Raw genomic sequence first — 143936 nt, 5'->3', positions numbered from 1 at the left:
GAACTTTCAGGCTATATAGGAAGTGGGGAAAGGCCTTAGGGGACAAACACTGGATTGGGGGTCCAAACCCTGAGGGGCTATTATACTCCCCCATCCCAGCAGGCCTGAGAAACTCCCAGTCTGTGGTCAGGGACAGAGATGAGACCCAAGAAGGATGTCAGAAATGCCAGGAGGACTCGGTGCAGCTGTTGGCTCTAACAGTGGAGGAAGGGACACTGGAGTCAGGAAATGTGAGTGGCTTCCGGAAGCTGAAGAGTGGAAATAGATTCTCCAGAGTTCCATAAAGGACTACGGTCCCGTCGGACCAGCTTTGATTTTAACTCAGTGGGGCCCAGTGGGACTTCTAGCCTCCATAATGGTCACATAATAATCATTTCTTCTCCTCTATCCCTCCCTTTCTCCCTCCCCCTTCCTCTCCCTCCCCCTTTTCTCTCTCTCTCTCTCTCTCTCTCTCTCTCTCTCTCCTCTCCCTCTTCCTTCCTCCACCTAACTTCTGTATGGGTGCACGTGGAGACACTTCGGTGTCTTCTTCAGCCATCCTCTATCTCACTCAACCTAAAGCTCACCATTTCGGCTAGAACAGCAAGCCCGGGGGAGCCTCCTGCCTCCCCTGCCCCAGGGCTGGGATTATAGACCCACAGCTAGGCACTGGGCTGTTTTACATGAGAGCTGGTATCTGAACCGTGGTCCTGGCGTTTGCACCTCAGGCTGCGGTGGCTTTCAGAGAAGCAGCTGCCTTGGAGTAACCGTTGGCTCACATTCCTGTAAGTGATCCTAGTCAACGCATTGGCTCACCAAAGTGTACTTTGGGGTGTTACTTTGGTCTGTTGTTGGTTCCCTATCTGGGCTGAGTAAATATTTGTTCATGTCTCCCCAAGAATAGCCTTACACAACAACATCCCACACCTTGGCTCCTACTTCAGGAAGTAATTGAAAGTGTAAGAGTTAGCTGACCGGCAGCTACTGGACACAGAAACCCCAGTTAACATTACAGCATGAATAAGACACTTATGGCTTAGACATTGGGTAGTGAGGTGTGCTGATATCGGTTTGGTATCTCTATATTACAACAAATGCAGGATGTTTCTTGCCCTACTCTTCCATCTTTAATGGGGGGATGGACAAGGGTAACATTATTTCCCTTTTAATTGGGATAAGAGGAGCCTCCAATGCAGGATTCTCTAATGGAAAGGAAATTCAAACCCCACGGCCAAGGAAGCTGCAAAGAAAATAAAAACATTAGCTGCACAAAAGCCCCCCCCCCATTCTTTTAGGTTTTATTTTATATATATGTGTATATGTATGTATTTGGTATTGACATATGAGTGCAGATGCCCACAGGGACTAAAGGCATCAGGTCCCCCTGGCTGATCCCTGTAGTAATAGTGTAGTGATAAGAGCTGCGTTCCCAGCACCCCGGCTGCCTGGCTAGCTTATGCCCCGAAATAATTACATGGACACTGTATTCTTTTAATCACTGCTTGGCCCATTTCTATCTAGCCTCTTCTAGGCTAACTCTCGCACCTGGACTAGCCCATTTCTAATATTCTATGTAGCACAGCTAGGTGCGCTTACTGGGAAGATTCTAGCCTACGTCCATCCTGGGTCGGAGCTTCATCGCATGTGTCTACCCAGGAGCTGGGAGCATGGCGTCTCTGCTCCAGAGAGCAGAGCTGTCAAGTCTGAGCTCACTTCCTCTTCCTCCCAGCATTCTGTTCTGTTTACTCCTCCCACCTATGTTTTAACCTATGAGGGCCAGCCAAGCAGTTTCTTTATTTTTTTTAACCAATGACCTTCCTCCATCAGATCCCCCTGGATCTGGAGTTATAGGTTGTTTTGAACTGGCTGATGTGGATGCAGGGAGCTGAGCTCCTGTCCTCAGCAGAAGCACTTTTAACTTTTGACCCATCTCTCCAGCCCCATTGCTTGACAGTTGGGTCCTGGAGCACAGCAATAAAGCTAAAAAAGCAGCAGTTGATGAACCATGGAGATCATCAGAGCAATCAGGTCACTTTTGACAGCTCTCTCCTGATTGGTCTTATTTCCAACCTTATTTGTATATCCACATCCGGCCCCTCATAGTCCAGCTAGTACTGCATAACCCACACGTTCTGTGGCTGCAGGAATAGAAGACGTGATGAGAATTCGATGAAGGAGGAAGAGAAAAGAAGATTGGGACCCAGACGCTTCAGAAGCTCCCTGCATCCAAGGCTTCTGCCCTGGGTTGGGAACTCATGGGAGCCAGCCGCTAAGCCTCAGCCAAAGGCGGGGAGAAGAGGGGCTCACTCCTGCCTCGGCCTCCAACACATGCTGCAGCTGCAGACAGAAACTTGTTACTGCATCTGCTTCTAGCCTTTGAGACCTGCCAGCCACAGGAGACCTACCACCCTGCTGATCCTGTGGGTGCCCTGCTTTCTCAGACCTGCTCTGCAGGGGACCTCTCTTAGTTGACACCTCCAAACTCTCTGAGAGTCTCCCAGAGCTGTGACACCTTCTCAGAGCAGGAATGGCTAGCATCACACTGCTACCAGGAGTTCAGGTTTGACATACCTAAATTGTCAACTCCCACTTGTCAGTCTGTTTAAAGTTAATTAGTCCCAAATCAGTAAGAAAACACTTTGTTCAAATGTTCTTCACATTCCATCCTTAGAAGGACAGTGGACAAGGAAATGGCCGGAGACAGGATACAGCTCCGTCCACTGCTTTGCTTGCACGATCAGCTGCTGTAGGTCAGGGTCTCTTGGGCTCCTGACAATGGCCAGTCAGAAAGGAAGAGGCCTTTTGTAAGAAATGCTACCCCCAAAAGTTAGGAACACCCACCTACTGATCTAAGTATCTAAAGTAGAGATGCAATGTGCACCCCAGGAGGTGCCCTTCCCAAGGGATGTGACTGCACCATGGGGTAGGCACCAAGGCTCCCAGAATAATGCTGGGGTACTGCGGGATGGAGGAGGGTGAAGAGCCTGGAGTAAACAGCCAGCAGGGCCTGCCCAGGGAGCCATATTTTTCATGTAAAAGTGTTTAATAGCGTGTTATTCATGCATATAAAATGGAAACTATGAAGGTCAGAAATGACGGTACATTTATTTGAAGGAGGGAGTCACTGAAATTAAGTGAGTAGAACTGGCTTCCTACCAGATCTGCCCAACTCCAGGCCCACATTCTCACTGGCTAACCTTCTCAGGGCTTAACAAAACCTCTCACAAGAACAGACCAGAGCAAAACAGAAAGCCCCCGCCCCCAAACTTTGGAAAACGCTCTGTCTAAGAGTTAGGATCATTGGAGAGTGTCCTCCCCAGACCACATCCCAGCTGTTGTCTCCTACCGGTGCCTGTGCTGGAGATGGAACCCTGGGCTTTGTGTGTCTAAGTACTGGCTCTGTCCTGAGCCACGCCCTAGCCCTCGGGAGTTACTTTTGAGAGAGCGGTAGACTATTCTGAGGTCCTTTGCTTGCCCCCTGCTGAAAGGAGAGAGCAGCCAAAAGTTTGGACGTCCTCCCTGGTTCTGTCAGCTTTACTGCATCCACTGTCATAAAACACCCAAGCCTTCAGCCAGGGCAGGGCATATGGAGAGGATGGAGGGGAGAGAAGCTGGTCACCTTCAGCCAGGGCAGGGAGTATGGAGAGGATGGAGGGGAGAGAAGCCGGTTTTGGGGAGTTGGGATGATAGTGCACTGACTTTTCAGCAGTAATAGACGATGGTTTTGAAGTTAAGGACTTTTTCTTTGGTCTTAAGCTGTCTTTCTTGACACCATTGTCCTATTGTATGTTGTAGTGAGCCGGACAGGATTGCCATTACAAGATGGCGCCGACATCCTGTCTTGTTGGAAATAAACAACTCCATAGTTGGCTATGCCTTTGAGAGCTGCATGTCCCCCGCTTCCCACATGCGCGGTGGATGAGGATCCTTGAGCCTATCCCGATGTGGTCTGATGTCAGCTGTTGGTGGCAGCCAATCACAGGGCGACCCATGTGCCAATTCCCTATTTAAGCAGCTGCCTAAGAGCCCTTCTTCCCTTAGCTTCATGCTGTCTCTCCCCTTAGCTCCCTGCCCCTTCGCTCCCTGCCCCTTCGCTTCATGCTCTCCCTGTCCTTCCCTTACTGCCCCTTGTTTTCCTGCTCCCCTCATTTCCTGCTCCCCATCAATCAAGGGTACTCCAGTAAAGCATGATCTGAGTGGAATCCTGGTGTGGTGGTTGTTCTTTCTCGCCGGAGAGGTCCGCCACAGTATGTAGACTAACAGTCGTGCAGGATGCAAACCGTGTCACCTGGTTACGTTTCGGGTCACCTAACCTCTAGAAAAGTGCCCCACCCTCCCTCCTGATCTGTCTCACAGGTAAAGCTTGATCCCGAGTTAGTCTTTCTGTTCCTTACTAAGGGTGGCTCAGGATTGGTGGGAGAGGTTACTGCTTTTTTGTAACCATAGTGTGGTTGGATATATAAAGAACCTTAAATTAGATAGGTCTAAAAATTGAACTCTTATTTTTCCCTCAAAGCCATGCTCCTGTTTACCGAATACCCACAGCACTGTATACTCCTTCCACACTTCGCAGGAAGGCTGCACCAGGACTCACCCTGCGGCGACAGGACACTCTTCCGCTCCTTCAGATGGGTGACTGTGCCGCTCATGGTTGCCGGGCCCTTTCCTGCTTCCCCACAGTCTCAGCAATCACAGCGCAGATCTCAGCTTACATGAACTGGCAAAGTGGCTTGAGAAAACAAACGTAATCATTTTGCCTTCAGCCTTCGGCAACAATAAAAATGTACACACCGGGGAAGTAGTTCACGGGTAGACCATTTGCTTCATATGCGCAAGGCTCTGGGTTCAGTCCCCATCATTTTGTTTACTTATTTCTTTGTTTGTTTGCTTTATTGGACAAACAAAAATAAATGAATGAAACAAAGGCATAAATACAAGTATGGTAAAGATTCCTCGGAGAGGACAGAGTCAAGTTCCTCAGAGTGCTTGCTTTACAGTGCCCCGCCCATCCTGTGATTCAGTCCTGATGATAAGGAATGGTTTACTCCTCACGGATGAGGGCGACTCTTGGCCCATTTCATTTCCATTCTGTGGCGTAATCCTTTCGTACACTGTGACGATGTGTTGTCCTCATTGGTTGAATAAAGAGCTAACTGGACGATAGCTAGGCAGGAAGAGGTCAAGTGGGAGAGCCAGACTGAGAGAACTCTGGGAAGGAGGAGGGGGAGTCTCCAGGAGAGGTGGAGAGAAGGAAGATGAACACGCTGTGTTAAAGAAATACACCGAGCTATGTGGTAGATTGTAGATAAGAAATACGGGCTAATTTAAGTAACAAGAGCTAGCTAGTAACAAGCCTAAGCTATCGGCTGAGCATTTATAGTTAATAATAAGTCTCTGTGTCATTTATTGGGGACTCAGTAGTCCCGAAGAAAAATTCTGCCTATACGTCCATATTTTTCCTAAATGGTACTGCACTACAGCCCCACCCCTTCACATGAATTTCAAATCAGTTGTTCAAAATCCACAGAAAGTTCTATTGGAAGTTTGATTGGAGGGCCAGGGAGATAGCTCATTGAGAACAGGTGCTAGATAGCCATACAAGCCCAACAGACTGAGTCCGGCTCCAGGTAAACAGCTAGATCGCTAATTCAGGACTCTTGCAGTAGGGTGGGAGGCAGAGTCTGAGCATCACCCAGAAGCTGGGGAAGCTCAGGCCTCTGGGAAGAAGGCCTGGAGTCCATCTGAAGCTCTTCCCCACTGTGGCTTCATTGATCAGCTGTAAACCTTCTGGCTGGTTGGGGGGGGGTGGGGGTGAGGTGGGGCAGATCTCAGATCCAGCAGCTGCTGTAGCTGAAGTTGGAGAGGAGAGAGGCTGGGGCTGTGGGGTTGGCATCCTTAAAGCATACAGGTCTGGGGAGTGGTGATGAGGGACAGGGGTCCCGACTTAGCAAGCCACAGAAGGCCTAGAATGGGGAGCGAGGCTGCTAGTAGGTCCGTAGCTGCCTTTCAAGCATCTGTCTGTGTTGACAGGCTCTCATCTGCCTTACAGTAGTACTGGTGATTTATTTTCTATAAATGGTCGGGTAGTAAATGCTTTACGGTAGCTGCTGAAACCACTGCAGTCTGGCACTTAGTGCAGAAGCAGGAGGTGTGGACAATTTGTGAATGAGTGAACTCCAGTGTGTTCCCAGAAGATGTTCTTTCTCTTCCTTTTTTCCCTTTTCTTCATTTTCTTTCCTTTATTCTGTTTTTCCCCCCAGGGTTTTCTCTGTGTAACCACCCTGGCTGTCCTGGAACTCACTCTGTAGATCAGGCTGACCTCCAACTCACAGAGATTCATCCACCTGTCTCTGCCGCCTCCCGAGTTTAAAGACAAGTACCCCCATCCCCAGCAGAAACACAGAATTTTACATGCCATGAAATATTATTTTTCTTTTGATTTTCAACAATTAAAAAATAGAGGCAGTTTCAGAGCATAATGGCTCATTCCTGTAACCCAGTACTTGGGAAACAGAAACAGGAGAATTGCTACAAGTTCAAAGCCAGCCTTGTCTGCATGGTGAGTTCTAGGCCAGACAAGGCTACATTGCAAAATACCGTCTCAAAAAGAAAAAAAAAAAATCATCAGAGGTGGGCATGATGGTACACATCTGTAACTCAGGAGGCTGAGCAGGATGTGTGTGTGCGCGCGCGCCTACTGGTGAGCAGGATGTGTGTGCGCGCGCGCCTACTGGTGAGCAGGATGTGTGTGCGCGCGCGCGCCTACTGGTGAGTAGGATGTGTGTGTGCGCGCGCGCCTACTGGTGAGTAGGATGTGTGTGTGCGCGCGCGCCTACTGGTGAGAAAAATAGGGGCATAGGTGTGAATGCCATGGCCTGTGTGCCACTCTAAGCGTAGTATAGGGTCTTAATTACTTTTCTATTGCTGTGAAGAGACACCATGACCAAGGCAAGTTATAAAAGAAGGCATTTAACTGGGGGCTTGCTCACCGTTTCAGAAGGTGAGTCCATGACCACCAAGGTGGGGATAGTGGCGGCAGGCAGGCACGGTGCTGGAGCAGCAGCTGAGACCTTATATCTTGTCTTCAAGGCTGGAGACTGAGAGAAAGGGCGGGAGCCGGGAGACTGGGGCGGTATAGGTGTTTGAGACCTCAAAGTTCCCCCCCCCCCCTTGTGACCACCTCTCCCAAGATGGCCACACCTCTTAATCTTTCCCCCAAACAGTCCCACCAACTAAGGACCAAGCATTCAAACATATGAGCTTATGGGGGCCATTTTTATTCAAATCACCATACAAGGCTTCCACGTGGAGGCCAGAGGACAATTTTGTGGAGTTGGTTTTCTTCTTCCACATTCCCTGTGGATTCTGGGCGTCAGACTCAGGTCATCAGGTCTGTGTGGCAGATTTACCCCCAACCATCTCAGGCAGCCTGAGTTTCAGTTTTGCCAGACGAGAACATTCCGGAAACAGTTGTTTGACTCTGTGAATAATAATGTGTGCTCAACACTACTGACTTGCACGTTCCAAAGTGGTCGAAGTGATAAATGTGGTGTTGTGTGTATTCTACCATAAAAACCGTAAAATGGGACTGGCACCACGTGTGGGCTCACAACCATCTATCCCAGGGGTTCTGGCGCCCTCTTCTGGCCTCCACAGGATACTGCGGACATGCGATCCACGCAGGCTAAACACCCGTGCACACAAAAGAAAAATAAAATTAAAAACCTAAGGTATCCATCAGAGTACTGAGCACACAAAACATGCGTGGCCTTTGTACTGGAGTTGACCAGCCCTCTCATGGAATACCGAATCTGCCTCAGGCCTCACTAGCACACAGATGGCCGGCCACACCTTCCACGTGGTCAGACAACGAACCCACAGGGCCCCGGACAATATTTGCTTCACAGCAAACAAAAAGGCAGAAGTAAACTTGAACACACAGCACGAGCATCCGTGGTTTTCAATGGGAGAAGCTGCTGTGCAGACGGGGCCCCTCCCCTTGCCTTTCTTCCAAGGATGAGGGGGTTAATTTCTTGCTCCATCCCCGCCTCCCCCCAACCCCGTCACGGTTTTTTTGGAGTGAAAATTGTCAGGATCTCGCTGCTCCATCTCGTGCTCTCTGCTACTTTTTTGGGAAGGATTCTCAGCTAGCTGGTGCTTTTCTGGCTCCTTGACAAGTTGCATTGTTTTCTATAAAAAGCTCCCTCACCAGCTGCAGAGCAAAGGACTACAAGATGTCAGCTGTGCATCACGTGGGCCTTTAGAGAACTATCTGGATGTGGGATTGTGGAAAATAGTCTTCAAACAGTTTGAAGAGGAAAAACTAAATAGGAGCTAGGTCGGTCCAGCGCAAACACGCGCCGCTGAGAACGGAAGGCGCCCTCAGAAATCGAGAGGCTGGGAGGCCTCTGGCTGCCCGCGGAGCTTTAGCAATGTCCATTCGAGAAATTCCTCTGCCTTTCTCAGCCCCTTTGTCATCTTTGAGTCCTGCTGGATCTCACATCTACCACTGTGAGAGCTGAAGTTTTGAAATATCGTCGCAGAGTGGCGATAATCATTTGAAGGCAAGGCTATTCCTGGAGTCATAGATGCATCGTTACAGAAAATTTCAGAACTAAACAAGCATAAACCAAATTCACTTGTAAACCCATTGGCTAGAAATGGTCCCGGTTTGACATCTCAGAGGACAGCTCTCACATCCTGTGATAAATTCTGGTCACCTGCCATGCTGTATTTTCCTGACATTATTTTACCCTCTGTAAAATGGGTCCAATAATTCTGCTCAGAAGTCATGTAGGAGTTAAATAAGATACCGGTTGTAAAATGCTCGGCCTGGCAGACAGGTTCAATAATTACTCAGTAACACTGAAGCCATCATTCTCCATCCCTCAGCCTCAGAGGCAAGGGCATGCTTCACCGAGAACACACACACTTCCTCCCTCCCTCCCTCCCTCCCTCCCTCCCTCCCTCCCTCCCCCTTCCCTTTCCCTGTTCTGTAATAGCGCACCACAAACCTTCTTACGGGTCCACGATTCATTCCCAATCATGCCACACACTCGAATGTGCGCACGCACAGACATTCCACACCTGTGTCACTGACGTATGGTAAACTAAGCAAACTTAAGTGTATAATCTGACAGATACTGATGTATGAACCATTAGCGAGGCCAAAAGGGAAGAAAAACATCTTCCTTCTCGGGGATAGTGGTGAACTTTTGTAATCTTAGGCCTGGGGAGGCTGAGGCAGGAGGATTACTGTGAGTTTGAGGCCAACCTGGGGCTATACAATGAGTTGGAGACTAACCTGCATTACACAGCAAAGCCTTGTCTCAAACCAAACCAAACCAAACCAAACCAAACCAAACCAAACCAAAACAACAACAAAACAATAACAAAGATCCCAAAAAGAATAGAAAAGAGATACTTTCATTTGTCCTGGATTTTATGGCCCAAGACCCTAAGACAAAAGGCTAACAGGACAGAAGCACACAAGTACTTAATACAAACTGTGAAAACAGCATGCAAGACTCTGTAAGGCAAAGAGGACGCAAAAAATGAGTTAAATGCACACGTGCACACGTGAAGAGTGCACACTGGCCAACTGATGTACAACAAGTGGGCATGTGCAGTTTGGCCTTGTGTGTGTGCGTGTGTGTGTGCGCGCGTGCACAAAGGTCAGAAGGGGTCATCAGATACACTGAGTTGAGGTCACAAGTGGCTGTAAGTGTACCCCACATGGGTGCTAGGTTCTGAACTCTAGGCCTCTGGCAGAGAAGCTTTTTTGCTTGTTTATTTTGTTTTGTTTTTCCAAGGCAGGGTTTCTCTGTAACAGCCCTGGCTGTCCTGAAACTCTCTTTGTAGACCAGGCCAGCTCGAGCTTACAGAGATCGCCTGCCTCTGTGATTTCCTGTCCTGAGGTCTAGGGCAGGGGCCTCCCACTTGAGGGCTCATCGCCTGCTTCAAGGGAGGAGGCAGTCTGCCAAGATGACCTTCTTGTTTCTGCCATTTGATCAAATCCCTTCAACCTGAAATACTTCATCGGCCAACATGCTGTATTTGGGGGTAGCATGTCTGGAAGGAACCTTATCCAAACAGTACAATAAACCCGTGAGCATGTCCACAACCCCAGAGGTTTCTTGTGCTCCTTTAAAAAGCCCTCCGCCCAGGTTCCCTACTGCCCCTCCCCGGCCACTGTTCTCCCCCTCCCACTCTCCTCCCCACCACATCTCCCCCCCCATGCTCCTCCCCCTCCCCTGCTCCTCCCTGGCCACTGCTCCTCACTTCCACTCCTCCTCCCCTCTACTGTCCTCTCCACCACTCCTCCCCCCCTCCACTCCTCCTCCCCTCCACTCCTCCTCCCCTCCACTCCTCCCCCCCTCCATTCCTCCTCCCCTCCACTCCTCCTCCCCTCTACTGTCCTCTCCACCACTGCTCCTCCCTTCCACTCCTCCTCCCCTCCACTCCTCCTCCCCTCCACTCCTCCTCCCCTCCACTCCTCCCCCCCTCCACTCCTCCCCCCCTCCACTCCTCCTCTCCTCCCCTGCTCCTCCCTGGCCACTGTTCCTCCCTTCCACTCCTCCTCCCCTCTACTGTCCTCTCCACCACTGCTCCTCCCTTCCACTCCTCCTCCCTCTACTGTCCTCTCCACCACTGCTCCTCCCTTCCACTCCTCCTCCCCTCCACTCCTCCTCCCCTCCACTCCTCCTCCCCTCCACTCCTCCCCCCCTCCACTCCTCCCCCCCTCCACTCCTCCTCTCCTCCCCTGCTCCTCCCTGGCCACTCCTCCCCCCCTCCACTCCTCCTCTCCTCCCCTGCTCCTCCCTGGCCACTGCTCCTCCCTTCCACTCCTCCTCCCCTCTACTGTCCTCTCCACCACTGCTCCTCCCTTCCACTCCTCCTCCCTTCCACTCCTCCCCCCCTCCACTCCTCCTCCCCTCCACTCCTCCCCCCCTCCACTCCTCCTCTCCTCCCCTGCTCCTCCCTGGCTGAGCTCTGCTCTCCGTTTGCACTTTAGAATACACAGCAGAACCCACTCATCAGGACTGTGTTCTGCCCAGCTACTTGCACACAACAGGCTTTTGTGGGGCACTTCTGCTGTTGCCTAGACCTCTGTCCATTTTTTTCTGTTTCTGAGTGGTACCCCAGTACTGGATTTGGGCTGTTTCACCCCCTCCCCAGGAGTACCACCAAAGCCTTGGTATTATCATTCCTTTTTTCTTTCTTTATCTATCCATTTATCTATCTATCTATCTATCTATCTACCTATTTTTTGAGACATGGTTTCTCTGTGCAACCTTTATCCTGGCTGTTCTGGAACTCTCTCTGTAGACCAGGCTGGCCTCAAACTCACAGAGATCCACCTGCCTCTGCCTCCTGAGTGCTGAGGTTGAGGGCTTGAGGGCTTGTGTCTGGCCAGATATTTCATTTGAAAAAGAATCTATAGCTGGGACTATGGCTCAGTGGTGGAGCACTAGCCTGGCCGGCTTTGGGGTCAATTTTCTTGCTGATTATGCCCCTGCCTTTCTTTTTCTGCAGAGATGGGGATTTGAACCCAGGGCTTTGCACATGCTGGGTAAGCACTGACCTGTATCTGCAGGCCTCACCATGCTCTTCCCTGAACTGTTCCACTTTCTGTGACGTCACCACAGCCCAAGGAGCCCTTCTCGCTCGCATTAAATGCATATCACGCAAGTCCACAGAAATTGTAGGTGAGAAGTTTCTGGCACCCATCGCCTGGCTCTGCAGGTGAGAATCCATCCAGAGGGACTGCTCGAGAAAAGACTGGAAGACTGAGTCCACAGCCAGCCTGCTTCTCTCAGTTCCTCCTTGTAGCAAAGAAAGAATGGGGAAAGTGAGGCACAGAAAATACTCTGCCATTTGAGGCTGTTGGGCCAAACACCCTCGGTCAAAACTGCCTTTCCCACTAGCTGACCTTGCATTTTATTGAGATGCAAGTTGGCTGTAGTCTTGACACCTACAAATGTAAGGATTTATGTGGTGAGGTCTTAATTAGAAGGGAATTTCTACATTACTTACCAGTTAATGCCTCACTCTTCCTCTGGGGCAGGGCTTCAGCCCCAGGGTTCTGTAATCTTGTACAGAATATTTCCACCATTACGAAGCTCCTTCAAAAATAAATAAATATCAGCAGTCCCACAGCTGTTTCCTTATTTGCTGAAGGTGAAAGAAGATAAACATGCTTACTGTGATTCACAATATTTGTGTAAAGGGCCCCACACTAGAGCTGCCCTGAGTACGCTCAACAATAATATTTGGGGAACTTTAATTTCTTATCTTGGATGGGTCCTCGCCACATGGACGCAGCTTCAGCCTTCTCTCCCTGTGTTGATACCTCCAGAGTCAGAAGAACCTGTGCTTCCAGGAATTGCCTTCCCCCAGTGGGACGACGTGGACAAGGCTGGGTTCCCTCCTCACTGGGTAATCAAGTGGAGGCCGCTTGCCCGTGATCTGCTACCCACGGCCACCTTTCCAGACCAGTTAAGCAGGCCACATGCAGGCGCTCTTCAACTTGAGCCTCCGAACCCCTGAGTAGAACATTACAGAGGTTCTTGCTTGGCCCTCTGTTGACCCAGGGGGCCTGGGTTGACTAGAATGGCTCCTCCTCTAGTTCAGTGCCCAGGTGCTGCTGGGGCCCCACTAGCCTAAGTTATCTTTCCAAAATTCTAAGTCACAGCTGGGAAACTGGCTCGCGAAGGTTGGGGAAGGGACTTGTTTGCAGTTTAATAAGGTTACTCTAGGCCAGGTGTGGAGGCAGGGGCAGAAACAGGATGCTATCTGTGAATTTGAGACTAGCCTAGTCCACATGATGAGTTCCAGGTTAGCCAAGTTCCAGGTTAGCCAAGCCTATTTCGTGAGACCCTGTCTCAATAGATAAATAATAAACAAACAAGCAGGCCCCATTGGCTAGTTCCTAGGTGTTGGTCACATGGCCACACTCAGGGTATCATCTGTCTGGTCTGACACTTCTTAGGAGAGGCCCAGATTCGGGAGCGGTTTATGTAGATTCTGTGGCTGGCTGTACTGGTTAAGCTTTGGGGGTGTTTAAGCATGGTGCATAAGACTGAGCTAGAGAAGGTGGTGGCCTGGGACGGTGTCCACAGGCTGCTGGGTCCTCAGAGCTTGGGGAAGGCTCTGTTAGTGAACGAAGCGTTGGTTACAAGTACATTCTGGCCGAGGGCCTGGGGACAAGCACACATGTCCAGCACGCACCATTAAGAAGGGAGCTGAGCAGAGTGTAGGGAAAGGCCTATGAGGACAGCTTCCCAGCTGGCAGCCCAAGGCCAGGGGGGATCAGCCCCATATGGCATAGTTCTGGAAGCACTGTGCCACTCTCAGGGCACACACAGGGCTCACCTCGGCAATGTAGGCCCAGAGCTGCCACCCAAAGCATCTGTCACCACCAATGTCAGGCTGTGGCTCATGTCCCAGGTTACTGATGCCTGGTGTGACTGTCCTCCATATTTCCTACTGTGCCCACTCACACCTCAGAACATCCCTGGGTTGTCTAGCGTTAGGGGGTGGCTTTGAGCTGGGCTTTAGGTTAGACCCCTTGCAAGAGCTAGCCCACAGCTGAATTCCACTCCTGTATTTGGTTTCCTCGTTCCTCCTCTGTGCCTCTTTAGGTCTCCCATTTGGGGGGTGGACAGTGGAGCTGATAGCATCTCCTACTGAGGACAACAGCACCAAGTGCCTTGTGGTTCTGTGAAGCCTTACACTCGGGCTTCTGCTGTGGGCTTTTGATGTGGGAGTGTCATATATCAATCTGTTGATTTCATTGGTTAAGCAATAATGAAACTGCTTGGCCCTCATAGGTTAAAACATAGGTGGGAGGAGTAAACAGAACAGAAGGCTGGGAGAAAGAAGCTGAGTCAGAGAGTCGCCATGATTCTCCCACTCCAGGCAGACGCAGGTTAAGATCATTCCTGGTAAGCCAGCTCGTGGGCTACACAGATTATAAGAAATGGGCTAGTCCAGGTGCGAGAGTTAGCCTAGAAGAGGCTAGATAGAAATGGGCCAAGCAGTGTTTAAATGAATACAGTTTGTGTGTAATTATTTCAGGTAAAGCTAGCCGTGTGGGCAGCCGGGTGCTGGGGACACAGCCCCGCCACTCCTAATACAACAGAGTGGCGCCCAGACGTGATGGGCTAAATCCACTTAAAAACCTGAGAGAGCTTAATTTTAAACAGAGAATAGTTGGTGGCGTGCTGTAGAGAGATTTCCTGATTCGGCATCAGCTGCAGAAAAAACGCTGCGTCATTTTAAAGCGTGGCTTCTTGGGGCTCTGCTGCCAGCATGAACTCTGGCTTTAAAGCATTTCGATGGATTTTATGGGACTGGATGTTTGTGTTCCCGCTTGGGATCGGAAGGAGAGTGCTCTGAGACGGTGCCGATGGCTCAGCGCTCCCCGCCTGCACCTAGGCAGACTGCAGAATCAGGCTTAGGCAGGCGAAAGAGCATGGCGGATTCCCGCTGACATACAGAGACCTGTTTTCAGACTGCACAGTGCTCTGCGTGTCAGATTTGGTTGTAACTTGGATAAAAAGAGTTTCTGTGCTGCATGCTCAGTCTCAGAATTAAACTGCTGAGTGTGGCTCCAATGCGGACTTGCTGTGTGCTGGAACTCTGTGCAGCTCAGGGGCACCAAATGGATCTGAGGCAGGAGCAACTGCTCCATGCTGAACTGTGCTGGTCGGAACTACCATAATTATTGTGATAACAGTGCAGTTAAGGTTTCGACTGGGCAGGACACAGGCAGTACCGTATTACCTGTACATGGTGCAACTTAAGTTTTTAAGAACTGCTTAACATTTTAAGAAATGCTCCTGGATAGTAAAAAAATGTTACAGATTCACAATAAAACAGATTCAGACATAAAAGACCACACTATTGGATGAATGTACGTAGGCTTGAGAGAGAGAAGAAAAAGAATATAGAGAATAAAGTTAATGGTTTAAAAAAAAAGGTAAAGTCTTTAAAGAGACAGAGTACAGATAGTTAAGAGATTAAAAGAAATAAAGAAAAGTAAGCCATGTAAAAATGGAAAATTCATAGAGAGTCTGGATTATGTACATTGTGTTTTCTTTAAACTTTTTGACTGTGAAGGAGCTAAATACAGAGAGACATTTCATTATATGGGCTACTAAGCTGAACCTGCACATATGTTCTAAAGGTATCTTGACTTCAGAATTTGGATCTAAGGTTATGATGCTTTGGAAAAGTCCTTCTTTTGTTTTCACAGAGGACCAGACCCTGTGGATTGCATCTATCCCGATATGGTATGATAGACCACAACCTCCCGAAAAGTTCCTGTGAACACCCTCAAAAAATTACTTCACTCAACTGCCAACTGAGATAAAGCTGGTACACAGGTTACACCCTAAATGATCTGATTAACAGCACCCCCATTCAGCAGGCAGCAGTTTGGAGAGAAAAAACTGCGCCCATGTTCCCAAAATATTGTTTATAAATGTTCTTTTACATTTAAAGGGGGAAATGATATAGGTATGAATAATTTGCATTGGTATGGATTTTAAGGTCAATTTTCTTATATGTATATGTATTTCTGATATTGATTAAAGTATTGTGATTGTGTAGTTCATTTAAAATGTATAATAGGAAATATAGGTTGCTAATGGATAATCATCGATAATAGTAAAGCTTGTAGTCGTGTTAGTTAGATTTTCTAGATACAAAGAGATATATTTCAGATAGGCATTCTTCATATCTCTCAAAGGCTGCAGAATATGGAATTTAAAATATTTTAATAACTTAGGACTTTTCATGACAATGAGACATATCTGCTCCTGGCGGCACCAATCTACTTCGACAGGAAGATGGGCATCGAAGAGGATCCTTATGGAGTTTGATAGCCATTTGGGCAAGAAACTGCTCTTGCCTGGACTGTTGCATAAAAGGGACACAGAGAACCCGCAGAGAGAGGACTGCTGAACTTGCCTAAAGGTGAGACGGTCTTTTGGGGTTCATGACTCATGAAAGAGTCTGCAAGACATTCTGCAGGACACAGCAGAAAGTGACTGAACTGTCTTTGAAATTTCCTGCTTCATGGAAATGTCTGCTGGATACTATGGGCCTGAAGGCTGAAGATGGATGCCCCAACGGTACAGAGGAACTTTGGGTGACTGTCCAGGCAGCGAGATGTCTCTGTCATTTCTAGAGTTTTGGACTTCTTGTTTACTTAGGTATTATTATATCCTTCTGGAGTCTTTGATGGAGTTGAAGAATAGATAGTTATAGTTTTCCTTAGTTATGATAAAAGATAAAATAGATATAAATATTGTAACTGTAATTCTTGCTTGATAACTGTTTTGCTATATGTAATTTTGCTATGTTAAATTAAAGCCTTCCTTTTTTTTGTTTGAACAGAAAAAGGGGAAGTGATGTGGGAGTGTCATATATCAATCTGTTAATTTCATTGGTTAAGCAATAAAGAAACTGCTTGGCCCTCATAGGTTAAAACATAGGTGGGAGGAGTAAACAGAACAGAATGCTGGGAGAAAGAAGCTGAGTCAGTGAGTTGCCATGATTCTCCCACTCCAGGCAGACGCAGGTTAAGATCATTCCTGGTAAGCCAGCTCGTGGGCTACACAGATTATAAGAAATGGGCTAGTCCAGGTGCTAGAGTTAGCCTAGAAGAGGCTAGATAGAAATGGGCCAAGCAGTGTTTAAATGAATACAGTTTGTGTGTAATTATTTCGGGTAAAGCTAGGGCCGGGTGCTAGGGATGCAGCCCTGCCGCTCCTAATACACCAGGCTTTTCAGTTTCCCCGGAACCAGACTTGTCTTTTAAGGTTTTTGGCATCTTTGTCAACAGTCATAGCGTTATAATTTCATGAGTTTATTTTTGAGCCTTTATCCCATTGGTCTACATTTGTTTTGTGCCAGGCTCCATGACGGTTTGGTTGCTATGGCACAATTGCGGAATGTGAAACGGAGCATCATCTCTGCAGCATTGCTTCTCTTTGCTTCACATTGTTCTGGCTATTTGGGAACTTTGTTTACATTTGGGACCCCGCCCCCCATTCCTAGGAAGAGTCTCACTGGAATTTGAATAGGGGTGGTACTATGCGATAAGACATCAGTAAGATGTCCATTTCTACAATAGCGACTCTGATCCATGAATATTAAAATTACCTTTTTCTTATATTCCCTTTCTTATTGCTCTGGTCAAGCATCGTTTTGAAGCAAGAGTAATGAGAATGGACATGCTTATCTCAGTTTTTCCCCATTTAGTATGCTGGTAGTTATGGGTCTGTCGTATACTGCCTGCTACATTCCTTCTTCACTCGGTGTGAAACCTTTATCACCAACATGTGTAATTCTGCTAAAGGTTCTTCTGCACCGACTATTCCATCTGTGTTATATTACACTGGCTAATTTGTATATGTTGAACCATCTTTAATTTCTCGAATGAGACCAATTCAGTCATGGTATCTGACCTTTTAAATATATGTGTATGTTTATATGTGCACACACATACACACGATTAAATGTAGCTCTAGTTGGCCTTGAACTAAGTAATTGAAGACGACCCTGAACCTAAGTGTTGGGATTACAGGCATGTGCCACAAAGCTTGGCTATTTGCAATTTTTTTTTGAGTGTTTTCACATCGGTTTCTTGGCTCTTTTCATCTCTATAAAATTACGATGCTGACTAAGCTACTTCCACTCACACCTCTTTCTTCTCTCAGTTCCATCTCCACTGGCAGGTTCTGCTCTGCCTTTTTTCAGCTATGGACCCCATAATGCATTTGAGAATCCATCAAAGAGTAGGGCTCTCTAACTTTGAAGGCAGTGTGGTTCAGGATAGAGCTGAGAAGTATAGAGAAGTGTACTGGAGTTGGAAGGCAATGTTGTTTCTGCTCCAAAGAGCTCTTCCTTGTTGAGTAAAACCTACATATCTAAGACTGAACTCCACCTCAAAAAAACAAATCAAAAAGAAGCAAAAAGGTTCAAATAATATGGAACGATGACATTCTTAAATAGAAGGCACAAAACACACTTAAAAAACATTTATTTCATTTATATGTGTGCTCTATCTTCATATATACCTTTATGCCAGAAGAGGGTATCAGATCCCACTAGAGATGGCTCTGAGCCACCATGTAGCTGCTGGGACTTGAACTCAGACCTTTGAAGAGTAGCCAATGCTCTTAACTGTTGAGCTCTCTCCAGGCCCCAACAAAACACACTTAATAGAGGTTTAAATAAGTTCCACCTTCTCAGATGTCAGTACATACAGGCCTCACAATCCAGTGCCACTGAACCCAATTAAGTCCCATGATGCAATGACATACTAATGCATGAGCTTTTTAAGTCACCGTTAGGCCCAAAGTTGTCCCCAACCGCATGACAGTGCAGGTGATGATATCCTAAACAGGACTTTGGCTGGGTAAACAAGGATTGTAATTGGGTAAACAGAGACCTAAAAGTGGGTTTCTGTTCATCAGGAATCTCTTTAATCTTGACCCCAAAGATCAACTACCTCCAAGGGCATCTGGCTTCCTGTTAATATGAACAGTCTGTACCAGTTCAGATACCCACCCTGTTAACTGTCGTATAAAAAAATCTTTCCTTTTTGCTCTTCTTTCTGCTCTCCCCACATCTCCCACATGGCCTTGGCAGTTGATTCTCAATAAACCTTTCTTTCTACCGACAGTGGTCAGGCTCAGTGGCTGGACTGCACCCTCACTAGCTTGGTGCCGAAACCCTGGACCTAAAAGCCACCAAAGACCAGACTTCAGGGGGCTGGAGAGATGGCTCAGTGGTTAAGAGCATTGCCTGCTCTTTGAAAGGTCCTGAGTTCAATTCCTGGCAACCACATGGTGGCTCACAATCATCTGTAATGAGGTCTGTGTGCAGGCATACACACAGAATATTGTATACATAATAAATAAATATTTAAAAAAAGACCAGACTTCAAGTGAAGATACATATGAAAAATTAAGATCAAAGGATACTAGTCAGCTTATTTAAGAATATCCAATCATCCAGAACAGTCACCGTGTGAAGAGCTCACAGAGAAGTGTGGCACTTGACACTTATGTGGAGTAGAAAGCGGCTCTACTCGGCTTTAGGCCTTTTACATTCTGGAGTCATGTATGTTGGAGAAATTCAAAGTATGGCTCCTCTCCTCTAGAGAACAGTGTGTCTAATCAGGAAGAAGGGTTAGTCATGGTGGTGCATAGTTTTTTGATATTTATTGAGCTCTACATTTTTCTCTGTTCCCCTCCCTACTCTCCCCTCCCCTTTTCAACCCTCCCCCAAGGTCCCCATGCTCCCAGTTTACTCAGATCTTGTCTTTTTTTACTTCCCATGTAGATTAGATTTATGTAAGCCTTAGTGTCCACATTGTTGTCTAAGATATCTGTGATTGTGGTTTGTAGGCTGGTTTTCTTTGCTTTATGTTTAAAAACCACCTATGAGTGAGTACATGTGATAACGGTCTTTCTGTGTCTGGGTTACCTCACTCAAAATTATGCTTTCTAGCTCCACCCATAGTCCTGCAAAATTCAAGCTGTCGTGTTTTTTTTCTGCTGTGTAGTACTCCATTGTGTAAATGTACCACATTTTCCTTATCCATTCTTTGGTTGAGAGGCATTTAGGTTGTTTCCAGGTTCTGGCTATGACAAACAAAGCTGCTATGAACATAGTTGAGCACATGTCCTTGTGACACAATTGAGCATCCTTTGGATATATACCCAAAAGTGGTTATTACTGGGTCTTGGGGAAAGTTGTTTCCTAATTTTCTGAGAAATCGCCACACTGACATCCAAAGGGGCTGTACCAGCTTGCATTCCCAGCAGCAATGAACAAGTGTTCTGGTAGAGTATGCTTTTAAAACCAGCAGTGGGAGAGCAGGAGAATCCGGAGTTCAAGGTCAACCATGGCTACATTAAGAATTAAGAAAACTAAAACCAACCAACCAATCCCGGCCCTGAGAATAAACTATTAGAAAGAATACTGGGGCCAGGCAGTGGTGGCACACACCTTTAATCCCAATACTAGGGAGGGAAAGGCAGGCAGATCTCTGAGTTTGAGGCCAGCCTAGTCTACAGAGCTAGTTCTAGGACAGCCAGAGCTGTTACACAGAGAAACCGTCTCGAGAAAAACCAAAATTTAACAACAAAAAACCTGGTATTTATTACAAACTTTTGTCCACACATGGCTAACATGGGTGACTCAGACCCCTCCCCCGATTCTTCGCTAACCTTAAACTCCTACAGAGTCACAGGGGTTGTATTTAGGGGTGCTAAGGGGTGCACAGGAAAAGATCTTAAGATGTGCTTCTCCTGGGCAAGTCATCTCTAGCCTAGTCTTAGGTGCTTCTGATATGTATTCTTGAGGTAACTTGTCAGTGCAGCACAACATGGCCAAATGCTAACATCAGATGGATGAGGTGCTGGGGATATACAGATGGGAAGCTATGGGTACTCACAGGGGTCAGTGTAGGATCTGAATCGCCAAAGACCTTACTGCTGTTTTCTCTTTTTAAGAGCAAACAGGCCTTCTTTTTTTATTTTATATTTTTATTTCTCCTACAGAAATTTTACAAACAGGCCTTCTTTAGAAACTCCAGCAGGCTCAGTTGTGAGCTGCTTGCCCAGACAAGAATTCTCTCCATGCCTCCCTTCAGGAGTGAGGGAGCTGCACTGATGAACACTGCAGGTCACAGAGAGAAGTCTGCTGAACAGATACTAACAATTAAGAATGAGGCCTGGTCAAGTGTAGGCAAAGCACAGGGGCTTCCCAGCTGCTGCTGCTGGAGTCTTTCTGTAGCACATCACCCACAGACAGGCAAGAGGAGCACAAAATTTAAGTGTAAGACCTCACAAAGAACAGACAGGCTTCTTGTACTTTATTTGAGTTATTTCCAAACAACAGTTACAAAAGGTTTTAATTTTTATAATACTCTTTATAAGAAAATAAAATTTAAATAAAAATACATTCTCAATAATACAACATGGTTACTCAAATTCACTATTTACGTTTTGATAACTTACATTTTCAAACTAGACACTGTAAAAACCAGTATTTACTACCAACTTATTAATCTCCAGGTTAGAAACGGAAGCGGATAGCATCAACCAGGATCAGTGAGTCAACTCTAGAATGAGTTTTGTATCTGTCATGTATGCAAGGACACTAGCGAGCACTGCCGAGTCTGTCTTTACAGCTAGTCAACAGCACTTGAAGCAAATTAGAAGGTGTGTTCACTTAAATCTGTTTTTTTTTTTAAAACATGGCTTAAATGAGCTTTTCCAGTAGAAGAATGAAACCAGGCCTTGGAAACACAAATAAAAGCCACAGTCATCAGTCATGTGATGTTTCCTGTTGGTAAAATAAGAGCCCAGTTTTGACTCTTCACTATTACCCGTGAAATTAAAAACATGTTTCTTTGGTAAACAAAATAGTTTGATTTGATTAAAACCTTTGCTACTGTCCACTGTCTTATCAGTTGGCGATTTAAAACAAAGCAAAACAAAACATACAATATATTACCACACTCTGAGTGGATGGACACAGCTCCATGAAGCTCACAGCTAGCGAGCATGTATGGTAAGAGGGTAAGAGTTCCCCTATCATCTTCTGTCCTTTCTGGGGTTTCCAGGTTTTAGGGAGAGGTGAGCTGCCATATATATATATATATATATATATATATATATATATATATATATATATATATATATATATATATATATTTTTTTTTCCCCCCAAATGCTCTTTGTAAAAGGCAGAGAAAGGAGATCATAGAGTTAAGACTCAAAAGTACTCAAGAGCACAGCAAAGGAGAAGGTTCTTAGAAGAGCCTTGATTGTCCAAAAGGTCCCGCGACATCACTTCTGACTGGAAAAGACTTAATCTAAGGAAAATTAGTTTTTTATTTCTTTCTTTAGATTGTGCCAAGCTATCTAATTAATTCTAGTCAATTTGGCTGTTTAAAGGGTCACATATGTCAATAATAGAACTAGGAGACTGAGCTCTCAAGAGTTATACATGAACACAGCTTTGGCCCTTTTAATCCTATGATCTTTAAACATATTTATGATTAGAGTTTGATATTAGAAATGTTGGGGGTGTTGGATGTGGTGAACATGCCTTTAATTCCAGGACTTAGGAAGTGGAGGCAGAGACAGGTAGATCTCTGAGTTCAAGGCCAGCCAGAGATATGTAGTGAGACCTTGTCTCAAAACAACAAGAAATTGTTAGGAAATAGTTCCTCTTGGGAGGAGAAAAAGCCCAAACAAAATAACCAACAGAAGAATGAAAACCACGAAAGAGCCTTGATCTCTCTTATCTGGACCTCATGTCCTTTTTAGGTAGACATTTCGGAGAAGTAGGAATTTTAATACGAAGTTCATGAGAAATGTATTAAAATGGCTTTTTAAAAGACATATACAACACAGTACAGTTAATGGGATCTCCTAGTCTGTCGGATTTAAAGGACTCAAGCACAGTTCAGGCCCTCCTGTGCTAACTCTTAAGAGTCTGTTATAGAATATTACTTTAAGATGTGTTACCTTTGTTTACTCTGTGAAACATTTAATAATGCAAAGATATGTCACATTCTTTTATGTTTCATTTGTTTAACTCTGTGAAGCTGTGTTACTTTGCCTCTCTAAAACACCTGATTGGCCTAACAAAGAGCTAAATGGCCAATAGCAAGGCAGGACAAAGGATAGGTGGGGCTCGTAGGCAGAGAGAATAAACAGAAGGAGAAAAGAGGAATTTGGGAAGCAAGAGAGATCAGGAGAGAGAAAAGAAGGGCTAGCCACTCAGTCAGCCAGGGAGTCAGAGTGAAAGTAAGATTTACAAAAATAAGAAGGAAAAAGCCTAGAGGCAAAAGGTTGAGGGGATAATTTAAGTTAAAGAAAGCTGAAGAGAAATAAGCCAAGCTAAGGCTGGGCATTTGTAAGTGATAATAAATCTCCATGTGATTAATTTGGGAGCTGGATGGCAGGCCCCTCAAAAGAGCAAAGAGTAAAAACAACCAACAACAAAAGTCATTTAGAAAAATACATTTTTCAATCATGATTTTTTTATGGGACAACTCTGTGTTAAAAATCTTTAAAAATAATTACCTAATAACAATGTAAAAACAATTACCTAGCAACAACATAATTGGCAAATATATTCTGAATTACAGCTTAAGCTCAACGAAATAGAAAATCACAGCTAGTTAGACTTACACCAACAAGTCACATTTCAACAGGTTCAAAGTACCACATTTAGAAAATGTTCTGAATTAAAAAAGACAAGTAAGTACCATGGTTTTAATACTGATGAAGCCAAGCGCATCACTCCTCTCCAGGGTGGCACTTGCTTCAACTGCTTATTTATTGTTACTATTTTCAGGACCCAAGTAGAGTAAGGAAAAACAAGATTTCAACAGCTGCTGAACCTAATTCCATTTGGTTAGCAGGCAATAAGGAAACAGCAATAAAATATAAACATTTTCAGAAAAGCATTGTTCTAGGCTTAAACACTGATCATTTAACTGATCATAAAAGATAGATACCATGGAGTATCTAAACTACAATCTGGAATGTGCCAGATTATTAAAGTGCGCCAAGTGACAGTTCTCGAGTTAGAGCAGGACCTAACACTATATGTAGGGCATCTTTACATGCCCTTATTACAACATGAACAGCAGGCAAGGTCAAGTGATTTCTCACCACCTTCACTATTCTCTTCTGGTTGGGAAGAGAAGCCTTCAGGAGTAATGTTAAACTGAATTCTCAAATTAAGAAAATGAGTACCTGATATTTAAAACAATGAAAAACATTTTAGTGGTCTCATTTTATTTCCTCTGCCATCACTCATTTCAAATGTAAACATGGTGCACACGGGAGCACATATTCCCTGACATCTACCTGAGCACTCTTACACCTGTGACAGACAGAACATCCACCAACACTCAAGGGTGTTCTGAGGTCTTCGTCTCTGTCTCCATAACCTGCAACGGCTAGTACAACAAAGGAAAAACGTTTTTGTTCTTTTCTTCTTTTTCCTTTTTAGAGACGGAGGGTCCAGATGAACTCAATGAAAGTTCAGAACTGACAATGAACTGGGATTTTCTAGTAAAAGACAATGTTGGCAGTACAGAGCAGGCACTAACGGTAGTGAAAATGAGTCCACACAATAGAGAGCTACAAGTAGAGATGGCTTCTTACTATGAAGTGCTCCCTTTATCACAAGCTTCTTAGGAACCTTCCTTAGAAAGATTCTTTCCATCAAAAGAAGCTGCAATGATATGGATTTGAAGGAAATCTTGGGTTTCAAATTCTCTAGTAATATAATCACGGATATCAGAATTCCCAAACAGTTCATTTCAACCATTAAATATTAAATACATTGTGAAAGCAGGTGTCATCAAAGCCAATGTCTGCTCTTACATAGTATGAACAAAATTGGGTGAATTAAAAACTTCATGAAAAGGAATATTTTCCAGTTCTCCATCAGTTGATCAAACTATGATATTTTCCCAACAATTGGATTTTCCCTACGAAACAGGAAAAGAAAAATGCTCTTTAAAAATATACAAATTAAAATGTGACATATACAGAACCCATCAAGCACTTCTAATTTTCCTTGATCTTTCATCTACTGAGTCTTGCTTTATTAATTCAACAAGTATTACAGATCTTTAAAAATAATTACCTAATAACAATGTAAAAACAATTACCTAGCAACAACATAATTGGCAAATTTAGGTACTACTCTAGAAGCTAAAGGTACAGTACTGAACAAGACAGACACATGACTCACAGAGCTCACATGATGGTAGAGGAAAGGAAAATAAACAAAATATTTGGTATAAGAGGGTTTGATTGTTCATTGCAGCCCCCTCACCACTCCCCAGTGCTGAATGCTAGTCAACCACACTAACACCAAGCTATTTTCTCAAGTCCCTTCTCTTGCCAATTAAAGAAAAAAAAAAAACTAACAGATGTGTGAAGTAACACTGCAAGGGTCAGAAGGTTGGACAGTAAGCAAGAGTACCACCAGCAGTTGAACTGGGCAAAGTATGGCATGCACACATGATGAGGCACCCCCCCTCCCCCAAGACAGGGCTTCTCTGTGCAACAGCCTGGACATTCTGGAACTTGTTTTGTAGACCAGGTTGGCCTTGAACTCTGCCCCCTGAGTGCTGGGACGGGATTAAAGGCGTGTGTCACCATGCCTGGTAGGGAGGTACTATTTAAGGATGGTCAAGCCTTAGCTAGGAACTTCAAATGGGTGCAGGAAAATTAGAAAACTCTTGTTGGAAGAGATTCAATGATACTAATGAATAAAATACAGAATTAGGATGTTCACAATACAACCTTTGTAATTAATGTACAAAGCTTTCTGTTCAGGAAGAATGTACTTATACAAATAAAACTGATTCTTCTTATTCAGAAATACAAAAACACTACCTGATATAATTTTCAAAGACTATTCAAAAGAGTGCAACAGGGGTTCAAAGTCTCCCACTAACGGTGTGGGGTCTTGGGCAAGACATTCATTTTTCTTGCACTTAAGTTTTCTATGTATAAAGTGGGAAGGGAACCATGATAGACTGGTATGAGGGCAAGGACGGAGGAGCACACACTCTGGAAAGTACTGCTGTGTGCTGGTCCTACCCACCGCGTCCCTAGCAGGACCCTATAGCACTGGAGTTCTTTGTATCAGGGAGGGCTGGGGGTTACTCTAGACAAGCTTCTTTTCTCTCAGTAGGGAAGAAATAGTTTTTTTTTTTTTTTCTGCTTGTGGACATTATCTCAGAAAAGAAAGTGGGGCTCTGAACTACTGTGGTTCATCTGATACTGGAAGAAAAAAATCTTCAAGATTTAGAGTACCTTAGTGCTATACAGTTCCCAATGACAGGACCCAGTTCTGGCATTAACTGTCTGTATAAGCTTAGTATTCACTGGTGAGACTACACACTTCCCTCAGGAGTTTGTTACTGGCTTCTGGGAGTAATCTAATTGACAGGGTGTCCAGTGCTGTGATGTCCTGAGAGGAACAAGTCCCCAGTACATGTCAGCTGTTGCTGTCCTGACCCATCTCATCTTCTAGGTCTGAGGTGAAGCACTTGGAATCAACTCTCAAATGCTTTCATGCACTGTTAGAGCTTGCTTGTTTGGTACTCATTATAAATGTAAGGGGTTGTGAGAAATAGAGACAACAAAAACAAAAAAGAAAAAACTACTAATCATTCAAACAGAGAATTACAACTGACGACGACATTGAAAGCAGCGATGAAGTACAGCACCAACATCATGCAACGACAGCTGAGCTGAACAAAGGGAGTGAGTGGCAGGGAAGCGCGCACAGGAGAAAGGCTGGGCTCAGACTCGGCGAGCAGAGGCCTGAGGATACTTACTTGCTTCCGTATTTTGCACTACTTGATCTTTTCTTTCTGTATTTCTCATGAGGCTCATCTAGCTTCTCGATGATGCTTTTTATTTGTTGAATTGTCTTAAAGGTTGTAACAGAATCCTCAATTGTGAAGTTGGAATAATCAGGCTCTTTCTGGGGCCCTTGATAGACTGCAATAGTCCCACAAGCCTCTGTAAGGAGCAGAGAAACAGGATCAGAAAACTAAATTCCACCAATGTAATCTGTAGTATAATTAAAAATATTTTTTGATTTTTAAGGGAGAGATTTTCTTTGACTATACTGTAACAATGTTACAAAATAGAACTATCATGCTTACGTAAGAATAGTAATTTTGCTGGGCGTGGTGGTGCACACCTTTAATCCTAGCACTTGGGGAGGCAGGAGGATCTCTGTGAGTTCAAGGCCAGCCTGGTCTACAAGAGCTAGATCCAGGACAGGATCCAAAGCTACAGAGAAACCTGGTACTGAAAAACAAAAAACAAAAAAACAAAAACAAAGACAAAAAAGAATAGTAATTTTACTTTATGAATACTAAGATAAATGCCCCCTTTGACAGTTTGTGAACTTCATTACCAGTAACTTAGGAAATCTATAAATATCTTTAACTTTAAAAAAAAATCAAAGAAATAACTCAGAGATTAGTAATGAAGGATCATGGTTTATCAAAGCAGAGCAAGAGCTTACCTTCCATCTTCTGCAGCTTCAGTGAACTGAGGGTGAAAAGGGAATAAATTCTTTCTGCTTCTCTGTCTTCATCAATATCTATCTGGATGTCTGCAGGGATACCTCTATGATAAAAAGGAAAAGACATTGGAAAATTTTTCTTTGTTAACATGAAAAAGATTTTTGATAAACTGAGACTAAAACTAGATTTAGAATTTTAGAAAAGGACCTCAGAAATTAGTTTCTGAGATAATTAAACAGGATCACAGGGTTTGGTTGTTACGGATTCAAGCCTTTATGACGATTCTGAAGCAAAATCATTTTTAAAGCATTTTCTAAAGTGTATGTGAGTGTCTGTGTACATGTGTGGGCAGAGTCTGGAAAGGGGTATCAGATTCCCTGGAGCAGGAGTTACATAGGTTTTGGAACTGAATTGGGGTCTCTATAAGAGCAGCAAGCATCCTTAACTACTCCCAGTCCCAATAAAATCATTTTTATAATGTTTGGCTCTTCATAAAACAATGCATTAATAATAAAATCTACAGGGCAACAATGGCTATTCTGTAATATCTAAAACAGAATGTTTAGTGGACTTCTGTGACACAATTTTAGATTTTTTAAATTATTTTTGATTAGCACATGTGTGGGCGTGTGCAGGTGCCTGAGGAAGCCATGGACATTGGAATCCTAGGAGTTAGAAAGGTAGGTAGCTGAGAGTTGCTTAATGTGGGTCCTCTGCAAGAGCAGTAAGTGCTCTTAACTGGTGAGCCATACCTCTAGCTCTTCTCTGTGCCTCAGTCAGGCTTGAGATGCTGGCTTTTCTTCTGTTAATGGTGTTGATTATGCAGCGGAACACTGTTCGTATTTGGCAAATGCTCTACCATTAACCTTTAATCTGACCCTTCAGATCTCCCACCTCTAGGCATGTGCAACCATTTCAGAGTATTTTCATCAGTCACAAAAGAAACTTTGCACTCATTATCAGTCTCCATTCTCCCATTAATTTACAGTATGTGACTATGAATTTACTTATTCTATATATTTTTTGTGGTACTAGGATCCAACCAAAGTTCTTGTGTGTGTCACGCAAAAACTCTACCACTAGGCAACAACCCAAGCCCTTACAGATACCTTTTATAAAGGTATACCTTTTCAACGAATATGTGGCTTTTATGTGTAGCTATTTTTACTTAGCTTGGTTTCCTATCCATATCCACTGTATCACGTATCACACCTTCTTTCATCAGAAAGGAACTTACGCAGTACATGGCTTGCAGCCTGGTGTATTTTCACCAGTCTCCTGGCAGCAGAGCCAGTTCCCATTGAGATAGGCAGACGGATGAAAAGAGCTGAGCCTGTTGTGGTTGCATCTGCTCACCCTGCACAGCACATCTATCCACTCATTAGCTTCCACACAGTTATTTGCTTGGACGTAGAGTGTCTTCTCTGTATGTATCACTTGGAACATCTTTATTAGTAATAAAGACAAACAGTTAAAAAAGCTTTAAAATCAACACATAGTACATGAACAGAGTAAGTACTCAGAAAGAGACCCGGTTGCTTGGCTAAGTAATGGCTGCTAATGTATCTTAAAGAGTTGTTACTCTCTAAGCAAGTCAGTGCCTGTGGTGGTCTGAAGGAAACGGAATTAAGTAGTATGGTCTTGTTGAAGTGTGTCACTGTAAGTGGGCTTTGGGGTGGACCTATATTCAAGCTACTCCCAGTGAGACAGACCACCTTCTGTTGCCCCTAAGGTGTAGGTCTCTCAGCTCCTTCTCCAGCACCATGTCTGCCTGCACACTGCCATGTCCCACCATGATGATAATGGACGGAACCTCTGAATTGTAAGGCACCCAATTAAATGTTTTTCTTTATAAGAGTTGCTGTGGTTATAGTGTCTCTTCATATCAATAGACACCCTAAGACAGTCTTAGCTGATGATACTAAGCAGTAAGACATGTCCAAAGGAAGGGTCACTATCTACATAAGAACAAAGCAAGGTAATTTTAGATGCAGGAGGACGTTTGGGCAAAGACAAAGGAATAAGGAGACAGTGAGGAACAAGGATGCCATTTGACGACCGGAAGGTTCTGCACCAGCTGAGTGGCAATAGTAGACAAAGCTGGGATATTACTTAGAGATTGGAATGGCAAATATTAAAATAACGTATATACAACTATTTAAAATGCTTTCAATATTTATACAACTTACATTTTTCTTGTTGAAAGAACTTTCTTCCAGTTTTTCCACAGCAAGAATGTTTTTTACTGGAATAGTGTAAATTGCATCTTTGCCTAAATAATAAAAGATGACAAAATTAAAAGAATTACTCTAATAATTACAAAAGTAAGATGTTAATTCTGTAAGGTTAGTTCCGCTTGCTGGTAGAAGCCTATGAATATATAGTAGACTTCTGAATGGTTTTTATCTAATAATATGGAACAGGAATTTTGATTGTGTTCTATAAAATGTCCTTTCCTTTTTCCATATAGATAAAAATATTTTCAAAGAAAATCATGTGAATAAATTTGTTCCCTATGTAGGAAATTATTTTCTATGCTGCTGCAAATTTGTAGCACTATATGGAAGCAGAGAGAACTAATGTGCCCAGTGGTGAAGACTGAGAGGGCCAGGCGGGGAGCTGACCTACGCAGTGAACACGACTATTATATTCTTCAGTTCTGTCCACTTAACATTTAATTAAAGGATTATCCCATAAAACAAAAACGTTTAGTGTATGCGCACATGCAGGGCCAAACCCAAGGTAGGTAGTGCCCTAGCACTGACCTGCACCTCTACCCCTAAATCATACTTAATATTATTATCTTATGTATATGAGTGTTTTCCCTGCATGTATATATGTATACCATTTAAGTGTCCAGTGTCCTCAAAGGTTAGAAGGAGGTTTTGGATACTCCGGGACTAGAGTTATATATGGTTGCAAGCTACCATGTGGGTGCTGGGATTGAACTCAGGTTCTCTATAAAAACAAGTGCTCTTAACCACCGTGGTAGTCCAAATGCAGCTGGCCCCTATAAACTCAGGGAGTGGCACTATTAGGAGATGTGGCTTTGCTGGAGTAGGTATGGCCTTGTTGGAGGAAGTGTGTCACTGTAGAGGTGGGCTTTGAGGTCTCATATATGTTCAAGCCATGCCCAGTGACTCAGTTTACTTCCTGTTGCTTGTGGATCAAGATGTGGCTCCTTTTTTACTCTCAGCTCCTTCTCCAGCACCATGTCTGCTTGCACACCACCATGCTCCCCTCCATGATGATAATGAACCAGACATCTGAAACTGTAAGACATCCAACTAAATGTTTTCTTTTATAAGAGTTGTCATGGTCACGGTGTCTCTCTACAGCAGTAAAAATATTAACACAACCACTGAGTCAACTCTCCAACCCTGAATTTTTAAATTTTGTTTTTATTTGGTTTTTGAGACAAGGTCTCTTTATGTAGCCCTGGTTGTCCTTGGACTAAGTATCTAGACCAGGCTGGCTCAGGTTTCTATCTCAGGTCTCAACTCAGAGATCTACCTGCCTCTGCCTCCCAAATGCGCGGATTAAAGGCACGTGTTACTATGTACAGCCTTGTATAAATTTTTAAATTACATTTTAGTGTCTGTGTGTAGGTGCACGTACACAAACTACAGTACATGTGTGGATGTCACAGGACAACTGGCAGAAGTCAGTTCTCGCCTCCTACCATATAGTTCCCAGACACTGAACTCAGCACCTCTACCTACTGACCCATCTTGCCAGCCCTAAAACATGTTTTAAATTATAAAATGGTTTATAACTTCATATATTGTTCAGTTGGCTAGCTAATACTACAATGTTTACTTTAAAAGTGAGATTTTGGAGATAAACATAAAAATTTTATCTGGCAGAGCAAATCCTAAACTCTCTAAGGGTTTTGGAATGTAGGCAAGGGGATTTGAGTTTGTTGAGGGCCGCCTGCTAACGTGGCATGAGGTGAAGCCTGTCATTATAGCTTGGTGCTACCCGTACCTCATCTAGTTGTAGAAGATATTGACAAAGACACTTTTGACTTCGAGTCATTTTGTGAAGGTGTTTTTACAGCATCAAAGCTTTTTTTATTTCTTCTTCAAGCTTTTATTTAAGGATGTGTGGGTTGAGATATAGGAAACTAAAAACATTCTAATTTATACTGTTCAAAGGATTAATGCTGTGACTTTTATTTTTTGACAAAGAGCAGTATTTGGTTAACCTGTGATTTTGTTGTTGCTGTGAATAAAGACATTAATACAAAATGTTCAGTGAGTCTCCTGGCACAAAACCTAAAATTTAAGGTAATTCAAATAAATGTGACACATATTTTTTAAAAGATATATACCAAATGTCTACTATATGCCAGGCACTGCCCTAATAATTTAAGCAGAGCAATAAACAGAAAACAGGTCCTTAATAGACTTTGTACCGAGTTCTGAAAAGAGTGGCAGAGAAATACTAACTAGAGATGAATGCTATGATGAAAATAAACTGAAGAGATGTCAGTTAAGAATTTCAGGGCAGTTTATGTGCAATCTCAAGGATCCTTTCTCTTTTTTTCCTCAATTTCCAATCTTTCTGGAAACCCTGAAACTTGATCCTTTGATACCTGAAGCCAAACAATTGTATGCTTTAGCATGAATTTAGCAATGTTGCACTACAGTGCTTTTGCAGGTGGTCATAAAAATAGAAATCTTAGCCAGAATGATTCTTTTCTTTCAAGGATCAAATTCTTCGGAGTTAGTTGTCTAACATTTGAGAGTTTAGTTTATGCCAAGGTCTCCATTATTACCAGAACTCTTTGTGTATGTGTATTTAAAAGGTAAGCTCTCATCCAGCTCAGACTGGTTTTGAACTTATTACATAGCCAGGTAATTACCTTGAACTTCTGATTTAATTCAATTAAACATTTTAATTCAAGTGCTGAAATTAAAGATTAAAGATGTGGATCGCCTCTCCAAGTTACTGTCCTGCTGGTGATAAAATCAGGGCTGTGTTAGCTGGAGCAATCTACCAACTGAACTATATTCCCAGTTCTCATTGTGTCTATTTATAAAAAGGCAATTTCATCCCTTTAGTTGCTTTTGCCCAAATCCTCAAAATGTTCCTTTGTCTTTTCCCCATTCCTCACATTTAATTCCTGAACAGATTCTCTTGAGTATTATCTTTGAAATAGATTCAGAATGTGATTGTTTTTATTACCCCTATTACTACCAACTGGTCCAAGCCAGAATCTTCTGTGTCTTGGATTATTGTAATTACAAAAACATTTGTCTTATACTCTGTCAATACTAACCTGTAAGTTGAGTAAAAATCTGGGTTTTAGTATGTCTTCTTCACTACTGTTCTGTCCTGTACCTCTGGCACAAAGTAGGTACCCAATAAAATAGGTTTAGCTGAAAATATTTGCATAATTGAATTAATTATTTATTTGGTTCTTTGGCTATTAAGAAAACAAACTCTGGAGAGCCTCATGTTGGAAAACATGAGCAGGCAAAAGTCTAGTCCTCATAAACATACTGAGTGTGTATGTTGATGGAAGCTGTATAAACTGTATGTATGTACCTATAGATAATAGGTTCCAAGAACATACATTATCTAAGTAAATCTCACAGAAGTATTTCAAAGTTGGGTTTATTAAAAATTTTACTAGTAAACTTGGTTAAAGCTTTAGAATCCAGAGTAGTGGTTACTGAAGTAATTCAGGTGGCAGTATATTTGTAAGACTTGGTGTTCTTTGAAGAGTATCTGCTAACTGTTTTTATGCTAGTGATATGATTGCTACCACTAAGGATCTTAAAGAGCAGGGGAAGAGAGAGGTGATACGGAGTGACCAAAGTGCTAGATGTTCCTATTAAATAGGCAGCTAAGAGGCTAGAGACCTAAAATGACTTCAATGAAGAGCTGACACGTGATCTGAGGCTTACAGGACATCAGATCACAGACCTGAAGAAGGAAGATCTTTATGTAGAGTATATACAGAATCATGAACATAAAAACTACGTTGGCATAAGAAGTTTAAGGTGACAGCCTGACTAAGACAGACGAGAGAACTACAGACAACACTCGGACACAGAACCGCAAGAGTCGTTTAGCTGGGGAAAAGGCTGCACCCACTCTTGCAGACTCTGAAAATGCAGTAAGTAGGGCACTATATAGAATTAACATTACCAATAAACACCCCAAGTCAACCAGAAAATGTTAACTTACATTCAATGAGTTACTTTTTAGAAGACAGGAAAACACGTAATACATTTTGGAAAAATCCATCAAAATAGTTAAAACAAGTATGTATGCTTAAATTGCAAGTTTTGGTAAGCAATCTCACAATCTCATTTGTGTATTTCCTCCAACACAAAAGCAACAAAGCTCTAATATACTCATTCTTGTGGTTCCGAGTGTCTAATTCTACGAAACCTACCCTTTTATCATCAGCGGATAGAACAAAGGTTAAACCTGACAACTGTAGGTGTACTTAGGGCCTATGAGATCCATGATATTCCTATGCAAACTCCACGTCTATGTGTTTATATGTAGGATTCTCAGAAGAAAGGCACCGTGACTATTATCTGACTTAAAGGACATTATAACCAGCAGACTTTGGAATACTAGCCTGGACTAGACAGTGCTTTGAGGAAGAAATAACTTGTTTATTCACAGAAAATGACTAATTTACCTTACATGTTATTTAATTACACTACTGTTATTACTATTGTTTTTTGTTTGTTTTGAGATAGTCTCTCTCTATGTTTAACCTTGGCTCTACTAGAACTCACTACACCTTGACCAGGTTGGATTTGAACTCTGCCTCTGCTAGGATAAAAGGTGTGCACCACCATGCCTGGCTTTATTCTATTATTAATATTAACATAATAAAAAACAACACTATCCATACGTGAGAATATTTATTTATTATTTGTTTTTTTGAGACAAGGTTTCTTTGTGTAACAGTCCTGGAGCTCACTTTGTAGACCAGGCTGGCCTTGAACTTACCAAGATCCACCTGCCTCTACTCCCAAGTGCTAGGATTAAAGACTTGGGCCACCATGCCCAGCAGGTGAGAATATAAAATTCAGTATAAGCCAAAATGTTGAAACATTTGAAGTCGGCTTTAAGAACACTGAAAAGGCAAGCCTACATATTTAGCTATATATTTATACACTGTAACACTATCTGGTGCCTAAAATGCAACTCATTCTAAAAAAATTTCTTACTAATATACTTGTATATACAATATGCATGTATATATGCATATTCATTCATTCTGAATAAGCTGCTCATGCGTGTGTGTTTCTCTTAGCTGATAAAAGCAGTCCATGCTATCTGGAGGCTGATGCAAGAAGACTTAAGCCCAGAGTTCTGGGTCAAGATCCCATCTCTTTAAAGTATCTCTCCCATCATTCTACTACTCAGCAGTCTCCAGGGATACACTCTACATTCTCTTCAAGTATCCTATGTCAGGTGTTTATGTCATCACTGTGGCATGTATAGAAGCTCTCTTAGTAGGGATTTACCAATCAGATTTGATAGGACTTCAAAAACCTTCTAAACACCTTCTGATATGCTGAATGTTTGTTGTTGTTAGCTACTGTTAAGTCTGTACCTTTCTGCTTTTATTGCTATACTGTCTTACTTACCAAGTCCAGATGTTTTGCTCTCAAATTGATTTTTTAAAGCTTTATTTATTTATTATGTACACAATGTTCTGTCTGCATGTATGCCTGCAGGCCAGAAGAGGGCGTCACCATGTGGATGCTGGGAATTTAACTCAGGTCCTCTGGAAGAATAGCCAGTGCTTTTAACCTCTGAGCCATCTCATCTCTCTAGCCATCTCAAATTGATTTATGTCAGGCTTTTATGTTATAGTTTTATTACATATCACACAATGTGATAAAATAAACACTCCAGTTTAGTTTTTTGTGTGTGTCACTGTGAGAAACGGTGCTGCGGGAAGGTGTATAGCTTGCGACTACCTGCCTACTGGGGCGTGGCCTCATAGACTATTTACCTGGATACAGCGGCACTATGGGGGGGGGGGGCTTTCTCTCTGCTTCCCCCTGGGCCCCGTTTATTGTTCAGTTTGCTTTGGGTCTGATCTTCATCCATCGTTCAAGCAGAGAATCCTGACTTTGTAAGTTTTACCTTTTAATAAACACTGGTCTATTTCTTAGTTCTGAGCTAGTGTGGGATTTCTTTTTTTAAGTGTCCAATCTCTCAACCATCAAAACTCTCAACCATTCCCTGTGCAATGATTGACTGCAGCACGGAGAACCAGCAGAGTAAAGCCACAATAAAGCATAAACGCAACCCTACCTGGCTGTTTGTGGTAGGTGAGCTCTCTGCTTGTCAAGCAGAACCATCGTTTCTTGAAATTCTTTTTTCCAATACGGGTTCTTCCTTGAGCTCTTTTATACATTTCACTGCCAATATAACGGACATAAAATAAACCATTAGTCTCAGAGATTAAAATGTTCATCTAAACTAAGAACTGACCTAACTCTAGCAGACACCGGTAGTCAAGCGTGATTATTAGAGTACAGAGTGACTTCCACTGATGACGTGTGTATTTTACTCAGGCCACACCGAGGGACTAGTCTTTAACTAATGTAGGGATTTTACTTTTAGGTACGCTGTTTAGCATGCATGATGTCTACGCACATGTGTGCAGTACCTGTGGAAATCAGAAGAGGGCATCAGATCCCCCTGAAACTGGAGTTACAGATGGTTGTGAGCTACTGTGTGGTTGCTGCGGCTTGAACTCAGGTCCTCTACAAGAGCAGCCAGTTCTTTTAATGACTGAGCCTTCTCTCTAGCCCTAATCAATGTAGTTTTAAAACTCTACTATACAGACTAAAAATGGGTCAGGTAAGTCATTTCCATCCCACTAACTCCAAGAAATAGGAGTTAGGCTGACCAGAGCTATCTCTTAGCTGCAGAACCCTGGGTCCATGCAGTCAATAAGTGCTGCCCTATGCCATGGAGCTGACAGGCAGAGAGGGCAATTTACCTGACTGAAGACACTCAGGATGTTCCGGAACGGAATGAAAACTCAAGTTTCCTAACTCTCAGACCCATGGTCTTTGTACTTACTGTCTACTGTGAAACACAACTTTCCTTCTTATTTCATTAATTACCCTTCTTTCAGGTGCACAGGCTCGCTCGTACCGCTGGACTCCTTAGTTTCTGTAGATGAAATTTCATCCAAGAACTAAATGGGGAGATGGGAAAGTATTACAGTATGTGAGTAAGTAAGGGATATCATATAAAACTGTCTTATCTTACACTTCATTGATTATATTAGGAAATTCCTTTTTTAAAAAAGATTTGTTTATTTATTTATTATATATACAGTGTTCTGCCTGCATGTATGCCTGCTAGGGCAGAAGAGGGCATCAGATCTCATTATAGATAGTTGTGATGCATCATGTGGTTGCTGGGAATTGAACTCAGGACCTCTGGAAGAGCAGCCAGTGCTCTTAACTTCTGAGCCATCTCTCCAGCCCCTATATTAGGAAATTCTTCATCATTAAAGAGTATATATAATGCAGGTTGAGAATCTCTTTTATACAAAATGCTCAGTACCAAAGTGCTTTAGATTTAGGGTTCTGAAATAATTACATATACAGTAAGATATTTTGGAGAGTGGACTCATATACATAGCCCAAAGGTAATTTTATATAGCGTTTTTACTAAACCTGCACTTGTGACCTATCACATGAGGTTGTGGAATTTTCCATTGTGACATCATGTCCATTCAAGAAGTTTTAGATATTCCAATATTTCAGATTTTAGAGCATCTTGGATTGAAGAGGCTCATTCCACAGTTATCTATAAAATAAAATACATTTGCTATAGAAAATTTCTAATTTACAAATGAAAGGTATTCTAAACTTAGTCTTACCTTACTCACAATTCTGAATTGATCTTCCTCAATGTATAATCCTTAACTATAATTCTTTTTGAGACAATATTTCACTATTTCTGAGGCTGGACTTAAACTCACTGCAATCCTTCTGCCTTGGCCTCCTTAGTGCTAAGATTATAGGCGTATACCACCACAGATAGCTCTTTTTCATATTTTTGGTATCCATAAGGCCTTAAATATAAAGAATTTATCTTTAACATTTAAAAATTTTGTCTTTGATTTGCAGGAAACTCATTTTATCACGTAAGTAACCCTCAAATGGCACATGGCTATCATGGTCTGCACTCATCTTAGAGCACTTTGCGCTGTGAGATGGCTCACATAACTGGATATAGCAAAGGAGATGATGGCTCACATAACTGGATATACCAAAGGAGATGGTTCACATAACTTGCTCCCATTAGTGTCTGAAATTCTGAAAAACTCAATTCTGAAGATTCTGGTTCCAAAGATTTTTACATACAGGGCCATGAACCTGCCTGACAGGTCAGGTAACACTAATCTATGAATTGAGCCAGATTTGACCAAGAAAGAGAGTTACAAAATACCCCCCCCCCCCAAAAAAAATACACAATAGAGGTCTTATGGAACCAGCAAAGCCCACTATTTTCTGGCTATTTATAGGAAACTTGCTGATTTCTATTATATATAACTGACGACCTTGACAAATGAGATAACTTGAAATCAAATGAATATTCACAAACTTCCTATGCAGAATATGAGAATGTGGCTCAAGAAAATTTGCAGTGTCCACTGCTTGTTCTCTCTTTGGCAGTACATATACTAAAATTGGAACGATACAGAGATTAGCAATGTCCACTGCTAACACAGGAAGTCACCCAGTGAAAGTATTTAGCTTCATGAATGCGTAACTTGCATCAGTTAAAGGGCTTCTTCATTTGACTAGTGTTTGTCTCTACATGGAAAGAGGAAACCTGACAGTTCAAAAAGTAATTTTTGCTGAGTAGTGGTAGCTTATGCCTTTAATCCCTGTATTCAGGAGGCAGAGGCAGGTAGTTCCCTGTGAGTTTGAGGCCACCAGGTCTACATAGTGAGTTCTAAGACAGCCAGAGTGACATAAAAAAACCCTGTCTCAAAAAAAAAAAAAATTCTTGTTCTTAGAGAGGAATCCAATTTTTCCTCCTAAATCAACTACCCATTTGCTTATCAGTCAGATATTACAAACTCAGATATCTGGATTTCACTGCTGTCTTCCCTTCTATGCTTCTAACTTAATACTTGAGGATATTAGGATGTAAACAAAACAAGCATATATTTCTGTAAGAATAACACACTGAGGATCTAGCGCCTCCACTGTAGAACTGAAGGCACAGCGACCTGGCCCAGGAACACTGTGACTCACCTACCAGAGCACACACTCGGGAGGTTTCCCAAGAGAGTGTTTTTCCTAGTTTGCTGGAAGGGAATCTTGGTAAGTGAACAAGCAAAAACAAAATTCCTTTTGTTCTGTGGGTGATGCAAGTTCAAGTATCCAAGGACATTAATGAAGTACCCTGTCTCATCTCTATTTCTAGTGGATGGGCCCAATAGAGTTTAACATATATATGAGTATCGCATTCCTTAGTATTATCATGAAGGAGTACAGGGTAAAATAATGTGTGAAGTGAAGTGTAAGAAAACAGTGAAGATTACAGGAAGGAAACTGTAATTGGCTCAGGATCAAAAGCATCTATAATTCTTCAGTGCTGTGGTTCTGTCACCAAATTATACAACTACCCTGTATACAGAGCTCTTCTGGTTACTTTCCCTAGACTGTGTACATGATTTAGTTACTGCAGTGGTCAAAGTCACTAGAATAAATGCCAATGTGGACTAGAAACTGAGTTACATGGACATTTCTAATCTTTAGTACTGTATGTATCCAATCTTAATTACAGGGACTGGAGATAGAGTTTAATCTTTTTTTTTTAAATATTTATTTATTATGTATACAATAACCTGTCTACATGTATGCCTGCAGGCCAGAAGAGGGCACCAGACCTCATCACAGATGGTTGTGAGCCACCATGTGGTTGCTGGGAATTGAACTCAGGACCCTTGGAAGAGCAGGCAATGCTCCCAACCACTGAGCCATCTCTCCAGCCCGATAGAGTTTAATCTTAAGCAGAATTCTTATGTAGGATATGTAAGGCCCTGGGTCCAATCTACAGACAGAAAGGCACATGGACATGGGGACAGACACATGCACACACACACACACACACACACACACACACACACACACAGATAATTATGATCTTAGGGTAAACTCAAGACTAGAGATATAAACGAGACAGTAAATATTCTAGGGTAAGAGCCTATCTGAAAGTGAGTAGATGACTCAGAGGCAGTTTAGAAACATACTAAAGTCTGCCTCTTAAATCTGCTCCCCACTGGTATTATCAACTGATAACTGGTCATATCAATTAGTACATTCTGATTATATAAGGAGGCAGAGAACAGATGTTACCAAAGCCTAGATTATTAGACATGCAAAAATAACTCCAAAACAAAAGCTAGTATAACATAGTCTTGTTAATTGAAGTCTAACTCTACTGTCAACCAAAAGTTTCAATAATGTCCCCCAAATAAAGTGTTATGTTTAAAATTTCTCAAGAGCCTTCAACAATTGCTTTAAAAAGTTTCAGGTGAATTTTGCACTATTCTAGATTAAAAAGAAAAAGAAGAAGAACCTAGACTTGGCAAAGTGATGCACAGCTTTAATCCAAGCACTTAGGAGTTAGAGGCCAGCCCTGGTCTACATAGTAAGTTACAGGACAGCAAGAGCTACATAGTGGGACTCCGTCTTGAAAAAAAATTAAAAACAAAAATCTATCTGGTGCTAGAAAATTACCTATGGAGTTCCCTGTGAAAGTATTTTAAAAGTCCAAACATGTACTTCAGTACAATATATTCTTGGCTATTGACTGCTAACTCATGCTACAGAATCTGAACAGGCTTAAAGACTGTCCTTGCTAGTTTGGTCACTGAGTTAGGATTATGATAATGAAAGCACAGTACTTTCTTCAAGTTTACTTTAGATATATTTAAAAATAATTTTTCTTTCTAAGTTTTCCGGATTTACAATACTGTATTTTATATGGATGACTAAGGAGTTAAGAACCAAGAAATTAAAGGCTTAAAAAATATCCTCAGTTTCTAATCATATACCTTTTTACACATTGTAGGTCTTACGTTAGCATGCTATAGACTACAGGCAGTTGTAAATTTTTATTTTTAGTTACTTTCCTCCAATTACCAACATACTCAATAATTCATTGAAAACACTATTTTATATTTTCATTATTTTGTATGGATGTATGTGTGTGTGTCACAACATGAAAAGGGATATTAGATGACAACTTGTGGGAACTTGGCTCCCGTCTTCCAACCATGTGGATCCAGAGAGCACTCAGGTTCTCAGGCTCCACGAGCGGTGCCTTTACCTGCAGAGCTATCCTTGCTGGCCTATGTTGTCTTATGAGACATGAGTGCTATTAGACCAAAGGTTCTTAGCAAAAGGCAATTCTGTCCTCTGGGGACATCTAGCAATTTCTGGTCATCAAAATAGGGAGTATGCTACTGACATTTAATTCAGGGATGTTGTTAAATATCCTACAATGTAAAGCCTAGCTCTTAAAATCAAGAACTACCCAGCCCCTAATGTTAATAGTGTTGTAGTTGAGAAACCTAGCCTAGAAATATGTATTTGTAGCGTTAAGACAACAAGGGCAAGTTATTGTTAAGAGTTGCTTATCTCACAGCCTTAGACTCCTGGATTGACAGTTTAAACATTTATTTTTTTAAACTGGAGACTAACTCCTAGTAAGAATGAGATGTTAATTCCTTATGCTAGATGACAGAGAAGTTTCCTATTTCCAAAATAAAACATACCTTTTTCACGTCTGTAAAATATCTTTCCTCTTGAAACATTTTGAGAAATTCACACATAACTGACTTTTTGGAACGAGACTGAAAAAACAAACACAGGATTTGTATATGTTAAGTACGCACAGCTTCTTAAACTGTTAGTTCTGACTCCACATGGGGTCTTGAAACATGATTCCACAGAAGGTGTCTGAAAGCACAGCAGTAAGAACTAATTCAAAATCAATCGTCATGACTCTGAGGTGTTTTGGGCAGTGTCAGCTATGCTGCGTGGCACCCCAACATCAGAGCTTTACCTACGCTCACACCACACTCATGTCTGATGCTAGGCATGCTAGCACATCACACGTCACCTCAGCACACAGCTGAGCTACTGTATATTAGGGACTGAGCTATTTCTACTAGACACGAAGATTCACAACAGATGGTTGTGAGCCACCATGTGGTTGTTGATAATTGAATTCAGGACCACTGGAAGAGCAGTCAGTGCTCTTAACTGCTGAGTCATCTCTCCAGCCTCCTGCAATATACCTCTGTTCCATGTGTTTATGCAAACTGATTATAAAATAAAAATATAATCAACTTTGAAAAACTATATCCTATAGTACAAATATTCAACTAATATTTATGAAAACATGAACAAGAATATCCATCTTATTAGCATGCAAATTTGTTTTCTGTAATTAATAAATGGTAATATTATAAATACAAGGAATTGACTTAAAATATTTTTGACTAATATATAATGTAAATATGTATCAAAACACTACATATATAAATTTGTATAATTATTATATGACAAAAAAGAAAATTTGATACAGATTTTGAAAATGTACTTACAAATGAGTGAACAAGGTTTAATTAGCATACAACAAGGTAAAGAGACATCATTACTCACAAGCCTAAAGAGACAAGTAAGAAATGGGAATCCTTAGTGACAGAACAGCCCATATAGAGCGAGCTGACAAGGGAGACTAAGAAACAAACTCTCTGGCCTCTTTCTTCTTCTAGTATGCTGTGCCTCCACTGAGCAACTCACCTGAGCCAGAGGTCAGAGGCTCTACTAAGGCACAGAGCTGAACAAAGTAGGGACGGAGATCTGGTTGGGCAGATGGAAACTATGAAGCCTAATTTCTAGTTTCTTTTTCTGTTAACTACTAGTTAAAAACTAGTAGTTGTTAAGAACGGCCCACATTCCAGAATCACGTTCCTCCAGCCTTCAATGACTCAGCACCAACACCACAACAACATTAAAGGCCAATGTGACACATCACTAAGGTCAACACAGCCGGTTTCTGTATCACCACTATGCACACACTCCATACATCCCCTCCGCAGAAAGCTCGTGACATCATGGCCTGTGCTCCCCCCTCCCCCGTTTTTTTTTGTTTTTTTTTTTTGTTTTTTTTTTTTTTTTTTGGTTTTTCAAGACAGGGTTTCTCTGTGGTTTTGGAGCTTGTCCTGGAACTAGCTCTTGTAGACCAGGCTGGTCTCGAACTCACAGAGATCCACCTGCCTCTGCCTCCCAAGTGCTGGGATTAAAGGCATGCGCCACCACCGCCCGGCTCTCTCCCCCTTTCTTATCCCTGCTTTGATACCATGATAGAAACCACCTCCCGCCCCCACAACAAAACAAGTAAATCTCTTGCATGAGGTCTGTGTGTGGTGTGATCTTTGAGGTATTCCATGGCCCTCTGATACCACAAAATACTTACACTGGTACCAATAAGATATCCTGGTGCCTGCATTCCCCTTTGGGATCTGAGCTGCACTAGGACCCCTATCCCTTATCTTCTGTCCACCTGCAACAGACTCCCCTTCTAGCCCACTGATTGCTTGGCCTTCCGTCTATCACCCACAATTGGTAAGTGATCTCTCTTGGTCGGTGGTTGGTGTAACTGCTTCCTTGAGTCTCTGGTACTCTTTGGAGGTGGAGGTACCCACCCTGCTCTAGACCCTTTCATTTGGGTGAGGCTTTGTTTCTGAGCTTGGTTTTCACCTTTTAGCTTCACATGAAAGCCCCAGTACCAGGAACTGAGTCTCTTAGCCCTGACCCGTTGAGTGTGGTGATGACCCACTGAGCCAACGCCTTGTGTCTTTCTCATTCCTCATTCAGTTCTCCGAGATATGGGGAGACCCTAGACTTCAGGTTTAGGACCTTCCTCTCTTCCTCACCCATGGAAATGTCATCGTCCATACCTTTTGGCTCCCCCTTGGGAAGCCCCTTAGAAAATCCCCAGCCTTTCCACCTGGCATCCACCCGAAGGGCCCCAAATTTATTTGCTTTTGTAATCAAATCTGGCCTCAATATCTCTTACATAATCAATCCAAATGTGACTAATTAGCAGCACCCTAGATTCCAATATTAATCTGGACCTTTACAAATACTGCAAGTGTTTGGGGCAGTGCGAAGGAAGAGGTTCCCTATTCCCTATTTCTTAGCTCTAAGCCTGTGTTTTTTTTTTTTTGGTCTGGTTTTCCCCCAATCCCCACACTGTGTAAATGTCCTATCTTTAAGTTACCACTGACGGATCCATAAGTTTGTTGCAAAGTATAGTCTGAGCCCGATCTAGCAGGAGGGGGAGAAAACAAAGGAGTAGGCCAGCCTCAGCACGCACATGCCCCTTGCTCGCTGGTGGTATCTCTGCTTCCCCCTGCAGAGTCCTCTACTAAGGTATGTAAGGATCATTTGTTTCTGCTGGCTTCTGCCACCCACAGAATTTGATTCCAAATCCTAGAGTCTGATTCCTTAGCTGCTGCTTTCCTTTACTGCTTTCTAACCATTTGTTTCTTGTCTCTCTGGTCTCTGGACTGCTATGCCCTCCACGTGGGCACCCACATATCTACCTCCCTGGCTCCTGTAGCCTGCCTGCTACGCCTCTGGCCTGCTACACCCACGTGTAAAAAAAAATCTTCTCCTGCTACCTGTTCTGTCGCTTTGTGCTTTTCTGGGACTGTACATTGCCAGTTTCCTTGTCTCCCACTAGGAGCTTCCTGCTAAGTCCTGCAGCCTCCTTAAGTCCTTCTGACCATCTGCAACATTGTCCCTCCTGGAAGTCCTGCAGCTTCTCTATGCCTGGGTGGAGTTTCTGCTTATCCCTCTGTGTCCCTTAACTATTCCTCTCCTTGTCTATGTCGTAAGTGTCTCTGGCTCCTAGAGCCTGCTATGACTTTCTATTTGTCTCTCTTGGCTCTGGGATACTACATACATCCTCTGGGTCTCTCTACCAAAGACACAGGTTCCCCTTCCTCTGCTCTCTCAGCCTCCACCTGTAGTCCTGCAGCTTCTGCTCCCTCAACTCCCTCCCAGAGCGTATAGAAACTCCCTCCCAGAGCGTATAGAAATTCCCTCCAGAGGAATTTTTGCAATCCTTTCTCCTTGACACAGTTTGGCCTCAGAATAGTTTAGTGACCAAAAATTGTCTAGCTTCTTTGTCTTTGTTCACATTGTAAAACTGTAGCTATTTTGGTAAACTGAGTCATACAAGAAACAGTAATACTCTATAATGGTGTACTATAAAAGGGAAGTTTACTGCACTTATTATTTATTTTGATGCTAAAGGATCTTCAATTAAAATTTCAACTCAAATTTTAAGGCTCAAACTTAACAGGGAAAGGCTGTAAAAATCCTAATCTTATAAAAGCTAATGACTTATTGTAAACTGTTAAAGATAACCAAGACATGCAAATTAATAGTCAGTTGCCTTATAAATGATCAAATTCTTTAATGTGTTCAAACCTACACTTACAGTCACGCTATTTACTAATGCAATTAATTACAGGAATGAACTTTAGTCTCCTGTATATGTTTTCAAAGGTAAGCCTAAAACAAGTAACTAAAAACAAGCAAAGCTTATTTTAGTTTAGATATACTTAATAGATAATGGTCCTCAGAACTTTTCAGAGATCTACTGAATATGACATTGAAGGTGTTTAATGGAAGGGAGGAGCAGGAAAAGAGCAAAAGCTTCCTTCCAGTGATAGAGAAGTGCCGTTCAGGCAGCAGCCCTAAGATCTCCAGAGAAGATGATGGGGCACAGCAGACCACCTGGAGCTTGCTTTAAATGTGGCAAAACTGACCACTGAGTGAAAAACTATCCTTCACCTTGCCTGCTGCCAGACCTCCCCCATCCAAACTATGAACAAGCAGGACACTGGAGAGTTGGCTGCCCTGCTTTGCCTAAACAAACTAGACCAGTCAGTCCCCCAAATTCCTCCTCCACAGGAAAATCTGTTGGATCTTCTGGGCCTGGAAGCCTCGGACTGACACTGCCCTGGGATCTCTGCCCCCAGTGGAATCAAGACTACCAAGGAGGAACCTAGGGTGACTGTCCAGGCAGTAAGACTTTGGCATTTTTAATAAATTTGGGAACTGCTTATACTTCCTGTTTACTCTGGTGAAAGTTATCCTTCTCAAATCTCTGATGTTAACAGCAGCAACAACCAAGGCTTCAGATGCCTTCTCAGTTCTCTTCATATGCAAAAATCAAGCTTATGACCCCACTTTCCTAGAGCTACTAGGAGGTCTAAGAGGTCTAGGCACAGTAAACAACCAGACTCAGGAAAGAGATAAACTCACAAAACAGATTTCAATGTAACTTTTTACTAATCCTTTATTTAAAGCACTCACTTTACAATGACTGTTCATGGTAAATGACTGGATAGAAAAAGTGCAAAGTTTATGTAAGGTCTGAGGATATGAAAGCTTATGCTGTAAAGGTCTAAAAAATGTTTTAAAGATATGTAAATGCAAGTTATAAAGGTATAAGAAAGTGTTTTAAGGTGTGTAAATGCAATTTGTATAAGAAAGTGATTTAAGGTATATGTAAAAATGTTTCAGATTTCTTTCCCTCTCTATGCTATTGTTAAAATTCAGAGTTTTACCATTAACCAATGGAGTTCTGATTAGCTACTGATCTAGCTCTGGTAAGCACTGACTACTCTTATCATAGTTACAAGCTCAAGTTTTTAAACTTGTTTTGGTTGTTTTCTAAGTATAAACTAAAAAGTGCTTCTCACTGTGCTAAAAACATCTCTGTCCAATCTATATATCCAGCCCTCTGGAAACTGTTAATTCTTTCAACCTAGAATCATCCTTGGGTTCCCAAGAATCTACCACGACGCAAAACATGAGTCTACTACCATTCCTACAATGTGGATTTCAGTACATTTAAGTGGTAATGCAACATATCTAACTTATCTCTTTTGTAAGGTAAAAAAAGTTCTTGTATGCTGGGCAGTGGTGGCGCATGCCTTTAATCCCAGCACTGGCGAGGCAGAGGCAGGAGGGTCTCTGAGAGTTTGAGGCCAGCCTGGTCTACAGAGCTAGTTCCAGTATAGTAAGGGCTGTTACACAGAGGAAACCCTGTCTTGAAAAACAAAAAACAAAACAAAACAAAAAATCTTGTAAACTTCAGGGAATTGACTTGAATCCACCTCTCAAGGTCAAATGGACTCTAGATAAGTACTGCCAATCAAAACTGCCTGTTTCCCCTCCTGCCTATTCTGCTTATTCTTGAGGGTGGGATCTCCCCCACTTTCCATGGGCCTAAAAGCTTCAAATGTAAACCTAAGAAAAAAATTTTCCCCTTAACTCCTTAATTTTAACTTCTGTCCCTAATATACCTGTTTCAGCAGGCTTCCGATCGCTTAAAGACTTTAAACTGCTCCAGTGCAGCGAGCAGGTCCCAGCCCCAGAAGGCCCTGCAGAGACTGGACAGCCAGTGAAACAACATGTTTTCCGCATTCCAGCCTTCTTAAGTTCCCAAGGCTGTCTACGCACCCAGACAACAGGAAGCAGTCTGAAGAGCCTGGCGCCCTCACTCTCGCCTCTCGTAGGATGAATAAAAGGAAGGAATGGCAGGAACTACCCACATTCCAGACCCAAACTCCTCCTGCCTTTTTTTATATATTAAAGAAGCTGTTTGTAATTCTTTTAGAGATTACAACACATACAAGTGAATTTTATCAAAATATAGCAATTTCTTCTACTATATTCATAAAAATCAATTCCTATGTAAATAGTACTGAAAAATCAACTAAAATGAGTTAAAATTTACAAAGGGTTGTTAAAGGATTTCAATCAAACTTATGAAAACTATATAATACCCAATTGATAACAGCCTGAAAGAAGTGCAATCTCTGAGTTCAAATGTTTTAAAAGTGCTGACTACTCTGACTGGAATGGAAAGGCTTCCCCTCTGTAAAATAATCCAGGTGCTGTTTTAGCTAGTCCTAGATTCTCAGCTAAGTCAAGGTTGAAGAAAAAAGCTTATCACATTAAAAATACCTAAATTACGCATATCAGAAATTTAAAAATGAATCTGAGAAATGAATATATTGTTCTAATAAAAGTTTTCAGACTAGCCTCAACTAAAAACAGTTGCTGGTCTCCTATGGCACTTTCCTCTGGTCCAAATAACCATGCATTACTTCTTACCCCTGCATGTCATTTGAATTTTGATTACATAAAACAAACACAAATAAAATTAATCGTTTGGATAAACAAAATTAATAACTTCTATCATCAAATACTTGTTATAGTAACTAGGAACAAAGGCAGTTGGTGGTAAAACACTATTACACTGTACACTTAGAAACCCTTTAAAGACTCTCAAGTGTGGAGTTCACATTTAACGTTACCTGTCCTCTCTGCCTTTAATGACTCAGTGCCAACACTACATCATCACTAAAGGCCAAGGTGGTATATCAATTTCCACAGCACTACTATATGTTTAGATCTCTTGCCCCCCAGTCCTAGCCTGCACTATCATGGTCTGCTCTCTTTCTTGACTGTGAGGTCTGCTGTTCGGTGTGATCTTTGTGGCAATTCTTGGCCCTCTGATTACTGCAAAACATTTACAGTAGTAGTGGGGACTGAACCTAAGGTCTGACATATAAGAGGTAAGTAAGGGTTCTACCACTGAGCTATAGCTTAGTCCTTCAATGTCCAGTTTCATGGGAAAGGAAGAAAGCAGGCAGGGAAAGACAAAACCCTCAGAGATGAGGGACAGTGAATAGGGAAGGCACTAATGTCAGAGTGAGGCCTAGGCCACAGCGGCTGCGCCCATGTCACCAGCCAAACAGGAATGGGCCCAGATATGTTTATCACAAATGACTTCAGCCGGTTTCCCTACACAACCTGGAACGTAAACATACTGAATGTGGAGCGATGAAGCTGTGTGAATATGTATTACTGACAAGAGCATGGCCATGTCAAGAACTCACAGCCTCAGACTTCTGAAAATGGCAAAACCTTCTGATCCGAAGTACTAGTGTTTAGGAGTGACTGACCTTTATCTAAAACTAGAAACTACCAAATACAACTTCCCACCTACTAACTAACCAGTAAACTAAGTCTAGCCTTCATTATGTATGGCACAAAAGGAAGGGGTTAGCTTGTCTCCATGGTCTCTGTAAACTTTACCAGCAGTAAACTTCCTGGAGAAGGAAGCTGTACTTCCAGAGTACTTTCCACCAAGGGACAGACCTCTGCCCCCCCATACTAGTAAGTCAATGAACCCAGAATGTTCCAGGTCATGGCACCAGGCACTAGAGGCTGGTCTTTAGCCTTCCCCACACTGCACATGGTGCAGTAAGCCCCTCCTTGAATGTGACCAGGCTTGGTTCAATTTTATTGTTTCCAGCTGCTGAAAACCAAAGGTACCTCATGCTGGGCCAGTTTCTGGGTGTCTGCAAAGACTATTCTTTGGTAGAGCCAGTGACCATAGTTACTCTATCAATCAGACCACAGCTTTTATCTCCTCTTTACTGAATACTCTTGATGAGAAAGGGACAGGAGCAATGAAGGTCCCTCAAAGCTCCTGACACAGCCATGAACATGGTACTCACTGTTTGGCCTTTTTTCCTCATGGATCTCAAACTAAGTAAAAACTCAGGATAGCAGTTGCAGAAGCAAATGACAGAAATGTTCTCCTCAGCACTGGGTGCTGGGCATTTCAAAATGCTATAATAAGTTTTTATCAGTAAATGTTTGATTTGTTGTACCAACTTTATATATCTGTATACTAAGGTTGCATAAACATTCCTTGGGTAAAAAGCTTCATGAGTGGAGAAGTTCATAAAGCCCTGGAGTAGACCACTAGGAAATGACAGGACTGTATTTTGAAGCTAAGGACCAAGCTAATCACATATTTCCATTAGTTATCCAGCTTGGAGCTGAAGACTTCTTCCAAAGCTGTCAGGTGTCTTTTCTCCCTAACTGCTCTCTCCCTACCTTGGATACATCAAGGTAAGGACCACCATTTCCTCTAATACATGACAACACAGGACATTCAATAACAATTCCTGGATCTGAACACGTATTCTCTTCAGTTTTATCTTTAATATGGAAGGAGGTAAGTGAAGGAATCTTATAGTATTATAAAATTTATTAAGTATGAAAGAAGGAAAAATATTATAGACTCACCTTTCTTCTGGATAGACTTTCCCAGTTTCCCAAAGTCTGTATGGTTTTTGAGATGAGAGTTAATGTTCTAATTGTCTGTGTATCCTAGAAAATGACCAAAATTCTCATTAATTTTTCAAGAGGTAAAATTTATATAAAAAGCAGAATGAAGTGAATGGACTATATGGCTTTAAAATAGTAGTTAAAAAATTCAAACCTGGATAGTTCAAATGAGGCCAGACCTAGGATAACTTACTGAACTTAGGGGTTAAGAGACTAAAGAAGTTGGTGGTGTAGGCCTGTGATCCCAACCACTTGGGAGGCTCAGACAAGAAGATCACGAACTCCAGGCCTGTTTAAGCTACAAAGCGAAGAGAAGTTCAAACTAAACAACTTAATGATTGTCTTGTCTCAAAAAGTAGAACGAGGGCTGCGGGTATGGCTCAGTGGGAGAGGCCTTAGATTCCATCTTCAGTACCATTAAAAAAATAAAGACAGATTAAAGATTTAATGACTTGATTTGTTCCCTTTGGAAGACACAATTTAATCAACCGCATCTAAAGGTTTTTATATGGTCTACAAGACTGGATCACACTATAATTTTTATTCATTTTTGGCAGATCGACGTTATTTACTTTTTTCTACCGTATAACTTAAATAGGTGTTCCCAACTTTCTGTGCCCAGTCTACTTCTAAGCCTATCTGAAGAACATAAATGGCTTTGCCATCAACTGTTTCCACTACTGGGGGTGGAGGGAGAATCCAGATTCATACTAGGCTGACACAGGATCTTAACATAGGGTAACTGTTTGGGTTTCATGCTACCTTTCAGGTCTATCTACCTGACAGAAGTAAATAAAATGGACAGGAACAGAGTTCTCGATCTCTTTTTTCCTTTCTTTTTCTTTTTTGGTTTTTAAAGACAGCTACACAAAGCTCTGTGTAGCTCTGGCTGTCCTGGAACTAGTTCTGTAGACCAGGCTAGCCTCAGAGGTCTGCTTGCCTCCTGAGTGCTGGGATTAAAGGTGTGTGCCACCACTGCCCTGTGATTGTTTCCTTTTAAACTGAGGTATAGTTTACATTTAATTTAGTGACTTGACCTGCTCTTATGTGTACAGCCTGATAGACTCTTACTGATCTCCATTTTTATATAACCAACTATCCTACCACAGTAAACTGTATTATCAAAAAATATAACTAGGAAAATTAAGTTAAGGAGATATATTGTTTCAGTTACTAGGATCCCACCCAACATTGAAAATAGGCAATCAATATTGTGGGGAAGAAACAACCAAGACATGAAGAAATCTGAAAGAGTAATAAATATTTGGTATATGACCAATACAATATGTATGGAAAAAGTTGCATCCAAGATTCCATTCTATCTCTAAGAGGCCCCTACTACATAACATTCTTAAAGTTTTTTTCCCCCCTTTGGTTTTTTTGAGACAGGGTTTCTCTGTGTAACAGTCCTAGCTGTCCTGTAACTAGCTCTTGTAGACCAGGCTGGCCTCGAACTTACAGAGATTCACCTGCCTCTGCCTCCCAAGTGCTGGGATTAAAGGCGTGCACCACCACTGCCTGGACATTCTTTAAAAGTTACGGTAAAATTAAATTTGAAATTAATTTTACAAGAATTTACTGTTTAATTTTTTGGGGGGGTGTTTTGAAACAGGGTTTTTCTGAGTACACCAGGCTGGCCTCTAATCAGAGATCCAACTATATCTGCCTCCTAAGTGCTGGGATTAAAGGCATGCACCACCACCACCCAGCTTAAATTTGGCTTTTAAATTCAGTGTTATAGGTCATTTTTTTCTTGAACTATCAAAAGGGAACAATATACACTTTACTGAATTCCAGGCTACCACAAGCTTTAGACCCACACAGCCACGGCTACTATTCTACAATCATGTCATTCAGATGCTCTGACTCCCTGGTACTAGTTACACAGAGACTGCAACAACATTCTTCCATCACTGTATATTATACCTAGGGCCCTCATCACCTAGCATCCAGTACTCAACACTGTAACATTTCCTAAATTCAACTAAGTGTTGAATTTTTCAATTCAAAATAACTTAGCATGCATCTCTTTTTTTTTCCTCTTATGTCAACTTACGGAACTGGTACCATCTGACTGTATCTGGTCTATAACAAATGTTTGTTCTAATATTTTAAAAGTACTCATTACCTTTTCTAAAGATGTTCTTTTAAATCCTATGGAAATCTGATCTGGAGGCAGCAAAGCATACCCCCCCACCCCGCCCCTGTATTTAAATCATGAATCCTGTTTAAAAAAAAAAAAAGACTCAACTTGATGAGCTCCTTCTCTGACGTACCATCTTCACTAATTAAACACTCACTAGCTTGTGACTGTCCTAGAGACTGCCGGAAGCTTTGGGTACATATACATGGAAAAGGTCCCACATTGCCCACATTGCAGTCTATGTGCAAAGGTTATACACAGATATTATTAGAACAGAATATAAAATGCCATGACAGAGTGCAGAGTATTACAGATATATATGAGGGACATAAAACAAAACTATCAGGTTAAAAAAGGTCTTGGGAGGGTCTTAAAAGGGGTTATCAAGGAGAGAGTAAGAGATAAGTATAATGGAAATAGTTCATTTTTTCCTTCATGAAACTTCAATGGCAGTTTACCAGGTCAGTGTTCATATAATCTGTATTTTTAAAAGAAAAAAAAAACAATTGCCAAGGCAATTCAAGTAAAGATTTCCTTTCTTTCATTCTTCTGTTGGTACTAGACATTGGACGCAGGGTCTCACAAATGTTTGGTGAGCCTTACTACTGAGCTATGTAGTCTCAGTTCTTAGTCTGTCTCAGTATTTATATTTTAAAATTTTATAAATTTTTTTAAAGATTGTGATGGTTTGAAAGAAAATGGTCCCTAAAGGGAGTGGCACTATTAGGAGGTGTACCCTTTTTGGAGAAAGTTTGTCACTGTGGGGGCAGGCTTTGAGGTCCTTCTTGCTCAAGCTTCCCTCAGTGTGACAGTCAGTTAACTTCCTGTTGCCCCTGAGTCAAGATGAAGGATTCTCAGCTCCAGCACATCTGCCTGTATGCTGCCAGGCTCCCCATCATAAGCTATTCCAATTAAATGGTTCACTTTTTAAGAGCTGCCATGGAAATGTTGTCTCTTCACAGCAATAACAATCCTAAGACAGAAAATCTATTTTTTTTTTACGTGCATGTGTATCTGTGTGTGGGCATGTGCAGAGAATTCAGAAGGTTTAGATCCCTTAGAGCTGGAGTTATGGGTGGCTGTGAGCTACCTGACAAGGGTGCTGGGAACTAAACTTGTGTTCTCTGCAAGAGCAGTATGCCTTCTTAACTTCTAAGTCATCTCTCCAGCTCCTCCATATTTTGAAACTAGTGTTTTCAAAAACAGTTACTTGCTAACACATGCATGTGCACAATGCACACCTCCTTGAATCTGTCTTATAGCAAGAACAGCACATATCCAGTGTCCTTGTTATAATTATTTAGCTTCCTGTTCTTTTTTTTTTTTGCTTCCTGTTCTTTAATCTACTCTTTCTTGTCTACTCTAAAACTAGCTTCTATAGTTAGTTTCTCAAAATTCAAGGAATTTCTAAATGTAAAACTTAGTAACAACTGAACATCTATTTTCTGCCATTGCTGTGTGGCTCTACTCAGCTATCCAAGGGACGCATGGGCATGCGGATCCAGTTCAGCTGGAAAGCCTACAGGCCCTTCCGACACTGCATTGCCTGATAGAGCGAGAGTACATAAAGGTTGAGAATGTCAAGATCTGCAGCATCTCCAGCACTAAGCACCGTGACAGTGGCTGTTCTAAGTGTCTCAATACCAGTCTGCTTACAGGCTGTAGAGACTGAACCTAGTTCCATTTAAATTCAATTCAAATTGGGTAGGATTCAATCATAATGCCTTAGTAATGTGAGCCTAGAGAAGTTATTGCATGGTGATTTCCTTACCTGTACACGGAGCTAATAAAATAATTTACTCCTATAGTAACTAGGATGACCTTAATGAGTTAAGAACATGACGTGATTAAAACAAAGCTTAGTACAGAGTAATCACTAAATGTTTCTTATTATCTGTTATACAAATCAGCTCCTACAGCATCAAGAGTATAAAGTATTTAGAATAAAAAAAGCTAAAGAATGACTAAAATATGCTGTATGCAGAAGAATAAGTTATGTAGGAATAAGTTAAAAAAGAACCTTAAATATTAAGAAGTAAATATGCAAAGATTTAAATTTAGCTGAGTAGAAACACTATTGCAGGTTAAGGTCAATCTGGGCTATGTAGTAAGATTCTGCCTCAAAATATAAAAATAAAAAATAAATTGTTTTAATAAGCCAGAAAAAGGTCTGCCAACAGCCAGCAAAAACCACTACTACAAACCACTACCACCACCCTGTAACTACGGGCAATGGCCCTTGTGTCATGGGAACTACAGGAGAGAACAGCAGAGGAAACCCTGGGGCAGCTCCCTCCTGCTTGTCAGTGACACCAACTTATCAGCAGTTAATCACGTGTGAAATGTCTTAGCACAGCAGTAAAGGTAGTTTATTTTTTTTTTCGTTTTAGTAAAAATAAAAAAATCTGGAATAAAGCTTTGAGAGGAACAAACACTTACTGGATAATGAGGTCGCAAATGAAAAGTATGAGGTGATAGTATCGCTACAGCAAAGAAACGAAGGAACACAAAGCTGGTCACTGCAGAGTACTGAACATGAGGGTTATCTGCAGGGATAAAATGGTGAAATGTCATGCAAAAACACTAATTAAAAACCAAAGATGATAAAGTAAAAAAAAAGAAAAAACATATGTAAACCATGTAGGACAGGAAAACAATCTGTAAAGTAAAAACTGATTTGTGAAATGATACTAATAACTGTGGCTAAACTAAAGGAGAAACTGCTGAAACTTAAATAAAATAAAAGGCAAAGTGCTTATGTTTGTAAAGAAACATTTTTAACTTGAAAAATAGCCTTTTCTTCATATAGTCTTGAAATTACAACAAAAACAAAAGCAGTATCTAGCACTACTCAGTGGCAACACTGAATACCAAGGAGTAGTTTTTAGTTTCACAATTTTGTTACAAATCCACCCTAAAAACCTTGATTACATGCTTAATTTCAATTGTCTAGTTCACTGGATGGAAAATGCCTAGGATATCATAAACCACCTTTGTGTTTGTTTTTGAAAGGCGTATTTGGCCCTGGCTCATTCCTCCCTTCCCCTCCCTCCTCACCGCCAGGAGGCCAGGTGAGCAGAGTACCTGGCTGCAGGACACACCACAGGGTTTGCTCTGCCTCAGGCCTGACTAAAGCAATGGATCCTGCGGATGTTGGACTGAAGCTCTGAAACTATGAAGCCATAGAAATCTTTTATATTGTTTCTCTCAGGTATTTAATCACAAAAAGAAACATCAACAATTTAAAGACTAGAAATGACTAGGTGGAAGTATTACTTTTAAAAGCTACCAATATCTCACATACTGCTGCAGATGAGCTGCAGGCTGCTTGCAGCACTGACCGCTCATCTCTAGTACTTGTTTCCGACTGGAGCCAGCAACTAACCTGACACCCAGATGCTAGAGAGGCGGGTGGTGAGGGAAAAAGCTTCCGGATCTGACAAATATGTCGAGTTTTAGCTCTTACAAATCACTCAACAGGGAACATCACCAAGCTGTCCACTGTAGTGGTACCTACTTCCTACCGACTGCTTGCCCTGCTATCTATATTCCAGGTACTAAGAACAAATGAAACCTCAGTTTCATTACCTAATCAATGGGTAATGGCCTCAAACAGTGTTAGGAGTGAAAAACAAGACAGGCTAGCAAGCAGGCAATGTCGTTATTTCCTAGCTCACTACTTTAAGATAGAATCTAATCAGCACTTCATCTGTATATATGTAGGATCAAGTCTCTGCCTTCTCTACTGATTACAAAGGTTACAGACATTTATTTAAATCTAAATGCTTTATATCTTTATTATAATTAGCCAAGAAACCTAAACCTGAATTCATGTATAAGCTAGACAACTCAGTCATACTGTTTTAGTATTGGGTAAATTAAATAGAGGGACATATACATGCAAACATAATAAAATCTCTTTGGATGGTTAAAAAAGTTAATTTATAGTTTTATACAGATAGATAAACTTGGTTATTAATAAGTAGCTGCTTTGTCTATGTCTCCCCCCTCTGTTATGGGCAAATCTGCAATGGGCTTTGGCAAATTTATTTATGTAACAGAAATGAACTAAGTACTAAAAATAAGAGGTAGTAATTCATAATTTTATAAATTCTTTCCAATAAAAATCTTAATATAGCTAATTTTGCAAAATTAAGCATAATGATTTCTTGCTGTATGTACCTCAAAATCTTATATGCATTGGAACAAGTGTTTGTAAAGTCCAGAACTATTTTTGGGGAAAAAAAATCTCATCACAGACATCTTAGCACTCCCAAGCTGTCAAATCTGTTCAACTGTATAAAACTGATGGCTATTACTGCTTGAATATATGCACCTGGGGAAAACAGCTGGAACAACAAAGGTGCTCCTGTGTGTCCCACAGGTTCCTAATATATAGCACATTACTTACATATTGCAGAAAATCTTACAGATCCAAATTTTCCTTCTTAAAAACTAATGATTTTGATTTGTTCTTTATATAAAGTTGTCTTTATACTGAAATAAAATGGATTGTATGTTTTGAGATTATAGAAAAAATAAGTCATTAAGTCTCTCAAAAAGCTAGCATCATTTTGGAAAACTTCTAGAAGACTAGGCCTATGCACAAACATTTCATACAGACCACATGGACATCATGTAGAAAAAACACAGAAAAAGAGATGATGTAATTGAGTATATCAAGGCACTTACTAGGAAATCTCTTAGTAGCCATCTGCCTCAGAGAATAAAAGATATCGCACATCACAGTGGGGCAGCTCACACTTGATCCTACAATTGTATTGAATACTTTGTCCACATAGTAGTGCAGATTCTCCTGCAGGGTTTAACAAAGTAACACTAAGATTTTGACTTTTGCACATCTTCAATAATCTTTATGAAAAAAAGTAATGGATATGAGATTTATTAGACGATGACAACCTAGTATTCTAAAGCCCTGTTTCCATTCTGCAAGTTCATTGAGTTAAAAGGGCAATCAACATCCTAACTTAATTTAATAAATTCAGACTTTCTAGACAGTCTATACGAGTAATTTTCACAAGAAGCACGGTAAATAAAATAATAAAAAAGAAAACCAGGGAAAGAACTCATGATAGGCAGCGTTAGTACACTGTAACACAGACAGTCACACTACTGTGAAAACCTGTGACTCCCACACAATTATAGAGTTCTCAGAGGTAACTAAAATCATTATGTCACTTAGTCCGATGAGTCTGACCTGAAAGGAATAGTCAGAATGAAGGCTGCAACTAGCTGCAGTTTAAATCCATTATTATTATAGGCTATTGCCCCTACTGTTGGTTGCTCAGTAGAATTGGAGGTAAGACCCTACTGCTAAAGATATCATGTGCTAGATTTCACGGTGTTAAAAAATATAATGCAGGCTGCTAATGGAGAATTGTCATTAAAAACTTTGAGCTGCAACCCCCTATCCTGCACTACTAACCTTCCAGGCAACAGGGGTACCACTGTTTGGGGGATAAACAAGCACTTTCTGATTTGGATCTGCAGCCCGCTTCACAGGAGGGAATTCTCATTTGACACTGTAAATCTGTTCAAAATCTCATAGCTGGGATAAGGGTAGCTATATGTGTGTGTGTGGGGGGGAAGCTATTGCTGCTGATTTGCTAGATGGATATGCCTATCAAATCGTCTTCTAAATATTTATGTGTAAGTGCACAGATTAGTGATGTTCTTGGTTTTGGTGGCCACCACTGCAGAGGCTCAAAGTGCTGAGAGTAAGTGACTGTTGAGTGCGTGACCTTAAATGGCCATCTATAACACCTCCCCTCTCTCACGGTTCAGGGTCCATGACTGAAGAGAGGACAGAAAGAATCTAGGAGAAAGAGTGACCTTCCCATAACAGTAGTTTAAGCACTACATGGCCACTGCACTCTTGAGTTCTCAGTAGTTATGATCAACAGAACAAGACTTATATAAACTCAGGCCCATCTACTATCCGTCATAGTGGGGAGGGGGCTTAAGTCCCTGCCTATCCCTGAGGATGTACAAGCAATAAGTGGTTGCTGGGGGAGGTAGATTTTTTTTTTGTGTGGTGTAACTATTGATAAATTGTCTATGCTACTGTAGTTAACTCCTCACTCTTGTCCCTAAGTAAACTTACTAGAATATACATGAACTTACATGCACACACACACACCAACATGAAAGTAGAAAAGCAGAAGGGCCAATAATTAAAACAAAAATTAAAAAAAAAAGAAAAGAGGGTAGTTAGAGAGGCTCAGCAGCTAAGAACATATACTGCTCTTGCACAGAAAGAAGCGCTTGGGTTCTCAGCATCCACGCCAGGCAGCTCACCTCTGCCTACAACAACAGCTCAAGGAAACTCAAGGACTCTGGCTTCCACAGCACCTGTACTTCACATGAATATACCCAAATTGAAAAGAAAGAAAGAAAGAAAGAAAGAAAGAAAGAAAAGTTGAAGGGGAAGACTAGTTGAAAGAAGAAATCGATCAGCAGGAGAGGGAACAAAAGAGGATAAAAGGGAGTTAACATGATCAAAATATCTTATATGCATGTATGCAAATGTAACATAACCTATTATTATCTATAATATATGCTAACAAAAGATTAGCTTCCAGAGAACCAGAGTTCAGTTCCTAGCACCCATATTACAGCTCACAACTGCCTGTAACTCCAGTTCCAGAAGATCTAAAGTACTCTCGGGCTTCTGTTGGCATCGGCAATTATGTGCACACATCCATACACAGTACCTCTAAACACACAGATATAATTAAAAATGCAAAGTTAAAAAGCTTGAGAATAAAATAAGGTAAAATCAATACTAGAAAGTGTTCTGAAAAACGAAGACTAATGTAATAAATAATGTTGTTTCCAGACACATGGCATTATTAAATTTTAAGATTATGTGTGGGGGGAGACAGGGTAGATAAATGGCTAAGTGGTTAAGAACACTTATGTTTTTGCAGAGGATCTGGGTTTGATTTTCAGCCCCAATCTGGTGGGTCACAACCGTCTACACCTCTATTTTCAGATGATCCAATACCATCTTCTGATCTCCATAGGTACCAATCATACATGTGGTGCACAGCTCACACACAGGCAAAACAGTTATACACATAAAACAAACCATTTATGGGAGTTAGGTATAACATTAAAAAAAAAAACAATGGCGTTATAAACTACATCATATAAACTTACCTTATTATTTTCTACATTGTCTCCCTCCTTCAACTTAACAGGATCTATCTCACAGGATTTTGAGGATTCACAGATCTGGAAAATACATGTATTTTTCAGTTACTGTACTTTCCTAGGTAATCTGAAAACATGAAAGTAATTATTTTTCTGATAATATAAAAATTAAATCCAACAAAGTTTAAAGCCCCCACCTGAAGGTAACATGTACAATGTAGACAATATTCTGAAGAACTGTATCAAAATTGTTTAACGCCACACTAAAAATATAAGGAATAATAATGTAGATTGATGTGCCTTGTGGGTAAAAATCCACAGATGAGAAAGGAATTTACTTATAAAATCTCTATCCTTATTCCTTCAGTAGCTCATGAATGGTCAGATCCTTCTAACCAACACACTACTTCTTGAAAGAGAAGCAGTGGTTCTCAACCTTCCTTATGCTGAGATCCTTTAATACAGTTGTTCCTCATGTTGTGGGACCCCCCAGCCATAAAATCATTCTTGCTGCTACTTCATAACTATAATTTTGCTACTTTACGAATCGCAATGTAACTATGTGATGTGCAGATGGTCTTAGGAGACCTCTGTGAAAGGGTAGTTTGACCCACAGGTTGAGAACCACTGCTCAGATGGGCAGACTCTGGCAGTGAGGCATTCTCTGTACCTCGTCTAGAACAGGCTTTAATGTGACTTTCAAGTAGTGCCCTCCCACTATTTTCATCATTTCATCCAGACACCGAGTTGCCAGGGAATTTCCTCTAAAAATTGTGCTTGCATCTCTGAAATAGAAATAGGAAGATATAAAAATCAAGCACAGCAAAAAGGGAAGAAAAAGTTTTAAAACAGTAACATTTTGACTTTGATTATATATACAATTTTAGTAATTTTTATTACTAACAGGAAAATTTGCTGACATTAAGTGTTTCTAAAATTACCAAAACTATTTTCTGAAAATGATACTATCAGATTAAAAAAAAGAAAACTATGAAATAAAAATATATAACATAGGTATGGGTATATAAAATGATGGTGTTATTTTACTATGATGGGAATGGAAAGCCATTTGATTGCTCTTTATATTGTCCTATGTGTGCCTTATAAAGTGTCCTTACTATCTGGCTTGTGGCATGTGAACCACTGCATCTAGAAGCCAAGATCAGTAACAAAGGAAACTGTATGGCGGAATTAAACACATTCCCTTATTAACTGGTCCTTACTGTTGTTGGATTCTGTTTGGTTAACTTTAAGAATTGTCTTTTGTTACTGACTAGGGAGTTCTTTTTCACCTGCTCTATAGTAAACTTGGCCAATACAAAACAAAACAAAAAAACACAGACTATAAAAACAATCTGGCAAATTCAAGTTCAACTTTTAACAACACATAATTAACATTTGATGATTACAATTCTTACTGGGTATCCTTCAAGTCCAGTTCAGCCACCGCAGTGATAAATGGAACCAGTTTATTGTGATGCAGCAATAGTCGAACAAGAGGCAAAACAGCATCCTTTTGATCTTGACATATTTCACCCAAAATATAAGCAGCTGAGGCAGATACTGGCTAGGATACAGAATGGTAGAAAACAAACACAGAATCAAAAGAGCAGGGCTACAGGTTCAATCTGTGGATGTAATTTAAATACACTCCTTAATTACAATATGTATAAAATAGTATTTAGTTTTCTAAATTCTAATCAGATATAAAATGTGAAGCACAAATCAGCACTCTGGCTCAGAGACATTAAATACACAGAGCTTTTTAAGCGCTGACATTATGAAATCTTTTCTTCATCATTTACGGATTTGTTTAGCCTTTCACATTGAGTCATACATGTAAGATTTCTAAAATACCTGAACATCTGGTGATTTTAGCAGCAGAGTTTTCAAGGGATCATAGTATTCTGATGGAAGCACATAGTCTTCTGTATAACACAGAGTTAATCGAAGAGATCCCAGGTCATCAGTTTTAGATGACTTGTTTCCATTGTCTCTTGGTTGTAGCAAGTACCTAAAGTAAAAATAGTGTCAACTCCAAGTGATGGTAATGAGAAACAAGCAAGTGGGATAAACAAACAGGTGAGCTAATGAAAAATAAACAGGGGCTGGGAGTGAAGCTGAGTGGTGACATGTGTTCTCATCATATTCAATCTCCAGCACGTCAACAAAGTATGTACATACATAGAGGAATTATTGGCAAAGATGGGATTTAAACTAAGCAGTTTGATTCTAGAATACATGATCATAACCACTATCTAGAGTCATCACATATATGTTCTAGAATGTTGTTAAGTAGAAATAGAAGCATGTACAGGTGGGTGTGGTAGTGTGTGCACTTGGGAGGATTCTGAGTTTCAGGTCAGCCTAGGCTACCTAGTTTCAACAAAACAAAACAAATCAATAAAAACTATACACATGTATTTGCCTATATATATACAGAAAATATTCTCAGAAACTAGGGAACAGTGGCTAGCTCACAAAAAAGACCTAGTTGAGAAGCTGAGGGGGGCAGAAGGCAGGATTCTCTTCTGAATCTTTTTATCTAGAAATGGTTTTGGGTACATTGCCTATTAAAAAAAAATATTGGCCAGGTGGCAGTGGCACACACCTTTAAGAGGCAGAGGCAAGGGAATCTCTGTGAGTTTGAGGCCAGCCTGGTCTACAGAAAGAGTTCCAGGAAAGCCAGAACGGTTAGACAGAGAAACCATGTCTCAAGAAACCATTGCCACCATCACCCCCCAGATCAGATAAAATCAAGTCAAATCCTATTATCTACACAGGGAAAAGTGAAAATTAGCTAGTATCAACATGAACAAGACAAAGTTAACATCTGACTTAACTATCACCATTTAAAAAACAAAACAAAACAAAAACAAAAAGGAGGTTAAGGAGGTAACTCACTAAGAAAAAAAGCACGGGGGGGGGGGGAGGCTATCAAGACGGCTCAGTGGTATAAGCACTTGCTGACTGTCAGAACATGGTCTAAGAATGGAATCATGGGAGGGGAATTCAGAGTGCTTGTGAGAAAACTACAAGAGTCTTCTGACCTCAGCTTCTTAAACAAACCAAACCAGGGAATTGTTCTTAGAATGTGTTTTCATGCTCCCCCCAGGTGTAGCGGGAAGAGTGGGTTTTCTTTGGTCGCTCAGTACAACTGGCTGTTGTTTATGTGCGTCTACGGAGAACATGGTTGTTTGCCACGTGCAGCCTGTCCCTGGGACTGTAAACTTTACTCCGGGGAGTCTTCTTTATCATGCTCTGAATGGTGTTGGTTACTGTGTGAGACTTTAGTCTGTTTCATTTTTAGGCTCTATTCTCCCCATATCCTCAACCAAGAAAAGCCAACTAGAGAGATACACAGCTGACAACCTTAGTTTTATACCCAGAAGCTAGATGATGGCAACAGAGCAACAATTTCCATAGGAGTTCACATGCTACACACACACACACACACACACGGATATACCCGGACACAGACACACACAGAGATAAGTAAATAGATAAATGCAACAAAAAAATTTAAAAAGAAAGGGAAAAGTGATTGAGTCATGTTATAATCTAGAGAAATGGCACAGCAGTTAAAAACACTTGCTGCTTTTGCAGAGGGCCTTGGGATTGACTCCTAGCACCCACATGGTGGCTCACAATAATCTGTAACTCCAGCGCCAGGGCATCTGACACCCTCTTCTGACCTCCACAAGCACCAGGCACATATGTAGTACACGCACATACATGTAGGCAAACACTTATACACATAAAAGTCTTAAAAAATAAATTGGAACCATTAAAAACCAGCTTTTAGAAGTCCAATATAACAGGCAAACACTAATAGAAATTATTGGAAATAAAGAAAATAGAAAAGCTTCAAACAATATTACTGCCTATATGACTGTTTGCATGATCAAAATTAGAAATAATTATGGTGTTTTCATGCAGTTACCACTGGCCCCACTAGAGGATGCTACAGCTCTACAAGTGATGAAGGCAACAAACAACCCTGAGCTAAAATAAAAAGGCATTGTATTTTCCCACAATGTACATTATAAACATAGACTATCAGATTCTATTCTTTTATGCTACATAAGTTTTGGCATTTATGCTTCTGACAGACTAAAATATTCATATCATTGGGAGCTGGAGAAATGGCTCAGTGGTTAAGATCATTGCAAGGGACTTGAGTTCAATTCTTAGCACCCATATGTGGCAGCTACAACTACCTGTAATTCCAGTTCCAGAGGATCCAACGATTCTGACCTCAAAGACACCAGTATTTAAGTGCACATAAAATATTTATACTATTGACAAAAGAAATTAAAATTACTTACTGTCTGTTAATATTCCATAGTCTGTCAAGGTGGAGAGTTTTGTCAAATTTGCAAAGTGTAACAATCAAGAGACAGTGTCATTGGGTACATGATATGGGGAAGAGTTCTAGTAAGTTTTGGTGGGCCCAGGGAGATACAATGGCTCATTTTTCTCTTCTGTATTAAAAGGCATGGAATATTATTTGAAAGGCTTAAAAACTAATATCAGAAATTTTCATGGAGATTTAAGAAAGTATGGCATATGGAGGGGGCAAACACTGATATATTTTTCTTAATGATAAAGTCACCCCCCCCCCGGATGTATTTAGAAATTATACAAAATGTCATTAGAGAGACCGATACATCTTAGATCTGCTCCAGAGGAGTTAAAAATAATAAAATTTAAAAAGTCTAAATGCAGTCTTTAAGGGAGACTATGAGATAGCATAATCCAAATGAGGAGTGCCAACGGCTAGGCAAAGAGGCAGGCTCTTTTAAAGGCAAGTGAGACCAAAAAGAAATATCGAATACTCAGTATCAGCCATGGTGGTGCACACCTTCAATCTCAGAACTCAGAAGGCAGAGACAGGCAAATCTTGAGTTCAAGGCCAGCATGATCTACATAGCAAGGTCCAGGCTAGTCAAGGATACATATTGAAACTCTCTTGGGAAACAAAACAACAAAAATCAAACAAAGCTACAACAAAACCAATCCCTAGATTCTCAAATGTCAACCTCTCTTTCAGGCAGCAGAAAGTGAGTTCTAAAAAGTGGTTCTCATGGCTAACATTCCACAGTGTGTACACACCACATCATCTAAATCCATTCACTCATCAACATTTTTCTATCAAGGGTGAAATCCTAGAATTTGTGGTAATCCGTCTGGAACTGGAAGTCATTTTATCATATGAAATAGGCAAAGAAAGATAAAGGCCACACGTTATTATTCATTTGTGAAAGCTAAAGTTGATCCACATAAGAAAGTAGAATTATTAGAAGGCAGGAGGGCAGAAGGGGTGCAGAAAAGGTAGGGAGTAGGCTCTAAATGCAGCTGTGGGAGTAGCAGCTCTCAAGTTTATAACCCAATAGGTGAGTAACTGTGGTCTACAACACCTGATATTACATTTTAGCATATTTTTCCCTTAAAGATTTATTTATTATACATACAGTGTTCTGTCTCCATGTATGCTTGCATGCCAGAAGAGGGAACCAGATCTCATTACAGATGGTTGTGAGTCACTACATGGGTGCTGGGAATTGAACTCAGGACCTCTGGAAGAGCAACCAGTGCTCTTAACCTCTGAGCCATCTCTCCAGCCTCAGTTTAGCATAATTAGTTTCCCAACACACAGAAATGATATTTGAGATGGAATGCTGACTATACTGGCTTGATCATTACACACTGTATACATGTAAGCAAGCACAAATACTATATTCCATGGTAAAAAGTGATCTTTAAAGGGAAGTGACAGAAGTTGGACAGATGGCTTGATAAAGTGCTTGCTATGTAAGCATGAGGACCTGAGTTTGAATTCCCAGCACCCACGTAAAAGCTGGGCTTAGTAGTATGCACACCTGTAATCCTTGCTCAGGGGAGGTAAAGACAGGTGGATCCCTGGAGCTCACTGACCGGCTACCCTAGCTAATCAGTGCTCTCCAGATTCAAGTCCTTTTGATGAAGGTACCCAGTGTCAAGTTCCATTCTTTACATGCACACCTACATGCGAACATAACCACATGAAGTACCCCCCAACACACACACGATAACTGAGAAAGGCAAGTTTCTACACACTCAATTGGACACCAATCTAGGAAGAGACACTGGCAAAGAGACGCAAAGGGACAGGATACACTAGTTTTAAAGGGCTACAGACAGACAAAAAGTTTCACACTGAAGTAAGTATGAATTTAATGTCTGAACATTAAGTTTAATAACATGAATGTAGTATCACCACTAGAGTCATGAAAAGGTCAAATAAAACTATAGTCAATATTGAGCTCCCAGAGCTCCTAAACAGTGAATCAGTCCAATGACAACACTCCACACTCATCATGGTTATCCGCATGCTTAATAGTGTGTGCCCCACGCCCCACAAACAACTGCATGTTCTGAGTCCTCTGCTTCTCAGCCACAGTTTCCGTGACCGAAAAGTCAAAGATCTAAACTACATATGATGACTGTGAACAAGCATCTTCTCATAAGGGGTTCACGAAATGGCCAATGGTTTTCAGCAGTGTGTGTGTGTCTGTGTCTATGAGTGTATGCACAGGCACCCATCAAGACCAAAGTGAGCACTGGATTCTTGGGAGCTAAATTTAAAGCCACTTCTTTGTGAGTGCTAGGATCTGAAACGCAAATGCAGTCCAGATAGAGCAGCGAGCTCACCCATTTCTACAGCCCCGAGATTTCATTTTTAAACAGAAAAATATTCCTAGATAACTAAGTTCTTTTACCTCAGTATCACAGATCAAATATCATAACTATTAAAGTGCTTATTTTTCCTCTAATAACAAATTCATAACCAAATTAATGTCAGTAACTTTTGACTTACTCCCAGCAAGCATACATCTTTATTAAAGGGCCTTATTAGGGTGTCTTTAATTCATGAGAGCATGTGTCTTCTTACCAGGCTTGATGAGAGGAATCGTTTCTTAACACACTCACAGGAACCTTAATTTCACCCAGGAAAACATCTTGGACTAGGTTTTCATTATTCCACAAATCAATCCTGAAAATTGAAAACCTGGCTTCAGTTTTTGTGAGCCATGCTGAAGAGTTTCAAGTGGTTTTGATGTGTACTGTAGCATTAATTTTACATGCTTAAAAGAGATGTTAGCATCGTCATATACGGACTCTGAAAGCAAAGTACTACAGTAACTTTTATTAGAAAATCACAATTTAAATTCTAAATTACATTTATATTTATTAATTTGGGGGAGAGGCACACGCCACTGAGTACATGTGAAGCTCAGGGGACAATTACAGGACTTGGAATTTTCCTCTCGTCGTGTGTGGGTGCCAGGGATAGAGCTCAGGTAGAACGGCTTGGCGACCAGTGCTTGTGCCGGCTTAGCCATCTCCCTCGGCACACTTTAACAGTCTAGAAAGAGAAACTTACGTTTTCTAAGTTTGAAAGTTTGTTTTTTCTTTAAGCTGTAGCAGTAAGGACAAAACAGTTACTTAATTGAATTTGAAAAAACAAACCAATATAAGAGTGCAGTTTCTCTTCTGAAGATAATTAATATGTAAAGACTGGTGACTTAGAAAAACATTGCCTACCACTGTGAACACATGATTAATGTGCCTTTTAGGTAACACACTGTTAACATCACACCTACACATGCATTTGACAAACTTTCCTTTCCAAAACAGCATAGATATTTATTTAAGACCTAGGAAATATCACAAACTTCAAACACATGCACCTGTGGCGTTATCTCCTTACCTCACTGAAATTTCTGATAGTCAGCAGATATGTTAAGAAGAATAAAAAAATTATTTCTAAATTGGCTTAAATATAATTACTTTTCCATTCATTATACTATAACCAGATAGTTAAGGAACAGCTAAATTAAGAGAAAATGGAAAACAGAATAGGTGAAATTAGGTTGTCTTTGCTCACACAAGAAATATACTTTGGTATTTCTGAAAAGAAATCAGATTTTGAAAAGATAATTTGGATTAAATTAGATGTCTGTTCCTCTAAGTTTCTTCTATCAATGTGCTAGAGAGTATTCCATCAAAGTTCACACAGGAAAAACCAGTTCTCTAGGAAAAACACAAGGCACACACCTGATTTCCAATTTTTCAATGTCCTCTTCTTCTACTTGGAACTGGGACTTCCTGGTATAACTACTGGATCTGGTTACCTACAAACAAAAATATTTTAGTAAAAACATTTTAAAGCATCTTTTTCTATCATGAGTTCAAAAATGCAAATTCCCAAATATTTAACTGCAAATATAGAAAGAGTCAAAAGTGGAAGTAATTTTCCAAAGCATGGAAGGTGCTAAGGAAGGGTGGCACACAAATCGCAGGCACCGCATCTGGTTCCCAGTGTCTGCCAGCAACACAAAGAGGAAAACACTGTTCAACAGGCTACCCTTCTAAAACCACCTCAGGTCTTTCCTACCTTTCTCACAGCACACCTCCCTACTCTTAATTCCTTCTCACATTTTTGCTGAAAATATCAAGGCTGCCGGGCAGAAACTTCCAGCTGAACATCCACTTCCCACCTCAGGCCTCTCTACTGGAGTTTCCCTAAGACTACCTCCTCCACCTCCTCCAAGCCAGCTCCCTCCCCCAGTGTATTTAAGTATGTGCTATAAGTACGTATCTATCTTAATTACAGCTTCTAGTCTAAGAAAACTTTTCCTCTTAAATCACAGTCCTCCTGTCTCCTCTTTCAGACAACTACCTTACAAGTAATTCATTCCAGAGCCTGTACTTCCTCACCACCTACTCAGGGCAGTAACCACTTTATCACCAGCTTCCTTATAGGGCACCCTTGTGATATCTCTCTCCATCACCAAACCTGCAGTCTACTGACATTCCTTAGTGTCCCTCCGATCTGTTCCAGAAGAGCTCTTTGCTTTGAGTTTACCCGAGGATTATCCTGCCACCTCTTGCTACTCTTTTCTTCCCCGGAATCTACACAGGTGCCATTCTGTTTCTATCGTTCTAAAAACAACTTAAAGATACACGGTGGTGCCTGATTTACAAAGTGTTATCGTGTCCATCATCTCTTCAAGGCAAGCAGGGCTAGATTTACTCTCCTGTCTTAAAAATGAGGAAGCTACAGTACCAAAATTAAGCAGCACTTAGAAGTTGAATAGTTAGTGCAGAGCTTCTTTGGTTTTCTTCTGTTGCATCTCTTCACTCCCTTGGCTTTCCTGGCTCTGGAGCAAATCTTGTATTGTGTTTTTTTCTTTTTTTTCTTTCTTTTGGTTTGTATAGCCCTGGCTGTCCTGAAGCTCTCTTTATAGACCAGGATGGCCTTGAACTCACAGAGATCTGCCTGCTTCTGCCCCCCAAGTTCTAGGATTAAAGGCGTGCGCCACCACCGCCTGACCGCAAATCTTGTATTGTGGTCTACAGTTCTCACCTATCATACTTCAATCACGAACTGTCCCTTAGAAGATATTATTTGTTTCTAAGGCTCACTATGCAGTTGAGACTAACTTTGAAATTCTGACTTTCCTGTCTGTCAAGGACTGGGATCACAGGCATGCACCACATCTGATGCCTGGTGAAAGATTTTTACATGGATCCTCAGGTACTTCTAATTTCTTTTCCACTTTCCTCCTATAACCAGTTATCTTGACCTGGAGTATCTTTCTTCTCTGCCCTCTCTGAGCTGTTTGAACACTGAAACCGTAAGTTTTTAGGCACCTGCTGACAGATCACAGTTATTTCTTTCCAGGCTCAAGGCTAGTCCATGACTACAAGTAAAGCACCTCCAGCCCGGTGCTGGGAAGACCTCATTCACCAGTTTATCCTGTCTTTCTATTCTTTTTTTTTTTTTGAGGGGAGGGGGTAAAATAATTTATTTTTATTTAATGTTTATTGGTGTTTTACAGGCTTGTATGTCTGTGTAAGAATGTCAGAAGCCTGGACGTGAAGTTACAGACGGCTGTGAGCTTCTATGTGGGTGCAGGGAACTGAACCCAGGTCCTCTGGAAGAGCAGTCAGTGCTCTTAACCGCTGAGCCATCTCTCCAGCCTCCATCTTTTTATTCTTAATTTTGGTTATTTTCTTATTAAATTTGGTTAAATCATTATTCAGGTGTTCTTTCTCTGTAATATTCTCTCTGTACTCAGTTATGGAAAACTAGTCTTTCTCTGGACTGTTTTGATGCTGAGCTCAAGCAGCATGTGCCGCCCGCTATAGCTGGATATATGTACATCTGTGTGTGTTTTCTGATGTCTCATTTATCTTTATAACCTGTCTGACAAAGGGCTCAATGAATACATCTGACAGGTAAAATATTATGGTGAGCAGATCTGACCCTGACTTTCAAAAAGTTACTTGCTTGTTATGAGGCCCTATGTATAGTGAACTCCAACCCATTAGAGGTGTGAACAACGTGCAAAAGACAGTAACTTTGGAAGCAGTTTTTTAAAAATTGTAATCTTCTTCATGTTCTCATGGCTGGACATAACAGCCATTACTAATGTAGAAAACAGCAAGTCCTCCAGAAAGGAAGTCTCTTGCATTAGCATGTTTTCCTTTTCCTTTGCTTCTACCCCCACCCCACCCATTTCCTACTTTACCTTTGGCATTTTCTTACAGTAATAAGGCATGAGTAGGGGCACTCTGGCATCCTCTCCAAAACAGAAGAAGAATACAGAAGAAAAACTTTAAGATGTAACTATCTACAAATTGTTCTCACATATTAATATCAACTGCAACTCATTCTGTTATTACACAATCTTTTAGAGATTTTGATTTTTAAATTTTTCTATAGTCTTCAATTAATATAAAAAAGGATTTATTAAATACTCGAAAGAATGTCAAAGCACTGTATTTGGGACAATTTCAAGGCAGCTAATGATGCACCTTGGTGGTCCAGTGGTTAGGATTTGCTCAAGGCAACTGAATGTCTTCCTGAACAAGAAATATCTACGGAATAAATTAGATTAAGGAGAACTTAATGATATAAAGGTCTATCAGGAAGTGCTTCATAGTCTCAAATGAGTCTTGTATTTGGCACATTTGTTAATATTTTCCTTTAGAAAACTGCCCTTTCACAAGGTATGAAACGCAGGCTTCATGATTAGTTCAGCATTAAAGTCAACTGGGAAAAGATTTCAGATCTTCTGAGTGGTAATGCTTGTTTTTCTAGATATTTTAAAACAGTTTGCTATGTATCTGGGGATTGGAGAGTGTGGGAAGGAAGGGTCCAGAGGAGGTTGACAAGGAGGAAGACTACTGGATAGGTGTGGCTCTAGCCCTTCCCACTTCCAAACACCCAGAGCTACATTGTTACACCATGGATCTACTGCTTTCTGGACAGAAAGTATTAGTTACATTAACTGATAAAGTAATTACTATGGCTGTGGTTTACAAAATTAAATCAACTAGAATTAAATCAACTAAATATGAATATTTATATAAAACAAGAAATTACCTCAAAATAAAAGATTTCATTAAACTGCGGATTGCTTGTTTTCTTCTTTACTTTCGTCTTCTTTTGGTCATTCCTGTTCCAATGTGGTAGAGTTTTACCTTGTAGAACTTAACAGTACACAATTATAAAACAAGCTATTTCCAACCAGGAAGCCTGACCTTTGCCTAAATGTTAGGATGACTGAGGGAAGACGATAGTTTGCATACTGTGGAAGGGGACAAAAGCCCGTGTATCCTCACAAATTCAAATCGAATATCCATACACAGGATATAAGTTTTATGTATCTATACAGGCCAAGATTAGATTACCGTCTCCATGGCTGTGAGAGGTTGATTGCCACACTCTCTTTGAAAGTTTTAAACATACCCTACTACATAAACAGAAAAGTGGTAAGCAGAAAGGCAGTGAGACTCAAAGTGCCTTTACTGGTGTTGGAAACACCTGGGGAACATGAAATGTCTCTTAACTCAGTTTACTTCTGGGGTGCATCCATGACAGTGACTTAAACAAACAAATACTAATTCTCAAGTGAATATACAAATTCTAAGGCATTTATGAGTAAATGTTCAGGAAGTCTAGTGTCTTTAGCCAGATTCAACCTAATGTGAATGTCTTGTGCAATTATAGCATAAAAGCAAAATCAACTGTGATTTTAAAAAAAAGTTTCTACTAAATGTGACTTTAAAAGTTCCAATAAAGAATGTGTTCATGAGAAGCCGGATGGTAGTGGCTGTGGCACACACCTTTAATCCCAGCACTATGGAGGCAGAGGCAGGAGGATCTTTCTGAGTTCAAAGCCAGCCTACAGAATAAATTCCAGTTCAGCCAGGGCTACATAAAGAAAGCCTGTCTGAGGGAAGAAGAAGAAAGAAGGAGGAGGATGGAGGAGGAGGAGGAGGAGGAGGTGGAAGAGGGGGAGGAGGGGGAAAATGAGGAGGAGGAGGAGAAAATAATTTGTTTATGAGATAGAAATCATTAAACAGAAAACAAGAACAGTCTCCGAAGTTTCAGTATATTTCAGTGCTTATCATCAATAGGCTGGGCTTGAATACAGGCAGCCAGGTATATATGACTTGAGGTTTTTGTTTTACACCCTGATGGCCTATAACTTGTCGTGAAGACAAGGGTGACCTCAGATTCACAGAGATCCACCTGCCTCTGCCTCTCAAGTTCTACAATTAAAGGCATATACTCCCCATTGCCTGGCCCAGGCATATATTTTAAAGTACATTTTACAAGTATATGAAATTGAGGTTTTCCCCATAGTCTAGTAAATACATAACTTATCTGAAATGACACCCAGAATCTTTCTGCAAAAACAGAACTTAGTTGTTTACCAAGTATACACTAGAATTTACTGAAATGTCTTCTTTTAAAGCATTATTTTATGTCATAGTTACTTAGCATTTGATCTAAGAACTTTACAACTTTTAAATCCAACTTTAAACTTGAAAACCCAATAACAATTCAATAAACATTACCTAGAAGGGCCAATTAGGGAAACTGTTGCATAAGGATCACAACTTTGTCCATTTATGAGGGGCAATCCATGGCATGCCTTGATGCTAAGGTAGAATAAAAGAGATTTTAAATTATTAGAGTCAAGTTAACATCGTAACATATTATTTCCCTCCACCCTTTGTCTTCTAATGGACTGGGGACAGCACCCTAAATTCACAAGTACAGGGCAAGTGCTCTGCAACTGAGCTGCACTCTCAACCCTAAAACATTATTGTTAAGTGGAAGTCAACATATTCAAAGGTCTTAAACTCATTTACCGCTTTTGCAGTTCCAATACACCAACTACTCCAAATGATATATTTGCTTATTTACATGATTATTTCCCAAAGAGAAGTAAACAGTAATGACACGATCAGTACTCAGACTACCATATCACATTTCTTCCTGGTAAATACCAAGGTACATTTGTGGTTTGATAATACATCAAAACTGCTGTGGCTTCTAAAAAGGAAAAGAAAGTCATGTAGCCTTGCATGAGAAACTACAAACCTGGCCAGTGCCATGGTACCATATCCTCTGCTAAAGCATGAATGACACACAAGGAAATGGTTGTGGTTTTTCTTAAAATCTGATTCATAAATATAGGGCACACTTCACACAATTCTGTAGTCTTTCCCACAACATTCTGTAGAAAATGTTCTAGACTATAAACACTAAAGCCATCCAATCCACTTTATGGATTGTAGTTGTATTTACAGAAAGCACAGAATAATTTAATGGTGTGATCCTCAAAGTTTCTTAGTAATTATTGGTTGGTTGGTTTTAATGTCTAAGTCTTCATTTCCTGCTGCCTAACAGAAGCTCATGAATGCTAAGTGGCTTTTTTTTTTCATTTTCTTTTTTTCTTTCCAAAGAGCAACACCCCCAGTTTCTCTCCACACTCACTCACCGCTAACGGGTGAACTGCAAACGGAGCACCGTCATAAAGAGAAAGCTGAAAATAAGACTTACATCTCCTTCCTGGGCATCAAAAGTCAAATTCAAAAATTCTGAAACTAGGGCTGGAGAGACACATGGCTCAGTGGTTAAGAGCACTGGCAGCTCTTTCAGAGGACCAGGGTTCATTTCCCAGCACCTACATAGCAGGTCACAACTGTCTGTAACTCCATTTCCAAGGGATCTGACACCTTCACACAAATGCACATAAATTTAAATAACTTATTTTTTAAAAAATTCTAAAACTAACCAAAAAAGCATAGACGAGGGAAATATTTTAGCGTTTATATTTTCCCACCAAGGAACTACCAGTATTCTTATGTGGCTGGTAGGCCTCTTACTGGCTCTGTGATATATGCTGGTCTCATCTATCTTTGACAAAGCTTAAAGCAAATTATAATCAGAATGAACTGTACCCAAGGAACTTAACTGACACCTACAGAACAACTCAAGCACATTCCAGGAATACAGAGTATTTAGTGACTTCACTGTGCAATGTAAATAATAAATATGACTTATTGTGAAAAGGAAAAAGTTAACTAAAACAGAGGCGGAAATGTCAGAAAATATAAGAGTAGAGAAGGACACTTAAAAATTTTACTTTGTAGCATACAAAGACAGAGAAAACCTTTAAAAATGGAGGTCTAGAGATAGAAAAATTTAAGGTCTGACATAAACTGTGGAGAGGAGCTGAACCAACACGAGAATAGAAGAACCAGCTTTAGATGTGCATGGCTGCAATGTTACAGGACAATACAGTGGATACGAGACTAAGATTCAAAACAAACAGGCTGAATGTACAAGGGACAGACAATCTTAGACTTTGGAATAGTTGTAAAGATAACATACAGAGTTTCTGTAAACCCAGTACTCTGTTAACCAATATAAAACTATTGTAATCAAGAAACTAACATTTACTTAATGTTACCAGTGCCAATTAATCTATAGATGTCACTCAAATTTTGCTAAGATCCGGGATGCAGTATGACATCCTACACTACATTCAGGTGCCATGTCCTCTTAGTCTCTGTCACCCTGGGATACCTGCTTTCATACTGTTTAATCTGAGTTTGTCTGGTATTTGCTCATGACCAGACTGGGATTAGATATCTTGGTGTCTTTTTCAATACATAATATCAAGAGGTACTGGATGTCTCATTACTGTGAAGTGGTATCTATAAGATAACCTTATGGGGAGATTCTTTGAAATTATACAAATATAAACCATACTTAGGCTGACATACTTAGCATTCCTAGATACTTCCTCATTCTACTATATTTTACCTAGCTATTTATTTCTATCTTATATGTGTGAGTGTTTACCTGCATGTATGTACACCACCCGCATGTCTGGTACCTGTGGAAGTCCAGAAGAGGGTGTCAGGTCCCTCTAGAAATGAAGTTGTGAGTCACCATTGGTGAGTAATCTAGACTTAAAAATGTCCTTTGAAAGGATTCCATCCAATTGTCCTTAGCCCAATAATCAAGAAAAGAGCACCAGGAAGACAAAGTTTTATAAGCTATCCATACACATTTCTTTAGTCATGTAAGATGTAACTACTGTGGAAAATTGTGCGAAGAGCACAAAGACCTCTTTGCACTACCTTTACAACTTCCTGCAAATCTATTGTATCAAGTTAAAAAAATTTTTTAAGGGGCTGGAGAGATGGCTCAGTGGTTAAGAGCACTGGCTGCTCTTCCAGAGGTCGTGAGTTCAATTCCCAGCAACCACATGGTGGCTCACAGCCATCTGTAATGAGATCTGGAGCCCTCTTCTGGCATGTAGGCATACATGGAGGCAGAATGTCGTATACATAATAAATAAATAAATCTTTAAAAAAATTTTAAGTAAATGTTCAAAATTGAAATCTAGTCCCCAAACTTAAGAGTGTGAAGTTGGGTTTATTTAACCAGCATGTGCATTGATTGAGTTATCTGGAAAAAAGCGGGGGGGGGGGAAGGATTGGAGTTTTAAGTTTGGCTCAGTGGTAGAATTTAACTGTGTGTGCCTGGCACCAGGAAACAACATTAGAAAGAAGATTCACTACTATTATAGTCAACAATGTGAATGAATATCAAAAGGAGTATACTAAGTAAAAATAAGCCAGACACAAAAGACCACATGTATTATGAGTCTATCCGAATAACATTCAGGAAAAAGCAAAAAGCCACAGACACAGAGATGAGACTGTGGTTGTCTAGAGCTGGGTGTGAGGAAGAGGGAATTGAATTACATCTATGAATGCCTTTTTTTATAATTTCTTCTTTTGAAACTATGCTAATTGTCTACATTCTCAAAAACAAAACCAGGAAGCAAGAAAGATGGCTTAGCAAATAAAAACCCCTTGATTCTCTTCCAGAGGACCCCAGTTAGGTTCCAGGTACACATATCAGGTGGCTCACAACAACCTCCAACTTCAGGGGTCCAACACCGCTGACCTTTGCAAACACTTAGACATGCGTGACATATACCCACACAAACACACATGCAATACACATAAATAAATAAAAATAAACAAATATACCTTAAAAAAAACTAAACCTAAAATGGTATGTAAATAAAACAAACTAATCTGACTAACAGTACTTCAAATGACTACAACAACCAAACTCAAGCAGGAAAGGAAGTAGGCTGTTAATTTAGGGGTAAAATCAGCAAACAAATCTTGGAATGTCTTTTTCTTTTTCTGTTGAGAAAGGGTCAATATAATCCTGGCTGTCCTAGAATCTCTATGTAGACCTTGCTGCCTGAAACTCACAGAGATCCACCTCCTCTGATTCCCGAGTACTAGGATTAAAGGCATGCACCACAACACTTGGTTTAGATCTATAGTTAACAGGCTAACTATAGTTGAAAAATCAATAAAACAGAAACCATAAGAAAATAACAACAAATTTTTACTGTTCTTATTAAATCTATTTAAAAGCTTTCTATTATGAAATTCTTAGAAAAATGCTCTAATAGGTATATTGTTTTGGCAATTCATACATACATGGCAATCTCTTAGTCTCTTTTTATTATTTATGCATCAAGACAGCTAATAAAATTAAACATCTAAGATCATATGTAATATTAGTCAGTACAGACTAATACAGAAAGGCAATGCCTTGAAAATTGGGGGTTTTCATCATTAGGAGAGTAAATTACAGTTTGGAGCATCAATAGGTAAGTAACAACTTCTCTATTTCCTTGCTCTGAGGTATATGGGTATGTACCTGATAATTTCAGGGTTATTCAGTTATCAACCGAGGCAAAGAAACAGGGCTCCAGAATGAAGGAGTCTTGGTAGTTTGCTGATAAACTAGGGTACAGATCTGAAGGGGAGGGAAGCAGCAGAAGACTAGGCTAGAACAGAGATTTTACAGAACAGTCAGAATGATAAAGAATACCAAATCTGCAGGAAAAGTGCTGGCAACCCTAGGGGGTCCACTTAGAGTGTCTTGTGTCGTGTGTGTGTGTGTGTGTGTGTGTGTGTGTGTATGTGTGTGTAGTGATTTGAGTTCTTCAAAAAGATATCCTCTAGAAATAATTTCCAAGTCTCCAATGCTAGGAAGTCACGGGCTCTTGCCTATGACATTGACACACCTTAATGCTTATAGAGATGTGTCATTTAACCCACAATCAATAAAAATTAGTTAAGTACATAATGACTTGCCATAACTTGAGTGAACCAGATGAAAAATAAACTGGATTATCAGCTTGGTAAAGAAATGTTAGATGAGAGTTTCATTTTGAAGTTTCTGAAATACTTAAAATAATAAGTTGGTCTAAGAATGTAAAATAGAGAATTATTTCTAGGTAATTTAGGCAAAAAAATAAAAATAAAAAAAGATATGCTTACTGTACAACAAGCTGCTGGCACACAGTTCCATTCTCTGTTATCAGTTCATTCAGTTTTAATTCAAGGTGAACTTTCCCCTATGACAAAAAAAAATCATAAACTGAACAGTCTATTTTGCTAACAAAATATTACAATGTACTTTTGTCACACATATTTAATTATTCACTAACTACTCTCACATGGCTCTGAATATACTTAGCTGTTAAATGCCTAATAGCCAACAATGTATATATATCAAAGTTTTGAAAGAAAACAGTCTATTACCTGTATTAAATACAACACACAAAATTTGTGAACTTCATGCCCTGTTTAATAATGTTTATATACCTCAATGACCACAGTTTTTACTTAAAAATGGCACTTATGTTTTTAGAAAAATTAAAAAGAAATTAATTCCTAAAGCAGTAAAAGTAAATTAACGACAGTAAGAATCAATTTTTTAAAACTTACTTCTATCAATTACTAAAGATCAATTTAGTATCTGTTAGGGGGTACTATGGAAACAAAGGCAAACAAACAGACGTCTAAGACACTACCTCCAACAGCTGACAAGACAAATTCTCACAGTGCCAAGTGGAGTTCTTGGGATGTAATGTAGCGGCTGGTGAACTGAGTGATCTTATCAGAGGAAGGGTATTTACTCTCTAGGTATGGCTTCTCTTCAGAGCCCTTTTAGACAACTGTTCAAAGAATCTAACCTGAATCAGCTTTACTGCTTTATGGGGACTTGTCTTGCAAGAATGAATCTCAGGACCATTAGCTATGAAGTTCAGGGGTAGATGAATAATATGTGACAAACACTAAACAGTTATGAGTCATAATACAACAAAGGTCTGAATGAGAGAGCATGAAAATTAAGTTCTAAAGAAACAAAAGGCATCAGTGAGTAAAATCAGCAGTTATGCAGAGCTGGAATTAAACTGAGAAACAATCCAGGAAAAATCTCGGCACATACTGATATAAAATCACATATCTTACAAACTATGTCTTTCACCATTCCTGCATTTAGCATTAACAACCTCTGTGTTTCAAGACTGGCCTTGAAGGTCCACATTACGTAGTAATTTCTAGTATTACTCAACTGGAACTTTAAGTCACATGTCCTGTCAAGCCAGCACGTGTGTGTTACTTATCCAGAAAGGCAGTCTGTACAACTGAGCAAACATCTGCATATTAAAGCAGTTTCACTAGTTTAAAACACACGCATTTTGTAGTCCTACAAATGTCTCTCAGAAAATGTCTAGAATCTACTGTACTTCTGAGCCAATAAAAACCATTAAAATAGAGGGGGAAAAGTATTCACAACTAAAGTCACAGTATGTAATCCTAGAAATAAAAGATACTTAATGAAATTCTACCAGGAATTATTATCATTGACTCATGCCAAGCTAGTATATCAATTATTCCTACTAATGGTCAAGAGAACATTCCTTTGGTATTAGTTAATAACATGACTGTATGTTAACCTGGTTAAGAAAATACTGAAGATAGGACAGACAGACACATATTATTAGGAAAGAACACTAAAACTGAAGGACAGTTTATAAATTAAGAAAATTATAATTTTTTTGTGTTTTTTTTTTCGAGACAAGGTTTCTCTGCAGCATTGATGCCTGTCCTGGAACTAGTGTTTGTACATCAGGCTGGCCTTGAACTCAAAGAGATCCACCTGCCTCTGCCTCCCGAGTGCTGGGATTAAAGGCGTGCGCCACCACTGTCCAGCGGAAATTATAATTTATAAACAATTAACAGTACCTAATTGCTTACTAAAAATTAATTAATTAATTAATTATTGTGTATAGTCGCTGGCACACCATGGTGCTGTGTGGAGGTCAGAAGTTGATTCTGGAGATAAAACTCAAGCTGTCAGGTTTGTGTTGCAAATGTTTAACCCACTGAAGCATTTTGCCAGCCTTCACTGTCTACGTTCATAAAAAGATAATAATTGGTTTATAAAAAAACAAAAACAAAGACAATTACAGCTGGGTAGTGGTGATGTATACCTTTAATATCATCACTTGAGAGAGAAACAGGTGGATCTCTGAAATGAAGGCAAGTCTGGTCTACAGAGTAAGTTCTAGGACAGCCAGGGCTACACAGGGAGCCCTGTACCAAACAACTAAAAAACCAATAACTAATATGGTACATAATGTTAACCTGAAAACATATATGTGCAAATTACTACACCAGTATCCACCAAAACACTGAGTATTATTGCACTGCCTTTAGTAAAAAGTGAATGTAAATTTAAATTACACAAAGCTGCTTTTCAGTGTTAAAAAGGCAAAACTGCACTGAGCATAGTGTTGTCATCTGTAATCCTGGCACCCAGGAGGCTGAGGCAGAAAGCAGGCAAGTACAAGGTCAACATACACTATATAGCCAATCGTTGTCTCAGGTGGGGGGGGCAATATGTGAACAATTTAGAAAAATTAGTGTTCCCTGATTATTTTTACACAAAATTTCTTACATATCTCATCACTGTATAGATTTGGATTATAGAAAAAACAAATCACTGTCTTATAGAAAATGTACTCATGAGTGCAACAAAACCTGATATTGCCAGCCTTATAGTCAGGGATAGTAGCTGTAAAAGGCCATATAACCCAGATTTGGTTAATGAGACAGAAATAAAGTGGCCAGTGCCATTCTATAATTGTTTTCTTAACCTCCCCCCTCAAAAACCCACAGCCCCAAATTATTTCCTATGTGTTTTACAATTCAATGCTCAGTAGTCTATCAAAAATTATTAAACAGATGACAGAATAAAATACGCATGTGTGTATGTGTGTGAATAGCAGATTTTAAGAGTGGGAGTTTAAAATCGCTAGCTTAATTTTTTTTTAAATCACTGTTTAGACCAGGTCAGCATCAAATTTATAATATGTACTCCTGGGTTTTTTGTTAATATTTTTATGATAACTATTCTTTTACACGCCGACTACAGTCTGTTTTTTTTTTTGTTGTTGTTGTTGTTTGTTTTCTAAACAGAAAATAAAGTGAAAAATCCAGTAAATAACTGGGAACCATGAAAAGAATTTAGTGAAAAATTTAGAGCTCAGTAATAAAGTAACTGAAATGAGATGTATTTAACATCAGATTGGCTGCAGCTGAAGAGGAATGAAACGGAGAGGCTATCAGTAGAAAATACTCATAATAAACCTCAGAGAAGGAAAAAAGCATAATAGACATGTATATATCCTGATATCAAATGAAAATTTATAAATAGTTTAGAAAAACAGAGGTACTCAGGAAAAAAGCAATGCATAAAGACAAAAATCCTCTCATGTTTAAACAGTCTTTAATCGCGAACATTAACAATTTTCTTATAAAAACAATTCAGTATGTTTCAGGGTTGGTGAGCTGCTTCATGACTAAGAACACTGGCTGCTCCTGCAGAGGACCCCGGTTCAATTCCCACCACCTACATGGCAGCTCACAAGCATCTGTAACTCCAGCTCTAGGAGACCTGATGCCTCTTCTGGATTTCAAGAGCACCAAATGCGCACATGTCCACATACACACACTCACGGAGACACTCACAGACACATAAAATAAATAAATCTAAAAACAAATTCAAAAGAACTTGGTATGTTTCAACTGTTTTTAAAATCTTATGAGGGGAGAAAAAAATAAAAACTTATATGGCTTTTGACAGATTTTTGCTGCCTGCTTTTGAGATCAAGTCTTGCTATACTGCTAAGCTGTCCTGAAGTCAGAGTAGCTGGAACCATAGGCGTGTATCATCACAGCAGCTCACACAGCTCGGTCTATAGAAACTGCCTCTGTACACAATTCTGGACACAACTGCCTGTCACATAAAACACAAAGTTTTACTTTATAACATCTTTTGCATTTGTGGTGAGTCTTGTTTTTCTCTTTGAACAATAATGATGAGATAAAGGTACGTGGTGCATGCCTTGAGTTTCAGCACTCAGGAAGCAAAAGCAAGAAGATCTCTGAGTTTCAGGCCAGCCTGGACTACACAGTGATTTCCAGGCCAGTCAGGGCTACACAGTGAGACCTTGTTCCAAAAACAAATAAATAAATAAAAATTAAAAAAGAGACAGAATAGCTAATTTCTATTTCTTCCTATGTACAAATAAAATGAAGTTTTCAAAATTAACCTATAATAATAAATTATGCTTTTATATTCACGATGCTTTAATTGAGCATGTGTTTAATAAACTAGTATAGATTTCTTAAACAGTTGTTTAAAATAGTTTTAGAACAAAGGCCATGAACAAAAAGTGTGTAAAATTCAATAACTTATGGTATAATGCAGATGGTCAAGATCATCCTGTTGGGCAAGACTTAATAACTGCACCAAAAAGATACAACTAATATTACATCTGGGTTCGCTACCTGTATAAGTTGTGTGGGACACCAGTCAGAATTAACAATTTATGTAAAGTATGTTCTATATCATGGTACTTAAGAAATAAAAATGGAACCAAGCTTAAAAGCTATGAGTTCCAGCAACTTGACACCTAAGAGGATGGCTGCAGGCACTGAATCCAAACAAAATTTACAGAGGGCACCGGCACAAGCTGAACTAACTTCACTTGTATGGAAGAAAATACAGAAAAGGGACACCAAGTGGCACACAATGACTATCCAAATCATAACCAGGACTAGAACCTAAGGAGGAAAATGCTTTAAAATGAAAGAAGCAGTCAGCCAGAATCAGGACCTGATTAAAAGTCAGGAAAAGGAAGGACTAGAAAAGCCCACTGAACTTAGTGGCATAAAGCCCTAAGTAGTGAGAGCTGTCTGTGCTTTCCCTTGCACTCACTGTAGAGTTGAAGGCATATTTTAATGGTTTAAGAGAACAGTTCAACAAAGAGGGGGAAATGGCAAAAAAACAGAACCAAGAAAAGAATTCTGTGTTTTATTAAAAAGGTAGAAAAGGGCTAAAGAAACGTCTCTGTGGTTGACAGCACTCACAGCTCTTGTAGAAGACCCAGGTTTGACTCCCAGAATCCACATGGTAGCTCACAACCACTTGCAACTCTGTTCCAGGGGATCTGATGCTCTCTTCTGACTTCTGTGGGCTTTGCACACATGTGGTACATATACATATACTCAGACATAGACGCACATATAAAATATTCTTTTTAAAAAATTTAAAGGAGCTGAAGACATGGCTCAGCAGTTAAAGAGTAATGGCTGCTTTTGCAGAGGACCTGGGTTAATTCCCAGCACCCACATGGCGATACAAAACCATTTGTAATTCCAGTTCCCAGAGGTCCAACACTCTTCTGACTTCCACAGGCAGCAGGCACACTTGTGGTACAGATATACATATGGGTAAACCATCAGCAGATATAAGGTTTTTAAATTAAAATTCTGTGCAAAAGGGTAGAAAATGCACTTATTAAATACTGCTATCCTGAACTTCTGAAAAGAAAATAACTGCAATCAAAAAGTAGCAATATTAAAGGCTAAAATATTGTTTTGAGAACTAAACTACATTTATGCACGTCACTTCCTGTGTTTTTACAAGCAAAGACAACCCTTTTACACTGAGATCCTCATTTCATAATGGTCCTTGGGGAACAACCATCAGCAATGATTTGAGTTTCAAACACTCATTGGTGGAAATGATAGGAAATTAAACATCTTCCTCTCTGAGATAAAGATACTAATCATTTCATCCATTCAAGCCCTTAGACAAACAGGACTAACCCAAACTCCAGAATGTACTGCCCTATAATGTTTCCTCGAACTATATCAAATTTGACTTCAGTGGATAGTGACACAAATTTAGCCAACTTCTCTCTGAAAATTCTAAGATCTTTGAAGATGAGGAAGCTGTTTAGCACAGAGACTCAAAGATGAATATTGCATTTTTTAGAGTCAATAAAAGAGTAAATTCACAGAAAGAAACAAAGGAAGAAATATGTACTCTCATTAGACATACAAAAAGAATGGGTGAAATCTTATCTTTAAGAATCTTTAAATGTGGCAGAGGAGGTGGCTTGGTTGGTAAAGCATCTACCACACATGCATGAGGATGGGTGTGTAAAAAGATGAGTGTCTAACCACATTCTAAATATTTGCCCTTACACTCACAGATAAGTACAGTACTCATCAGAAATCTCAAGGAAACTTCTCTTTGCAACAGACCAGGACGATTACAGAAAACTACAACCAAAAAAATGCAGAGCTGCAGAGCCCAGTTCCAACAGAGACATCTACAATACAATTCCTTTATCTAAGGCTTGGGATCATTGTGAAAGAAGGGGGTGGAAAAATTGTGAGAGCCAGAGAATCAGGAGTTTGCCGTGAAACTGTGTCTACTAGTAATGCTAGAAAATACGTCCATAAAGTTTCACCAACAGACAGCTAATGGAGCTTGGCGTGAGGGTAGCCCAGGAGGCCCCGACCCTACACAAAGAATTACAGCCACAGAAGGAATGCTGACAGCAGGAGATATAGTCCTCCCAGGAAAGAGCACACCAACTGGTTATCTAACACCAAATGGTGGGCTCTGAAAACACACATACAGGCAGCATTATACATATTGAGCAGGTTTAGTTATGAACTTAAGAATGCACACATATACATAGAAACATACATGTATATGTACACACATGTGTATACGTAAGAACAATTAATGAAAAAAGAAGACATGAATTTGAAAAAGAACAAGGAGGGATAAATGGGAGGGCTTGGAGGAAGGAAAGAAAAAAATGTAATTATATAATAATCTCAAAAATTTAAAGAAATAAATTTTTAAAAAGATAGAGATGATACTGTTTCCCTATGCTAGAGAGGCAGAGACAGGCAGATCCCTGAGACTCACTGACCAGCAAGTCTAGCAAATCAGTGAACTTCAGGTCTCAATGAGAGACCCTATCTCAAAAAGCAAGAGAGGGTTTGAGGAATGACACCCGAGGTTATTCTTTGGCCTCTACATGCACAGGCTCACCTGCACATGCTTACCTCCATCACACACAATTCCCCCATAAGACCTCTCAATCTTTTCTCCCCACAAGAATAAAGTTGTTAGAGTGAAAGAAGAAAACACCAACTATTCACTCTGTAAAATGCAAAGGGAAAGAAACATAACACGAAAAGCAAACCATCAGTCAGTGGATCTCAGTGCCACCGCCATGGTCTGCACTGCTGCAGGGTGGGCCTCCTGCTACGGGGGACACAACACATAGTGTTCCTTCGCCACAGCCCCAAATAGAAACTGTCTCTGTGGCAGCCAACCCTCTTAGGAGAATTTAAAGTCACTTCAAAGATCACTTTTAACTTAACTGAATTTTTATTTTGTCTGTACTATGCAAATGCCTGGTGCCTAGCTTACAGGTACAGGGAACTTCTTGCAATTCACCTTTTCAAAGCGCCCCTGTTACAGAAAGGCAGTACGACACTGTGATTAGGAGTCAGACAGATCTCTAATGAAATCAGTTTCTGTGACTGGAGAAGTCAGAGCATCTTTTAATTCTATTAAAATAATCTGTAAAGTGAGGTTAATACTATCTACATCTTAAGGAACTTAAATGACATGATGCATATTAATTACTCACTGTTGTTCCTAGTACATACTTTCATAATTACTAAAAGTAATCATTAGATTGAAACCTGGCTAAATTCACTATCATCACTTTCTATATTGTCATCTATTTTTATTTTTTCACTTTTTTAAAAAAGTTATAAAACATAAGGGTAAACAAATATTAACAGACTAGGCTCGTATTAATTATGGGCTGTTTTCATATCTTCAAACTTACAAGGTTAATGTGGTCTGTGACTAAATAATCATATTCCCAAAGATACCATACTGTCTTAAAAGTATCATCCATGCCTCCCACCACCTACAGCATTCTTCTTTTAAAATCTATTTTAAATAATGGGTAAATCTTGCTAATTAGCATTTAAGATAAAAGTTCTGAAAAGGTTAATGACTAATGGTTATGAAACCAAATAATACTACAATTTAAAATGCCAATACTATATATAAAACATAAATGCTACTTCAAGTATTTTCATGTTTCAGAGGTGACAGTTTTATATATATACTGTCAAAAGTCTGTGCTACAGCATTAGTTTCCAGTGTCATCTTCAAGTATTACATAAAGAATACTCTATAGAGTACTATATTTTTAGAGCAAATCCCTTAAATCCTTCAGAAAATTTATGCTGGTTAAGAATGCATTTAATAAACAAATTGTAAGGAATCTCTGGAGTAGGAGGGCCTTCTGTCTATATGTTACTTTCACTGGTCAAATAAAGAAACTGCCTTGGCCTTTTGATAGGACAGCAGCTTAGATAGGCGGAATAGACCGAACAGAATGCTGAGAGTCAGGCAGACGACATGAAACTCCGGCCCAGTTTCGACGTAGGTTAGAATCTTCCCAGTAAGCCACCACCTCGTGGTGCTACACAGATTATTAGAAATGGGTTAATCAAGATGTGAGAATTAGCCAATAAGAGGCTGGAACTAATGGTTTTAAATTTAAATGGTTTAAATGAATACAGTTTCCGTGTAATTATTTCGGGTGTAAAAGTTAGCCGGGACAAAAAGCAGCCTGCGCTCCCCTATTACAACAAATCTCCTAATTTATTTCAGATCAAAATCTCAAAACCCTTTATCTTTCCTTTTGTTCAAATTATTAGAAAGATTAGATGGGACAGTGATGCCTGCCTAGGGAGGTTACTAAGGTGTGTAGAAGCCAACCTCAGGTACAAAGTAAGTGCCATCTTCAAAAAGGTTAACACCATACCCAACTTCTTATGTGGATTGTATATGGAAAATGTATTAAATCATGTATAAAAAAGAAAAAGTAAATTGGCAATTTTGTAAGGCTACATTAGAAAGCACCTGTGCTAGCTAGTTTTCTGTCAACTTGATACAAGCTAGAGTTATTTGAAAGGAGGGAACTTCAACTGAGAAAATGTGCCCCCATAAGATCCAGTTGTAGAACATTTTCTTAAGTAGTGATCGATGGGGAAGGGTCCAGCCCAATGTGGGTGGTACTACCCCTGGCAGGTGGTCCTGGGTTCTATAAGAAAGCAGGCTGAGCAAGTAATGAGGAGCAAGCCAGTAAGCTGCATCCCTTCATGGCCTCTGCATCAGTTTCTGCCTCTAGGCTTCAGTCCTGTTTGAGTTCCTGCCCTGACTTCTTTTAGTGATGAATAGTGTCTTAGTTTGGGTTTTACTGCTGTGAAGAAACACCATGACTATGGCAACTCTAATAAAGGAAAACATTTAACTGGGGCTGGTTTATAATTCAGAGGTTTAGTCCATTATCATAATGGCAAGAAGCATGACAGCATGTAGGCTGACATGACGCTGGAGAAGGAGCCGAGTGTTCTACATCTTGATCTGCAGGCAGCAGCAAGGAAATGCCATACTGGGCCTAGCTTGAGCATCAGAGAGCTCAAAGTCCACCCTAAGTAACCCACTTCCTCCATCACATACTCCAGCAAAGCCACAGGTCCCTAATAGTGCCGCTCCCTATTAGTCTATGGGGGCCATTTTCATTCAAATTACCACAAAAGCAATACGGAAATCCAAGCCAAATGAACTCTTTCCTCCCCAATTTGCTTTTCTGCTCAAGGTGTTTCATCAGGGCAACAGAAACCCTAAGTAGGACATCACCAGATTTACATTTGTATAGAGATTAACAGGTTTTTGTTTGTTTGTTTTAAAAACAAGAATTTACGCAGCCTGGCTGGCCTTAAAATCCTGCCTTCACTTCCTCAGTTCTGGGACTATAGGCTTACATCACGAAGCTCAGTTTCTGTGATACTGAGGCTCACACCCAGGGCTTTGCTCATGACAGTTAAACACTCTACCAACTGAACTACAACACAGTTCAAAACTAATAGTTTTAAAGTATTCTTCTCATGCCATATGAGCCAAAGTGGTGAGTTTTATTCTCATTTTACAGAAATGAAGCTAAAGGTCATTAAAATAACCATATAAAAACACCCAGTAAAAGTCTTCTGATTTCTAATTTCAGTCCATTCTACTTCTTCACATTGCTTCTCACCTGGGTCACTGACAAAGCTATACTATTGGGATCTGAACAATACTTATAGTCAGATGCAAAGAATGAATATTAAAATGGGGTACAGTAGATAAAACAAAAAGAACTTGGCTATATTTTGTACTTAAGGAATTTCAACAAACAATACTTATTCTTTTTGAAAATTGAATCACAGAGATTGCATGAAAGGTTATGAGGAAATGGAGACACACTTTATTTGGAAAGTATCTGTGGGTATGTTTTTTCCCCCTTATCTTAAACATCTGTTTGAGTCCTAGTGGCAAATTATAGCCTCCATAGGAGAAGAACTCCTGATTGCAGTTATGATCTTAGAAACAGTTTTACAATCATTACTGTATTTAATAAATAGGGTTACAAAAAAAAGATTCCCTTAGAAGTATTTTCTAAATCGTAGAAACTCAAGCTTTCTAGAAACCTCAATATACATTTCTGTTCACATACGGATTTTGATTTTGGGAAGAGGAAAGAAGAAACTATTAATAATAATTCTACCTTTCAAATAAAAAAAAGTGAACAGGAAGGGGGAGGTAGGAATAAAAAAGTGAACAGGAAGGGGAGGTAGGAATAAAGAAGTGAACAGGAAGGGGGGGTAGGAATAAAGAAGTGAACAGGAAGGGGGGGTAGGAATAAAGAAGTGAACAGGAAGGGGGGGTAGGAATAAAGAAGTGAACAGGAAGGGGGGGTAGGAATAAAGGCTGTGCATTGCAGATCCCCCCCTTCCATGTATTCCCCTAAAGGTTAGAATTAATAAAACAACTTTTCCTTTAAAATGTTTCATCTTTTAAAAATGCACTAATTTGCTACTGGGTCTCAAAAATGAACGAAATGTCCTCTTGCTGAGTGTGGTGGCACACACCTTTAATCTCAGCACTGGAAGGCAGAGGCAGGTGGACCTCTATGAGTTCTAGGCCAGCCTAGGCTACATACTGTGTTACAGACAGCCAGGGCTACATAGAGAGACCCTGCCTCAAAGACAAACAAAGGAAACTACTAAACTATATATATACACATTATTTTTTCTCATAATTATCAATGCACATCAACTGCACTTTTTAATGTGGCATTTCTAACTACGTATATATTGTACTTTGCTCATGACGACTTTTAAATGTCTGTTAGATTTTTATTATTTTGTGGTTAGTCCTCTATGAATACATGTATGTACATGTGTATTTATGTGTACAGGTGCCATGAACATATATGGAGGTCAGAGGTGAGAGCTGGTTCTCTCTGTTCACCTCTACAGGGATTCTAGGGATTGAACTCAGGTCATTGGGCTTGGCGGCAAGCACCTTTACCTAGTGAGCTATCTCACCATTCATACCCTATTTTTATATCTGCATGGAAAAGCCACTTCCTTCAAGCTCTCTATTACTTGAAGGGCTATAATGTGTGGTATTAGAACTTAAAATAAGGTATAACAAATTCTAACAGTATAAACTAGTATAATTAGTTGGTTTTCATTCATTTTCTTTATGTCACAGTCTCTTAAAGGTTTTAACTTACCTGAACTTCTGAGTTCGAGTCAACAGGCTGCAGTGAAAACCAAGTTTCTTTACCACTGTGATTACACAAGTCTTCTTTTTTGATGGCTACTTTTCCTACAGAAAATTAATAAGATGATAAGAAAACATATTTTATACAACCTTATGACCCATTAGCAGTATTATATACTTTGTGGAAAATACTTTAGACTTGAATATGTTGATATAAAAATCCACCACCACCCTTTCTCTGAAATAGGATGTTGCTATGTAGCCCTAGCTGTCCTGGTACTTGTTATATAGCCCAATATAGACTTGAATTCATGGTGATCCTCCTGCTTTAGCCTTCTGGGTGCTGGAATTAAAGATTTTATTTATTTAATTTATTTATTGGAGATAGGGTTTCTCTGAGTAACAGTCCTTGATGTCCTCAAACTCTCTTTGTAGACCAGGCTGGTCTCAAACTCACAGAGATCCACCTGCCTCTGCCTCCCAAGTGTTGGGATTAAAGGCATGGACAACCACTGCCTGGCTGTGAGTACAGAATTTAAAAACCTATTTCTACAATGTACTTTCCTCCTATATCCTAAAAGAGAAATGTCTTATTTTTGTTTGTTCATTGGTAGACCCTTTTATGGGTCTGAATCAGGATTAGAAAAACAGCCATAATCCCAGCACTCAGGAGGCAGAGGGATCTCTGTAAATTTGAGATCAGTCTAGACTACAAAGGGAAACCCTGTCTCAAAATACCAGAAAAACAAAAGAGAGGAAGGAAGAAAAAAGAAGGAAGGAAGAAAGGAAGGAAGGAAGGAAAGAAGGAAGATCTGAGTTGAACTTTAATATAGTTTACCACTTACTCAAATTAATATTTTACTAGTACATTCAGGATAAAAAAACAAAATATAAATGGCAGTGCAATATAATTTTCCAGGTTCTGTAACACCATGAATGAAGTAAATGTGCTGGCTAATTTTGAGCAGTTATATTTGCATTTAGAAAGAGGTTATATGTTGCAATTACAACAAAGGACAAATAATATCACCTATTAATAAAAAGGACCTCAAAAACTATCTTATTAAAATTTCACTTTATCAAAACATTATTAAACTGATTATACTGCTTCAATTATATATTCATATATTTTAACAATTAAGGCAGCTATCTACCAAGGAAAGATAATCTATCATGAACAACATAGCAGAAAAGAAATAATTTTCAAATGAAGTATTTGCCATGTTGGTGCAAAGCATTTCCTTCCTCAATTCATAGTTTTGAATATGACTGACAATTCAAAGATTGTACAAAAGCTCCAACAAAGGAGATATGTTATAGTTTAAAACAAATTCACTTTTTCCTTTTCTAAAAAGTAACTACTTGGGGCTGGAGAGATAACTCAACAATTAAAACACCGGTTACCAGTCCAGAGGTAATACCCTCAATTTCCAACACCCACATGGCAGCTCACAGCTGACTGCAAACCCAGTTCTAGTAGATTCAATACTCTCACCTCACACAGACATACATGCAGACAAAATATCAAAGTACCTAAAAAAATTTCTTTAAAAAAAACCTACTTTCCTTTTAAGTACCTCAACTACATATTATGTTATTTTGCTTGTAACATACCTTATTTTTAGCTCAACAGTTGAAAACACTAAGAAAATGGTGAACTTTTATGAGAAGAAGTATAAATTTTGGAATAGCAAATGAAAAGGAAGATAGAAAAATAAATAAACACAGGAAAACTTATGTTTAAAGTTTTTTCTGGAAATAGATGGTGATCATACAACTGCAGGATATATTAAAAAAAATAGTGCAAGCTTTTCTCACTTTTCTCATTTTACAAATATTTTATCTTGATAATTCCAGCAGTCAGGAAGCAGAGGCAGGGGGATCACTGTGAGTTAAAGGCCAGCCTGGTCTACATAATGAGTTCCAGGACAGTCAGGGCTATATAGAGAGACTTTGCCCCCATCCCCCCAAAAAAAAGATTTTCAAATTTGGAAAAAAGTTGTCAAGAACAGTACAAAAACTTCTATTTTTTTCTCACCCAGAACTTCCAAAATCTTATCATTTTTTTTTACCATGTTTTGTTCTTTCTCATTTTTATTTATATATATATATATATATATATATGATATATAAAATGATTTTCTGAGTCATTAAAAATAAGATTTAAATATAATGCACACTTTTTAAATAACAATTTATTTTTAATTTATGTGCATTTGTGTTTTAATTACACATATATCTATGTGAGGGTGTCAGATCCCCTACAACTGGAGTTAAAGTTGTAAGTTGCCATGTGGGTGCTGGGAATTGAACCTGGGCGCTCTAGACGAGCAACCAGTGCTTTTAACTGCTGAGCCATCTCTCCAGCCCCTATAAATACACACTTTAAGAGAAGAAATTTTACAGTATGTGACTTACACCTTAATAAAGTTGTTACCTAACTTTTTAACATATTAGTTTTATAAACTTATCTCCATATTTATAACTTAAACTCAAACTAAAGATGTATATAATTTAAAGAAAAAATTAAGATATACAATTAGATTTTTAATAGAATGGCAACTGTTATAAAACTACTACTCAAAGGAGACCTACTGAAAATTCATCAATTTAACACAGAAAACTTAAAGTATATAAAACTTTAAATCTATGATGTTTTAAAAATATTTAGAGTGAAATCTAATATAAAGATAAAAATCTTTGTGTTATAAGCTAGAATTGTACAAAATGACACTAGAAAAATGTACTTCAGGGTTTTTTTGTGAATTTTAAGATGAGATATGAAGGTAAAACTGAAATCACTTTAGTACTGAATGTGCACACTGATATCTAAGTATAGAAATAGGCATTAAAAGAAGCAAACATTCCTCATACTGCTATGGAATTTAGATTGAGGGTCAAATGATATAAATTTCTTGAAATGTTTACTCTACGGATTGTACAAAATTCTTAACAAATCAATATATCTGAAATGGCTCAGGATAGAAAATAATAAAGCATTCAGTTTAGTATGGGATGAATGTGAGATAATCATAACTACTGTAATTCCTATTATCACTGATTCTGCATCAGAAATAAATTTTAAGGAAATGAATAATAGCTTGGTACTTTAAAAATACATATATACATAGAAAAAATATATATACACATATATGTACATGCATGCATACACCCTACAGCTGAAGTTCTTATCTTTTACAGATTTTTGTTAGGGAATGTCTTTGCTATCATCTACCCAGGAAAAGGTATAGAGAATATCTAGCATGCAACTTTTAACATCTTAAATTTATATAGTTACTTTTTTAGTTTTTCTTGTTATTAGGATCTCAGGCATACTATAAAAGCACTTTGCTACTAAGCTATAGTCCCAGCCCTAGCATATAGTTTTAAGAGAGTTTACTAGGCCAGATGTGGTAGCACATGCTTAAAACCTTGGCAATTAGGAGGCAGATGCAGAATTGTGATCTCAAGCCAGCAAAGGAGGGGGAGTGATGTGGGATTCCCATCTGTATGCTGTGAAAACCATAGGTTAATAAAGAAGCTGTTTTGGGCCTGATAGGGTAGAGCAGGGCTAGGTGGGAAAAGCTAAGCTGGGAGAAAGAAGGCAGAGGCAGAGAAGTCATATAGCCCTGCTGGAGACAGACGCTGAACTTTGTCAGTAAGCCGAACCTTGCTGGTAAGCCATAGCCACATGGCGATACACAGACTAATAGAAATGGGTTAAGATATAAGAATTAGCCAATAAGAAGCTAGAGCTAATAGGCCAAGCAGTGGTTTAATTAATACAGTTTCTGTGTTGTTATTTTAGGGCTGAGCAGCCAGGAACAAAAAGTGGCCCTCCTACTACAGAGGGAGACAAACTATACATGAATGAATAAGCATGCATGAGAGAACCCTTCTGCCAAGAAAAACAACCTCTGTAGAGCCGCTATTCTATCACTTCCATAATTTTAAAGCTTTACGCGTACTTTGCAATTATGCAGATGTACACATACACAGCAAGTACTGTAAAAGGGAGAGTTTTAAGTTTTTATTTGGAACTTTACTGCTTTGAGCAATTCATGTCCTCATAATAAAAATCACACTGGTACTGTTACAGTGATTCATGTACCATGTTGCCTCAACTTAAACCTATTTGACAAAACATGTGCCTAAAAGCTACACAGAAATTTATCTCTTCTACTACATCTTTCAGATCACAGGAAATACACCTGATACACGTGACTTCCCAAAAGGCAATCAGCCCCATAAGTACAACATTTCAGAAGCAAATTATCTTCTTCTCATCCTTCCGAAACCCCCCCCCCATTTTTGTTTTTGTTTCTGTGTAGCCTTGGCTGTACTGTAATTTGCTCTGTAGACCAGGCTGGCCTGAACTCAGATATGCCTTTGTCTCCCGAGTGATGGGGATTAAAGGCATGAACCACCACTGCCTGGCTACTAATTGCTTTTTTAAAGAAATATTTGTCGCCGGGTGGTGGTGGCGCACGCCTTTAATCCCAGCACTCGGGAGGCAGAGGCAGGCGGATCTCTGTGAGTTCGAGGCCAGCCTGGTCTACAAGAGCTAGTTCCAGGACAGGAATCAAAAAAGCTACAGAGAAACCCTGTCTCGAAAAATCAAAAAAAAAAATTTTTTTGTCTGGTTTTCTTTTTTCTAGATGGAAGTCTTACTCTGTAACCCAAGATATCCTCAAACTCAAAGCAATCCTCCTGCCTCAATCTCTTGGTACAAATGTGAACTTCGATGCCTGGTGATTTTTACTTTAAAATAAATTTAAAAAAATAAAGCAAAGAGCAAAGGCAACTTTGGTAAACCACTATTATTTATATGAAATAAATAATAAAGGCCTTGTCAAGAAATACTACATGAGGACTACACAGTATGTAAAGGGCAATGAAAACATAGCACCCTGGCAGCATGCAGTTAGTTATCTGTTACTCTCGAATGCTGCTAATAACCAACAGCTTCTTTCCAATCCTTACTTTACCTCTCGGACACTGAAAGATCTCATATTATGTGATAGATATTAAGCTCTCCTATTCCTTTAACTACCTTCTGATAACGCCTTATCAGTGTTCACTGGGGACTCTTTATACCTGAATCCCGCCTCATTTGCTCCCAGGTACTTTTGTTCAATCCAGAGCAGGTCGTAATTCTAAATTTTCTCTTGGTCCCCATAAGATTATAAGTGCCCCCAATCAGCATGAAGTATCCTGGAAAACTACGCCCACGTTTCTAAAAAAAATTGTCTTTGTTTAGAATGTTGGTTAGAAGTTGTTATGGATAATGGTTAGTAGAAAATCTAAACAAAGATTTGATTCAGAGTTCTTATTTTAAAAAAGGGGGGATGCTGTGGGACAATGGTCTGTACCCTGTCTCTTGTATTTTAAATAAACGCTGATTGGCCGGTAGCTAGGCAGGAAGTATAGGTGGGGTGACCAGGCAGGAAGTAGAAGCGGGGCAATGAGAATAGGAGAATTCTGGGAGAGGAAAGTCAGTCTCCAGTTGTCACCCACACACAGAGCAAGCAAGATACAACTGCCTTGCCAAAAAAGGTACCATGCCACATGGTTAACATAGACAGGAATAATGGGCTAATTTAAGATGTAAGAAAGAATTAATAAGAAGCATGAGCTACTAGGTCAATCAGTTTATAATTAATGTAGACCTCTGTATTTCTTTGGGACTTAATGACTGTGGGACCGAGTGGGACAGAAACCTCAGTCAACATCTGCTGACTTTCAATAAGCTCTGAGGCAGATAAGAATTTAAAACTATGGGAAAGAACAAGTACTCAGTAGTGAAAGTGACAAAAGCTAACAAATTGTTACCGTTCAAATCTGGAATCTTTTCCCACAGCTCATGTATTTTAACGTTGGTCCTCAGGTAATGTTGTCTGGGGAGGTTTAGTGCCTTACTGACAAATAGGTAACTGGTGCAGGCATCTGAACCCTAGTTTTTGTCCCATTCCCCTGCCCCCTAGTCAAATACCAGGATGAAACGGGCCACTTTATGCTCCCAGTGACAAAGATTGGGTCACCCCCACTGCTGTGTCTTTCTCTGCATGATGAAATCTTTCACAACTTTAAATCAAAGCACATCCTTCCTCCCTCAAGTTGTTTCTGACAGCTATTTTGTTCTAGTGATGAGAAAAAGTGCAGGTATATATACATCTACAAATACAAATGTGATAGATCAGATCTAATGGTGCATGTTGTAATACCAGCTACTAAAGAAAATGGGGTAGAATGACCCTTTGATCCCACCAGTTCAAAACTAGTCTGGGAAATACAGTGATATGATCTTAAAGGAGGATGAACAGGGGTAAGAGGTTGAAGAAGTGGTTAGCAGTTAAGAGCAATGACTAATAATACTCCAGAGGACTTGAGTTTCATTCTAAGCACCCACATTTTACAAATATTTTATCTTGATAATCCCAATACTCAAGAGACAGAGTCAGGAGAATCTCTGTAAGTTCGATGCTAGCCTGGTCTACAGAGTGAGTTCCAGGACAACCAGAGCTACACCAAGAAACCCTGTCTTGAAGAAAAAAGAAACATATATGTGAATTGTACCTACCTATACGAAGATCTCGTTGTAAAACATTCTTATCATAAACATAAAACGACAAATACTGGAAAGTTCTTGGAATCTCAAAGTAAAATTCTTCACTGAAATATGGTCTAGAGAGAAAAGAGAAACCTTACTATGCCAAATAACATACATCTATTACTATTAAATAATCCATTACTACTACTATTAAAATGGTACTGTTAAATAAAATCACACTCAAATGTCACTTTCAATAAACATCAATGAAATTATAAACTAAAATTCTTTAGAAAAGAACTTCAAAAACCCCAAAATTACTCTCATTACTGTTTCAGACAAATTGCATACAAATCAAGCTGAAGTGAAAAGACCCCAGGTGCCAAAAGAATTCTAAACATATAGCTTTCCAGAGGGTCCTGTGGACAGAAGAACCAGTTAGACCTAAAAGAGAGCCAAGAACAAAGTCATTCACATTATTATCTTAGAAAAATGTAACTACATAAAGTTGTTTTGGTCATAATAATACATAACATCTAAAATGGATAATGCTATATAAAATATTTTTAAATGTATTACAAATACAGAACATTAAATATTTTCAGCATCTTTCCCAAATTATTTGTATATTATATATTCAAATCTGATCTATGGAGGTTGGTGGCTTTGGATAAATTTACAATCCTGCGCAGCTTCCATTTCAATCAAAATATAGAACACTGTTACCACCCTAGTACCTTACACAAACAACTAGTTTTATGGGGGTGGGGGAGTCCAGGGCCTTGAACCTGGGGCTTTGCATATGCTAAGCAAGTACTCTACCACTGAGCTATAATCTTAGCCCAGTGATAGTATTTCTTTCTGTGTGTGTGTATATGTGTGCACATGTTTGCAGGTGTGAGTGTCTTCCTCAATCTGTCTCCACCTTATGTTTTAAGACAGAGTCTTTCACTGAGGCTGGATCTTCCTGTTCCTTCAGGCCCAGCTCATTTTCATGCCATGGCAAACAACTTTTTATACGGATGTTCAGGATCCAAACTCAGGTCCTCAAGCTTGCACAACACACACTTTACTGAGTGAGCTACCTTCCCACATACTTTGTGTGTACGTGTACATGAGTATATAGATCAGCAGTTAAAGTCGAGCATCTTCCTCCATCTGTCTCTACCTTATTTTTTGATATAGGGTTTCTAGCTGAACTGTAGCTTACTGATTTGGCTATAGTGACTGGCCAGCAAGTCCCAGGGATCCTCTTGTCTCCACACCCTCAGTCTTGGGATTACATCACTGTGTTTGGCTTTTTACATAGGTGGCGAAGTATATAAAATGAAGTTATCAATGTTTTTAAGACAGCACTTTGTAGACTGACTCATCATTGCTGGGGAAGAGGCCTGGGAGGTTCCACGGGCAGTTAATGGCTACTGGAAAAGGGAAAATCATTTCTTCAGTGGTGTAGTCATTGATTAGTTGCCCATGCTCCAGTAAATAATGTTCTACCCATGCTAATTAAACAAATTAAATTAAATTAAACTCAATGGGTCATACACATACACAAAAAAATATGAAAATAGGAGAACTTGTCAGAAGGAGTTCAGAGGATGTACAAGGGGTATGATTTAAGAGATAACACACCCACATAGAGAATTGTTGTGGGATATTTGAGCAAACTGTGCAAAGATGTGTCACAGTTTTTCCTTGCCTGCCTAAGGCACCTGACTGGTTTAATAAAGAGTTGAATGGCCAATAGCTAAGCAGGAGAGGTTAGCAGGACTTCCAGGCAGAGAAGAATGAATCTAGGCATGTGAGAGAGACGCCAGGGAGACATGAAGGGTGTTGGACATACAGAATGGAGAAGAGGTAAAAAGTCAAATGGCAGAATGTAGATTAACAGAAGTGGGTTAATTTAATTTATAAGAGCTAGTTGGGAATAAGCCTAAACTAAAGGCCAAGCTTATAATTAATAAGAAGTCATTCTGTCATTATTTGGGGCTGGTGATCCCAAAAGAAAGTCCAACTACACAGAATTTTCAAAGATTGAATTAAAAATAAAACCTATCTCCCAGAAACTTCCCTTGTACCCTCTGCAATTACTCCGCCACACTGTGAGTCAACTGGTGAAAGTTCTATCATTACATTACTGGCTAAATCCTAAGAGTGATGAAAATAGTGTGTTTTCTTGGTAACTAGTGGTGCTCAATCTTCTTGATGATTAATGGTGCGCAATCTCTTTTCATGTGTCTCCAAGGCATTTCTATATCATCTTTCATGAAATATCTGAGTCTACTAATATTTTAAATTTCTTCATTATTAAGGGTTTTGATTTGATTTAGAGATTTTTAAAAGCAAATATCTTACATAATTCTTTTGGGAATTCTACAGTACTTTCTGATTTATAATTAAAAGTATTAAAAACTAAAAATAAAGAGCAAAAAGTCAGGGAGTCGCCATGATTCTCCCACTCCAGACAGACGCAGGTTAAGATCATTCCTGGTAAGCCAGCTCGTGGGCTACACAGATTAATAGAAATGGGTTAGATCAATATGTAAAAGCTAGCCAATAAGAAACTGAAACTAATGGGTCAGGCAGTGTTTAAAAGAAAAAAAAAAGAGCAAAAAGAAACAATTCAGAGGGAGAAAAAGTTAGAAAGACCTACTATGTAGTTACTTTCAGCTGGATCACAACTTATATAAGTATTGAGATTATAATAAAATCAAGAAGAGGAAAGGTTTTTAATATTGTTTTGCCCCATTCTAGAAGTAAAAATTAGAAAGCACCCAGAATCCAAGAATAATCTAACTAGCTATACTCAGAAGTGCCTACAGTACTTACATTGCTAACTTTAAATTATCTTTCAAACTGATTTCTTGTTTTTTAAAGGTGGACAAAGAAATAAAGGAAACTGATCTCATCATTTTCCATTATACAAAAATTCAGAAAGGTTAAGGATTAAAAAATACAAGCTAATTCTGGTAATTTTGATATATAGGGTCACATATTACAAACTACAAGTACTCAACTTATGGACAACTACTATTTAATTTTATCACTGATTACTTTATGATATAAAATTGTAACAGACTAAAACTGAAATGATTTCAAGTCTCAAATCCCAGCTGTTCTTTTAACTTTCTTCATTACGTGACAAATTATTCAGCCTTTTAGTGACACTATTCCATCATTCATAAGTGTAAATAAAAAACATGTATAAATTTATATGCACAAATGTGAAAAACTCAAAATTCTAAATCAATATGGGCATATGACTAATGACAAAATCTTTGAAGTATATTACTCCCAATCTTTTGGGGCTACTCTTTACTCTCTTCTGAGGGTGGAACAATTTTGAAGTCAGAGAACAACCAACCAGTGGGAGTTGGTTCTCTCTTTTCAGCATGTGGGCTCTGGGTACTTGCTATGGAACAATCTTTGTACACTGTAAATATGTATTGCTCTCATTGCTAATAAAAAGCTGATTGGCTGATAGTTAGGCAGGATTTGGGGGGCAGAGAGAATGCTGGGAAGAAAGACAGAATGAGAGAAGTCATCAGCCAGATGGAAAGAAAGCAGGTATGTAGAACATGTAAAAGCCACGGTCTCGGAACAGCATATATTAATAGAAATAATGCAGCACTCAGGAGGCAGAGGCAGGCGGATCTCTGTGAGTTCGAGACCAGCCTGGTCTACAAGAGCTAGTTCCAGGACAGGCTCCAAAACCACAGAGAAACCCTGTCTCGAAAAACCACAAAAAAAAAAAAAAAGAAAGAAAAAAAAAGAAATAATGGGTTAGTTTAAGTTGTAAGAACTAGTTAGTAATAAGCCTAAGCTATCAGCCAAGCATTTATAATTAACAGTAAATCTCTGCATGGATATTTGGGAGCAACATCTGAGACACAGAAAAACTCCGACTACAGGTACTGAACTCAAAATGTCACACTTGACAGCTGACAGACACCTTTACTGACTGACTAAGCCTCTATATTGGCCTACTTTAATTTTATCTAATACCTTCCTTATGAAGAGTTCAAAATCACAAGAACCAAAACACATAAAAAGGCATGCAGAGGGATATGCCTATAACACAGACATTTCAGGGGCTGAAGTAGGAGGAGTAAGAGTTCAAGGCCAACCTGGGCAGAGGAAAAAAGAGAGAAGAAAGGCAAGATGGAGAAAAGAAAAGAGAAAGAAAAAAACAGAAAAGGAGACACAGGCAAACTTCAGAGGAAAAGACAGGTAAGTTAAGGAGGGGGGGTAAAGCAGTACTAAAACATATTCCAGAAATCCAATGGAATGAAATACATTATGACAACAGTTTCATTCACCAACCGCGCTTGTTTCAACCCCAGAATCCACAACTGCTTTGTCTCTGAAGACTATCCTTTTAGCAGTTTGGTGGTGGTGGGATTTTTGATTTTTGTTGTTTGTTTTGAGACAAGAGACAGGCTCTCACTATGTAGCCCTGATTGGCCTGGAACTTTCTATGTAGACCTGGCAGGTCTCATAGTCAATGGAGTTCTGCCTGCCTCTGCCTTCCAAGTGCTGGGATTGAAAGCATGTGCCATGACAAGTGACTTTAGCACAATTCTAAATCAGAATAACAAACACTGCACCAAGGCAGAGGAGGCAAATTAAGAATTTGTTGAGATACTTTCAAAGATCTACCAAAGGCTAATTCCCTGATAATATACTAGTAAGTTAACATGTATGAAGTGTGTGTGTGTGTGTGTGTGTGTGTGTGTGTTTGTTCTTGTGTATATGCAGGAGTAGGGGTGTGTGTAGGTCAGAGATTGACATCAGGTAGCTTTCTCAATCATTTTCCAATTTAGTTTTTGAAATAAAGTCTCTTGATGAACAATTTGGCTATACTGGCTGGCCAGTGAGTTCCTGGGATCCCACCTCCATGTCCTCAGCACGGTCTACAAGTGGTAGCTACTGCACCTGCTACTCACATGGGTGCTGGGGTGGCACACCAGTCCTCACACCTGCGCATCAAGCATTTCACCAACTAAGCCTCCTCTCTAGCTCCAACTCGTGTGAATTTTAAGAACTAATTTATTCTTTGGAGAAATAAAATGATGCATTTTGAAGAAAACTCAAATAAATAGGCAAAATTTAATCTAGAGAACTGACTAAAGTATTAACAATAGTTATTTTCAAACATTTAATAGTGTCATGTAAAAGATACACTAAATTTGCTCCAAAGAAAATCTAAGAGACAGAGCTAGGACAATTCAGAAGAAAAAAAAACTTTGTAAGGCAGTGAAAAGCCACATGAAACCAAGCACTACACTGATGTCATTCTCACAGACAGATGAGTAAACAGAACCCAGAACTGAGCAAGTGCTTGGTACATGGCTGAATATCATTTTAATAATCATTAACCAATTAAACATAAGCACTTTCTGTGTCAGAACAGTTCAAAGACCAAGTAGACTGCTTAGGAAGCACGAAATTCTGTGACTGTAACGTTATTAAGCAGATGCCTCATGACCACTTGCCAGACCTACTGCTAAGGAGCCCAAAGTTTTTAAGCCCAGTTTACTGAACATTCAAGACCCCTTCAAATGCTTACATCCTGTAACTCTAAAAATAAATTCATAATAGAAAAGAAAATCTTTAAATAAAAATATTAGTTTTAATTCAAGAAAGTCAACTTGATAAAAATCTGGAAAATACATAAACCCATGAATATATATCAAATGAATGGTAATTTCTTATTTTTTACCAACCTTAAAGACTTTTCAACAACCTGGGTACGATAAACTTCTTCTTGGTCCAAATTTATAGTGCAGAAACAATCTCTCATTTTGTTAGGTCCAAGATATGGCAATAAATTTTTTGCTTCATCTGTTGGCACAAAAAGTTTAAATTGATGTTAAATATCTTTATATATATCACCCAAGGCTTATATATGAATCCAGTCTGGAAGAAGTCATAACACGGAGTAGAGAAAAAAGCAACTAGTGGTCAGAGAGTCAAGGTGGTCTAAAGAAAGCCTTTTCCGAGAACTCTGCATCAAAGTGTATTTTTTTAATTGTAAGAAAAAACCTAAGTGCTTAAAAACAAAAAAGACTGAAGGGAGGAGCCATATATAGACACATGGGGTCATGACACATCACTGCATCCTTCCTCTAGGAGAGAAAAGATACTCTCTCCATTCTGTCCCACCAGTACCATCTCAAGAATTTCCCTGCAGTCAATGCCTTTTTCCTGAATCAGCAATTAATTTTCTTTTCTATCAGATTTCTCTCATCAGCACATAAATAACATTTCCCAATTAAAACAAACAGAAGCAAATAATCATCCTGTAAAAGAGACTACATGTTGGTTTCCTAGCCACCCAGACCAAGGGAGACTGCACACTCATCTCCTGCCACCCAGATCCGAAAAATCACACAGAAACTATAGTAATTACAACACATCTTGACCAATAGCTTAGGCATATTCCTGGCTAACTCTTACATCTTAAATTAACTCATTTCTGTTAATCTGTGTGTTGCCATGAGGCTGTAGCCTACCAATAAGGTTCCAGCATCTTTCTCCTTCAGCAGCTACATGGCGTCTCCATGACTCGGCCTTCTTTTTCCTTGCATTTATTTTCGTTTTCCTGCCCAGTTCTATTCTGCCTTGCCATAGGCCGAAGCAGCTTCTTTATTAACCAATGGTAATAAAACATATTCACAGCATTCAGAGGGAAATCCCACACCATCTTTAATCCCCACCTCTTCTCTCTTGCCAAACCTTCACTTCTAGACTGCCTTTTCACTTTCCATCCATTCTTTGGCTCTAATAATCAGTTTCTGATGCCAATGTGAAACTGAAACTTTAATCAAAGTCACCAGTGTCAATGAATGTTGGCTTACTAAATCCTCTTCTTACTATATCCACCCTTGCAACATCATTTAAGAGTGAACATTTAACATGCTCCCTCTTCTTGGATTCCACAACATATTATTTCTGGCTTTCCTCCTATGTCTTCCACTCTGCTCACCCCCTTCTCACTACAATGCTGTAATTGCCTTGGGGCTCAGTTCTAGAATACCTCTTCTTTTCTATAAACATCTGTAGCATTTAGTATTAATGCTAGTGGCTCCCAGGCCTGATCTTCCCTCCTCCATGCTAAACTTAAACATCCTCTGAATATCCAGTAGGTATCTCAAATTTAACAAGTTCCAGAAAAACAATCTTATTTCCTCTTCCACAAGCTCTTCCCTTGATCTACAATTATTTCCCTCTCTCTCATCATCTTCCTGCCACTCCCTTATACATCCAATTCATTAGCAAATCCAGAAAATCTTTTAAAAGACAAAATCTAAAATCCAATTACTTCTTTCCTTCGCCAGTATCACACAAACCCAAGCACTATGACTTTATGTCCAGACAAGCATGGCAATATCTTAACTGGTATCTTTGCTTCTATTACTCTCCTACAATCTATTCTTCACCAAAAGATGTGATCTTTTCTTTTCAATGTTGGGGATCAGACCCAACAGATGCATGGTAGATTAAGTGTTCTGCCACATAGCCATAATTCAGACCAAAAGTAATCTTTTCATCAGATTCAAGCCAGTCACTCCTCTGCTCCAAATCATACAAACTGTCTGAGAATAAAATCTCACATCCACCTGGTCTACAAGAACTAGTTCCAGGACAGGCTCCAAAGTTACAGAGACACCCTGTCTCAAAAAAACAAAAATTAAATACATAAATAAAAGTAAAAAATAAAATTTCATCTCTAAATCATGAAGCCCTAAGTATTCCTTCTGACCCCTTCCTCTTTTGTTCTCCTGTGTTCACTTTCCCCCATCCATCAGCCCTGTCAAATTTAGTATGAGTTCTTCCTGGGTCTCTCTTCTCTTTACATGGCTGGTACATTTTTGTCATTCAGGTCTCAGCTCAAATGACACTTGTCAGAGAACTTTTCCCTGATTAATCTATTTAAATCAGATGATCCTGCTACCACATTCTTTCTGTTTGGTCTCCTTGAGAGCATTTGTAACTGGCTGAACCTCTGTTAGAAGTTTTTGCAGCTCCAATATGAGGCCTGAGAACTTGCTAATGCTCAAGATTTAAAACAGCAAGCATTGTACTACTGAGCAACACCACAGCCCTTTCCACTGTGACCTCAAAGTCATTCCTGAGAATTCCAGTCAGCCTTTTTAGGGAGCCTAGGGGGAGGGGCAGCACATGCACATTAGGTGTGGAGTCAGTGTGGAATCCAGAAGACAATTTCAGGAGCCATTCCTTAGGAGCTGCCCACTTTTTTGTTGTTGGATTTTTTGGTTTGTTTTGTTTGGGCACAGGGTGCCTCACTGGCCTGGAAATCACTAAGAGGTCTTGGGTCTGTAGACATGGCTCAGTGGGTGAAAGCACTTGCCGTGAAAGTCTGATGACCTGAATTAGATCCTCGAACCCACGTAAAGGTGGTAGAGGAGGATGACTCCGCAAAATTGCCCTCTGACTTCCATATCACCTGCATGTGCGCGCACACACACACACACACAGAAAGAGAAAGAGAGAGACAGAGACAGAGAGACAGAGAGAGAAAGGCTGAAGAGATGGTACAGTAGGAAGACTGCTTGTTGCTCTTCCAGTGGACTGGAGTTCTGTTCCCAATCAGCTCACAACTAACTGCTTCTAACTCCAGCTCCAGGGGATCTGATACCTCTCCTGGTCTCCAAGGGCACTGGCACACATATGTCATGCACCTACATGGATATACATGCATATCTTTAAATAAAAATAAATCTTTAAAATAGTGTATTTTAATTCAAAGCACCCATGTACTTGTCTCTGGAAACTATTTCTTATAGCATTCCACTATAGTTTGAGATATAATACTTGAGCAAGCCAACTGAAAAAATGATTTTCACTTCCATTGTAATAAATAAAAAGAAATAGGTTTAAAAAATAAAACAAAGGCCGGGAGGTGGTGGCGCACGCCTTTAATCCCAGCACTCGGGAGGCAGAGGCAGGCGGATCTCTGTGAGTTCGAGGCCAGCCTGGTCTACAAGAGCTAGTTCCAGGACAGGAACCAAAAGCTACGGAGAAACCCTGTCTCAAAAAAAAAAAAAATAAAATAAAACAAAGTCTCTAAAGAGACAGTAAAAGTAATATAAAAGAATACACAGGCATAGATTAAAGGAGTAAATTTAAAAAGCCACGTAAAATGGAATATACACAGAAAGTCTGGATTATGTATATTATTGTGTTTTCTTTAAATTTTTTGACTGCAGAGAGACATTTGTTTTGGGGGGCTGCTAAGTTAAACCAACATAAAGGTATCTTGACTTCAAAATGTGGGTCTAAGGATAGATATGTTGCTTTAGAAAAGAGGTTCTGCTTTTGTTTCCACAAAAGACGAGAACCTGTGGATTCCTTCCACGCTAATGTGGTTTGATGGAACAAACTCGCCCTACCAAAAGGTCTCTGTAAACCCCAAAAATACTTCACTCACTGAACCTGAAGCTCCCTTACTCAGTTAGATTTAACTGGCAGCAAGTCTCAGGGATCTGCCTCCCCACAGCTGGAATTATAGCTGTGCACTGCCACATCTGGCGTTTTCTCTTTGGGTGCTAGTGATCAAACTCAGGTTCTCATGTTCACAACACATGCCAAGGTACTGTAAATATACAAAGGCCCTATAACAAAAAGTATACATTTGATTGTATTTATGACTGTCACTATTTCCATCAACAATGAATCAAGGTCAGGAGGTATATCATTCTCAATCAATTGTTCCCCATTGCAAAGATGAGGACAGCACTCCAGGATAACTTCTTTCACTCCATAATAAATGTTTTTGTTCAGTTCTTAACCAATACTCTTTAAGCACTTTAGCTTACATTATGATTTAATGCATAACTGTTAACTAAATTTCCTTTAAAGTGTCTTAAGTTTCTTTTAAAGTGTCCCCTTTTCAAACGTTCAAAGATGAGCAAAATAAACACTTCACTAGAGTAGTGGCTTGAAAGAAAATGGCTCCCAAAGGGAGTGGCGCTATGGAGATGTTGCTTTGTTAGAGTAGGTGTGGCCGTGTTGGAGGATGTACGTCACTGTTGGGATAGGCTTTGAGGATTCCTATGCTCAGGATTCCACCCAGTGTCTCAGTCAACTGCTTGTTGCCTCCAAGATGCAGGACTCTCGGCTACCTCTCTAACACCATGTCTGCCTGCACACCGTCATGTTCTGCCAAGATGATAATCGGCTGAACCTTTGAACTGTAAGCCACCACAATTAAATGTTGTCCTTTCTAAGGGTTGCCATAGTCATGGTTGACTCTTCACAGCAATAGACACCCTAAGACAATCAGACATTTTTTGTTTCAAGGATATACTGCAAGTTGGCCAAAATATCTTCACATTATATGACAGTGGTTTTATCCAATGAATAAAATGTAACTTTTCCCTCATCACACACACATATATATGGTGTGGTGTATGTGTGTGTTTTTCTTTTATTATTCGGTTGGTGTTCCTGTTGGAAGGATGAGACAAGGACTTCCATGTTGACCTTGGACCTTTTATTTTGCCAGGGATAGACAGGTAACCATGAACTTCTGGTCCTCCTACTTCTACTTCCCAAGTGCTGGGACTCCTGTGCCACCAGTTAGCTGTTATTATTTTTTGCTATTATCATTTTTTAATCTTACTTTATAATTCTGATGATCTTTAAATGAATGACATTTATATGGAGGATTTTTCATTTAATGGAAGATTTCCATTATCAGTTACTATTTCCATTGGCATTTATTATCTTGCTTTTAACTGTTTACTTTTTGACAATGGCAAAAAGTGACTATCTCCTATAAAATTAAATTTTCTCCCATCTCCTTAGGTAGTTATGCAGAAGCTACCTTCTCAATGAAGTCCTTCTTGACTACTCTCATCCTCTGTCATTAAATGTGGTACCCACTCCTGTTTATGTTTATTAACATGCCACATACTAGATACAAGGGACCTACTTTTAACCTTTAGAGTGCTGACACAGATCAATTTATATTAAAGAAGAAATTTACATGTAACTTATTTAAATTTATTTATTTTGGAGAAAAAGTCTCAGTAAGTAACCTTAGCTGGCCTAAAACTCTAATAATTTTAACTTTTAAATGCAGCATGTACAGTCCTGAGTACAGTCTCCAGGGAAGCTACAAGAGGGCACCAGATAGCCCTAGAGCTAGAATTACAGGCTGTAGAGAGCTGCCACCCATATGCGTCCTGGGAACCAAACTCAAGTCCTTCGGAAGAGCATGTGCTCTTATTTGCTTAACCACCATTCCAGTCCCAATGTTATTTCAAAGCTTGTCCTCCCTGTGTAGATTGTACAATAACTCCATGTGGGCAGGGAGGCTTGCTTGTACCTAGATCCTACCATGTAATTTCTTTTATTTGGGAAACAAAGCCTCTTACTGAACCTGGAACTAACAAGTTTGACTAAGCCTGGCTAGCCCCTGAGCCCCAGAGATCCTCCTGTTCCACCTCCTCAACAAACCAGAATTTTAAGCATATACCACAACATCTGTGCTTTTTTGTTTGTTCTTATGTGAGTTGTAGAGATCAAACTCAGATTCTCATGACTTTGTAGCAAACATTTTAACAACTGAGCCATCTTTCTAGCCTACCATATAAATTGTATCTAGCACTAGAATATCAAGTTGTTCAACAGAGACTTTGGTATGTATGTGTATGTTTGGGGAACATCCCATCTATATATTTCTATCAATAGGTTGTATTGTGTACTTATACATATCCTAGGAAAAGATACTACCAATATACGCTATCTCTTAAATATTTGAATGCCCCTAAGAATTTTCTCAATGTCTCATTTCATTTGCTTTAACACATTTGTATAATAACCCTATTAAGCAAGCAATACAGTTTTAATAAAGTAAATCAGCAGCAACAGCATCAATGAATAAATCACAGTCAAAAGCTATAGTATGACTGCTTTTCCACTCTATTCTTAAATTCCTTCTAAAATAGTAGTTCTGATACTCTATCCCTATCTGGAAGAGATTTGGTAAACTCAGACCTACTTCAAAGCATACCTTTAATACAAAGAAGGACAGGAGTCAACACAGATCCTAAAGGGATTAACCCTCAAAGGAAATCAAAATAGGGCAGGGTCCCGGACAAAAGAACACTATGAAAAAGACTATTTGCAGTGGGAAAAGGGCAAGTCAAACCACAATAAAAGCTAACATTTATTTAATAAATAATATATATTTCACAGTAGACTTTTTAAGAATGCCATGTTATTTTAGTTAATTTTTAAAATAAATCTTTCAAGTGATAAGTACCTTTTTCAAAATATAGACATTAACACTGGAAGAAGACTGCTGCAGTAGGAAGACAAATCTGGAGCGGCAATTAGAGGAGCATCTTCAAGGCAGCAGTGAAGACGACAAACTGAGGAAGCAGACAACAGGGGGAACCTGAGCACACGGGAGGGTTTGACAGAGAACCCAAGATCGAGACCTCAGTCCTAACTTCATAGACAACAAGGATTACTAAGTTTTTGAGTTTTTTATTTGCTTGTTTTAGTTTATGTTGAGACAGGGTTTCTCTGTGTAGCCCTGGCTGTCTTGAAACTCGTTTTATAGACCAGGCTGGCCTCCAACTCAAAGATCCACCTACCTCTGCCACTTGAGTGTTGGGATTAAAATCAAGAGTCACTACCACCAGGCAAGGGTTACTAAAAGTAACCCTTTTATATGGTCTTGCTGTGGAATAATGCTCTTGTACACTGTAAGATTTGTCACTCGAATTGGTTTAATGAAACTCTAATTAGTCAGTAGCCAGGCAGGAGTATAGGGGACCAAACAATGATGGGAAGAAGGGTGGAATCCAGAGTCACGGGTAAGCACAGAGAAGCAAGACGAGAACGCCACACTGAGAAAAGGTACCAAGCCACATGGCAAAGTATAGACAGAAATATGGGCTAATATTCCCTATGGGAGGGGCTTGGTCTTGCCCAAATTTAATGTGCCAGACTCTGTTAACTCCCCATAGGATCCCTTACCCATGTTGGGAGGAGGGGATGAGGGATGAGCTGGGGGTGGAGGCGAGGAGGAGGTGAGAGAGAAAATTGTGATTGGAATATATAATGAAATATTAAAAAAAAAGAAATATGGGTTAATTTAAGCATAAGAGTTAGCTAGTAACAAGCCTGAGCTGTCAATTGAGCATTTCTAATTAATATAAGCCTCTGAATGTTTGAGAACAACCAGAAACTTCTGTTTCCACAGTTTACTTCAGAAAAATCTGACAAGGGACTTGAACTGAAGTAACAAAAAGCAAAGAGTGGAAAGAAAAGAATGGAAGCAATACTCTAAAGAGAGAATTCCGTGAACCTGGTATCAACTGGCCTGAGTGACATAGGATATGCTATCATCACAACAGAAATGTCAAGCTAAGCATGTAGTTTTTACATAGTGAGAAGATATGACCCATGTCAATACCATCATCCGTATCTTTACAAAAAAAAGAGAATATACATACTTAAAAATATACTGGAGGAGCTGGAGAGATGGCTCATCAGCTAAAAGCACTTGCTGATCTTGCAGAGCACCTGAGTTTAGTTCCTGACACCCACATGATGGCTCACAACCATCCATAACACCAGCTCTAGGGCTCTGGCACCCTCTGAGGGTGTGAGGTACACATGTAGAGCACATATGCACATATACATACATACATACACATTCCAACAAACAGCATTTATACACTTGAGAGTACATCTTTAAAAAGTTAAAAATATTAAATATATAAAAATATGGACTCATGTTAAGAAGCTTAGATAAGATTGAAATGTCACCTAATTATATAATACATAGTCCTAGCTATGATATGGTAATATATAATGAAGTCTTTAAATTTTTCTAATTTTAATTTCAATTTTTGCAACAGGGCAATTCTAAAATAATGAGCTATAGCATGAATAATAAAACCCAGACATAGATACTGTCTCCAAAGATCAGAAAAGAAAAGCAGCCAGCCATTAGAGAGACCTTTTACCTCTTTATCAACCTTCAGACCGAAACAGTGAGATCCTGTCTCCACGGATCCTCAGACTTCACACTCCACTGAGCTCCTGCCTCTTCCCCTGTATAGTCTTTTCTCCACACAGCCATATCATTCCTGTCTCCACTTCCCAAGTGCTGGGATCACCTTTGTGTGAGCTTTCTTTCTATTTTAGACAGATTCATCTTAGTGTAGCTCAGTGTGGTCTTGAATTCACAGAGATCTGTCTGTCTCCTGAGTCCTGGGATTAAAGGTGTGTGCCACCACTCCTTGGCCAGTATGGCTGACTAGTATGGCTGCTTTGCTCTCTGATCTTCGGGCAAGCTATATTTACTAAAACACAAATAAAATACCATTATAACAAGTGGTATTGACAATACAGCCAGTTAAATGACTGTGTTTTAAAGCAGACAGTTGGGTTTCAATATAAGCTTTGGGCACTTAACAATCTGTTATGTCCTTAGTTTCAACTTCCTGTGTAAAAAGAGATAATACTTAGGACGGTAGTGAACATTAACTGTGGTAAAGCCCTTGACACAATATCTAAAACAAAGAAAGTACTTAGTAAATAGTAACTATCAATATCCTTGTTTGGCTAGAGGTTCTTAAAAATTAACATCTACAAACAATTCCCTTATCCAAACCACTAGGTCCGGATCAAAGATAATGCATAACAGCTGCAGCTATCTGCACTGTGATATTAATCACCTCTGACGGAAGCTTAGTCTAGAAGAAGAAGTTAGGAAACTACTGCACATGAAAAGGCGAGTTTCACAAGATATTGCCAGGAAGTGTCCATGGGTTATAGAAGTATGTTACCAAGTGCAAGAACGATCTTCCTGTGGTTTGCCTTGCCCACTTACAGTGTCAGTGTTGAATGTGTGCTGGTTTCTATGGTTCTTACAGCCCCTTTGCAAGGTGAGAAAGCAAACAGAGATTATGGTGTAATCTCTGCTGAGGCAGGCCATTGGTTCCTGCAGTTACATGATGCTTAGCAAGGTTCATAAGGCAACCTAGAGAGCCTGTAATGGCAAGCAAAAGGCTAAAGACAAATGGTGGAAGAGCTGGGGCCACAAGGACAGGCCTTACAGGGGCTGTAACTGTTATCTTTGGTAATGGAATTCTTACTAGCCCCTTTTCAAAAGCAACAAAGCAGTACCTGATAACAAATGCTACATATCCCCCTCTCTGTATAAAAGGTGTGTATTTATTAGAACTACTCAAAAGCAAGAAACTGCAGTCCACAGCGGAGAACTCAGTGGCTATGGTAACACGTCTGCAGCTCCAGCACTCCAGCTAGACTGAGAGTCTGCGGCCAGCCAGAACCACATAGAGAGATTTCACGTCAAAAAACAGTAAGTAGGGGGAAAAAAGAAGAAAAGGAAGGAAGGGAGAGAGAGAGAGAAACGAGAAGGCAAGCAAGTGGGCAGAAAACCCACAAATGCAGAATTAAGAAAACAAAAGACTATTTTATGAATCCCTAGATTCATTTTTACTACATTTGACAACATTCTAACTTTATTGAGTATCCATTTCATTAGACCACGGTTAATTTAGAGGTAATCACCAAGTCTTGTCAATGGAAACAAATTCATTCCAATATACTGGAAGACAGGCAGCCTGGTGGGAAAAGACATGAGCCTTGTCAACAAACCTGCTGAGACCTCGTCTTACACTGCTGAAGAGCTCTCTGTGGCTGCATCTTTAAAGTCAAGAACAACAATCCTCTACATAAAATGAAGCAAATTTAATAACCTGCAAACTATCCTAGCACACTACCTGAAAAACAGTAAATATCCAATAAACATGGGTTCACTTCCCCATATGTACTGAGGAATTTTTTGTTTTTGGGTTTTTTTTTTGTGTGTGTGTGTGTGTGTGGTTTTTTGAGACAGGATTTCTCTGTAGCTTTGGAGCCCATCCAGAACTTGCTCTGTAGCCAGACTGGTCTCGAACTCACAGAGATCTTCCTTTGCCTCCCGAGTCCTGGGATTAAAGGTGTGCACCACCATTACCTGGCCCAGGAAGTTTTACATAAAGAAGACTACCCAAATACACAGGTTCAAAATTATTGAGGACCTTCAAATATAAACATCCCTCTGGAAGTTATTAACTTTTTGAAAAGTCAACATTTTTAGCATAAACAACTGATCAAATAGGCAAACTATATAGGAATCCTTTGTATTTTTAAGTTTTACTTTCTTTAAATTATGGGATTGGCACATACTTCTCTTGAAGACCTGGACTCAGTTCCCAGCATCTACATTAGAGCGGCTCACAACTGCCTCTAACTCCTCTGGCTCCCAGAGGCACCTGAATTTATGTATACATTATTAAATATAAATCTTTAAAATTGTCAAAAATAATAAAAGGGGAGGGCGGAGGGCTAGTGAGAAAACTCAGCAGGCAAAGGCACTTGGTGCTGATTCTGACAACCTGAGCTCAGTATGAAAGACCCACACGGAGGGAAAGAATCAACTCCTTCAGGTTGTCCCTCTCCCTCTCCCTCTCTCTCTCACACACACACACGTGGGTGCCCCTCTCTACAGAATTACATACATTTATACATACACACACTAATAAAATTTACACACACACACTAATAAGATTTAAAAATAGAAAAGTTGATATTATTAATTTCAATGTGTACTTAAAATGTTACCAAACTTGATCTTACATAGAGAATTCAAGTCGAATTGTGACTCACAGTATCTGACTAACACTTCATTTGTACAAACAGAAATGTTTGATAATATCTCCAATACACTTATACTCTCTATTAAAAATCAAGTCATTACAAGGAAGACTAATTCCTGTTGCCACCACTGAAAATAATAATCAAACTATACATCTTTTAAGACATCTTTTTAATAAAATGTATCTATTAGTTTACAGAGAAAAGCTCATTGTCCCGAGAGTTGAAAAGCAGACTAAGGGACTGGACTGTAGCTCAGTGATAGAAAGCTTAACTGGCATTTGTGATGTCCCAGGTTTGATCCTCAGGACCACAAAAACAGATTAGAGGGATGGATGGCTAGGTGAACAGAAAAATGGATGTATGGTAGAAATATATACATTTATTACTTTAATAACGCTTTTTCCCCACCCAATGATACATTTTGGGGTCATTCTAATATATATGTACTTCATTCTTTTTAACTGCTACAGTATATATGTATGAACAGACTATCTACTTTCCTGTTAATGAACACTTTAGTTATGTCTTTCTTTTTAAACAAACAAGACCAACACAAAACCTCTTTGTATGGGCCTGTAGGATAATATGGTAGAAGTAAAAACACATAGGAAAAATACATTTAAATTTTAATAAATACTACCAAAATGCTATAACATGGTTTTATAGATTTAAAATCACAATAAAAGTACAAAGTATGTTTTCCTACGCACTCATTAAATACTGAAAGAAGCAAGGTTTCCATCTTTTGTAAATGGTGATATATTCACACAATTGTTTCTCTGATTTCTTTTCTCTTTTCTTTTTTTTTTTGGTTTTTCAAGACAGGGTTTCTCTGTGGCTTTGGAGCCTGTCGTGGAACTAGCTCTTGTAGACCAGGCTGGCCTCAAACTCTCAGAGATCCGCCTGCCTCTGCCTCCCGAGTGCTGGGATTAAAAGAATGCGCCACCACCGCTCGGCTTCTCTGATTTATTTCTGTTCAATTTCACCAGCACTTTCATATATTTACTAGATAATTTATTTTCTTTTGTGAAGTACTTTTGCACATATTGTTCCAGGGGCCTCTTTATAAAAATCTATATGAAGCCTAGACACAGTGATGCAAATCAGAAATCTCAGCACATTCAGCGACTACAGGAGCCAAGAGGATCATCATGCCGACGGTGGTGGTGCACACCTTTAGTTCCATACTCAGGAGGCAAAGGGAGGCAGATCTCTGTGAGTTTAAGACCAGCCTGGTCTACAGAGTGAGGTCCAAGACAGGCTCCAAAGACACATACAGAAACCCATCTTGAAAAAATGAAAAACAAAACAAAAGATCACCACAAATTCAAGGTCAGCCTGGGAAATATAGTGAGAGCTCACATTTAAAATAACATACAGTAGCCAGCGGTGGTGGCACACATCTTTAATCTCAGCACTCGGGGAGGCAGAGGTAGGCAGATATTCAAGGCTAGCCTGTTCCACAGAGCAAGTTCCAGGATAACCAGGGCTACACAGAGAAACCCTGTCTTGAAAAACCAAACAAAGCAAAACAAAAGAATAAATAAATAACATACAGCTGGGCTAGACACAACTTGGTGGTAGAGCACAAAGACTCTGAATTCTTTCCAGTACTCTACACATACACACACACACACACAACATACACACACACATACACACACAACATACACACACACATACACACACACATACACACACACATACACACACAACATACACACACATACACACACACACACATACACACACACATACACACACACACATACACACACACATACACACACACATACACACACACAACATTTGTTATTACAAAGGCAAAAACAACTTAAATGTCCATCAATAGGTGCCTGGTTAAATAAAATACAATACATCCAGATGAGAGATTATGCATATTACAAATATATTATTTTTAATGAGGATATGAAAAAATCTTCAAGTTATATTGAAAAAGAGAGATGCAAAACACACATATTTTGCTTCTATTTCTCTGTGGTAGAAAAGCCACAATGCACAATTGTTTGTAAGTGCTTAAATAATCTCTAAAAGAATACAAACTAAACTGGTAGACACTCAAAATGATGATCCTAGAGTCTGGGTACCAGAAGTTTTTAAAGAACACAAGCAACACTGATGGACAGTCAAGACTGAAAAGGGTTGAGATAAAGTCTGGCATAAATAAGTAAACACCCAGGTTCAGTCTCCACATAATGCACACCCTTGGTTGCATTGCTCGTCCTATCACTACACAAAATTCTTCATCAGGAACAGATGAACATGTGTACAAAACTCAATGAAATTCTATCACTACTCTGAAAATCACCGGAGAGGGGAAAGCAGTCTTCAAACCTTACATGCAGCATATTTTCAACATTCATAGATAAGTCAATAGCATTCTAGGAGGAACCTTTGAGAGTGCATTCACTGTCTTACAAGTCATTAACTGTGTGACACTCGGGTCCCTGAACTCCAGAGTCTGTATGTACACAAGAACAGCACAAATGTTATCTTCTTTCTCTTCCAGTTCTAAAACTGTAAAATCCTCTAATCAGAGAATGAATGAAAACTTCTGCTTAGTATAAATCTTAGACTAGAACAGTGAGTAAAGACTTCCTCATCCCACTCACAACTTGAGACAAACTTTACAGTCCAAGGGACTGATATGCCCTCCCAGATACTCAAATATATATTACATACTACTACTGAATTAACCACTGGCCATAGAAAAAATGTTTAGGATTCAAACAATTCTATTAAGTCTTAGGCAAATTTCTTAAGAGCACTGTATTAAATGCAAAACAGGTATATTAACAAATTCAAGCATTAAAGCAAGTCTCTGATATATTATCTTAAAGCAAATGGTTCACTTCATAAAGCAACTATGAAAGGACTAGAAGGCATGTTTAAAGACACATCCAAACACCCATTTCTGAAGTAAAGAAGCAGGGTTCCTCAATCTGCTTAGCTCTTCTATCATTAACAGCACTATCAGGATATTAGGATCCACACTCAAAGTAAATTTTCCAACTACAGCTCACTGTTCTGTTTGTGGTTGCTGCTGTTGTTTTGGTTTGTTTAAGACAGGGTTTCTCTGTGTAGCTCTGGCTGTCCTAGAACTCACTCTGTAGACCAGGCTGGCCTCAAACACAGAGATCCGCCTGCCTCTGCCTCCTGAGTGCTGGGATTAAAGGCGTGCGCCACCACTGCCCTGCTCATATTTGATATAACCTTATAACATGCCATGGGGTGGGGGAGGGCAAACACAAAGACCTGAGTTTAATCCTCAGAACAAAACCCAGGCAAAAATATTGGGTGTGGAGGGTCATGTGTGTAATCCCAGCACTAGGATGGCAGAGACAGAGGGAGCCACGGAGCTTGCTCGTCAGTCAGTCTAGACTAATTACTGAGCATCATGCCATAAGAGAGGTGGGCACTGTTCCTGAGGACAACGGCTGAAACTGCCCTCTGGCTTTTACATACACATGTGCACACTTGCATGTAGACCTGCGCACACATGTACACACACATGCACACTCTTAAAAATGAAGCAAATTTAGCTAGATTTTTGATGATTAAAATACCACACATAACTAAATTCATAAAAATTTAATTTACATAAGATATTTCTTAAGTTAACAATAATACGTGACTATACAACAAAACTTTATTACCAGTTTTTTAAAATAAAATAGAAATATATCAGTAGGCAAAACACATAATCTGCTACTATTAAATAATTCCATAAAGCACATTATCAAGAAAATAGGATTAGAGTCTATAATTAAAGGCTATAAAATGATGGTTTTATTCTAGCTACATTAGTTCCACAGTCACTTCTGGAACTATTCAAAGAGCTCTCAGTTACAAAAACCCCTCTATGAACTCACTGAGGTTTACTCCTGTCCTCCACGGAGCAGAGGCTTAGCTGACTGCTCTGTGAACTTTACAAAGATCCCTTTCTCCTCAGTTCCTATCCATCTCAAAGATGGATTCTTCTTCCGTCCTAAATAACTCATCCTCTCATTTCAAATTTCTGACAATAATGAATTATTACCATGAGTAAACCCTTTAAATCCTTCCATTAAGTACTCATCATCTCGTTTCAAAGATCTGATAATAATGAATTATTAGCATGAATAATTCCTTTTAAATCTCTTCCTCTCAACTCTTGGGTAGTCAATAAAAAGTTTTGATTTATATCTTATTACCAAAACATTTAAACCTGCCGTGCCAAATAAAAACACTTCCTGTGTAAAGTATGATTTTAAGATTTTCTTTTCCAAGCTCCAGAGCCAACTAATATCAAAATTTATGAATATAGTCAGATAACAATTAAAACTCTAATTAATAAGTCAGCATTTAGAAAAATGTACCCCTTTTCCTAACGAGGCAACTTTGGCCTCAATTCAAACCTAGGCTAAGTGAAAATTCCAATTTTCAAAGGAAAAAAGAACTTTCTGAGAGATCCATGAAGTTTTCCTTTGAGAAAACTGACAGTTGCTAGTTTGTTCAGCAATACAGAAATCCTTCCACATCTAGTACTCTGAGACTATCCCCAGATAGTTTTCTAAAGGCCTGCCCTGTTCTAGTGAGACTGTTAAAAACAACAATGACAAAAATAAAACATAAACAAGAATGAATACTAAACTGAAAGAGTTCACAGTATAACAGGAACATACACAAATGATTTCTATAATAAGAAAATGGTCATGAACTGCAATATTGGTTTTCTGCATCAAAGCCCTATGGCTAAAAATGAGGGTAAGTTTGTCTGAAAGACTTAAATCACATGGAGCAAGCTTCTGAAGCATGTGTAGGGTTCTCTGATGTAAATACGGCAGAAGAAATAACATAAGCAAAATGGCTGGTGATAAAGCCCTGGTCCCACTTTGAAGATGATACAGAGAAGACAGAGATAAGCTCCCGGGTGAATGAGCCATCTAAAGTCACAGGAATATTACCTAACCAAGTCTAAAGCAGAACACAGCTTTCTGTGTACACCAGGAAACGCTGGTGCGTGCTGGACAAGAGCATCAGATAAGGCTTTATCTCCTGCTTCACTCCTTCCCAAGAGATGGCCCATGGCTGACCCAGCTCTTTTTTGGTTGTGGATTGGGGGTATCATCATAGCAATCCTGTGAGACAGATATTTTTACTATTCACAATTTACACATGAGACTACAGAGGAACACAAAGGTGTGAACAAAAGCTGGGAATTAAGTGTACATTCAATCCCAGTAGACTCATTACACCAGGCCCCTAAGCTTAAGCACTGTTAAGTGCTCTCTCTGCTCTCTGCTTTGTCAAACAGCCGTAAGTCATTCCTGATCTGAAAATATCAAAATCCTAAGTGAGTTCTTGGGTGACAATCATCTTCTCAGAGATCTCACTGTACAATACTCAAACACTTCACACAAATCTTCACAGCTGGTACCTTTATGAGCCAGGTATCTATCCCCTGAGCCAAAAGCCCGTGCATGTGTGGAGCCTTTCAAAACTTTTATAATGGACTTAATTGGACAAGGGCAGACTGAACAAAATGTGGTAACCAAAAAGGAGGTCACACCAAACCTGAAGATATAAATAAAAGACAAAGTCTAAAACCCTTCTTTCACCTGAAAATAGGGTGTAAGGGGGGGGGCATGCAAACTAGCTTTAGGTATGCCACTTACATCAAAGTAGTTCAGACCAAAAGTACTCCTGACTTCAGTTACTAAAGGCTCAGGGGACAGACAATTCGAAGATATCCAACAACTCTACCCCTTGAATACAGTTAAGGAAGCTGACCACTCAAAATGTTTTCAGGCTTCTTAGCATAGTAAACGGACCATGAGTCTATAACCCAAAATACTGTCTGCAATAGTAGGTTTCCTTAAACCGACTGTGTAAAGGCAGCTGTAAAATGGTTTCTGTCTATGTGTGTTCTTGTTCATGTGGCTGTGTACAGATGTGCATGTGGGTGCCCGAGACTCTCTACCTTTATCATTTGAGACACGGTTTCTCAATGAACTAGAAGCTCTCCTCAGCCACACTGGCCTGGCCAAAGAGTTCCAGAGATCTGCCTGTGGCCACTCTCCCGCTGCGGGGATTAAAGGAATGTGCTGCAAGCCTTCCTCTGCTACTCATGCTTTTTATAAGGGCTCTGGTGAGGAAAGCAGGTCCTCAGGCTTGCACAGCGGGCCCCTGACCAGCTGAGCCCTCTCCCCACCCTGCAGTTGTTTTGATCCATCAATCTGATACCATATACCTTGTGAAATCCATGGGACACAAACAAATTAGGAATGAGACACCTGAAGAAGGGTGCGGACTATCATCTAGCTCTAGAACTTCGATAATATATACATGGATCCATGCTCACTCTTCACCGGGATGGTTCAGAGCTAACGGCCAGGAATACGAATAGGAATGTTTCCTCTCAGGCGGATTTTTCAGCAGTCTAGGTCTCTAACTGCAGATCAGAGGCCTCCAAAGAGCCGTCTTGAATCTTACAGTACATCTCCAGGAAAACAGGCAGCTCTCAGGCCCTCCCCCCTCCCCCCAGGTTTTTCAGTATGCTGAAAAGCAATGGGGTGACACAGGTTATGTCACCATTCTCAGTACCTTCCCTGTCAGACCACCATCAGCCCATTTCTGTGACTTCAACACCTGCTGCTGTTTCTGCCACTCTCTGGCCCTCACCTTACAAAACCCACATGTCAGTTTCAGAACAGAGAAGAGCATCTCCTTGCAAGGTTCCCAAGCTTAACCAGCTCTCCATTACACCAGCTAAAAGGAGGACACAGAAATGGGAGGGGCTTTCTTTATTTAAATATATTTCTTTGCGAAACAGTCACACCATGACCGGGGCTATAAGCTGAGCAATTAAAAGATAACCCACCTAGGATGAAAGCAAGGTAATACTCTAGCCCCTAGTTAAACTGAAAATAACACTCCCAGGAGCTTAATGGTCAATTTCTGGGCAATGGGACTGCCTAAACCACGGGAATTAAGGTGTGTGTGTGTGTGTGTGTGTGTGTGTGTGTGTGTGCGTGTGTGTTTTAATTTGCACCCAAATCTCTTTGCCAAACTGTTCACAGGACCTTTGCTCCGGAGCAGGTCAGAGTAGACGGTGTCTATATCCTTCTAGAAACAGTCCAACCCTAAGGCTCAACTTCAACAGTGCGTATGTCACCCCCACAATACAATCTGCTTTTAGAGATTAGCCAGGCTTCCACAGACAGTGTCTAGTATCAATTCACAGAGAAATATAAAGAAGCAAAAATCTGGAAAGCCAGATCAATGTGGGGAGGAAATCCTAATTCACTGGGCTGTACCCAAGCATTGCATATATGCAAATACTAGGAGTAAGAAATATTAACTGTGAAAAGCTTACCCTTAAGAAAGTAACTTAAAATACTGGGTACTTAAAAGACTCTCACAAAGCATCCATTGCCACGGTATAATTTCCCAAGTTTTAATACCTAAAATATCTTCATTAAGAGTCCCAGGATCTCAACAGGGAATAAAAAGTGACATTTCACGTGTTTGCTCCTGGGGTTTTAATAAAATTCCAAATTCTTTTGAAAGAGAGTAACTTTAAAAAAAGTGAGAGAATCCAAAATAAGTTATAGCGTCAATATTTAAAAAGAAAAATTGCATATTCTGCTGAAGAAAGCGGTATTAGCCAGTCTAATACAAAATATAAACTATCTTTCGGGTTGAGGAGAGACACCGTGGAGCATGATTCCAATCCTGAAGGTACTGAATAATTTTTTTTCCAACAAAAGTTAAGTTTTATTGATTTGTCTTTCAAACAATGAAGGGGGGTTGTCTAAATAAGCTGGGGGGGGGGGGAGTCAATGCAATATCAAACGGGTCATTAAAAAGACTAAGGATCGCAAGGACAATCACACTAGCCGGTCCCCGAGTAAGCTTCTAAACTCAGCACCGCTCGCACAAAAGTAACAAATGCACGGGAAAGAATGAAGTGGGTTAAGAGCGGGCTGGATGACTGTGTTTTGAGACCTGCTCACAGGAAGCCACTACATCCTGCCCACAGTCCCTGTCAGTCACGCCGTCTCTCGATTCAAGTCCCCGCCGCCGCCGCCGCAGCAAGGTGGGGAGGGCACAGGTGTCCGGCCCGTGCTTCTCGGGCGTCCCGCTCGCCTGCTCGCCTCGCCTCGCCGCGCCCAGCCGACCCCGGGCCGCCGGCTTCCGCAGCCCCCAGCAGCCGTCTCGACCTGGCCGGATCCCCGGAGCCCCAGGGAGCCCGCACCCCCTCCCCAGCCCGCCGCCCGGCCCAGCCCCGCCCCGCCCCGGCCGGCCTCCCTCCTCCAGCCGCGCCTCCCCGGTAATTACCACGGGGCTCCCACCTCGGGCCGCTCCCGTCGTCCGCGGCCGCCCGCAGGCCTGCGTCCGAGAGAGGCCGGAAACTCGGCGCGCCCCCGGCCGCGCCCCGGGCTCCCGCGTCCAGGCCGCGCTCCAGGCGGCGCCCCTCACGCCCGCATGCCCGCCCGCCTGCCGCCCGCTCGCTCGCCCGCGCGGGCAGCTCCCCGCCCTGCTCGCGTCGAGGGGAGCCCCGACCCGCGCCGTCCCGTCGACGCGGCGCCTCCCCCAACACACCCCCATCCCGGCTCACCAGTCCCGGGCGTGCCGCCACCCCCGTGCGCGCCTGCCGCCCACCCTCAGCCGCGCCGCCCCGGGATCCCCTCCGCCCCCCACTTCCCCGGCCCCGCTTACAGATCCTGCCGCGCAGGCTCTGCAGCACTCGGACCTCGCGGCTGTCCTCGTCTCCCGTCTCGGGTTCTGCCGTGCCCGTGACGGCCGGCGCCTCGGGAGAAGCCGCCGCCGCCGCAGCAGCAGGCGCTGCCGCCGCCATGGTGCCGCCCGGCCCCTACCGCAGTCCTACCGCCTGCGTAGCCGGGCAAGGCGGAGCCCGGCGAGGCCTAGGCCGGATCGAGCCGCGCTCTGGCCCCGCCCCGGCTTCGGGCTGGCTCGCCCCGCCCCTCGCGCCGTGCCCGCCCGCCTCGCCCAGCCTCGCTGGGACCCTGCTCCAGCTCTCGGCCTTGAGTGGTTGAGTGGGGCGGGGAAAGGCTCTGAAACCCCCACCGGGAGGACAACTCTGGCCCTGCTGTGATTCCCAGAACCCTGGGAATCGGGCGTACCCCACGAACGGACTTCCAGGTCCCCTAATGTTCAAGGAAAATAGGAGTCCCCAGTCAGTGCGACTCCAGGTTCAAAGAGAAAGTTTGGCATTTTGGGCGAACATCAAACAACTGAGAGATGTATTCGAGACTCTCCCAGCAGAGGCCAGATGCTCCCGAACGAGGAGGCAAACCACAACCTTTGCTCTAAGAACACTGCTCCGCAAAAAATTGGCTCAAGCAAAGGACCACAGAATCCCACCCAGCCCCAGACCCAGAGAAATTCTGACGTTATCACCCCTGGTGTATTTCAGAAGCAGAAAGAGGACCTGTTCCCCACTCTCATAAGCAGGCTTTTTAGAAAGCAGATTGGCCTTGGAAAGTTTGTAAATCTTCAACTAGTTGTTGTCTCTATCTTAAGGGAACTATTCACAGTGAGTAAACTGTGAATAATACCCTGGTATGTGATGAGGGGATGATTTCCTGCTCCTGAGGTCGTTAACTGCGCTGCCCGAAGAAGGAAGAAACTGACATAATGGAGCAGGGTTATTCTTTGCCAGTCAGTAGAGAGATTTGGTTTTTTTTAAGGGTTAGACATACAGAAATGGCCTTAGGTCAAAAGACAGAGAGCCCCAGCCTTTGAGCGCCTCAATCTGGAAGGGCACACAGAAAAAGCCATGAGTGCCATGAGAGAAGAAGTAAGGTAGTAAGGGAGAGCCTTCCTGGGAAGGGGGAACAGAAGACCAGAATGAGGAAGGAGCGGAAGTGTTTCGGAGAGCACAAACCACTTGTGCAAAGGCCGGTCACTCTGACAGTGACCCAGGCTTCCTAGGCCTTTTAGGCTCAGAGCAATGTTTCTAATCTAGCTTGGGATGTGTGGTGCCTCTTTTCCTGTATGCTGCAGTCTTAGGGCAAGTGAGCATGCCTCCTCTTACCGGTATCTTGTTGTCCTTACTAGCAGTAAGTCCAAGTTCTATTTCCCTTGCTTTCCGAATCGGAGTTCATGCCCACGTGCTGTAGACTGGCTTTTTTTCTATTTTAAAACTTTTAATGCTTTATTGGTATGTATTAATTCTTCATAATAATGGGTTTCCTAATAACATTTTCACATATGTGTATAATGTATTTATTGTATTCTCCCTGCCATTACCCTTTCTTGACACCCTCCACTTCCTCTGAACCCCTTCCTCTTCCCAGCTAGCCCCCTTCCACACTCATCCACCGGAAAGCCAGTGGACAGCTCTTGGGAGTTGGTTCTCCTTCCGCCATGTGGGTCCTAGGGATTAACTCAGGTCTCTTGGTTTGGTATCAAGAGCCTCTTCCCACTGAGCCATCACACCAGGAGGAGTTTTTTTTAATCCAATGAGGTTTTGAGAGTTGTTTCCAGGATATAGGTGAGAGGTTAATTACAGGAACACGGGAGACTTACCAGTGGCTACACCACTGAAGAAAATGTTTCTTTCTCCTCCAGCCACCATTAGCTGCCTAGACATCCTTGCAAATCCCTTCACACTCCACAGCCCAGCCTTGTACAGATGACCACGGCCGCTAGAGAGTTGGCTCAATGGTTAAGAGCACTTACAGCCCTTGCAGAGGAGTTCCCAGCACCAACACGATGGTTCCCAATAACTCTAGTTCCAGGGGATCCAACTCCTTCTGACCTCCAGGGACACCAGGCACTCATGTGGTATACATACATACTTACGTACGTACGTACATACGTATATACACACATGCAAACACCCATACACATAAAAAGAAATAGAAATATCTTTTTAAAAAGAATATAATAGACATGTTATGCCCAGAAAATTCCACAACACTCTGCTCTATCCTCTTTCTCTTACATTCTTTCTATCTTTTCCTCAACCTTAGCTGAGCCTTAGAGGAGGTGATACAGATACATATAGAAGTCCTATTTAAGGCTAGGCACTCAACAGTTACTTAGTCTCAATATTGACCAGTTATGAGTCTCTGCACTTACCACTGCCTGTTGCAGAAAACCAGCCAAACAAAGGCTTCTCTAACCAAACCGGACAGCATCACTAATTCAAGAGCACAAGCACAATTATTGTGCACAATTTAGTGCACACTTCACATTCTTTTAGCAAAATATCTGTAGCCTCCCTACTAGGGCCCATGACCTCCCCAGTCACGTGCTTTTAACCAGGCTTATAGTACCAGATGTAGTTTCCCTGTTATGGAGCAGGCCTCATTTTCAGTCAGGAGGTGGTTGGGAACCCCCAGAACAGACTTGGGTACACTTTGCCTGGCAGGTCAGGATGGAGCAAGTAAGAACCACCTCCAAGCACGACTGCTGATGACAATTCTCCACCAGCAGTCGGCATAACACCTTCTGGCACTGAGTGCTAGCTAGCTGGAGGACGCTTCCAGCTCTGTCTCGCCTTGATTTCTGTATGTCCTGTGGTCTCTTCTCTGATAACTTCACACACACACACACACACACACTGTATTTTGATCATATTCATCCCCACTACTCTCCCTTATCACTCTCCCACTCCTACTGAGACTCTTTTTCCCGCAGCTACCTTGTGTGTGTGTGTGTATGTGTGCGTGCGTGTGTGTGTGTGTGTTGTAGAGTTGAATTAGGATTGTCGATCAAGATTTATTTATTAGAATGACTTAACAGTGGTCACACCATTGATGAAAATGATTCCCCTTTCCCAGCAGCCATTCGTTAACGGCCTATAGCTCCTCAGAGTGTGGAGGGTTCTCATGAGCCCCTCCCAATCTGTGCTGGAATGTTGACCCGTTTCATCTCCTGTCAGTAACCACAGCTGCTGTGAGTTCACGAGCACAAAGGCCGTGTCAAGTCCAGAGACAGCATTTCACGGCCTTCCTTCCACCCTCGGGCTCTTACATGCTTCCTGCCCCGTCCTCCTTGAAGTTCTCTGAACCTCAGACATAGTTGGTGTGGGTGTCTCATTTCGGGCTGAGCGCTTCTTGGTCCCAGATCCTCAGCTCATTGGCCAGTCGTGGATCTCCACATCAGCCTCTGTCCACTGAAAACGAAGCTTCTCACCGAGGCCGAGAACAGCACAATCCTGTGGGTCTAAACGTCTGCATGTTTCTCTAGTGCAGAATGGAAATACACAAGGACTCTTCCCTGTGTGTCATTGGCCTTGATTAATTGTTGAGAGCACATCTGTGACATGTCCAGTAAGTAGGATTAGTTCGGTAAATGCCACTTCATGCTCTTGATGGGAATTCTTGTAATAGGTCTCCCACCCTTGTCATCCCCGTTCTACACCATTTAGTCTTAGTCCAAAGCAAAAACCGAAGCTTGTTACTTATTGTGAAAAACAAAACAGCATCAACCAAAACCCTACCAATGGCTTCTTTCGTCTTACCTGTCACCAAGCCAGTGTACGGTGCTAGTCATGAAGAGTGTTAAAGATGACCAAGGGATAAAGTTCAGTTTCCCCAGCCAGGTGTTCAGGGTTGAGCTTGGACCCAGCGTACCTCACAGTCCTTCTACCTCAGTCACTTTGAACCCCCTTTCCTAACAACCTGATGTTGAGTGGCTTCCCAAGCCAGAAATGGGGACACTTGCCTTTAATCCCAGCACTTGGGAGGCAGTTGCAGGCCAATTTCTATGAGCCTGGTCTTCACATCAAGTTCCAGTCCAGCCAATTAATAATAATTGTTATTATTAATAATAACAATAAAGTCTGGTGGAGGGCTGCCTCCTTGCCTCGTCATTCTCCTGTCCATCCCTTCATGGACAGTAGTTCTCATGTGCTATGGAGATGATTAATTTCTGCTGGGTATTATATGAAGCCCTCGTAGCACAATGAGAGAATAACGGAAGGTGGTCGATTAGGTGTCTCACCTCCTACATTCAGTGTTCTAACGATTTCAGTATGTTCAATGCATGAATGAGTGATGTATTAACTCACTTCCTCTGCTCTGCAGACTTGGAGCTTCCCTATTTTGAAATCTCTCGCTTGTAATTCGTTATCGTAGCTGTCCAAACGGCAGGCGTCGGAATCAACAACGTTAATATCCTCCTCTAATTAGACATCCAATGCTAGCTTTTTTTTTTTTTTGAAAATCATTAGTGCTTAAGCCAGATTCTTCTGATTTCCCTTCTTTTCCATTAACTCTGATACTAAATTGTTACTAAAGATATAAAAACAGTTTCACTTGAAGTAACATTAATTTTTCCTCCTAGGACATCTTCCTGTTGCAGAGGACAAAATTAGCACACTGTTCCGCTAAAGGCTCTCAAGTTTCCTTTCTTTTTTTCATCGGAAGTCACTTCTAATTACTCTGCTTCTGAATGATCATTTAAGGCTATGAACGTTTCCAACTGGTGCCGAAGCAATCTTGACTGGGCATTGTTTCCTTAATAGAAAGCGTCTGGGAAATCAAGTTTTACAGACTGCTAAGATTGACATTCGAACTGCAAGGCTGCTTTTTCATCTCGTTTCCTCTCTGGCTCTTGCGCAGGGGCTGGGGTCTGAATTCATCTAGAGTTCCTCTCCTTTCTTCACCGTGTTTGGTAACTGCAACATTGTTGCACCAGACCAGCGCTTGCCGTTCACTTCCTTCCCCTTATTATTAATGAATGTATTTAAAGGCTAGCCTCCTAGCTCTACTCTTCTCTATTCTGAGGAGCAGTCATTCACTACTTTGTCTTTTCTGATTTCTTTACTAGTTTTAAACCCATTCATTCATTTAAACCCACAAATCAACTCATTCATGGTAGGTTGTGTAACACCGTCACCTCATCTCTTAATGAGATAAATACATCCTGACACCAGAAACTATTTCTAGAGCCTGTCTGTTTCAGCTTATTTTTGAATCACCTGCCAGCCTATAACATGATGTATGAATGGTATCTACTGGCCCTAAGTTTTTCATTTTGCTTTTTTCATATTTATTTTAATTTTTTAATTTTATGTGTCTAGTGGGTATTTTTCTCTGCATGTATGCCTGTGCATCATGTAAGTGCCTGGCCCCCCTGTAGATCAGAGGAGGGCATAGGATCCCTTGGAACTAAAGTTATAATGATTGTTAGCTAGCCTCCATGTGGGTGCTGGGAATCGAACTCAAGTCCTTTGCAAGAACAAGTGCTCTTAACCACTTAGTCATTTTTCCAGCCTCTAGTTTATTTTATTTTTGAAACAGGGCTTATTATGTAGGCCTGGCTGGTCTGGAACTCTCAGAGAACCACAGACTTCTGCTTCCTGGATGCTGGGATCAAATGTACTGGCCACCAAGCATCGGTCCCCCTGAGTTCCTGGCCTTTTCTGATAGCTCAGGAGAGGAGGTATGTGCTTGCATTTTAGTATTTAAATGTGGGTCATTGTCATAGATCTGCGCACTAGTGAGGCAGAATTATTGCCCCCACACCAATCAGGAAGCAAGCTCCTTTTATGAGTGATGATTTGGTTTCCCCATTATTGTCATCTGAATGCTTTTGTGGATTCAGGTTTTCACTTCTGACCTCTAAACCCAGATAATCTCTGTTCAGCAAAGCTGGAGTTGTGGGAGGTGATGGAAAAGGCCTTAGCTACTCAGAGAGCTTCGAAGATTTGACTTCAGAACCAAACAAGGCTGTGATAAAACTCGTCCAAAGATGTGGGCAAACTTTACCCTGAAGACTTCAGCTCGCCTATTGAAAAGACTTTCAACTACATTTCCCTCCTGCGGACGGCTGTTAAAGGCCTGGGTGTGGGACCAAGAGGCAGCACGTGCCCTTTGGCCAGAGTGACTTGGGTGTCCTCCAGCTTCCTTCCTTTGGAATTAGGATGGCACATGTGCCCTCCTCCAGCGGACTCCTCCTGTCACTTCTGACTGGTAAAACAACATCTGTGAAAGGAAAACTGGAGAAGCTGGGTAACTACACACCTGTTTCATCTGCTCCGTGCTAGGAAACGTCTTTGTTTGGGCAGATCTATCCATTCAACAAAACTGGAGACACACCAGGAATCCATTTGGTAAGAGTTAGGCTGGAGGACTTCAGGCTCTGCAGCCCCTACAAACCCAGCAGCTGCATGAACTTCAGGTCGCAGCCCAGCTGAGTCCCACACTCTTCAGATACAGGTAGGGTCTCCCAGTACCCCTGTCATTAACTTGGCTAGCACACATCCGCAGGGGCATCTAAAGGGGATGTGGGCTGGAGACGCACCTAGATATGCTCATGGAAAGTTCCAGCCCGCCCCTACTCCTTAATGCCTTGGAAAACAATGGAGTAGTTGTTGGTTAAATGGTACCTTCAAAGTCTTCTAAAGTCTCAGGAATAAGAAAGTAGAGCCAATGAAGAGCTGGCGAATGAGGCTGGAGAGCTGGCTCAGTGGTTAAGATCAGTGCTGTTCTTCTAAAGGACTTGGAATTCAATCTCCAGCATTCAGAGGACAACTCACAATTGTCTGTAACTCAAGTTCCAGGGTGTCCAACACCTTTTTCTGGCTTCTTTGGGCTCTAGGCATGCACTCGGTGCATAGACATACATGCAAGCAAAACACCGTACAATAAAACTTAATTTAAAAAAAAAAAAGAGCTAGTAAAGAGCTGACCCCCAAATCCCTCTTGCGGCAAAGCCAGAGGTGGAGGAAATATCAGTCAGCAGTGAGGACTGAGAGTCAAGAATCCAGGCACAAGGGGAATTCTTTGCAGAATCTCTCTTCCCTCTACAAACCACAGGAGGTGGTGCCGGCTGTAAATACCGAGCCAGGCTCTTCAAGTGGGCCTATGCAGGTTGATGGCACATGCCACACTAGACTCTTCATGGCTAATGTCAGTGTTTGTTACTGTGAATTCTCACGCTACTGTGCTGGCTCCAAGCAGAGTTGAACCACAGAATCGCTCAGATTTGAGCCAATGCACCCTGACTGCCAAGCACAATCCCAGTCAGTCCTCTTTGTTGCCATCTTCAGAAGCTCCATTGCCCACTGGGCAGTTTTCCAGTGGTGAGGACTGGGGAAGATTAGCTCTGGGAACAGGTTGCGTCTGATGGCAGTGCAGCTTCTGAGCCACTTCTGTGATCTTTTTGATGTGAAAAGGCCAAATGGGGGGTTAGCCCCGGAGAAGCAGAAGAAGAGAAGTATTTGGGAAGAGAAATAGAGAAGCTGCACCTGAACAGGCCTCCAAGAAAGAGGACCCTGCAGGAGGGGTAGGGCAGATCCTTGGGGAAAGAGCCAGCAACTCTGCCATAGCCGAGTGTCAGCAGAGCTCTATGTCAGCAACGAAACAGTTTTATTTCCCCTGACCTCTTCTCCCCAATGCTACTTCTTTCCTAGCTCTGAGTGAAGTCTGGTACCATTACCACCACCACCCTTTCAGCCTCTTGGTTACCCCTAGTATAGCGTGTCAGCAACTGAAGCATCCAGCTGAGGGTAACAGTCCGAGTTGCAGTGTCTCCTCCCTTTCGAATGAGGCATGTCACCGACTGGGAGGCCAGCTGCAGAGTGGAGGTACCATCTTGCCGACTTCCTGCCTTTTCTGTGGCCTCTCCTTGTGCTCACTGAAGTTGCCATCTTCTCTGGGGGAGGCAGGAGTCCAGAAGAAGAGGGATAAAGAATGGCCCAGTCGTAGATGGCATGCCCTAGTATGACCTGGCATTGCTGCTTAGACTCCAGCAGTGCCTCTGAGTAGCCGCCCTTTTTCATACACCAGTGATGGAGGCTTCCTGGGCCTTGTTCTGAACTGCAGTTCTAGCTCTATCTACTCCACTGAGCAGCTGACAAGTGCCCACACACATTGGCCACATCTTCTCAGCCTGCCCGTCAGCTCCGGTACTTTATCAGCCCATGGGCTCAGTCCTCGGGAGAGCCTCTCCCAGGATGTTTCCTCTTCTCTGCACTCTTGTCTACCTTTTCTGTCACCTACAGCAGGAGCATCAGCTTCTTGCCCTGGGGGTTCTCCATACTTTTATACTCCAGTGACATCTCATGTTTTACAAGAGACTGGCAACATGTCTAACACTGGCCCCAGAGCAGCCCTTAGACTCCGCAAATCGTGAGCAGGGGTCCTCTACACATTCTGGGAGACATTATGGGAGGCCGCTATTGCGCTGTTCTGTTGCGGGCAAAGGAATCAGGGAGGTTCACCTTGCCGCTGATCACCACAGACATCAGAAGAAAGCACTGTGTCACCAAAGGAGGTTCTTGGAGTGTGGCGATGCCATGGCGGGTGGTCAGAGACCCTGTCTGATTCCTTTCTTCCTTTCTTTTTAAATGTATTTTCTTTTATGTTCATTGGCATTTTCCTGCATGTATGTCTGTGTGAGGTGTCAGAAGCCCTGGAACTGGGGATACAGACAGGCCTGAGCTGTCATGTGGGTGCTGGGAATTGAACTCTGATCCTCTGGAAGAGCAAGTGCTCTTAACTGCGGAGCCTCGTGTCTGAGTTCTTTTTAAGAGAAAAGTCTTCCCACATCAGGAAAGTTGAGACATGAGAAGTTGCTTAGGCTGGGACGCAGAGACTCAGGAAGGCAAAGTATATTCTATATCAAATCCAAGACCACTTCTCCAATACCTGTAGATCGCGCAGAGAGACATTCCCTCCAGAAGGCTCTCAGTCCAGGGAACTCTTGTTCCTAGGGCCCATTAGAGCCTGGAATTTGAATAACTTCCTGTTTCTGGGGAAGGCGGATGAATGGCCCGGCTTTCACGGGTATCTCATGAGGCCTGTGTCGGGAAAGAAAGGCAGTTGTGAGAAGGCCTAGACCCAGGTGGTCAGTTCACCAGTTCATAGGAGGAATCTTGACCCCAAGGCAGTATGTCTTGACCACCACCGGTATCTGCACCTAATTTGTCAGGTCCCAAAGTGTATCCTTGTAGGTGTGTGCATTTGTGTGGTGGTTGGAGGTCGACAGGTGCTCCTGTCCACTGCTCTCCACTTAGGTTCCTGAGGCAAGGTCTTGTTGAATCCAGAGCTTGCCAGTTTGACTAGTCTAGTTAGCAAGCTTGTCTTGGACCCCCTGTCTGTGACTCCAGACAGCTGGGGTCACAGGTGTGCTTCTATAGCTACCTGGCCTTTATGTGGGTGCTCAGCATTTGAACTCCGGACCTCATGCTTGACTCATTAACACTCACTAATACTTTCATCCTGGCTTTGCCGTCACCTCTCCTGTGTTCCAGAACCATTTGGAAGCAGGTGGCTCTCCACCCAAGATGATCAGTGTGTTTCTGAAACTGAAGAGTTCTCTTACCTCACCTGGTATACTTACAAAGTCAGGAAATTAATATTACTAAGATGCTAGACAATCTACAGGCTTGGTTCACTTTTCTGTTAACTCAATAATCATCTTTACAGAAAAAAAGGTCCTAGTTCTGAGTGACATCCGCTGGTTGTCTTTGTTTTCTTCTAATCTGAGACAGTTCCTCAATTCTTCCTTGTCTTTCTCAATCTTGATATTTTTTTTAGTTGAAAAAAACAGTTAAATAATTTTTCATACAATATATTCTAGTTACACTTTCCCCAATCCCTTCAAGATCCTCCCCGCCCCCACCCAGCTACATGTCCTTTCTCTCTCTAAACAACAAATACAAGCAAAACCACAAGAAACACACCCACCCACCCCCCACAAACCCACAAGAACAAAAAAAAATGGGAACCAAAATATACAAACAAAAGACCATTAAGACAAAAACCGCCCAAGTTGCATGATGCCTGCACTGGAGTGTGGTTTATACACCCACTGAGACTCCAGTAAGGAAAGCTAACCTTTCCTTTGCAAGCCGGTATCTATCACAGATGGCTTCTTGGTTAGGTGTGGGAGCCCACGTCCACGCCCATTTCTTAGTGCTGGGATCTCATCTGACTTGAACCTGTGCATACCCTGCACGTGCTGCCACAGTCACTGCGCGTTCATGTGTGCATCTATCCTGACGTGTCTTACAATCTTTCTGCCTCATCTTCTGAGTAGGCCCTGAGCCCTAGGGTGGGGTAGGTGGGGTTGAAAACATCCCATTTATGACTGAGTCTTCTAAAGTCTCTCACTCTCTGCACACCATCCAGTTATGAGTCCCTGTGTCAGCTCCCCTCTCCTGCAAGAAGAAACCTTCCTAATGATGATTGAGTGAGGCACCGATCGATGGCTATAGCAGCATATTGTGAGAAGTCTTTTGTTTCTTTAGCAAAGCAATAGCATTTGGCTTTCTCCTAGGCCCATGGTCTATCTGGTCTCAGGTTCTTGGCCACCCGAGCAGTGTCAGGCATGAGTTCCATCTCATGGAGTTGGCCTTAAATGCAATCTTGAGCCACTATTTCACCAGCCTGTCTCATAGGCAGGTCACCACTGTAGGTCGCAGGGTTTGTAACTGGGTTGATGACTGCCCTTCTATGGTGGCAGAGAACCTTCCAGTACCATGGATGCTAATGGAAGGGGTGGAGCATCTGGTTTGGCAAAGCTGGATACTCTTAGTGGATTCATGTCGGTTGTTTTGTGAAGTGTCCCTGAGTTTCTGTCACACGTTTTTGGCCTGAGAGAAGCCTTGTCAAGATTAAAATCTTGCTCACAGCTTGGATGTATATTCATAACTCAGTTTCCCATAAAGTAGTATAGCCATATGAAACCTTGATTCACAGAAAGATGAGGAAGAAGGCAGGGCTGGAGAAGGCTACATTGAAGGTTAAGATGTCCTCAGAGAGACTTCAGACATTAGAGGCCACCAAACCGTGGGCCACTGTTCCTGCACAGACCACAGTATCTGTGCACATGAGCCATGTAAACTGGGTATTATTCTTGGCTGGTAAGTTTTACAGTTTGGCTCTTTGACTCTCCAAGGGATTCTTAGTTATCTACTGTATTTAAAGCAGTCATTTCTTAGTAAGCAAGGGTTTCAGTTGCTTCAAGTAAAGTGAGGTACATCCCTGCATTATCTGTGCTGATGTCAAAGCTGTCTGCAGTCCCCTAAATGAGTCCAGTGTCTATCCAGGGCACTCCTGTGTCCACACAACTTCCCTCTGTACAACGTTCCCTCCAAGTCTCATCCCTCATGGGCACAATTATGAGAAATTAGTCTGTAGCTAACAAAAAAAATGTTCAGAATTGTCTCAAACAACTATTCTTTGTTTTGTTTTTTTTTCATAGAGAAGAACTGTTTACTGTTACAAAAATTAGAAAAAGAGCTATCATACAATTCTTCACTTCTGGGTAAAGGAATTGAAAGCAGGGTCTTGAAGAGATGTTTGTTCATTAATCTCCACAGCAGCATCATTCACAGGAGCCAAAAAGTGGAAGCAGCTAAGCGCCCACTAAAAGATGAATGGAGAAACAAAGCGTAGTGTGGACATACAACGGGATGTCACTCAACTGTAAAAAAAGGAAGTTTTGACACTTGCTGTAGTGTGGACAGACTTCAAGGACATCGTATGAAGCGAAATAAGCTAGTTACAAGACACAAGCTGTGATTCTACTCATATGTGGGACCTAAGGGCTCAAGTTCATAGAGTCAGAAGTAGAATAGGATTTTTCAGGGCCTGGGTGAAGGGAGTAATAGGGAGTCACCGTCTAATGGGTAGAGTTTGAGTTTTTACATAGAAAGAACTATGGAGTGGATGGTGGTAAAAGTTGTAGAACAATGTGAATGTCCTTATCTCTGAACCATATGTTCACCAATGTTAAGATCATCTTGAAGACAATTTTATTTAATTTTATTTCACATGTGTGAATGTTTTGTCTGCATGTATGTAAGTGCACACAATGCCTGCAAAGGCCAGAAGAAGGCGTATATCCCTTGTCACAGGTGGTTGTGAGCCACCATATGGTTGCTGAGAACCAAACCTGGGTCCTCTGAAAGAGCAGCATGAGCCATCTCTCCAGCCCCAAGATAACACATCTTATGGTATATGTATTTTTAAAATTAGTGGGGAAAAAAAAGAAAAGAAAAATAAATCATTGACGTTGTGGGTGCCTCTGGAGAGTTAGCATCTTTGTAGTCTTCTTGCCTTTGGTTTCGTAGTCACAAGATGGCTGTTGTCGCTGGAAATACCTACATCTGGTAGTGGAGTACACTGGCCAGGATTTCCCATGAAGACTCATAATCATTCTGAATGTATGAACTGTCTTAGTCTAGTCATTGTTCATGGGCCTGGAGGCAGGCACCTCATCATCAGGTAACCTGCATCGCTTGCTATCAGGTGGTCTGGACCAAATCATTGTTCCACTGTGAGAGAGGGGATCAATAGCCATGAAGTCAGAGAGTTCTGTCTACCGCAGCACGTCTACCAAGGATATTGTCTATGTTCAACTGAAAATACTTTGATACATTTACTGTCCAAGGTTAATTTTCTGAATCTGCCTCATAGACCTGCCTCTTCTTCCTTTGGGCTAGTATGATACCCTGTGTACACAGACATTGCCTGCAATGCTCATAGCAAACTCATAAGTCCTCTTTGTTCTACTGTGTGTGCAGTTCTCAAAAACTGGACAATACAGTGTGTTTGACTCGGACATACATGGGAAGCAAAACAGACACAGGAGGCACCAACTGAATGTTTAAGAATGAGTGCACAAACAGACATGGGGTAGGATGCTCAGAGAAGCTGCTAACACACGTGTCAGAACTCTGGGAAGAGAAACCAGAGCGCATCCCAGAGCCAGAGGGGTCAAACAAGAGCTTTGCTGAAAGTTTGGGGGCAGAGGGAAGGCAAAGTGTCAGAAGGCAGGTGAGGAAGAAGAAAGGGAAAGAGGCAAGATCTGTGGTTTGTTGTCCTCGCCCTGGGCTGGGCTGTGTGTCACAAGCAACTCTTCTTTGGCAGAGAGGGCAGAGGAAGACAGAAGCTCACTGGCCACACACTGTTGTTAGCAGTGGCTTAGATCTAAACGTCTTCCGCTTTTGTGGGTTGTTGCAGAATGTAGAGAGAGTGAATACAAAGCTGTGAGCTACTTTCAGACTTTGTGAAGCAATCTCTAGGCAGCCTTATCATTCCGTGACTACAAATGAGTCCAGAGTTGTCCATCTTGCCACTACCTGCCCAAATAATTCAATCTCTCCTCAGTTATTGAGTCCCAGGAGAGTCATGGCGTTGCAATTGGCATCTTGGGGTCGGGTTGTGTGACATGAGGTGGATGGAGAGGTTATGTTCTTCCTTTCCTGCTCTGGTTTCTTGTGTCACATAATGGGACTGCCCACTGTATTGTGATGCCTGCTACGAGAAGGTAAAGACCCAAGCCAAGAGCATCATGTTTCAGAACCCGTGGGCTATCCAAGTATCAGCAAAGCTGGCAAGAATGTTCACTCTTCCGTTTCTCGGCCCAAAGTGGCACTTTGCGGGCTGGAAGACTTGCAAAACAGTTCTCAGCTCCAAGTCTTCCCCTTTCTCACCATCAGGACTCCACTAGTCTCAGATGTCAGGCTGTAGGTGTGACTTTTGTGTCATGGTCAAAGCGACCAACATTCCCCAACTTCCCCCTTATGTGTCCCCGTCTCCTTGGCAGCTAGGGCTGGTTGCATGAGTCAGTGGGACTTGAGAGGGAGCCAGCTTTGATCTTCCAAAAGGCTTTGCGTTCTTCACTAGGAACGATACATGGACTGTCACCATGTCTCCTATGGCCCTGTCATCTTGCTTTGTTAAACGAGGACAAACACCTGAAAATTCCACAACCATCTTGTGATCACAATGAAAAGCTTAAGAGAGGCCTGACTCTGAAATCTGTATTGCTATGGACTCATTTCTCTAGGCTGTTTGTTGAGAGAGAGAGAGAGAGAGAGAGAGAGAGAGAGAGAGAGAGAGACTGCCTCTCTAAGTCACCATCGGACAGTTACTGAAGCACCAGGCATCCTCCTCTTGGTTACACCTTTAACCCCTGCATATTATGTGCTGATGCTATGACCCCATCTCATAGGAGCCAAGTTGTTCATTCACAAATCACCTGATGGACGATGGTCTGGTGTCTTCAAGGCTGGCCCTGCCTGCTGTTGGTTGTTACTGAAGAAAAGAGGTAGGTCTCCACCAAGGGCAGTAGAGGCAATAAATGTAGGCACTTCTGATTGTGTTGGTGCTGGACCAAGTCTGCTGGCAGTTACCCTCTGGCCATATGCTCTGTCTCTGGACCCTTGACTTAATGTGTTCCTATAAGGAAATACAGGGGCTGGGAGTGAGCCAGTTCAGTATCTTGGCCCTCATAGATGAGATGTTGGTATTTGTTTCCCAAACACAGGACTGCAGTTCAGAGAAAAGACAAGGGTATACTGGCAAAAAAAGAAATTGGGGTATGGATAAATTTGCAGCCTTTTAAAATAATTGATCCAGTGGCCACCCAAAACTGTAAGCATTCTAGTTTGTTTTTGCTGTTTTTAAAGTTATATAGTTTCGATTTCCAGGACTGAAGCCTAGGGCTGTCTGCATAGAGACAGAGAGGGCTGATGGGAACCCAGCCAGTCTTAGAACAAAACTTTGAAATGAAATATGCCACCGTTTCCTAACACTTTACCCCCGTAATCCTTAGTGAATATATTACCTGCAACGAAGTTAAACCAAGTGCTTAGTCCCTGTGCGGAAGTGTGTGGGAGGGACTGGGCAATGAATTGGATTCTGGGAATGCTCTTTAGAAAGCAAGGGATGCAGAGAAGCCATAATTGCCCGCTGCGATCACGTCTTACTTGTGACAGCTGTTCCATCTGGTGTGCTTGCTTTCTCATACCGGTAACAGCCAAGGAGATGGCTCAGCAGTGTCCAGATCCCCAAAACCCACAAAAATGCTGGGCAGCCATGGCAGCCGGCCTATGATTCAGCTCTGGGAAGGTGGAAGGCTGAGGTGGGGTTATCCCTGAAGCAAGCTGACTAGTTAGACTAGTGGAAATGGAGTAACGTGGGGAGCAGCCAAGGAAGACTCCAGAGGTAAGCCTCAGGCCTCCAGATGTGTGTGTGTGCGCGCACACACACACACACATGCACACACATACAATGTATGTGTAGATATTTGAAAAGATTTTCTATAATTTTCTTTTTTCAAATCTGTTTTCCCTCTACAAGATCTGGAATTAAACAGGAATTCTTCCACATTAATGGTTTTTATGAACCCAATTCTATCTAGATTACCAGATAAGAACAGGCGTGAGGGACTAGTAAAGACACCTGCTGCCAAGACTGACAATTTGAGTTTGATTTCCAGGACCCACCTGGTACCCAAAGTACTCGTCCTCAGACCTCCACAAGCTCCATGTGCCTGTGATTGTGTGCTCCCCCTCCTCCATCTCTGTGTTCTCTCTCACACATACACACACTAAATAAAAAAAAATGTGGTAAACATTTTTTAAAAGAATATCACAGATGTGAACGAACGTTTAAAATGAGAAAAGCTGTCTCCTATTTTTGTCATTAGATAGGGATGTCAGGAAACAAACATTTGTTGGCCATGATTCTACCTGGGACACTTTGCTGTGGAGGGCCATGTGATGTAGTGCAAGATGCTTGGCAGTGCTCCAGCCTCTGCCCATGTGACACTGACATGTCTTAGCTGTATCTCAGACAACTGAACATGTCTTCAGGAGCTGAAGATGAAGGTCAGTTGTCATAGTGCCTGCCTGGCATGCGAGAGACCCTAGGTTCAATGCCCAGAGCTGCATAAATCCAGGAGCAGTGTAGTGGCACCAGCACTCAGGTGGAGGCAGAGGACCAAAGTTCAAGGTCATTGTCAGCTAAATAATGAATTTGAAGCCTGTCTGGGGTACATCAGACCATTTCTCCAATGTCCTCTAGGAGACAAAAATCACCCCCATCCCCACCCCGGCTGAGAGTCTTTGCTCTAGGTTAGTCTTCTGTTACATAGCTTCTGCATTGGTGACTGAATGGGGTTCAGAGAGACAGTCTCGATAGGAACTCCCTTAAAATCTCAAAGAATACAAAGATGCGAGAATGGAGTCCATAGCAACTCCTATCCAAATCTGTCTTTGTTTCCTCTAAAGTTCAGCAGTAACTGGCTCTGTCATTTCTATGTGCCTGTCTTTGTCTCCCACCCCGACACCTTTGGACACACTTTGTGTCCTCTCTTTTCTAGAGGCTCTTTCAAAACAAACTCGCCATTTCTGCGTTTCTCCTTAGAATCTACTCCTGTGGCCTATCTATTTTTAGCCTCCTTCCCATTCCCTTCAGTTGGCATCCAAAAGCCCAAAGAGCTGGTCTGGGCCCTCTTCTGCACAGTTGCCTGTGGGTGGATGGGAGGAGCTGAGCAGCCCAAGTAGCACCCGAATTAGCAGCGGGGAGGAGGATGAGAAGGGCTGGCAGAGCTCGTATGTGAGGAAGGCTGCAGAGTTTTGTCACCCCGCTCACAGATGTGCAGAGATGGTGTGCTATCTTTGTTTCTCAAAATTATTTTCTCTTTTCTGAATCTCCAACCATGGGGGGGGGGCATTTGATTGAAACAACTTAAATAGAAGCATCAAGTACATAGTCCATCTTGCCATCTTTTTTCTTTTTTATCTTTCAGAGATAATATGTGGATCTGGGATGAACGTTATGGCCAACAGATTTTTGGGGGATAGAGGATGGGCTCTCTGGTCCAGTCCTAGCTCCTATATCTTTGCTGAAGTTTGCTAGGTGGGTGGTCTGACTGTTCCCTGTGCTCTGCTGTGGGGGATGAGACCAAATCTGTTCCTAGGCTATCTGTATACACCTGCTGTTGAGGCAGGGTCTCTAGTGCCTGCGGCCTGGTCCTCCCTAGCCTGGAAGGACCTGCATGTGTTCCCTGATGACTCAGTGCTGCCCTGGCTGGGACTTTGACCCCACATCTTCCATCTGGCTCTTCACCAGAGTGTCCACCCCCACCTTGCCAGTGACTCACCTTTCTCTCATGATGTTTGGCACATGGAGGACTGTTGGCTCTTGGCTCAGTCAGCTCAGCTGCTTTCCTGCTGTGGTCCTGAGGGCAGTCCAGGGCATTATATTCAACTCTTCTCCCTAAATAACCTTGGAGCCACCCTCAGGGGCAAGGGAACATGGCAGGTAGGCCCTCCTAGAGCCCCAAAGACGGGGTCTTCAGGAGCCCTCCACTTCCCCCCCCCCCCAAGCTGATTTAGGCAGGGTCAGGAGATACGTCAGCTGGTGACCTCCTTCATCTTTCTGTTCCTTCCCACAGAGTTTAATAGGATCAGCAGGGTAGGTTGTCCTCTTTCTGTCTGTTTCAGGACTTCTGACAGAAACGCCATGGTTAACTGACCCTGTTGTCAAAAAGCAAGGGAAGGCAGTCTGTGACGAGGTAGCATACTTTCTCCCTTACACAGTTTAGCTGTTTAAGCTACTATTGGGCTAAAGCGTCTGCACGTTCTATTTAGTAGATGACTTTAACTTTTCCTTCTCCGGTTTCCTCTTTCTTAGCATTTCTCCTGTAACTACTCTAAGCCTTACTAAGGCAACTAGAAGCTTCTAGAAGTCTGAGGGAGGGAGGATCAGTATATGATAAATGAGGAAGGAGCCCACATGCTCTGACATTTCGAAACTGTTTTGCCACCATGCATACCTTTACAGTTTACCTACCGCACACCATGCTGTGAGTCTTTAGACTGAGACCACAGCCCTGTGGGTGGACCGCATCTGTCCAGGCAGTGTGGAAGAAGTCCAGATGCCCACACAAGAGCTAGAACATCAGAACAACTGCTGACAGACTGGAGAGGGGTGCTCGGCCATCCTCTCCCCAGGGTGGGGAATGTCCTCACAAACCCTGTGAGGCCAGGTTCTTTGAAGAGAGACTTCTTCAGAAGGTTAGCAAAACAAAGTCTGTATATGGAAGGAATAACGCAGGGGTAACAATCTTTTATTTTTCATGTAGGTTTGTTTAAAAAGAATCGCTATTTGTGTTTTTAGATCATCAGGGTTTCTGTTGTTTTTAAAAGACCTTTTTGCAGCCGGAGAAATGGCTCAAAGATTAAAAGCACTGATGGCTCTTCCAAGGAACCAGGTTCAATTCCCAGCACCCGCAGGGCAGCATATAGTTGTCTGGAACTCCAGTTCCAGGAAATCTGTCACCCTCACACAGAGGCATTTGCAGGCAAAACACCAATGCACATGGAATAAAAATAGAAAAAGGACCTTTCCGGGTTGTGGGGATGGTTTGGCAGTTACTGCTCATGTCGTGCAAGCAAGAGTTTGAGTCATCAGCACCCATGTAAATGCCAGGAGGCCCCTCCGCCCAGTAATTCCATTCTGGGAAGGTGAAGACAGGATCCCTGGAACAAGGCAAGACTAACCTTATCATCCAGCTCTGGGTTTGACTGAGAGACCCTACCTCAAAGACTATGGTGGATAAAACAAAAATAAAGTGGAAGAACGATGAGGAAGATTCCTGATATTAACCTTGTGCCTACATACACACACACACACACACACACACACAAACACACACACATACGCGTACACACGCACGCAGAAGCCCACATGCATACTACATACACATCAAAGAAGAAAAAGAATCATTTTTCAAAAGGACTTTTAACATCTTTTTAAAAAGGCGACTTTTAGAGAGGATGTTACGTATGGACAAGTGCAAAATCCACTTCAGACAGATGCAATGCATGAAGCAAAGGCCAGGAAGGGGGATGGCTGCTGTCTCCAGTGGTGGCAGGTGGCCGTCTCTGTCCACAGGGCTTGTGAGAGGCAGGACTGGAAGGCAGACAGGGCAGGCGCTGGAGATCTGAGTGACGGGTTAAGAGAGCAGCAGGCCAGTTTAGAGACAGTCCAGGTTTCTGACCGTCTCATAAGAAAGGGCCCAGCAGGAGGAAAATCATTGCTTTGGAAATTCAAAAACGCAGGCCAGCATGCAGCTTCTGGGGGAATTCCTGCACTGTGAGGAGGGAAGGCTAGAGAGGAAGAAGAGCCCATTGAGAGAAAGCTGGGATCCATCCTAGATGTAGGTGAAGTATAACGCTGTGTCTCCTAGCAACCATGAAGGGAAGGGTGATTTTTCGAGGGTCATAGACAGTTGTTGATAAACCGACTTCTAAACATTTTCTACAACTCTCTCTTGCCTGCACAGCTGCCTTCCCACAGCTCTTCTGCCTCGATTTATCTTGTCTTGATATCCGCATCATCCTTTCCGTTTGAACCTCTCGTCACAAACTGTGGTGACTTTGTTACCAGGAGCTCCCAGCAGCCCGTTTTCCCACTAAGATGATGTGTGGAGGAGCAGGGTCCCCATTTCCTCACTGCTGTCACCCCAGTGCAACACTGGGTCTGACACAGTGGTCCTCCAGAGACTCACGGGAGAAAGACGTGAACTAATAAAGGAGGGACCGACATCACCCTCTCTGAGAGTGCTTTATTAAGTGCCTTCTTGGGAGAGGGATTTCTGTTTTGTTTTGTTTTGCTTTTTAAGTATATAGAACGAGCTTGCAAACTGATGTCCCATTCTGGCCTGTCCCATCCTGGTGGCTAGCTAGCTCTTTCCCCTGAGGCCTGGCACTAGCATAGTGCCACCTGCTGGATCACACAGAAAATCCAGACTTTTATGCGATCACATTTTTCCTTTACAAAGAAACATGTAATCTCACTTGAAAATTTCATCTAGAATCTTCTTTGACCTTCAAAATTTTTTAATATTCAGGATGTTGCTTTCTCTGTTTAATTTACTGTTTTCCTTTAAATACTAACTTTGTTTTGCCTAATGGTCCATTTTTCAGATAAATCATATTAAATTGTGAAACACCTCTTATACAAAAGTAGTTAGGGACTGCAGTATTACTAAGATTACCTTATGTGCCACACATGAATCTCCTGATGTCTGTGGTAGAAACACAGGCTACAGTGAAAACATTGATACAAGACTGCTGAACAGCAACCCCAGAGGCACGCAGTCGCTCCTGGAAACGTTTGTTATACTTGAGAAACTGTGAAGACAGTAGTTGATAGAACGATGGCTAAAGACATTAGTGATTATACTTTACAGCTGAACCGTCTCTGAAATTACAAGAGAAAACCTATTTCTGCCTCAGCCATCTTGTCTACCTCAGGAGGAATTGACTCAAGCGATGCTATTGCTGTCTCATGCTGTGACTTTCACCTTGTGACATTAAAAATGGAGGTGTCGCTTGTTTGTCTTTATTTCTGGACAGATTGTCCAACTTCTTAGAAGTCTTGGGGTTTTGTATTTGCTTTGTTTTTCATTTCTTTTTCTGGTTACCGGTTCCATAACCAGATCTTCTTGGCAGCAGGATCTTCTCACAGTCCTGCTTTGGGTGATGTTTAGTGGTTCCAGGGGAAAGTGTGTATGGTTCTAGGGTTTGAACCTTGAACTTATGCACACGCTAGAGAAGTGCTCTACCACTGAGTTACATCCCCAGCCCTTAGAAAGCTGCCCCATCACCTTGTTTATGATATTTTATAAACAAACAGCCAACTTTTATGTATCCGTAATCAACCTTTTCCTTTGTGTTAATTTCTTTCCTGGCTATCCCAAACTTGCTGGGTAGACCAGGCTGGTCTTGAACTCAAAGGATCTGCCTGACTCTGCCTCCCAAGTGCTGGGACTAAAGACGTGGTGTGCACCTTCATACCCAGCTAATCCTTTGTGGCGATGTCTAGCTTCTTTCCTGTCTAGATATCAGGTACATATGTACTTGGTTTTATTTTGTTTTTATGATTTAACTCTTTCAAGTGATTTAATTCATTCGAACTGTACTTCTGTATATTATCGACACAAACTTCATCTATTTCCTCCAAGTACAACCTCAGCACCTTTTGCTTAGCAGACTATTTGCTTTTTTCCTTGATCTTCTAGATACTGTCAGCTGTCAACGTGACTCAGCCCAGCGTTATCTGAGGGAGTCTCAGTTGGGGGATTGCCTGAATCAGACTAGCCTGTAGGCCAGCCTGTGGGAATATCTTCTTGACTGCTAATTATGAAGGAGGGCTCAGTCCACTGTGGGCGGTACTGTCCTTAGGCAGGGAGGCCTGGGCTGCAGAAGAAAGCTAGCTCAGCACACGCTAGGAAGCAAGCCGGCCAACAACTTTGCTGTGTGTGCTTGCCTGTATTCTTCCAGTGCCTGTCTGGCCTTCCTCAATGATGGGCTGGAATAATAAACTCTTTCTTCCCATTTTTGTCACAGTGTTCAATACATGACAGAAATCAAACTAGAGCACATGGGTTATGTAGTTGGTTTTTTTTCCCCCCACTCTTTTACTTTTTGGGGGACCTGCCACCCAGCTCCGAATAATCCACATGCAGGCTTATTATTATTTATAAATGCCCCGCCTTAGCTTGGCTTTTATCTAGCCAGTTTTTCTTATCTTAAATTATCCTGTCTATCTTTCACCTCTGGGCTTTTACCTTTCTCTATTTCTGTATTTCTTTACTTCTTACTCTATGGCTTGCTGTGTATCTAGGTATTTGGCCCCTGGAGTCCTCTCTCCTTCTCCTTTCTTGTCCCCAATCTCCTCTTCTCAGATTTCTCTTCCTATTTATTCTCTTTGCCTGGAAGCCCTGCCTATCCTTTCTCCTGCTTTGCTCTTGGCCCTTCAGCTTTTTATTAGACTGTTGTAAACCTTTTGGGGTGACTTCTGCTGCTATCCCAGCCACAGTGGGTTCATACATTCCAGGGTAGGGGTATGTGGATTATAAATGTTAGGTAGGAGGAACAGAGATTAAAAAGAAACACAGAGACATAAGATAGTCCCAGGAGGATAAATAGCAAATACTGAATGCTGAATTCACCTGTGTTTAATTTTCATATGCTTTTCTATCCCAATACAAACAGAGGGTGGAGGGGGGGAGAAAGCAAAGGACCGCTTTAACATGACCCAAAGGACAACCAGAACAGTTCCTTCCCTCCATACTTGAGACATCAAGTCATTATTTCCTGAGTAAAGCATTTGATGTCTTGTGCAGGAATATTCAGAGAACCCACCCTAGACCAAGTATCCTGTAAGCAGCAGACTCCCTGTGTCAAACCTCCTATTTAAAAAAAGGAACAGAAGTATGCTCAAATTCTCTGACCTTTGGTCAGGAAGGAGCAGATTCACCTCTATGGGCCCTCTTAACGTCCAAAACACCAAATAGCCACACCCTGGGTCAGGGTGTGTAGCCACAGTTGTTGTCAATAACTTTGAAAGAGCAAAGATAAATTCTAACTCTCTGACCTCCAGACAAGGTGGAACAGGTTCACACCTGTGTGTGTCCCAACATTGGACCAATCAGGTGTTTTAGACAGGCAAAGTAACACAGCTTCACAGAGTTAAACAAATGCAACATAAATGAATGCAATACATCTTTGCAATCATTAAACAAATGTTTCACAGGATACACACATGTAACACATCTTTAATATTATACAACAGGGTTGTGTTCTTTACAATTATAAACTAATCTGATGCATGAATACAAATTTATGGCTTTCACTTTGTTCCCTGAAGCACCCTACTAATTATTGCTCTGATACCATACAGTTTTTTTTTGTTTTTTTTTTTGTTTTTTTTTTTTTGTTTTTTGAGACAGGGTTTCTCTGTAGCTTTGGAGCCTGTCCTGGAACTCCCTTTGTAGACCAGGCTGGCCTCGAACTCACAGAGATCTGCCTGCCTCTGCCTCCCGAGTGCTGGGATGACAGGTGTGCGCCACCACCGCCCGGCCCGATACCATACAGTTTTAACCATGATAACTATTCCATACCTTTTTGTTTGCTTGCTTGCTTGCTTGCTTGTTTTAGGTTTTTCTGAGAAAGTCTCTCTTCACAGCCCTAGCTATCTTGGAACTATCTAGACCTGGTTGACCTCAAACTCACAGAGATCTGCCTGACCCTGTCTCACCACAGGCACCACCACACCCAGCTCATTTCATATCTTTTAGTATATGTCTTCCTCATTACTATTTCCTTTAGAATGCTTTGTGCCTTTTTTTTTCTTGCTCTTTCTTTCACATGAACTGTTAGGATCACTTTGTCATGTCCTAAAGCAGATCTTCTGGATTTTGATTCATTGCCTCTAAATCTTCTATTCAGCAAGGTTTTTTTTTCTTTCTTTATTAAGCACTGATACAAAGAAGCTGCAAAATGTTGACATAAATACTGCCCACTACACTTATAAACATAGTATTCCTTTTATTTACAAAGCACTTGAAAGGATCAACTTCAATCATTCATGCCCATCAAGTATTTTCTAAGTGCTTGAATCATAAGTCAGTTAATGTTGGTTCAAATAGGGGAAATTGTTATGGTAAAAATAATAAAAGGGCGCAGGTCCCTGAGTGGTGGCAGTGGGCAGTCGGTCCTGAGATGATGGCAGGCCATGAAGGCAGCTGGTCCCAGGCAGGTGAGAGACAGAGACCTATTAGGCACGCCATACAGAGAAAGTGGGTATTTATTTAGTGGGTTATGGAGGGCAAAGGGAAAGGTGAGAAGGGGAGAAGGGAGAAGAGCGGAGAGAGAGAGTCAGAGAGAGAGAGAGAGAGAGAGAGAGAGAGAGAAACAGAGAGAGGAAGGGGAAGGGGAGAAGTGGGGAGAAGGGAGTGAGGCAGAAGCTGCCTCTTTGGGAGAGAGATGGAAAGGAGCTCAGGCTGGAAGCAGAAGGAAGATCTGCTTGCCTCCATGGACAAGGGAGGAAGTAGGTGGGGTTTGTCTCTTAAAGGGACAGGACAGACATTCCCATCTCCTTTTTATAATAAAAAGGCAAGGTTAGGCACAACAGGTTAAAGTAATTGGGTTGGTG

The 143936-nt window shown here is 41.1% G+C and overlaps 1 protein-coding gene across 1 annotated transcript; it reads right to left on the bottom strand.

The window, feature by feature from the left end:
- Positions 1 to 22975: 22975 nt before the first annotated feature.
- Rasa2 (RAS p21 protein activator 2) lies at positions 22976 to 120134 on the bottom strand. The gene is made up of 24 exons (XM_041677311.1): positions 119929 to 120134; positions 100215 to 100332; positions 94519 to 94622; positions 87949 to 88043; positions 76415 to 76491; positions 71597 to 71680; positions 70116 to 70188; positions 66779 to 66855; positions 65613 to 65714; positions 60536 to 60692; positions 60097 to 60245; positions 59349 to 59463; positions 58685 to 58759; positions 56195 to 56318; positions 53942 to 54048; positions 49318 to 49401; positions 40896 to 40973; positions 36211 to 36284; positions 35390 to 35496; positions 29278 to 29360; positions 28326 to 28534; positions 27088 to 27191; positions 26387 to 26573; positions 22976 to 24520 (listed from the first exon to the last, which is right to left on the bottom strand). Exons 1-24 carry the CDS (start codon positions 120065 to 120067, stop codon positions 24490 to 24492), a joined length of 2553 nt encoding a protein of 850 aa, XP_041533245.1. The 5' UTR covers positions 120068 to 120134; the 3' UTR covers positions 22976 to 24489.
- Between the last annotated feature and the right edge of the window lie 23802 nt (positions 120135 to 143936).

This window comes from Microtus oregoni, unplaced genomic scaffold (assembly GCF_018167655.1).
Source record: "Microtus oregoni isolate MIOR12 unplaced genomic scaffold, Mior012 000028F_ref0000031, whole genome shotgun sequence".
NCBI classification, from domain to species: domain Eukaryota; kingdom Metazoa; phylum Chordata; class Mammalia; order Rodentia; family Cricetidae; genus Microtus; species Microtus oregoni.
This window is presented reverse-complemented; position numbering and strand designations above follow the sequence as displayed.

What these genes read in the sequence shown, in the direction of transcription:
- Rasa2 (XM_041677311.1), bottom strand. Translation starts at nt 120,067, where the DNA reads ATGGCGGCGGCAGCGCCTGCTGCTGCGGCGGCGGCGGCTTCTCCCGAG. An exon ending in ATTTGCGACCTCATTATCCA is followed by an intron (nt 49,402 to 53,941) that starts GTAAGTGTTTGT and finishes GTCATTTTCTAG; the next exon opens with GATACACAGACAATTAGAAC. An exon ending in GGCTGCAAGCCATGTACTGC is followed by an intron (nt 27,192 to 28,325) that starts GTAAGTTCCTTT and finishes TTTTTATCATAG; the next exon opens with AGGTATCCCTGCAGACATCC.